Source organism: Rhinoraja longicauda, chromosome 11 (assembly GCF_053455715.1).
Source record: "Rhinoraja longicauda isolate Sanriku21f chromosome 11, sRhiLon1.1, whole genome shotgun sequence".
NCBI lineage: Eukaryota > Metazoa > Chordata > Chondrichthyes > Rajiformes > Arhynchobatidae > Rhinoraja > Rhinoraja longicauda.
In genome coordinates this window covers 13,644,942-13,789,120 of record NC_135963.1, presented here as the reverse complement: position 1 = coordinate 13,789,120, position 144,179 = coordinate 13,644,942, and the positions used below count along the sequence as shown (strand labels likewise).

At 43.2% G+C, this 144,179-nt stretch overlaps 1 protein-coding gene across 2 annotated transcripts; it reads left to right on the top strand.

Moving 5' to 3' along the window:
• The first annotated feature begins 32,253 nt into the window (after nt 1-32,253).
• On the top strand, nt 32,254-138,621 carry LOC144598307 (phospholipid phosphatase-related protein type 5-like). Of its 2 annotated transcripts, XM_078408287.1 has the most exons (6): nt 32,260-32,974; nt 86,088-86,220; nt 108,156-108,409; nt 114,241-114,417; nt 123,803-123,937; nt 135,251-138,619. In XM_078408287.1, the coding sequence occupies exons 1-6, from the start codon at nt 32,771-32,773 to the stop codon at nt 135,275-135,277; spliced, it is 930 nt and encodes a 309-aa protein (XP_078264413.1). In that variant the 5' UTR covers nt 32,260-32,770; the 3' UTR covers nt 135,278-138,619. The 2 variants fall into 2 exon arrangements, with proteins under 2 accessions (XP_078264414.1, XP_078264413.1); XM_078408288.1 differs by lacking the exon at nt 114,241-114,417 and having other exon boundaries at nt 32,254-32,974; nt 135,251-138,621.
• The last annotated feature ends 5,558 nt before the right edge of the window (nt 138,622-144,179 follow it).

Below are 144,179 nucleotides of genomic sequence, written 5' to 3'. Positions count from 1 at the left end.
TGAAGGAGATATTCCACTGAAACAGACTATCCAGCCCAAGCAATTTATGCTGGTGTTCATGCCACATGATCGGGATAGAGGAGCAAAGAGGTCCTTCTGCAGTTGTATAGGAGCAAAGAGGTCCTTCTGCAGTTGTACAGAGCCCTAGTGAGACCTCACCTGGAGTACTGTGTGCAGTTTTGGTCTCCAAATTTGAGGAAGGATATTCTTGCTATTGAGGGCGTGCAGCGTAGGTTTACTAGGTTAATTCCCAGAATGGCGGGACTGTCATATGTTGAAAGATTGGAGCGACTAGGCTTGTATACACTGGAATTTAGAAGGATGAGAGGGGATCTTATGGAAACGTATAAGATTATTAAGGGGTTGGACACGTTAGAGGCAGGAAACATATTCCCAATGTTGGGGGAGTCCAGAACAAGGGGCTACAGTTTAAGAATAAGGGGTAGGCCATTTAGAACTGAGATGAGGAAAAACTTTTTCAGTCAGAGAGTTGTGAATCTGCGGAATTCTCTGCCTCAGAAGGCAGTGGAGGCCAATTCTCTGAATGCATTCAAGAGAGAGCTAGATAGAGCTCTTAAGGATAGCGGAGTCAGAGGGTATGGGGAGAAGGCAGGAACGGGGTACTGATTGAGAATGATCAGCCATGATCACATTGAATGGCAGTGCTGGCTCGAAGGGCCGAATGGCCTCCTCCTGCACCTATTGTCTATTGACCAGAGGACATAGGCTTAAGGTGAAGGGGAAAAGATTGAATAGGAATCTGAGGGGTAGCTTTCTATACTGCTCATCTTTGCAGAGGCAATTTCCACATTCTAAACATTCTGCATTGGATGTCCTGATGATATGGTTTCTCACAGTCATACAGCATGGAAACAGGTCCTTCAGCCCAACCTGCCCATGCCGACCAAGATGCCCCATCTAAGCTAGTCCCACTTGTCCATGTTTGGCCCATGTCACTCTAATACTTTTCCATTCATGTCCAGCCCAAATGTCTTAAATGCTGTTATAGTACCTGCCTCAACTATCTCCTCTGGCAGCTTTTTCCATGTACCCACCGCTCTGAGTGAAAACCTAGAAAACCTATGTTCTCTGTTGCTTTATTCTACTACCCTGGATAAAGGACGATGCATTCTCCCTACCTATACCCCTCGTGATTTTATATACCTCCATGAAAACACCCCACAGCCTCCTGCATTCCAAGGAATATGATCCTAGCCTGCCTAACCTTACTCTCTATCTCAGACCCTTGAGTCCTGGCAATTTAAAATTTCTAGAGGCAGGTTTTGCCTGAAAAGACTTTAGCAGGAGGAATGGAAGAAATGTGTAGGAAAGAACTGCAGATGCTGGTTTAACTCGAAGGTAGACACAAAATGCTGGAGTTACTCAGTGGGACAGGCAGCATCTCTGGAGAGAAGGAATTGGTGATGTTTCGGGTCGAGTCCTTTCTTCAGACTGATCGGAAGTCTGAAGAAAGGTCTCGACCTGAAACGTCACCCATTCCTTCTCTCCAGATATGCTGCCTGTCCCACTGAGTTACTCCAGCATTTTGTGTCTACCAATGGAAGAAATGGATGGCTTTGAAAATAAAAGCAAAAATATTATGGTTAAGTGGTTTCAAAAAATATATAGAGAGATGAATGACAAAGATTATTACTAAAGAGGACAAAAAAATGCTACGTAGAAAAATGTGAATTTTCCAGATTTATATCAATTTATGTGCAGTATGTTGTGTCAACAGTGAGAATATGCCACAGGAAGGAATGTCCATTGACATGAAAATAACTTACTGCAAAAAATAACGTAAAACAGAAAATGCCTGAAATACTCAACATTAATGGAAAAAGACAAAAAGATTTAATGCTTTGGGTTAAAAAGGTTTGGCGAAAGTCAAATTAAATTTCGCCAACCAGGAATCTTTCCGTTGAAGAAGGTAATTTGGCGAGGTCACTGGAACGCTTAGGCACCCTATTATTATTATGCCATAAAGACTTTAGAAAGCTCAAAGTTGTAAACTTGGGAAAATTGTACGTATGTAACTGGTAGTTTTCCATCTATTCCGCCATCTGAACATCTGAATGCACTTCTTTTGAGAAATATCACGTTGATCCATATCTCTGCATTGAGAGGCCTTTTTTTTCCCATGTTATGAAATCCGAGAGCTTCACCAGAATCCAAGGATCAAGAAAATGTGAAGACCATAAGGCATAGGAGTAGAATTAGGCCATTCGGCCCATCGAATCGACTCCGTCATTCAATCATGCCTTTTTTCCCGTCTCAACCGTATTCTACTGCCTTCAACCCATAACCTTTGATGCCCTTACAAATGAAGACCATAATACCATAAGACATAGGAGTAGAATTAGGCCATTCAGCCCACTGTGTCTACTCTGCATTCAATTATGGCTAATCTATTTTTCCTTGTTAACCCCATTCTCCTGCCTTCTCCCCATAACTTTTGGTCCTTACTAATCAAGACCATAAGACATCGGAATAGAATTAGGCCATTCAGTTAATCAAGTCTACTCCGCCATTCAATTATGGCTGATCTATTTTTCCCTTTCAACCCTATTCTCCTACCATCTCCCTGCAACCTTTGATGCCCTTCCGAATCAAGAACCTATCAATCACCACTTTTAAAATAGCCAATGTCTTGGCCTTCACAACCATCTGTGGCAATGAATTCCACTGATTCACCACCTTCTGACTAAAGAGATTCATCCTCATCTCAATTCTAAAGGTGTGTCCCTTTCATCTATTGTGCTGAAGTGTAGCAAACTCTGAACTTGTGTCATTGAGAGACGGCCAGTTAAGTGGCCTGCCAGTCAATTGAAAGGCTTTATGGCATACTAATAGAATGCTTACATATTCTCTTTCTATAAAAGCTTCTAAAACGCAAAATCACCTTTTACTTTTACTGTTGCCTTGGTACATCATAAATAACATAAAAGAGTATTAGAGTATAATCCTGTGACTGCTTTCTTTCCAGTTTTTAGGTCCTAAAAACCATACAAAGCTAGTTTTTTCAACAGTAATGATCGTGTGCGTTTATATAGTGCTAAAACCATTGTATAATTCATTCAAGAGGATTCGCCGATCAAAATAAGGAGGTGTTTAAGATAGAAAGAGCTCATTTTTAAGACATAAAAGAAGGGAGATGGAGCATAACATGGAATATAAGTAGGAAAATTCAGAGGCAGCACCTGGGTAACTGATTAGCAACAGTGGATCAATAGAAATTGTGCAATTGTGCCCAGAATTAGGGGGAGCATGGAGATCTCATGTGTTTTTTATTTAAAGTTCTGCAAAGAAGGGAATGCAGCGACAGTGAGACTTGGAAACAGGGATAACAATTTTGAGAGGTTTTCCTTGTTGTCAATGTACGTAAGTGAGAACTAATGCATGCAAAGAGCTTCCAGCTGTGCCAATGTGCCAACCTAAAAATGTCTGAAATTCAATTAGTGTCAGGTGAGGCAGTCAACAGAACAGGCATCACAAAATGCTGGAGTAACTCAGCAGGTCAGGCAGCATCTAGGAGAGAAGGAATGTGTGGCATTTCGGGTCGAGACCCTTCTTCAGACTGAAGAAGGGTCTCGACCCGAAATGCCACACATTCCTTCTCTCCTAGATGCTGCCTGACCTGCTGAGTTACTCCAGCATTTTGTGATACCTTCGATTTGTACCAGCATCTGCAGTTATTTTCCTACAGTCAACTGAACGTATCCACTAGAACCAATGGGATTAGATTAGTGAATGCTGTATATAATATCACTCTATTATTGGCCGCCATATATAAAAAATAGGCCAATTTGTCACCATGATAAATTAGCTTGGGGGAAATGGGAGTGCATATTGAATTACAATCCAATTCAATGAAATGTGATTATTAGACAATTTGCAAACATAAAATCAAGTGAAACCAATTTTTTTTAAATGATGTTGGAGGGTTAACTGCAACTGCTTGGAATTAAGATATGGACACAAAATGCTGGTGTAACTCAGCGAGACAGGCAGCATCTCTGGAGTGAAGGAATGGGTGATGTTTCCTTTTCTCCAGAGATGTTGCCTTTCCTGCTGAGTTACCCCAGCAAATTGTGTCTATCTTTTGTGTAAACCAGCATCTACAGTTCCTTCCTACACATTAGGATATGGACCTCAGGTATCTGCGTAACTTGCATGATCTGTGCAGGCCATTGCTGGGGACCAGCAGTGTTGACAGACTCCCCACATCCTATGGTCTCACTCATCACCTGTTTGGATGTGACAGACGCTCATGTTACTCACTCCTCTCTCCCCTCCCCCCTCCCCCCTCCCATTCTTTCGGATGCCCAACTCACCCCAACCCAGAGCTTTCTCCATGGTAACAAACTCAATGGCTATGGTTACAAGCTTCATTCAATGACGACTTCCCAACTCACAGTGTGAATTATGTTTAACCACAAGCATAACAAACATACACCGATGAAAGCCAAAACTTATGACCACTGACTGGTGCAGTAAATAACATTGGTTATCTTGTTACAATGGCACCTATCAATGGGGTGGGATGTATTAGGTAGCAAGTCAACAGTCAGTTCTTGAAGATGATGTGTTGGATGCAGGAGAAATGGGCAGGGGTAAAAACCTGAGCGACTTTGACACGGGCCAAATTGTTATGGCCAGACGACTGGGTAAGAGCATCTCTGAAATGGCAGGACTTGTGGGGTGCTTCCAGTCAGCAGTGGTGAGTACCTACCGATAGTGGTCCGAGGAGGGACAAACCACAAACCGGCATGATGATAGGGTATTGAGCGCCCAAGGCTCATCGATGCATGAGGGCAACGAAGGCTAGCCCGTCTGTTCCAAACCGACGGAAGGTCTACTGTGGCATGTCACAGAAAATGTAATGGTGGTCATGGGAGGAATGTGTCACAATACAATGCATGGCACCCTGCTGCGTAAGGGGCTGTGTAGCCGTAGACTGGTCAGAGTGCTCATTACCAGCTTTCTGATGCACTATTCCGGGCCTTGTGGCCAGCAAGAGACTACCAGGTGGAGAGAGGAAATAAGTCAACAATATAATCAAAATGTCCTTGGAAAAAGTGACATATCCTTATGAATTCCAGGCCCATACTTACTCAAAATGGAGCGGGAATATTTGGCACCATGCCTCAGGGAGCGGACAGAACCCAGAATAAGTGACTGAAGAAGCATACCATCTTCCCAAATTGCCTCACCCTCTCTCTCCATCGAGCCACCCCTGTCCCACTTGTCCAAAAGTCCCACGTTGATCTCATCAACCACCAGAGGACTCAGTGGAAGCTGCAGTGGACGCATCCATTCCCAGTCCCAAGGGACTGCCAAACATTAATTATAATCATAATCATAATCATACTTTATTAGCCAAGTATGTTTTGCAACATACGAGGAATTTGATTCGCCATACAGTCGTACGAATAAAAAGCAACAAGACACACAAAATGCATTTTAACACGAGCATCCACCTCAGTGACTGCTCCACATTCCTCACTGTGATGGAAGGCGAAAAAAAAATGTTCAATCTCTTCCCTTCTTTGTCCTCCCAAGGTGACGACCTCGAACCGTCCATTGACGGAACGATTTTTGGCTCTCGTAGCCGTCGGTCGGGCCCTCTGCATCGTGGCGATCATGCTCCCAAATCAGGGGATTTCAGCTCCCCCACGCCAGGCGATCGGACCCCGGGTCAGGGCAAGTCAAACCTTCTGCGACTTGAGCTTTCCGACATCAGTCTCTACCCAAGATTGCAAGCTCCTCGATGTTGGAATCCGCAGGCCACGGTTGGAGTGTTGATCCCAGGCAAGGGATCGCAGGCTCCAATGGTAAGTCCACGGCCCCACGGTGGGGCTCAAAGTCAGTCTTGAGCAAGGCCGCCAGCTCCATGATGTTAAGCCGCAGAGCGCCCGGAGATACGATCCGGAAAACAATTACATCTTCGGAAAGGTAAGAGATTGAAAAAAAGTTTCCCCCGACCCCCTCCCCCACTCCCCACATAAAACAAACCAGAGAACATTAACACAAACTTTTTAAAACACACTAAAAATAGCAAAAATGACGAAAAGACAGGCGGACTGTCATCGCTGATGGCGCCACCCGGTGGATGGAGATTTACTCAAACATTAAAGTGTCAATGGGCATCAGAGGTTACGGGGAGGAGGCAGGAGACTGGGGTTGAGAGTGAAAAAGTGATCAGTCATGATCGAATAGCGGAGCAGACTCGATGGGCCGAATGGCTTAATTCTGCTCCTATGTCTTATGTCCTAGGTCTTATGGAGAGATAATTTGCATGAATTAAATTGGCAAATATTGTATCACAATAAACATTTATTTGGAAATACTGCTAATAAATACTGCTATAATAAAACTGTAGACAAATTAATCATTTGGAAGTATCGGTATCAATAACAGACATGTTTGTTATAGTCATGGCCATTTAACAGCTGGGTCCTGATACCAAAAATATGAAAGCAATAAACCTTTAAATTACCTCCCCTCAACTGTTGATGTCAAAGTAGATATAATGAAGTAAATAAACCTCATTTAATTAAACAATTCAGCATTAGGATATGGATTTCTGACATGCACTAATCTCAGGAGAGGAAGCCTGTCAAGCTGTCATGGTTTAAAGGATACTGTCTTTCACATAAAAGCAAAGAGATTTCATTAAATCATCTGTAAGTTTCTTAAATGGTGGTCCACTTTGAAATATTTATGGCATTAAATAAATACCATTGAGTAATAAATTATCAGTAGCATCAAAATCATGTTAAAAATCGACCTGAAGCGCATTTCTGCAGAAACTTCTGCAGAAGTTTTCTTATTCTGAAAACTCTGAATTAGAAAATTCTGAAGGATGACGAGACATTATATGAATTCTTTCATGTACTAGAACAGACTCAAAGCACTGTCGATATTCTTACAAGTTCCAGTAGATCTAATCTTCCACTCTGTTATCAGATATCTGAAAGGTGCTTCCAGAAGCTGGGGTACAGTCCGATTCATCTCTATGAGTCAGGCAGCATCTCTGGAGAAAATGGATAAGTGACATTTTGGGGTCGGGACCCTTCTTCAGACCAGATCCATTTTCTCCAGAGATGCTGTCTGAACCGTTGTGTTACTCCACCTTTTCTTGTCTTTCTTTCCATCATTTTCGATTCATTTTTATTACATTATTAATAAAACTTGTTCAAATGTAAACTACACACAGTCATCATCCAAATGAAAAACAATGGGACTATGTTAATTAGAAATATAGAAACATTGAAAATAGGTGCAGGAGTAGGCCAATCGGCCCTTTGAGCCAGCACCACCATTCAATATGATCATGGCTGATCATCCAAAATCAGTACCCCGTTCCTGCTTACTCCCCATATCCCTTGATTCCGTTAGCCCTAAGAGCTAAATCTAATTCTCTCTTGAAAACATCCAGTGAATTGGCCTCCACTGCCTTCTGTGGCAGATAATTTCACAGGTTCACAACTCTTTGGGTGAAAAAGCTTTTCCTCATCTAAGCCCTTACTCTTAAACTGTGACCCCTGGTTCTGGACTCCCCCAACATCGGGAACATTTTTACCGATTAACCTACATCAAACCAGGCATCAGACACCATCAGCTAAATTATTTTATATCATTTTGACAGAGATCAAGAAATCAAGGAAGGTTTGAGACTAGATTTCTTTTGTCATTAAACCACATCAGAAATGGTCATCTACGTATTTTTCTGTCATTCAATATTGGGGTATTTGTGCGCTCGGGGAATCAGCCCTCAGCAGTGCTAAGGGGTAGCTTTTTCACACAAAGGGTAGTGGAACTTTTTCACACAAAGGGTAGTATGGAACAAGGTGCCGGAGGACGTAGTCGATGCAGGAACTATCCCAACGTTTAAGAAAGAGTTAGACAGGTACATGAATAGGACAGGTTTGGAGGGATATGAACCAAACGCGGGGCAGGTGGTGCTAGTGTTGCTGGGACATGTTGGCCGGTGTGGGCAAGTTGGCCTGAAGGGCCTGTTTCCACACTGTATTACTCTATGACTTTATGACTCTATAACACTAATTTTGGGAGAAAGTAACAACGTAACAACGGGTCAAGGCAACATCGCTAGAGGAAATAGGATGGGTGACGTTTCGGGTCAGGAACCGTCACCCATCCTGTTTCTCTAGAGATGCTGCCTGACCCGCTGAGTTACTCCAGCACTTTGTGTCGATCTTTGGTATAAACCCACATCTGCAGTTCGTTGTTTCTACTAACTTTGGGTTCCCTGGGTTCTCTGATCTCAGAAGGTTTTGGACCATCCATGAAAAGTACTCTGTACAAACAAAGATGTTTGATTGTTCAGAGATGTCTTTTCAGTGATAGTGTGCTCAAATGGTAAATATGTAACTTAATGAAACCTTTTGTCACCCATTAAGGTTTGGAGGAAACAATGTCGTTGCAGCTATTGAAATTGTATTGAATCACCAGCTATCATCTCCGCTCTTGAGAGTACAAAAACTCAATGTACTCTGAGTTTGGAGAGGTTGTACTGAGAGTGTCTCCACAAGAATACCTGGCTGTCATGATGAATAAAGACCTTTTACATCCACCAGTTTCAGTCATTCAGGCTTAGTCACACTCACAACATGACAGTACACAGCAAAAGAACTCAAGAAAATAGGAAAAGAAATAAGCCACTTAGCATTTCAAACTTGCCACTCAGTATAGTCATGGGTGATCGGCCCCAGCCTTCAATTGCTCCTCTGTACAAGATCCCCAGAGTCTTCAATGCCTCGAACTTTCCAATGCTTAGCTTAGATTTGGATATGGTTATGGTGAAAAGCTTTGTTTTGCATGCTATTCAAACAGATCAGATATACTCTACATAAATACAATCAATGCAAACTCAAGGACCATAGACGGAGCCAAGGAGAAGATACACAGTGCAGAACATATTTCTCAGCAACAATACATCGATGAAGTCCAATGTCCACAATCAGGTAGAGGTGAGTTAGAATGTATATAGTGGAAGGGAATAATGGAAGGGCCGTTCAGAAGACTGATAAAAGAGGGGAAGAAGCTGTTCCTGAGTCTGCTGGTGCGTGCTTTCAAGGGAGAAGGGAGAATACCCAGGGTGGGACGGGTCTTTGGTTATGTTGGCTGGTTTTCTAAAGCAGCATGACATGCAGACGGAGACAATGTTGGGAAGTTTTGTCTGTCTGATGGACTGGGCTATATTTATCATATCATATCATATATATACAGCCGGAAACAGGCCTTTTCGGCCCTCCAAGTCCGTGCCGCCCAGCGATCCCCGTACATTAACACTATCCTACACCCACTAGGGACAATTTATTACATTTACCCAGCCAATTAACCTACATACCTGTACGTCTTTGGAGTGTGGGAGGAAACCGAAGATCTCGGAGAAAACCCACGCAGGTCACGGGGAGAACGTACAAACTCCTTACAGTACAGCACCCGTAGTCAGGATCGAACCTGAGTCTCCGGCGCTGCATTCGCTGTAAAGCAGCAACTCTACCGCTGCGCTACTGTGCTAATGTTAAATACTTCTAATGTGCTAGCTAACTCCACAACTCTTTAATGAGATCATGGTTGACCTCACATCAAAGTACCACTTTCCAACACTAACAATACATTCTCTGATACCTTTAATATCCAATAGCCCATCAATCTGTGTTTTGGGTTGTGCTTCTGGCATTTTGTAATTGCAAATGTAATTAAGCAAATGTTCCCAAGATTTCCCTGAAATCCAGTTAGTGCACGATTAAATAATGTGTTGCTATTCCATCATCAGCAAGTGACATGTGACAGCCAAAAGAGGTGAAAGAGGCAAATGACCAACTGGTGGGATAGCCGTTAAAAAAAACAACTAATACCTGCAATCAGAAAGATTAAACACACATGCCAAAACTGCACAGCAAATCACTGTGTACCTGAGGGAGAAATATTTCTCATTAGAGTTTTTCAAAACAAAAAGCTATCAAGCAGCAGAAGGGTGCATACGTGTATAATCGAAGTTATAGGTCAGTGACTATTGTTTACTAAGGAATGTAAAATGTATAACGTATGGGTTCTGTTAAAACTTAAATAAAATATTTTTTTTTAAAAATAATTTAAAAAAAGCAGCAGAAGGGTGCATTGCATTCAAAGTGAGTCTTCATAAATTAGGCATAATCACAAGGAATTCATTTACAGCCAATGTTTTCATAGCTATGCCAAATTGGGATATAATCCTGCCACATCCTGATACCTAATCAAAGAAGTCAGATGATTGAGTGTTCCAAATTTGCCGCAGGAGATCCCTTGTTCTTTTCTCTTTTTGTCTCAATGGCCATAAATCCTGTAATGGTGGAAACCGAAGTAGTTTCATCGGGATTCGGATCTCATATCTTCATTCCCCAGCAGAGCCTTTGCTGCAATAATATCACTCTTCGATGGGCATTTTGTAATACAACTGGTAGGGAAATGGCCATTGATTCTAGGTTGAAGCAATGAATCTCTCAACACTGAAGGTTAGTTTAAATTGATTTTGTTAAGCGAATAAGTCTTCAATACACACTTGCCTTTATTAATCTTATTGCATTGGAATTACTCCTCACTCTGTGAGGCATCAATACTCGCAGAGGGAATAAGCCAGAAAACATCACATCTATATATATTATCTGTCATGTTTTAGTAAATTATATCTCGCATCAACTGTATGTGAAAACTACTTAAAATCCCCATGTACTCTTCAATTATAGAATTGGTGCACGTTCAGCAAAGGTTTTATTAATTGCTAAGACATAGCCTAAAGTCAGAGTTGGAACACAAACAAACAGCAGCCTGATGTGAAGTATAATTTCTGAAAGGGGCATAGCACTGAACACGGTTCAATATAATGCCTATCGAGCTGGCTAGATTAATGTTTATGACGATCATTATTAAATGCAATTAAAGGATAGGCAATGTAACTTTTTAGTAGCTGCAAAATGAAATGATAATGATAATGTGATGTTCAGAGATAAACATTGACAAATCAAGTGGGAAGAGTTCTTCAGTAAAATAATGCTATTTGGTATAGAACACAGAACATAGAAGAGTGCAACACAGGAACAGGACCTACAGCCCACAGTGTCTGTGCCAAACGTAATGCCAAGATGAACTCATCTCACCCGCCTGCACATGATCCATGTCCTTCCATTCTCTGCATATCTATGTGCTGATCTAATAGCCTCTTAAACACCATCATATGTCAATTTGAAGCATTGTTTAAAACTTTTATCCAAACTTGCAACCCCCAGCTCTGCAGTCCTCCCTCCAACAGCTCAGATTAGGTCTGAAGAAGGGTCTCGACCCGAAACGTCACCTATTCCTTTTCCGCAGAGATGCTTGCTGAGCCGTTGAGTTATTCCAGCATTTTGTGTCCATCTCCGGTGTAAACCGGCACCTACAGTTCCTTCCTTCACATTTTGTCTGCTCCACTGCAAAATCTCCTCAAGGAAGGTTTCAAAGGTCTTTTATTGTCACGTGTACCAATTAAGGTTCAGTGATATGCGAATTACCATACAGCCATACTAAAAAAAAGCAACAAGACACACAACTACATAAAAGTTAACATAACCATCCACCACAGCGGGTTCCCCACATTCCTCACTGTGATGGAAGGAAATAAAGTCCAATCTTCTTCCCTAATTTTACTCCCGCGGTCGGGACAGTCGATCAAAGCTCCCGCATCGGGGTGATCGAAGTTCCCGCGTCGGGGCGATCGAAGCTCCTGCGGCTTGGAGTTCCCGAAGTCGGTCTCTGACCAGAGACCGCGAGCTCCATGATGGTGAGTGTGCAGGCACCCGCAGTAGAGCTCAGAGGTCGATCCCTGGCAAAGGGATCGCGGGCTCCGGTTTCCTCCCACATCCCAAAGACATGCGGGTTCATAGGTCAATTGACACTCTGTAAATTGTCCTTAGTGCGCAGTGAGCAGATGAGGAACTGGGGAGAACATAGAACAAGTGTGAGCGGGAGACTGATGGTTGTTGTGGACTCGGTGGGCCGAAGGGCCTTTTTCCATGCTGCATTTCTAAACTAAAAATGACAGAAATAGGCCACACGCACACATTTCCTCTTGGCTAAAATGACAGGCTCCTGTTCCCAGGCAGACTCTTCTAAAATAAACTCCAGGAAGAGATTTGATTCAAATCATCGAGTCTGCCACCCACATCAGCCTCTCTCCTGATTTTAATTTGTTCTGCTGATTAACTTGTGAAAATTGATCTGTGAAAGTCATTGACTTACTTGTTGCGGCCACTTAAGATTCAGACCCCCGCTTGTGAAGAGGGACTGACCTCACAGCGTCTAGCAAAATGCTCCCAGCTCACTACTGTCTAGTCCTGTAACGTGGGACGAGCAAGAAATTGCCAAACACGGGTAATCTTCAGGAATCTTGTTCTCTTCTGGGAAAAGGCAAAATATTCTATGTAGCATCTCCAAAACAGAGATATTCTCTGTATTGACTAGATAATTTGGAGAAAAAAAACACTCCACTGTCAAAGCTAAAAATAGCACAGGCCAGCTGGTTGGAAACACATTGTTGCTAGCTGACATTTTCCAGCCCTGATTTTCTTTTACCATCATATGGTAACCATGCAGGGTTTAGTGATACCGATATTGCAGCCGTCCCTAACAAAGAGTGTTGTAATCCGCCTTCCGACTGTAACAGTATCGATCACTTTAGCTGGATTTTCCTGAGGAGAATGTATTCATGTATCCCGTGCAAATTACATGTGCAAACTACGATGTGTTAGGATGAGAGAAAGACTGCTGTAGTATTTTGAAGACAGCCTGAGGAACAACAAAATCCTACATTAAGCAACTGGTGGAGTTTTTTTTAACTGGGCAGTTAGCTGCAAAGAGTAGAACATAATCTGCAAGTCACTTGTGGATATATTTTTCTATCAATAAATAATGATATTAAGCCAATCTAAGAAAAAAATGATAATAGTCCTCCAAATCTTTTTTTTTTAAAAACATGCGGTAAAAAGGCCCATTTGAAAGAGATTTCCATTTCATCACGTTCACCAATCCACAAATATTCTAATTTTTGCTGCAAGTCTTTATCCAGTCTCACATGAGAATTCCCATTGAATCTACATTCACCAGCCATTCTTGTATCATGTAACAAATCACAGCAGGTTTTAGAAAAAAAATATTTTCTTCCCCCTGCTCTGTAGGTGATTTACCTGGAACCTATGCTTACCTGGGGTTAGCAATGTTCCTACCGGTGGAAACAGATTCATTTTATTTCCTCAGTCAAAATCTTTCCTTATTTTAAACACCTCCCCTTAACCTTCACTGTTACAAGCATAAGTGTCAAACTTCCTGTCAAGGCACAGCAAGCATCACATTTCTTTCTGACTCATTTTCAGCAAAGTCAGAGCAAAGTAGTAGGGATTCCAGCTAGGTTTATTGCACTTCAAATTGCACTTTTATGTCGCCGATGACTTCATAATAAGTTATAGGAGCAGAACTAGGCCATTTGGCCCACCTGGTATACACTGCCATTCAATCATGGCTGGTCTATCTTTCCCTCTCAACCCCATTCTGCTGCCTTCTCCCCATAACCCCTGACACCCTTACTAAACAAGATTCTGTCAATCTCCACCTTAAAAATATCTATTGACTTGGCCTCCACATCTGCCCGTGGCAATGAATTACACAGATTCACCACCCTCTGGCTTAAGAAATTCCTCCTCATCCCCTTTCCTAGGTATGTCCTTTTATTCTGAGGCTGGTGCCTCTGATCCTAGACACTCCCACTTGTGGAAGCATCCTCTCCACATCCACTCTATCCAGTTGCAGGGATTTAGGAAGACTATCACAGGCACAGTTGAATCTTGGCAGTCATGGACTCTTTTCATTGAGTCGTACAGCGACACAATTATATGGTATGGAAACAGGCACCTTGGCCTTTCAAATTCACGCTGGCCATCAAGCACCCACTCACACCAATCTTACACTAATCCCACTTTATTTGCTCCACATTTCCATCAACTTGTTTCTGGTTCTACCTCTCACCGACGGGCTTGGGGCAATACACAACAGCCAAATAAAAAGCTACCAGCCCGCACATCTTTGGTGTGTGGGAGTGCCAAGGGAAAACCCAAGCAAACACAGCAAATACCACACTGACAGCACCAGGCATCAGGATTGAACTGGATTGAGCTGGAGTTGTGAGGCGGCAGTTGTGCCAGCTGCGCTAATATGCCCCATAATTCGGCGTAATGCCCCATAGGGCGGCACGGTGGCGCAGCGGTAGAGTTGCTGCCTTACAGCGAATGCAGTGCCGGAGACTCAGGTTCGATCCTGACTACGGGCGCCGTCTGTACGGAGTTTGTACGCTCTCCCCGTGACCTGTGTGGGTTTTCTCCGAGATCTTCGGTTTCCTCCCATACTCCAAAGACGTACAGGTAGGTAGGTTAATTGACTGGGTAAATGTAAAAATTGTCCCTAGTGGGTGTAGGATAGTGTTTGTGTGCGGGGATCGCTGGGCGGCGCGGACTCGGTGGGCCGAAGGGCCTGTTTCCGCGCTGTATCTCTAAATGAAAATGAAATGAGAGACAAGGTTAACTCAATTTATCAGGAATATTTGTGCCCATCAAAATGGGGGAGATTATTGTTTAGGGAAAGTGAGGTTTTTTTTTCTCCAAAGCAGAAGAAGCACGGTTAGTCACAGAGCAAAGATAGGCACAAAGTGCTAGAGTAACTCAGCGGGTTAGGCGGCATCTCAGAAGTTGTCGCAACCCAAAACAACACCCATCCCTTTTCTCCCGAGATGCTGCCTGACCTGCTGAGTTACTCCGGCACTTTGTGTCTTTCTTTGGTCTAAACCAGCATTCGGCAGTTTCTAAATCACAGAGCAAAACTCCATTTGCTTTTCCTCTCAAATCCACCTACTAATGGTTCCCATTTTTCATTCAGAGACAAGCATACCATCGCCATTCTATTAATACAAAAAGCAGTTATGGTGTGGAAACTTCTATCTATAAGGCTACTGTGCTTTCTGATGGCATCCAGCCACAAGAGGGAGTGGGTAAGGATGCAAGCATCGCATAAAGAATCTCCGCATCTCTCCATCGCCTTTGTGGGTGAGGAAACATACATACATAAAACACAGCAAAAAAATAAAATGAAACCCACATACCTAACATTCCATATTTACAGATACCATCTATCAGAATTTCCTCATTGTAAACAACATAGTTCACTTTGAGCTGGATCATCAACTGCAGGCAACGATAACTCTTTTCACAGTGAATCAGGATTTTGGGTTAATTGGCTTTGGTAAAAATTGTAAATTGTCCCTAGTGTGTAGGATAGTGTTAGTGTGCGGGAATGGCTGGTCGGCACGGGCTCGGTGGGCCGAAGGGCCAGTTTCCGTGCTGTATCTCTAAACTAAACTAAACTAAACCCAGATGCAAATGCACACTTTCGGGATAGGACGGAAGGAACAGGCATCTGGAGATGAATTGACTGGAGATGAACACGACTAATTCTTTGTGGCAGATTTGACAGCCTATTCCTACAACAGGTCTATAACAATCCAAGAGGCTGGTGACTGACCAGCCAGAATAATCAGCTCATAGTTATCCTAGTTTTTAGCATTACCCGCACATATCACTATCTCACCACTCAGCCTGGAATATAAGAAGGGAAGCTTTAAAACAGAGACCGATGGAGCATTTCCCTAATCAGGCTTCAGGATGGAGGAGAGAGAGCAAAGTTAACCCGGAGAAGTCAAATGCTGTAACCTCTTCCAGTATCACTTGCATTTATTTGATTATTCATCGTAATATTTTGTTCTGTTAATGTCAGATCTATTCCCAACCCATTAACTCATCTCCTATAATCATAATCTGACGTAATTCTTCTCTTTACTCACTGAACACAAGGGCTCCAGGTTCGCTAGTATCTCATTTTAAAATTTGCCTCCAATCCCCTATCAGGTGTCTAACCTTCTGATCTTTCGCCTTTACTTTAGACTTTAGAGTTACAGCGTGGAAACAGGCCCTTTGGCCCATCGAGTCTGCGCCGACCAGCGACCATCCCGTAAACTAGCACTATCCTGCACACTAGGGACAATTTACAATTTTTACCGAAACCAATTAACCTACAAACCTGTACCACTTTGGAGTGTGGGAGGAAATCGGAGCACCCAGAGAAAACTCATGGAGTCTCAGGGAGAACTCCACACAGACAGCACCCGTAGTCAGGTTCGAACCCGGGTCTCCGGCGCTGTAAGGCAGCAATCCCACCGCTGTGCCACCACTCTACAAGCTCCTCCTGAAATACTGAAACCTCCAGTAATGGCCTTTTGTGAGTCCCTGATTTTCACTATTTCACCACTGCTGTAAATCATCTCAGTTCTAATCTCTGAAACCAGTTTAAAATTCTTTTTGTTCACCCTTTCCTCCCTTAAAGATAATATTAAATCCTGCCTCCACACCTGTCTTGATATCTCCTTTTCGGGACCCGTGTCAAATTGCGCTTGATAATCTTCCCAGAAATGCATCAATGGCACTACATACATGCAAATTGTTGTTGTTTAGTTGATGCGTTATCCCATTGTGATGATGCAGGTAGCCGGTTCTGGTGATATATTTCTATACGCACATCAGCCATTGCGGTTGAATTGAGTAAGATTGATTTGGAAGAGGTCTGTAAAATGTGTGAAAGGTGAGTGCAACTGTTGTCATCTCTGCCATTGAGAAAATGCTTCTACCGAAGATAGAAACAAAATGATGGAGTAATTCAACGGATCAGGCAGCATCTCTGGAGAAAAGGAATAGGTGACGTTTCGGGTCGAGACTGAAAGCCTGGGGAGAGGAAAACTGGGGTTATGAAAAGGTACAAGGAACAAATGAATGAATGAAATGCAAAGAACCAATTAAAGCCAGCCAGATGATCAAGGAAAGGTGGAGTCCACAATGGTCCATTGTTGGCTGTGGAGAAGGTGATAACGAGTGGATAAAAACAGTGCAACTAAGCAGGACAACAGTGAAACTAGTACACCGATTAGGGTGGGGGAAGGACAGAGAGAGAGAGGGAATGGAAAGATTACTTTGAGTAAGAGAAATCAGTTGTTTACTGCTTCATCATTCAATATGTTGAAGGAATTAGTGAAGATAGTAAAAGGAAGTTTGAAAACATTTTACTTTTTGTAATTCATGTGGAATCAATATAAAATCTGCAAAAGTATAGGCATCAAGAAGGTCGAATTAGGATTGTGCTCCCGTGAGCATGAGAGATTGTAGAGGTTTGTCATGGTTATTTAAAATCATGAAGGATGGAGATGAAAGCTGTCCATTTTATCTATACAGCTGTAATATTAACTCAGTGTTTTTTCTCTCCACGGGCACTGGACAGATCTGCAGGGCATTTCCTGCTGAGCTGACTTGGTTTTACCCATTCTTTTGTTTGTTTTCTCTTTCTTTATCCTATCGATCAGACGGCTTCTTTATAATCTTCTCACCACAGTAAACCCTGGCTTCAGACTATCGATCCTTCCCCGCCCTCTCTGAAACTTAACGTGACATCGTCTTCTCTCTTTTCCAGTTCTGATAATGTCTCTTTGACCTGAAACGTTACCTTTATCTTTCTACAAAGGCTCTCTGAAATGCTGATTGCTTCCTGCATTTCATTTTTTTTTAAATTCAGATTTCCAGCATCTGTAGGTTTTTTTTAAATTGTCTTGGTTGGATGGAAAGAAACTGTTCCTGTAAGTAAAACAGTCAATATAGAGTCATAGAGGCATAGAGTCATACAACGTGGAAACAGGCCCATCGACCCAACTTGCCCACATCGACTAACATGTCCCAGTAGTATAAGAAAATAACTGCAGATGCTGGTACAAATTGATTTATTCACAAAATGCTGGAGTAACTCAGCAGGTCAGGCAGCATCTCGGGAGAGGAGGAATGGGTGACGTTTTGGGTCGAGACCCTTCTTCAGACTGATGTCGGGGGTGGGACAAAGGAAGGATATAGGTGGAGACAGGAAGATAGAGGGAGATCTGGGAAGGAGGAGGGGAAGGGAGGGACAGAGGAGCTATCTGAAGTTGGAGAACTCCAGCATTTTGTGAATAGACTAACATGTCCCATCTACATTAGTTCTACCTTCTGCATTTGACCCATATCCCTCTATTCTACCCATGTACCTGTTGCAATAGTACCTGCCTCAGCTATCTCCTCCAGCAGCTCATTCCATATACCAAACCACCCTTTATGTAAAAAAAGGTTATCCCTCAGGTTCCAATTAAATCTCTCCTCCCTCACCTTAAACCTCTGCCCTCTGGTTCTCGTTTCCCCAACACTGGGAAATAGACTGTGCGTTTACCCAATTTATTCCTCTTAGGATTTTGTACACTTCTATAAGATCATCCCTCATCCTCCTGCGCTCCAAGGAATAGAATCCTAACCTGCTCATCCTCTCCCTATAGCTCAAGCCCTTGAGCCCTGGCAACATCCTCGTAAATCTTCTCTGCACCCTTTCCATTCAAATTCAACGTACAAAAGGGAGCTGGGAAAGATTCTGAAAGGAATGAAATTTCAGGACTGTGAGAGAGAGTGGGAGAGTGGGTATTCCCCATACATAGAGTCAGTATGGACTTGACAAACCAAATGGACACTTTTCTTACTGTAATTGTGCTGGGAATTCAGTGATCATGCAGAAATGTCAGGATATGGACATCAATTTTGAGTGAGAAAAATATCCTAAAACTTGCCGTCATGCTTGTCCCATTGTGAATGCTGCCCAAGCTGTCCATGGTTCCAAAGGTAGATACAAAGTCCTGGAGTAACTCACTGGGTCGGGCAGCATCTCTGGAGAAAAACGATGGATGACGTTTGGGGTCACGAGCCTTCTTCGATCTGAAAGCGGTGGGGGTGTAGGGAGAATTTGGATCCAAAACAAATCAGGGCCGGCAATAGATGACCAAGGATTTGTGGAGCCTATAATGCTCCACTGTAGGCCTCCACCAATGCTTCCATATCCATGCTTCCAACATGACTTCTAGTCTTTCGATATTTAATTCAGAGACTGTTGCATTCCCTCTTAAATAATTAAAATTAGACTTTCCTTTATTTAACGGACAGATACACTGAATGGTTAATATCGCCACCAAAATTGCAGCTGAATCAAAATAGACCTGATCAAGAATATTTATTCACAAAGTGCTGGAGTAACTCAGCAGGTCAGGAAGGGAGGGACAGAGGAGCTATCTGAAGTTGGAGAAGTCGACGTTCATACCACCGGGCTGCAAACTGCCCAGGCGAAATATGAGGTGCTGCTCCTCCAATTTCCGGCGGGCCTCACTATGGCACTGGAGGAGGCCCATGACAGAAAGGTCAGACTGGGAATGGGAGGGGGAGTTAAAGTGCTCGGCCACCGGGAGATCAGTTTTGTTAATGCGGACCGAGCGCAGGTGTTCAGCGAAGCGATCGCCGAGGCAGTTTGCAGCCCAGTGGTATGAACGTCGACTTCTCCAACTTCAGATAGCTCCTCTGTCCCTCCCTCCCCTCCTCCTTCCCAGATCTCCCTCTATCTTCCTGTTTCCACCTATATCCTTCCTTTGTCCCGCCCCCCTGACATCAGTCTGAAGAAGGGTCTCGACCCGAAACGTCACCCATTCCTTCTCTCCCGAGATGCTGCCTGACCTGCTGAGTTACTCCAGCACTTTGTGAATAAATCGATTTGTACCAGCATCTGCAGTTATTTTCTTATACTGATCAAGAATATGTTCTCTCTGCTTTCAACTGAACATTTTCCATCCGTTTGCAGTTTGTTTTCCAGTATCTCTTGGTAACACCATGGCAACAACACTGACATCCCTGTTTCATGTTGCACTTTTACATCACACTGTTTCATATCATGTTGAATATGCAATGGGGAATCTCGGATCGACAACATGGTTCTTCAGAGCCAGCTTTAACGGGGATGTAGAGACAGAAGCGGGTTTTGGTCCATAGGGCATCTGAATCATTAGACCTGAGCGATTTTCATTTCTGCACCTCATTTGTGTACTCTGTCTCCCAAGTCTGCTGTTCTGACATCATTGCCACTGTATGAGAATTGCGGGATCTGATGTGGTTATAAAAAGGACTTGGACGTGGTGTAGAAGGCATCAAAGTGGCAGTCATAGAGTGGGCGGTACGTAGAAGAGGTGACAATTCCAGGACAACTGAAGTTCAAGGAGCCACCAAAAATGAAAAAAAACGTACAAACAAATATAGAATAATTGAGAGATGTTGTGCGTAAACAGGCCCCTCGGCCCAACTTGCCCACACTGACTGACATGCCCCATCTACACCAGTCTCACCTGCCTGCATTTGGCCCATATCCCTCTAAGCCTATCCTATCCATATACCTGCCTAAATGTTTATTAAACATTGTGATAGTACCCTGCCTCAAACTCCCCCTCTGACATTTAGTTCCATATACTTACCACTATGTAAAGAAGTTGCCCCTCAGGTTTTTTTTTATCTCTCTGCCCCCCCTCACCTTAAGGAGTCATAGAGAATTACAGCATGGAAACAGGCCCTTCAGCCCACTTCGACCATCATCTACCCATTTGTACTAGCCCTACATTTTTTTGCTATTCCCCTTGCGTGCTGATTAACTTTTCCCAGATTATCATCTACCCACTGGGGCCGGTGGACAGGGATATGGGAGCATCAACCACACACCAGGAGGAAGCCCACAAAGTCACAGGGAGAATGTGCAAACTCCGTACAAACATAACACAAAGTCAGGATTGGGGCCCAGCTGCACAATAATATTTAGAACTTCTAGGAAATCCATCAGATTGACCGTCTGATGACAATGTACTCACTGATGATAAAGGGGTCCTACTTTTTGCAGTTCTTCCTCAGACCCACAGTTAAAATGGAATCCGTACACCGAAGGCATCGTTGGAGATGGTTTGGGCAAATTTGTTTTTTACTACATAGAACACGGTGGCACAGCGGTAGAATTGTTGCCTTGCAGCGCCAGAGACTCGGATTCCACCCTGACCACGGAGGTGCTTGTCCGTACGGACGTTGTATGTTCTCCCCGTGACCCTGCATGGGTTTTCTCCAGGATCTCTGGTTTCCTCCTACACTCCAAAGACGCACAGGTCTGTAGGCTAATTGGCTTGGTATAATTGCAAATTGTCCCTAGTGTGTGTAGGATAGTGTAAGTGTGCGGGGATCCCCAGTCAGCACAGACACGGTGCATCCCACGCTGTACCTCTAAATTAAACTAAAACTAAGCTAAACAGTGCAGCACAGCAATGGGCCCTTCGGCCCACAATGTTTGTGCCGAAAATGATGCCTATTTAAACTAATCTCACCTGCCTGTATATGATCCATATCCCTCTGTTCCTTGCACTTCCATGTGACTATATAAAAGCCTCTTAAACACCACTATCAAATCTGCCTCCACCACCGGCAAAGCATTCCAGGCCGCCACCACTCTCTGTATAAAATAGTTGCCCCACACATCTCCATTAATCGTTCCCCCTCGCCCCTTACACCAATCTCATGCCCTCGAGTGTCGGACATTTCCACCCTGGAAAAAAAGGTCTTGACTGGCCACCCTATCTAACTATCTGTGCCTCTCATAATTTAATAGACTTCTTTCAAGCCTCCCCTCAATATCTGATGTCTTGGAGAAAACAATCCAAGTCTATTCAACCTCTCCCTGAGGCTGAAACCCTCTAATCCACGGGACATTCTGGTAAAGATCCTCTGCATCCATGCTTAGATGCATGCTTAGAATATTCTTCTCCCTCGATGTCTTTGGTGCCCAGGTTGTGGTTTGCAGAGGTTGGATGGGCGATGGTGGAGGAATCATAAAGAGAGGACCCGCATTTGGACACCACCTTGTCAAACCCGCAGGATGTCCCAGCAAAGTTCAAATTCAATGGGGTATTTTTGAACACCATTCAAACAGAAACAGTGGCCGATGTGAAGAATTTGAAATGCCGTTCCTGTTGTTCATGAAGGCAAATGTGGGCATCAAAAGGCATTATTTTCAACCCACTCATAATATGACGTACCACCCGTCTGTCTGCTGCAGTCTCACAGAGGCTGGCAGGATAAATCAAAATACATAGGAGAGCATTTATAGCACTCTGGTTGCAATATTTCATTCTCCAGTTAGTACAAGGTGCAAAAAACAGTATACCAAGAAATGGACTGCATTTATAGCACTGCATCTGATCTTCTGGGATGCATGGAACCAAATGCACTGCAGATGTGAAACATGTGCAGATGCTGGTTTACACTGAATATACACAAAAAGCTGGAGTTACTCAGCTTGTCAGGTAGTTTCTCTGGAGAAAAGGAATAGGTGATGTTTTGGGTCAAGAGGGGTCTGCAGAAGGGTCTCAACCCGAAACATCACCTATTCCTTTCTTCCAGAGATGCTGCTAGACCCACTGAGTTACTCCAGCATTTTGTGTCCATTTGGACATCTATGCCATCTCCTGCAAAGATTTCTTTGTGAAATATGGCCATTCATTTTATTCATTCACAGGATACAGGAAAAGCCAACATTTCATATCCTTTCCTTTCCTTTCCTTTCATATCCTTTCCGAAATATGCATATACGTTCTGGTATCCTGACTATGACTTTTGCTAAGGTTTGACCACAGTTATGGCAGTGCCTTGAAAGATCACTACCCCATTCTACCTTTCTGTTTCCAACTTCTTTCCTACATATCATCTGTAAACACAAATGTGCTAAACATAAACACAAAGGCATGGTAGCACAGCAGTAGAGTGGCTGCTTTACAGTGCCAGAGACCCGGGTTTGATCCTGACTATGGGTGCTGTCTTTATGGAGTTTGTACGTTCTCCCTGCGTCCTGCGTGAGTTTTCTACGGGTGCTCTAGTTTCCTCCCACACTCCAGAGACATGCAGGTTAGTAGGCTAATTGGCTTAGTAAAATTGTAAATTGTCCCTTGTGTGTGTGTGTAGGATAGTGAGAGTGTACAGGGATCGCTGGCCGGCCTGTATCTCTAAAACTAAAACTAAAACTAGAAAACGACTAGTCTCTCAAACTCATGAATCAAAATTTCTCAGAATGTCTGTTATTAAGAAAACAGCACTGTGGCACAGCAGCTGTTGCCTTACAGCGCCATAGACTCGAGTTCGATCCTGACTACGGATGCTGCCAGTACGGAGTTTGTACGTTCTCCCCGTGACCTGAGTGGGTTTTCTCTGAGAACTTCGGTTTCCTCCCACACTCCAAAGACGTACAGGTTTGTAGGTTAATTGGCTTGGTATAAATGTGTAAAAAAAATTGTCCCTCGTGTTAATGTGTGGGGATCGCTGGTCGGTGTGGACTCGGTGGGCCGAAGGGCCTGTTTCCGTGATGTATCTCTAAACTAAACTAAACTAAACTGTAGCACGAGGCCTTTTGTCTGGTTGCTTACACCTTCAGCCTATATCTACAACCTGCCATTGTTTAATTGTCATCGCCATTGCATCGCCCTTATGCAACAAGCCGTTTATTTAATTCTTAACACAGTCTGCCTCTGACATCACATTGCGTAACATCACATGGTACTAGAGAGGGTGCAAAGGAGATTTATGAGGATGTTTCCGGGATTGGAACATTTCTGCGATAAAGAAAAAAATGGATAGACTGGGGTTGGTTTCATTGGAACAGAGGAGAATACTTAAATCGAGACGCAGAGAACTGCAGATGCTAGAATCTTAAGCAAAACTCAAAGTGCTGGAGGAACTCAACAGATCAGCCATCATCTGTGAGGAGAATAAATAGGCAACATTTTGGATTGTGACCCTTCTTTAGACTGAATCCTGATCCACTTCAACTATCCAGTCTCTTCACAGATGCTGCTTGACCTGCTGAAATACTTAATGGAAGTGTATTAGATTATGGGCAGGGCAGATAGAATAAGTGGGGAGAACGTCTTTGTCAGCAGAGGTGCAAAGATCCCACCCATTGTAGATGGGTGCATCTAGTTGTGTAGATTATATTTGATCCAGATGTTAAATAAATATGGTTCAGCAGTTTTTAAACACTGTGTGAACAGCTAGGAAGAAGTTGGAACATACTGACGATACTTTCGTTCTGCCAATTAAAATTGTCCTGGACCTTTCTAGCCAGGAGAATAGGTGGTAGCTAGATGTATACACTCACTGCAAAGAGACCACCTGGCAGTGTGTGTAGAGCCAGAGTTAAACAACTGCCCCCAGAGGAGTAATACTAAAAGAAAATGTACTACAAAAAGCATCAGGAGATTTGGGGAGAGAAGGGTATTGAGATAATGGCACGGTGGCACAGCGGTAGAGTTGCTGCCTTACAGCGAATGCAGCGCCGGAGACTCAGGTTCGATCCTGACTACGGGCGGCGTCTGTATGGAGTTTGTACGTTCTCCCCGTGACCTGCGTGGGTTTTCTCCGAGATCTTCGATTTCCTCCCATACTCCAAAGACGTACAGGTATGTAGGTTAATTGGCTGTGCAAATGTAAAAATTGTCCCTAGTGGGTGTAGGATAGTATTGGTGTGCGGGGATCGCTGGGCGGCGTGGACCCGGTGGGCCGAAGGGCCTGTTTCTGCGCTGTATCTCTAAATCAAAATCAAATAATAGATCAACCGTGATTCCTTTAAATAGTGGAACAGGCTCAAAGGACTGAATGAACTACTCTGCGTTGTGTTCTTTCAATGCTTCTATGTTTGCATGTTCCTCTGGAAAAGCAGTCAAAGAAGATGTGTAGATCCTTCAACAAGTTGCGTGGTTCCATGTGCATGGTTAACAGACAACCTGCAAATTCTTCTCCAAACAGCAGTTCATGTAGACTTGGAAATAATAGATTGGTCCTAATATATTAAAACTTGCTCTGTATTACTGAGGGAACATCTTTATGCAATTGCTGCCATCATTCAAAGAGCCATTTCTCCACCACATTCTCAAGTGCACCAAATCTGGCCTTGTTAGTGACATCCACATCCCAAGCACCTATTAAACTCACAAATTGACTCTTTAGCAGAACCAGTCAGGCTCCTTCTGCATGAAGAGACCCAACAGCATGGCGGGATTGTCATATGAGGAAAGATTGAAAAGACTAGGCTCGTATTCACTGGAGTTTAGAAGGATGAGAGGGGATCTTATAGAGACATATAAAATTATAAAAGGTCTGGACAAGCTAGATGCAGGAAAAATGTTCCCAATGTTGGGGGAGTCCAGAACCAGGGGCCACAGTCTGAGAATAAAGGGGAGGCCATTTAAAACTGAGGTGAGAAGCATAATTTTCACCCAGAGAGATGTGAATTTGTGGAATTCTCTGTCACAGAGGGCAGTGGAGGCCAAATCACTGGATGAATTTAAGAGAGAGTTAGATAGAACTCTGGGGGCTAGTGGAATCAAGGAATATGGGGAGAAGGCAGGCACGGGTTACTGATTGTGGATGATCAGCCATGATCACGATGAATGGCGGTGCTGGCTCGAAGGGCCGAATGGCCACCTCCTGCACCTATTTTCTATGTTTCTATGTTTCTAACATCCATCAAAAGAAGTCCAGAGAAAATCCTGGACAGATTATATGCTATTACCTGGAAACATTGGTATAAATCTTCAGCAGTGTGGCAGCATGGCTGGTTCAGTGTATGGAGCATATTAACATTAAAGATGTTGTAAACCATGAAAAGTTCATCACAAATAATGAATAGCTGTGGGTTTTACTTGAATGATCAGTATGGAGGCAAGAGTTTCAATCTTTACGTAAAATGGAAGGAGTTTTGGGGGTAATTTTCAAAAGGCCAGAATAACTATGAAGTCATCCTACCCTCTCAGTTTCTTTTCTCACATCTCACTGCTATGTAGTTTGATTTGCACCATACATTGAGTTCTCGGGTCATTATATTTTAGTTAATAGCATCTTCTTTTAGAAAATGGTTTAAAATTATATTTACCCCTGGAAGCTGTCGGTTCGACATACTACTTTTCCCAGCTAATGTTTCGCAGGTTAATCGTGGGCGAAGATACATTATGCTTGAGGATTTGTTTGTCCAGACTCCCACTGTTGTGCAGTTTTTCCACTTCATGGCAATGCTTGGTAATTTATTGAAATAAAAGTAGCAAAGCTGGGGAATATATTCTCCAACATAATTTACAGACTTTAAACTGAGAGGATGGTGTACATCACCACTGGACCAGCGATCTATCAATATCTGGAGATCTGCAGACAGTAATGGACAGCAATGCCTCGGTGTCGCGGCTCTGATTTGTTCTGTGTTCTGTGCTTTTTCACACCTCTAGTTTCCCCAGTCGGAAGAAGGGTCTCGACCTGAAACGTCACCTATTCCTTTTCTCCAGAGATGCTGTCTGACCTGCTGAGCTACTCTAGCACTTTGTGTCTATCTTCAATGGAGAAAGAAATTGACCAAAAGAGATGACAGTCACCTTCTACTTCCCTGCACTCCTGGTATGAACTAAGAAGAAATGGGGACCCATATTGCCTCTTAGGAATTCCATACATGCCTATAGTTTTGCTGCAACTTTTTTTTTTCTGATGGCAAGAGGGGCTAACCAAACAGACAAAGCATAAGTAAACACTCCATTTTTTTTAAAGGTTGTCAGCTTGAAATGTTGCAATGTAGTTTCAGAACATCTTGGATGCACATCCTAATCAGGAGGTCTGTGACTAGTGGTGTTTCATAGGGAACATTCCTGGGACCTCTGTTGCTTGTGAAATGTAAAAAATTTGGAAGAAGATACAGGTGGACTGATCAGTAAGATTGCAGATGACCCAAATGTTAATGGAGTTGTGGATATTGAGGAAGGTCGTCAAAATATACAGCAGGAAATAGACGTTGTAAATATGGGCAGATAAATAGCAGGTGTTGCCTAATCTGGTCAGGTGTGAGGTTTGGGAGGTCAAATGTAAGAGGAAAATGCACAATAAATGGTAGGGCTCTAAGGAGCATTGATGTGCAAAATGGGGGCTTCAGTCTCAGTCTATCCCACAACAGAAAGAGGAGGAGGTGTAAAGTTTGATAGCCACAGGGAAGAAGGATCTCCTGTGGCGTTCTGTCTTGCATCTTGGTGGAACCAGTCTGTTGCTGAAGGTACTCTTCAGGTTGACCAGTGTGTCCTGGAGGGGGTGAGCTGTATTGTCCAGGATGCTCAGCAGTTTGAGGAGCATCCTCCCCTCCAAGACCACCTCCCATGAATCCAACTCCGCCCCCAGGACGGAGCCAGCATTCCTGATGAGCTTGTTGATCCTATTGGCGTCCGCAGCCTTCGCCCTACTGCCCCAGTACATGACAGCGAAGAAGATGGCACTGGCTACCACCGATTGGTAGAACAAGGTGTCAAGGTCAGCATAAATATCTTGGGCCAAAGGGTTGTTCTCGTGCTGTACAGTTCTACGTTCTATGTAATCAATGTGTAATGAGTTGGCGGAAATGGGGGTGGAAGAAACGATTGCTATTTGTGTCCTGGAGCACGTGTGGAATTTATTTTATATTTTGGAGTTAATTTCTCCACGACATTTTTATTGGGTATAGTGCGAAGCAAATTAACAAAATGAACATGTGGAATATGTGGACAAGGAATTTTAAATGTATATTTCTAGCACTCAACCAAGCGCAGCGAAAATTTAAAATGAAAATCCTCGCACTTGAATTAAATGGTTTGGGCTTGCCAGAGTAATCTTGGGCCTAGATGATCTACTTTGGCAGAATGTGTACTCTCTTTCAGTAGCCCTGATTTACTCATCGCACCAACAAATTCATACATGCGACACCATAACTGAATGCGGGATACAATCACACATGCACGTGTAATGAAAGGTGTGACTACTTTTCTCTATTGAAATGATACAGCGATGGTAAATGATTCAAGAATTATTGTACTGTACATTCTTGTATTCATAATCAAAGTGTAACGGACTGCAGGTAGACCCAAATGCAGCACACGGAACCAAGGAAGTAGTTTTAGAATGAGCTTTATTTCTACCTGTTCGTGATCGGGGACAGAAGACTGAGGCATTCACCAGGGCTACGACGAGGCATGATGGTTGGGAGCAGACAGTGTCAGCAACGGGAAATCAGTCCAAGAGAGAATGCTGGAGAGTCTTGCATGAGGACTAAGAACAAGAGTGTGTGTGTGTGCAGGAAGGGTTTATATGCTGGCTTGATTGGTGATCTGGAGCAGGTGAGTGAACAGTTGAGGGGAGTTGGCTTAACGTGGTGGGCGTGGCTGGCAGGTGAGTGAACAGGACATACTGTGACACAAAGTCTTTTTTTTTGTTGTTGAAAATGCTGCGGCCACCTTCTTACATGCAAGAATACACATAATGTGGTGATCAAATTGAACAATAAACAGGCCACTTTCTGTCACTATCACCATAACCTCATTGCATTTCACATTGGAGCCATTTGGAATCTAGCAGACAACGGTACAAACATTATTCCCCTTAAACTATGAAGTTAAGGATTGGAAAATACGGAGTAAGGATGGGGAAGGATAAATGTCATTAATTTTCACTAATTTCTGCATCACAAGACCATCTTCCTTTATCAGTAATGTGACGGACAGTGCCAATGCGAGCGTTATCAGGCAATAACCCGCTCACTGATTATCAACACTGGATTCGCCAGGAGGTGCTAATTATCATTATATTCTTGGCCCAAACACTATGACTGAGCAGATGGATGTGCTGAATCGAAAAGTTCTGGTGAGAGCCACTGTATTTGATATCCGGTCTTTACCCAAGATGGGCATCAAGAAGCTTTATAAAATTGAAGGCAATGTAAATTAATGGGGAAAAACTCCAGCAGATGAATTCTAGCAAAGAAATGGATATGTAAATCATCCATGATTTTTGTTAGTTTAATTTAGACTTGTCTATTATTGCCATACGTGCCAAGGTACAGTGAAAAGCTTTTGTGTGCTATCCACTCAAAGAAAAGACTATACATGATTGCAATCAAGCCATCCACAGTGGACGGATAAAGGTTACAACGTTTAGTGCAAGATAAAAGTTCAATAAAGTGCGATTGAAGATCGTTTAAAGGTCTCCAATGCGGTAGATGGGAGATCAGGACTGCATGCTAGCTGGGGAGAGGAAGTTTCCGTTGCCTGATAACAGGTGTGAAGAAACTGTCCCTGAATTTGGAGGTGTGCATTTTCAAACTTCTGTGCTTCTTGCCTAATGGGAGAGGGGAAAAGAGGAGTGACCGGGGTGAGACTGATCTTTGACTATTTATGAACATGAAGTAATTGCAGAGACAATATTTAGGAGGGTATGGGCCAAATGCAGGCAAATGAGACTAGCATGGACAGGCAACTTAGTCAGTGTGAACAGGTTTTGTTGAATGGCCTATTTTCATTCTGTATAACTCTATCAATTTCTAAGATGTAATCTCAAAAATGGCATGCCTCATCACTCTCCCAGTCTGAACCTCAGCGGAAAAACATGGTCCCAGTGAGTTTATTTGATGGATCACTGAACACCTTGGCCTTAAATGTCCTAGGATTGAACTCTTGTCTGCTCTGAGTTACATAATTTCAGCCCAACCAATAAATCTCACATGATAACACATGACAAACTTGTGCATGGAAATATAAAACAGAAAGGAAGATCTTGCATCTTATTCCTTGGCAGGTATTTTAGATTTTTAAAGTTTAGAGATACAGCTTGGAAACAGGCCCTTTGGTCAACCGAGTTCACGTCGACAATCGAGCACCCGTTCACTCTAGTTCTATGTTATCCCGCTTTCTTGTCCACTCCCGACACATTATGGCCAATTTTACAGAGGCCGACTAACTTACAAACCCGCACATCTTTGTGATGTGGAAGGAAACCGGAGCACCCGGAGGAAACGCAAATGGTCATAGGGGGTACGTGCAAACTCCGCACAGACAGCATTCGAAGTCGGGTTGGAACCCGGGTCCCTGGCACGGTGGGGCAGCAGGTGCATCGATTGTGCCACTAAATTTGACATTTTTTGGAGGGACACATTCAACACATATTATACACTCTCTCACTCTTACCAAGTTTAATGCTTGTTGGGGAGGAAACCCCTTGCTGGCCCTTCACCTCTGTTGCATTTAAACTCAGTAACAATGTTACACATGTTCCAACTCTGCAGTGTGGAGATGAATGCACAGATAATTACTTACAGTGATGTTAGTTGAGGGATAAATATTCAACAGGATTTGACTGCGTTTTCCAAAGTATGCCATGTGATACTTCAAACAAGGCAGGAAAATGGGGTTAGGAGGGGGAGATGGATCATCCATGATTGAATGGGGGAGGGGACTGGATGGGCCGAATGACCTAATTCTACCCCAATTACTTATGACCTTATGAAACCACTTGAGATAACACATGCGTTCTTCAAAAGTCACAAACTGTCAGGTGCAGTTTCTTCCCAGCAGTTATCAGGCAACTGAATCATCCTACCACAACCAGAGAGCAGTGCTGAACTACTATCTACCTCTTTGGTGACCCTTGGACTATCCTTGATCGGACTTTGCTGGCTTTACCTTGCACTGTACTTTATTCCCTTATCATGTATATATACATTGTAAATAGCTTGGTTGTAATCATGTTTTGTCTTTCTGCTGACTGGATAGCATGTTACAAAAGCTTTTCACTGTACCTCGGTACATGTGGCAATAAACTAAACTGAAAAGTTCCCAATTTGGGTAGAATAACTTCAGCTCAAAAAATCTTAACGACTGAGGAATGGTCCCGACCCGAAACCCCACCTAGCCTGACCCGCTGAGTTACTCCAGCACTTTTGATCTTTCTTTGGTGAACCAGCATCTGCAGTTCCTTGTTATTACAAGGCTCCAGCTCCGCTCTTCGCCTGACTATCAGCTTGGATCATGTTCCCAAGTCTCATGACTGGAAATTGGACAAGAGGTTCAGAGCCATGTTTAACACAAGTTGCAGCCACACACCATGATGGTACTTAGCTGGGATTACAATAGAAATAGATGCAGGAGGAGACCATTCGGCCCTTCGAGCCAGCACCGCCATTCAATGTGATCTTGGCTGATCATTCTCAATCAGTACCCCGTTCCTGCTTTCTCCCCATACCCCCTGACTCCGCTATCCTTAAGAGCTCTATCTAGCTCTCTCTTGAATGTATTCAGAGAATTGGCCTCCACTGCCCTCTGAGACAGAGAATTCCACAGATTCACAACTCTCTGACTGAAAAAGTTTTTCCTCATCTCTGTTCTAAATGGCCTACCCCTTATTCTTAAACTGTGGCCCCTTGTTCTGGACTCCCCCAACATTGGGAACATGTTTCCTGCCTCTAACGTGTCCAACCCCTTAATAATCTTATACGTTTCGATAAGATCCCCTCTCATCCTTCTAAATTGTATATACAAGCCTAAATTGTGTATACAAGCCTAGCCGCTCCAGTCTTTCAACATATGACAGTCCCGCCATTCCGGGAATTAACCTAGTAAACCTATGCTGCACGCATTACAAATGGCGCATGTGACTGCACAGAGTACACGGTGTTGGGTCAGAAAATTGACAACAAGTTTGCATTTATCTCCTTGCATTGGGCTTTCCTCTGCATTAATACGGAGTTTAATAGGTTTGGTTTGTGTTGCAATGCAAAGGTTTTTTTTTTTTTTACAAGCATATCTCCTCTCGCGGTAGATACTGGATGAGGTCATTATATTTGTGATTATATTTAACCGTAATTATATGTGACGGGGTGGCGTTTCACCAATTGATTACAAGGCTCCACACTTTGTCAATAGTCTGTAATGAGAAGTGACGTATTGATTGGTGTGTTTGAGGGCTGGGGGGGAAATATATATTGCAAGTGGGAATAAAATGAGGCTTATTGGAGACATTCCAGGTTTTTTTTAAATGCAATCGATGGAGCCCTGGCGAAGACCAGCGACATTGTTTAGCGGGATGAACGGGTTTGGGGTGGGGAGTGTGACTTTTTGCCATTCAGAGGCGGATGGTAGTGAATTGGAGTTGACTTGCAATGGTCAGAACTGTTGCAGCAGCTGAGGAAATGATGGCTCTCTGCGAATGAGGAGAAGTCAGTGTGTGTGTGTGTGTGTGTGTGTGCGTGTGGTCCCTGCACCTACACATCCCCTCCCTGGGGCGGACTGAGGGACTGAAAGGGGAGGTGGGGTGGGTGTTTGATGTCAGGGAAACCTCACTTAGCTGATCAATTTCATCCATTCAAACAGCTCGGTCTAAAAAATATGCCCGGGCGCATGAACTTTTTTTAGGACATGCTGATTCGAGGCTGCTTGTTCACCTTAGATGTTGCGTTCACCCAGATGTTGAAAACATCAGTCCAGTGCACTGAAGCCCCCCACGGTGTGTGCTGGCAGAGAGAGAGAGAGGGGGGAGAGAAAGCGGAGGAGGGACATTCGCTGGTCTCCCAGCCAAAGGCTGGCAGGAGCGGAGCGCGTTTTACACTCGTTTATTTTAATCATTTTGGTTCGGCGGCGGGGGGCAGTGTTTAAACCGGCGGATCGACAATGTGCGGGCAAGTCGGTCCTTTTAGATGGATGAGCCGCTTTAACGAGGCGCTGGATGCGGAGAACCCTGCGAGTGTGTTGGAGCCATAGTCGCCGTGCCGTCCGAAGTGTGGAATATACGGAAATTACACAACATCTAGAGAAAAAAGAAAGGGGTTGTATTTAAAAAAAATTTTTTTTTTAAATTTAAATTTGTTGTCATCTCCAAGACCCATCAGTCAGACTCTATCCTGCAGGATCATGCTGTACTTCCAGATGGTGATTATGGCTGGGACCGTCATGTTGGCTTATTACTTCGAATACACTGATACTTTCAACGTGCACGTCCAGGGATTTTTCTGCCATGACGGCACTTACACTAAGCCCTACCCAGGACCCGACGAGACCAGTGCCATCCCGCCAGTTCTCCTCTATTCTCTGGTCGCCGGGGTCCCCCCCGTGATGGTAAGTTTGCGAACGCGAATTGGAATTGAGAGAGCGAGGTCACAACCGAACATAGGTCTGTCCGTCTGCCCGACAGTGTTCCTGCTTCCACTGCCCCTCAGATCATCTATCTATCCGCTCGTTGTGTGCCGCTCCCGTCATGTGCAGCAATCGTGCAATATCTGCTCACGTCTATTACATGCAGATTAACAAAAATACCCCAGTAATTTGCCCAATCCCTTGGAAACTATCCTAACATTTGTGTGTGTGTGTGTGTGTGTTTGTGTGTGGGAATATGTGTGTGTGCATGTATTTGTGTATTTATATATCTGTGTGTATTTGAAAATGTGTGTGTATTTGGATGTGTATATATGTGTGTATATGTATGTGTGTGTATACGTGTGTGTATGTATGTGTGTATTTGCATTTGTGTGTGTATGTGTGTATTTGAATGTGTGTGTGAACGTATGTGTGTGTTTGAATGTGTGTGTGTGTGTGTATGTATGTGTATTTGTATGTATATGTGTGTGTGTATGTGTATTTGTACATGTGTGTATTTGTACATGTGTGTGTATTTGTGTGTGTGCATTTGTACATTTGTATGTGTATTTGTACATATGTGTGTGTATTTGTACATGTGCATTTGTACATGTGTGTGTATTTGTGTGTGTGCATTTGTACACTTGTATGTGTATTTGTACACGTGTGTGTGTATTTGTACACGTGTGTGTGTATTTGTACACGTGTGTGTGTATTTGTACATGCGTGTGTGTATTTGTACATGCGTGTGTGGTATTTGTACATGTGTGTGTATTTGTGTGTGCATTTGTACATTTGTATGTGTATTTGTACATGTGTGTGTGTGTGTATTTGTACATGTGTGCGTGTATTTGTACATGTGTGCGTGTATTTGTACATGTGTGTCGTATTTGTATAGGTGTGTGTGTATTTGTACACGTGTGTGTATTTTGGATAGGTGTGTGTGTATTTGTATAGGTGTGTGTGTATTTGTATATATGTGTGTGTGTGCATGTCTGTGTGTACACGCGGGTTTCTAAAACACTTAACAGTGATGGAAATGCGGCCCCGAAGGTTGACAACTCGCGATGCCTTCAAGAAGACTGATCTCCGTTTGTGGAGATTGATTGCGTCCAGTGAAGCGGGTCTTCCCCGGGACTTGTGAATGGATGGGGACTGACACGGGAATTAAAAGGCTGGGTGCTGACATGAATTGTACAAACATACGTCGCAAACATGGGCCATCCAATAACGCGGACATTTGGAGAGAGAAATGGCAATGGTGGTGATCTGAACGCGTGGACCCGGCGCTGTTAGTTGCACGTGTATTGGAGCTGGTCGGGGTGGGTCGTTTTTGGGATACATCTCGACCTGTCACTTTCAAAGAGCGGGCGGCCGAGGGACTAATTATAGCAGGTCCAGGCTGGGATTGCGAGGTTCCTAGGCGTTCATATTCCCCTCGCTGGTCGATTGCCCGCAGGGACCGGCTAACGAAGCCCTTTCGCTGCCGCTAACGCAAGCCGCAAACCTCGGGGGACGAAGTGATGTGGGATAATGTTTGGGTTGCTGTCGGTGGCGAGAGAGAGTGAGTGTGTGTGTGTGTGTGTGTGTGTGTGTGTGGTGTGGGGTGTGGGGTGGCGGGGGATGGGTGAGCGTGGAAAGTGTTTCCCCATTACATCTTGTAAGATGAGTATTTATCATAAATATGCACAACATGCCACAATTATCCACCCAGCCGACAGTAAATCAACTTCCCAGTTAGCTATTTGGATGAGCAATTTCAACGGGTGGAAGATAAAGGGGGGGAAGAGGAGGAAGGAATGGCAACGCGATAAGCAGTCGATAGGTCTCATATCCAATTTTATACACTGACCGAGCTGCTTTGAGAACATGTGGCATAATATATTCATGCAGCACCTACTTTTACGAGTGAGAGGGGGCGATTTGTGATCATTATCTGAATTGTTAGAATATATCTTGTGTGCAAATCATAACACATCCTTCTTACAACCACTTTTATTTAGAGGTCATATTTTAGTCATATATAGAGAGAGAGAAAGATATAGCAGAACCATTCACGTCACATGTTATAGCTAAATTGCAGGATTATATTTGGTGGAAATATAATAAGAAACGTAAGATTGAAGGGCCAACTTTATTGTGATAATGTTAGGAAAAATGGAGTGAAATTTAGCTGATTGTTTTTTCAAAAGGAGGAAGCCAATCCTATATGGTTATTTGCTGTGTAAGAAAGAACTGCAGACTGATTTAAACCGAAGATAGACACAAAAAGTACTCCAGCTTTTTGTGTCTATCTTCTATCCTTATTTGGTGGCTGGTTTTGGCCACGAAGATTTCAATGGAGTTAACTTTTTAGGGAGCGCAAGAAAATCAATCGACGTGGTGATTTGGGAATCTGGGATTTTTTTTTTTTTAATGCCTGGAAGCCACAAGGAATGGAATAAAAAGAATCGATTTTCTAGATTCAAAATTGAGCCTGCAAGGTACTTATAGGGAAGAAATTAGGTAGACCCAAAATGCTGGAGGAACTCAGTGAGACAGGCAGCATCTCTGGAGAGAAGGAATGGGTGATGTTTTGGGTCTAGACCCTTCTTCAGACAAGGAAGAAATTACAATGAATTCTGTGTGTTCAGGCACAAAGTAGGTAGAAAACTGACACATTTAACAATGTACATGACCATTCTATCAGCGAATATGTTTTGGTAAATTTGACAAGCATCGTTTTTTAAATGTACCCATCAAGGATTGTGGTTTGAAACAACCAGCCGTCTATTGCATTTGGAAATGAGGGGTCTAATCATGGAAGGAAGCGATTAAAGGCCCTTGGGCAGATTCCACCATTCTAACAGATAATGGATCTGTTCCCCAACTCACTTTATGGCTTTAATTCACATTGCTTGCCATTTTTTAATTAACAGCGATTGCTCATTGTCTTGAAAATTTCTGTTGAATTTGCCCCAAGAGCCCCTTTTGGGAGAGAGCTCCAGATCTCTCCAGCCATTTGTGAGTGTGATCATGGACTATTTTTAAGATAAAGGCATCTTCTCTGGAATGTAGTCACAAGAGGATATCTGTTTCTCTGTATGTGTTTAATTAATCCCTTTTATCATTTTACATGTTTCCATTGGGATCACCCCTCAAACTCCCAAAGGCAAACTCATGCAATTTTCTCTCACAGTTTAATAGTTTAATCTCTCGTTACAATTATGATAAAGCTACATCATACCTATTCACAGCGCAATATGTATTTTTCTTCCAGCTTCTATGTCCAAAACAAAACAGATGGAGCTCGATGAAACACATTACGTATGAAATAGAGTCATAGCATCATAGAGTCATACAGCATAGAAACAGGTCCTTTGGTCCAATTTGCCCACTCCGATCTGCACACACCATCTACACTCTTGTTCCACCTGCCTGTGTTTGGCGCATATCTCTCTAAGCCAATCCTATCCATGTACCATAAGTATAAGAAAATAACTGCAGATGCTGGTACAAATCGATTTATTCACAAAATGCTGGAGTAACTCAGCAGGTCAGGCAGCATCTCAGGAGAGAAGGAATGGATGACGTTTCAGGTTGAGACCCTTCGTCAGATGCTGCCTGACCTGCTGAGTTACTCCAGCATTTTGTGACTAAACCTATCCATGTACCTATCTAGATGCTTCTTAAACTTTGCAATTGTACCTGCCTCAACTCCCTCCTCTGGCAGCTTGTTTCATACACCCACCACCCTTTGCATAAACCAGTTACCCCTCAGGTTTCTATAAAATCATTCCCCCCTCAACTTAAGCCTATGTCCTCTGGTTCTCGCTTCCCCTACTGTGGGCAAAGGATTCTGTGCATTTTCCTGATTTATTCCTCTCATAATTATGTGCACCTCAATAGACAATAGACAATAGACAATAGGTGCAGGAGTAGGCCATTCGGCCCTTCGAGCCAGCACCACCATTCAATGTGATCATGGCTGATCATTCTCAATCAGTACCCCGTTCCTGCCTTCTCCCCATACCCCCTGACTCCGCTATCCTTAAGAGCTCTATCTAGCTCTCTCTTGAATGCATTCAGAGAATTGGCCTCCACTGCCTTCTGAGGCAGAGAATTTCACAGATTTACAACTCTCTGACTGAAAAAGTTTTTCCTCATCTCCGTTCTAAATGGCCTACCCCTTATTCTTAAACTGTGGTCCCTTGTTCTGGACTCCCCCAACATTGGGAAGATGTTTCCTGCCTCTAACATGTCCAACCCCTTAATAATCTTATACGTTTCGATAAGATCTCCTCTCATCCTTCTAAATTCCAGTGTATACAAGCCTAGTCGCTCCAATCTTTCAACATATGACAGTCCTGCCATTCCGGGAATTAACCTAGTAAACCTACGCTGCACGCCCTCAATAGCAAGAATATCCTTCCTCAAATTTGGAGACCAAAACTGCACACAGTACTCCAGGTGCGGTCTCACTAAGATCCTACCTCCTCCGTAAGATCACCGCTCATTCCTCCTGTGCTCCAAGGAATAGAATCCCAGCCTGCCCAACCTCTCCCGGTAGCTCAGGCCCCAGTCCTGGCAACATCCTCGTAAATCTTCTCTGCACCATTTCCAGCTTGACAACATCTTTTACGTTGCAATATCATGGTGACCAAAACTAAATACAATATTCTAAATGTGGCCTCACCAATGTCTTGTATAACTGCAGTATAACCTCCCAACTTCTATACTCAATACTCTGACTCAGAAATTTAGCATTTTCCCTGCAAGCCCCTTTGAAATAATGGCTATTGTTCCTTTAACCTGTTTGCGCCGTACTTGTACATTTGTTCTAAGATTTGGAGATTTATATGAATGGACATTTAAACCCATCCCTTTTCTGTGTCATGGTCTATAGTCATTGAGAAGAAAGTCTTAAATCACCTTTCTCAGTTTCCACTATACATTCCCACATGTTTAATTAAAGTCAACTTTTCAAGATTCTCCGTCTCTTTGATTTTTCTTTGTTCCTTTGCAATTAAAGATCCACACTAGACCAACTTTAGTTTATTTTAGAGATACAGCGTGGTGGCGCAGTGGTAGAGTTCATACCTTACCGCGCTAGAGACCAGGGTTTGGTCCTGACTATGGGTGCTGTTTGTATGGAGTTTGTACATTCTCTCCAAGACCTTCATGGGTTTTCTCCAGCAGCTCCGGTTTTCTCCCACACTCCAAAGATGTACACATTTGTAGGTTAATTGGCTTGCTGAAATTGTAAATTGTTCCTAGTGTGTGTAGGATAGTGTTAGTGTGCAGGGATCACTGGTCGGCCCGGACTCGGTGGATTGAAGGGCCTGTTTCCAGGCTGTATCTCTAAACTAAAAACAAAACTAAGCATCCCTTACACATTAATTCACGATGCTTGTTACTCAAGTTGTTAAGTTGCAGTAGAGCTCTATTCTATGCAGAACGCTTATCTCAATGGGTGTAGTTGCAACAACTCTTAAGCACCTTCATACCATCATGGGCAAAGTAGTCCAGTTAATGAGTACTTTCTCCATCATTGTGTGAGCATATTCACCAGATAAACTGCAGGGACCCAGGCAGGATGTCCATTTCCATATTCTCACGGGCGACTCGTGATGGATATTTTTTGACAGCTAGGGTTTTCTACAATTAGAAGATGGTCAAATTCATCAAACGTGGTATGACAATAGACAATAGACAATAGACAATATGTGCAGGAGGAGACCATTCGGCCCTTTGAGCCAGCACCGCCATTCAATGTGATCATGGCTGATCATTCTCAATCAGTACCCCATTCCTGCCTTCTCCCCATACCCCCTGACTCCGCTATCCTTAAGAGCTCTATCTAGCTCTCTCTTGAATGCATTCAGAGAATTGGCCTCCACTGCCTTCTGAGGCAGAGAATTCCACAGATTCACAACTCTCTGACTGAAAAGGTTTTTCCACATCTCCGTTCTAAATGGCCTAACCCTTATTCTTAAACTGTGCCCCCTTGTTCTGGACTCCCCCAACATTGGGAACATGTTTCCTGCCTCTAATGTGTCCAACCCCTTAATAATCTTATACGTTTCGATAAGATTTTGTTTGGCAATTTTTGTTGACAATCAAAAGACTAAGTAATAGGTGACAATATTAGCAAATTAAAATAGTCTTTATGAGGATCCAATGAGCATTTTGTTACTTGAGTAATATTCTATTCTGCACCGATCAGCCAAAACATTATGACCTAATATGCTGTTGGTCCTCCGTGTGCAGCCCCATATGCAGCAGGGTGCGATGCACTGTGTATTGTGACACATTCCTCCTGTGACCACCATTAAAACTTTCTGTGACTTGTGCCACAGTAGACCTTCTGTTGGTTCGGACCAGATGGGATAGCCTTCATTGCCCTTGTGCATCGATGAGCCTTGGGCACCCAACACCCTGTCGCCGGTTTGTGGTTTGTCCCTCTTCGGGCCACTGTCGGTAGGTACTCACCACTGCTGACCGGGAGCACCCCACAAGCCTTGCCATTTCCGAGATGCTCTGACCCAGTGGTCTGGCCATAAAAATTTGGCCCTTGTCAAAGTCGCTCAGGTCTTTACTCCTGCCATTTCTCCTGGATCTAACACATCAACTTCAAGAACTGACTGTTCACTTGTTGCCTAATATATCCCACCCCTTGACAGGTGGCATTGTAACAAGATGACCAATGTTATTCACTTCACCCGTCAGTGGTCATAATGTTTTGGCTGATCGGTGTATATTTGCCGATCCCACTCAGACATGCGTCACCTGAAATGAGCTCGGATGCATTATATTGGTTCTGACATATGAATAGTATGGGAGATGCTTCATATATTTTCCACATTCATGAAGCATTATTAGTCCTTTCAATACTCCCATTAAATTCTCCCAGTTGGGTAAATAAAGTAATATTTTTATCATTTGGATAAGAGTTTAGAATGTACATCAAATTGATTATTGTTTAAAATATGCTCATTGTGAATATTTAGTTTATGTCGAGTTTCTAATAGCTGCTGTAGTACAAGATTCTAGTTTACGTAATGTTGGAAAGCTTTTACAAATGATAATATTTTGAAAGAAGTACAGTGAAATTGCCAGAATCCCATATGTCACCACTGACATAATCCATTTTCCACATGAATGTAGTTTGTTGATTAGCAAAGATCTTCCACCATAATCCTGAAATGATTTAGATCTCAGTATTTTGGTTGAGATAATATTTTAATGTTTAGCATCTAAAGGCTTCAGACAATTCCATTTAAAAATACTTATTAAATTTTTTTATTTTTTTTGGATTATGTCATAGAACATAGAAAGGTACACTCTAAGAACAGACCCTCAGGCCCACAAAGTCTGTGCTGAACATGATGAGATGATGATCTCATCTATCTATGCATAATCCATGTCCCTCAATGCCCTGCATATTCAAATGCCTATCCAAAATCCACCTAAATGCCATTATTGCATTTGCCTCAATCCACCAAACCTGGCTGCATGTGTTCCTGCACATCTCCATTAAACTTTGCCCCTCTCATTTTAAAGCTATGCCCTCTAGTATTTGTTTTTTCCCTCCTTGGAAAAAAAGTTCTGCCTGTGCATCCTAACTATGCCTCTCACAATTTAATATACTTCAATCAAGTTTAGTTTAGTTTTGTAGACACAAAATGCTGGAGTAACTCAGCGGGACAGGCAGCATCACTTGAGAGAAGGAATGGGTGACGTTTCAGGTCGAGATCCTTCTTCAGACTAAAGTTTAGTTTGAATTAGTTTAGAGATAAAGTGTGGAAACGGGCCCTTCGGCCCATCGAGTCAACGCCGACCAAAGATCCCCGCACACTAACACTATCCTACAGACACACTGGGGACAATTTACAATTTTTACCAAAGCCAATTAACCTACAAACCTGTACATCTTTGGACTGTGGGTGGAAACCTGAGCTTCCCGGAGAAAACCCATGCGGTCACGGGGAGAATCTACAAACTCCATACAGACAGCATCCATAGTCAGGATTGAATCCGGGTCTCCTGTGCTGAAAGGCAGCAACATTAGCTCCGCGTCACCTCCGGTGTTCATGTTGCAGGAATAATGTTTTTTGTCTAACTGTTTAAGAAAGAGCTATCATTTAATGGTAAGCATTTTTTTCATTTTCCTGGGTAACCAAAGATTCTGAGTACTTTCTACATTGACAACATTTGCTTTGAATTAGCTAAAAAGGGGCAAGAGAAGATCAATTTTCTGGTAAAATGCCAGAACAGGGTCCCTCTGTTAGTTTTCTGTTGCAATCAATTTCTTGTTACTAGCCAACCAGTTTTGTTTTGTTTGTCAAATGTTCTGTTCCCTTTTCAACAGTAGCAAGTTCCAAAATGCTGCTTAATTCATTAATTGCATGTAGATAATAAAACATGAAGGTTTTACAAATGCAAAATGGAAAGAATATTTATCTAAAACCTCCTTAAAGAAAAGTTGCTGCAATTAACAATATCATATCCAGTCAGTTAAAATAGACAGCGTTTCCCCTTCAGGAAAATAACAAGTTCTGTTGTTGCCAGAAGTTGCAATTCTTCAAATTTAACTCCTTAAGTACCCAGATCTGTTACTTGCCAGACCCACGATGTATTTGAATGCAAATAAGCAAATAATTACTTGGTCAAAATTGGATTTATGATTAATGCTATTGCACTTTAGTAATCAAAAGGTTATACGTAAGTAATAGGAGCAGAATTACGTCATTTAGCCCATCAAGTCCACTCCGCCATTCATTCATGGCTGATCCATCTCACCCTCCTAACCCCATTCTCCTGCCGTCTCCCCATAACCTCTGACACCCTTACTAATCAAGAATCTATCTAATTCTGCCTTAAAATTATCCATTGACTTGGCCTCTACAGCCTTCTGTGACAAAGAATTCCACAGATTCACTACCCTCTAACTAAAGAAATTCCTATGTGTAGGAAGGAATAGCAGATGCTGGTTGAAACCTAAGATAGGCACAGAATGCTGGAGTAACTCAACAGGGCAGGCAGCACCTCTGGATAGAAGGAATGGGTGACTTCTCGACCCGAAACGTCACCCATTCCTTCTATTCAGAGATGCTGCCTGTCCCGCTGAGTTACTCCAGCATTCCGTGTCTATCTAAAGAAATTCCTTCCCTTCTCTTTCCTAAAGAAACGTCCTTTAAATCTAAGGCTATGACCTCTAGTCCTAAACTCTCCCACTAGCGGAAACATCCTCTCCACATCTACTCTATCCAAGCCTTATGATGATGTGATCTATTCATTCAATCCTGATTCTCATTTCTTCCTTAAATATTTATTTGAGTATTTCATAATTGTCTGTCTTAGACTCAACCTCGAGACCTGCAGCAATGTAACATATCCCAACAAACAGTCTGAAGAAGGGTCTCGACCCGAAACGTCACCCATTCCTTCTCTCCCGAGATGCTGCCTGACCTGCTGAGTTACTCCAGCATTTTGTGAATAAATCGATTTGTACCAGCATCTGCAGTTATTTTCTTATGCTTTGTTTTATTGTCAGTTTGGAAAATAACTCGTTCCTGACAAATATTGCATGCAAGCATAACACAAGGTGAAGATGATGTGTCTATTAGAAATGGCTCAGTAATTAGTTATTAGTATTAATCTATCCATAAAATTATATTATATCAACACAATGCTGAGCCAACCTGCAAACTACCTTGAGTGAAGCACGTGCTGTTTAGATTTTTTTAGATTTAGAGATACAGCGCAGAAACAGGCCCTTCGGCCCACCGGGTCTGCGCCGCCCAGCGATCCCCCCACACTATCCTATACCCACTACGGACAATTTTTACATTTACCAAGCCAATTGGTACCAATTTCCAATGTGGGAGGAAACCGAAGATCTCGGAGAAAACCCACGCAGGTCACGGGGAGAACGTACAAACTCCGTACAGACGGCGCCCGTAGTCAGGATTGAACCTGAGTCTCCCGGCGCTGCATTCGCTGTAAGGCAGCAACTCTACCGCTGCGCCACCGTGCCCGTTATTAGCTGTAATAAAAATATATATTTTTTCCAGCCTTATTCATCTAATTGTCACAGTCTTACAATTGAGGGAAGATTCACTGAGGATCACATTTGGTTCCTGAACTCATGTTTCTTATAATGTGCTCTTAATAGAAGTAAATGACCCAATGTACTTACGGAAGAATAATCAGACAATATTTAGCAGGCTCCCATGCATCCTTCATCCTTGCCCAGGGATTTCATGTGGATAAATGGCATGATTATCTGTCTGCCTGTCTGCCTCCAAAAAGTTCACAACAGTGTGCATTTTTGGTTAAATTCTTCTAATGAAAATGAGTATATCCATATAATAAACCAAATGGCTTTCTGAACAGCGAGGGAACAGGAATTTACGAGTGTCAAAACTGGGAAGAGGCTCTCAGTGCTTTATACAAAAGGTAAACCACTAAATATATAAATAATTAAACTCGTTAATTAGGCATAAAGAGATTTTATTTAAGCAAAAGATGGGACAGCTGAGACTCAGTTGACACTATTTCTTAGCGTGGAGAAAGTTCCACATGTTGAATGACTCTGGGGTTGCTGGGAGACACAGTGGTGTAGCTGGTAGAGCTGTTGCCTCACAGCACCAGAGACTCTGGTTCGATCCTAACCTCGGGTGCTGTCTGTGTGGAATTTGCATGCTCTCCCGGTGACTGCGTGGGTTTCCTCCAGGTGTTCCGGTTTCCTCCCACATTCCAAAGGCGTGCGGGTTAGCAAGTTAATTGCCCTCTGTAAATTGCCCCCAGTGTGTAGAGGGTGGATGAGAAAGTGGGACAAATGGGAAGAGCATGGGAAGTGTGGGACTGGCCATGTATTGATCACAAGCGTGGGAAGTGCAATGCAGTGACATAATGCCAGAGGCAGCAGAAGAAATTGGACTCAAACATAATTCAGAGTTTAATATTCCAGGCTATATTGTACAAAGAAAGAAGTCGTGACGTGCAAATATTGATCCAAGTAACTGCTAACACGCGGAAGACTGCAGGAATCTATCCCTAGTAAAGTGCGATTGCCTGAATTACTCCAAAATGGACAAAGGTTCTGGATAATGCGAAAGCTACAGTGGGGGAAGAATTCTTGAAATTTGTCCAAAGGTCATAAATTCACATGTTCACAAATTATAGGAGTAGAATTAAGCCATTCAGCCCATTGCGTCTACGCCGTCATTCAATCACGCCTGATCCCTGCCTCCTAATCCCATTTTCCTGCCTTCTCCCCATAGCCCTTCACACCAGTTCTAATCAAGAATTTGTCTCTCACTGCCTTAAAAATATCCACCGAATTGGCTTCCACTGTAGCAATGAGTTCTACAGATTAACTATTCTCCGACTAAATAAGTTCCTCCTCACCTCCTTTCTAAAAGAGGGCCCTTTAATTTTGAGGCTTTGACTTTTGGTCCTAGACTCTCCCACCAGTGGAAACATCCTTTCCACATCCTCTCTATCTATGCCTTTCATTATTCTGTAAGTTTCAATGAGGTCCCCCCTCAACCTTCATAATCGGTGGACGTGGATCATCCAAAACTGTGAGCAGTTTTGAGCCCCGTTACCTGAGGAAGGATGTGCTGGCGTTGGAGAGGATCCAGAGGAGGTTTACGAGCATGATCCCAGGGGATGATTTGGTTAATGTATGAGGAGTGTCTGAAGGCTGTACTTGTTGGAGTTTAGAAGGGTGAGGGGGGATCTCAATAAAAAAACCTACTGAAACCCACTGGATAGAGTGGATGCAGAGAGGATGTTTCCAGGAGTGAGAAAGTTTATGACCAGAGGGCAGAGCCTCAGAATACAAGGACATACCTTTTGAACGGAGATGAGGAGGAGTTTCTTTAGCCAGAGGATGGTGAATTTGTGGAATTCATTGCCACAGACGGCTCTGGAGGCAAGTCACTGTGTATTTTTAAAGTGGAGATTGATAGGTTCCTGATTAGTAAGGGTGTTAAAGGTTATGGGGAGAAAGCGGGAGAATGGAGTTGAGAAGGAGAAATACATCAGCCATGATCAAATGGGTCAAATGACCTAATTCTGCACCTATGTCTTTTGTTCTTATGAACCAGGATAATGAAAATAGAAATGTGCAGGATTTGGTCGTGGGGAATGAAATGGGGCAGGTTGAGAATGTTTCTTTTGAAAGAGTATTTATTGTTAGAGTCACATAATATCAAGGTTCGATTCCTTGCAGAAGGGATGAGGACCAATCGTGTATTTTTAAAAATCTGGCCAGGTGTATTGGATTTCTTGAATCTTATTTCGACACATCTATTGTAGGTGAAATTCAATAATTCTGCAATAGATTGATTTTGAAAGCACTGAGGCCCAGGAGTCACATGGAAGAATAAAACGGAGACTTATGCTAACACTTTTTGGGTGTCACAACTTTGATACAGACGTGCTAGATGGTGCGAATAATCACTGTAAATTATATTGATTATCTGTGCAGATTATGCACATTAACATTTCACAATCTGACGATTTGCTTTCCTTATTCATCTAAAGATGATCCTTCTATATAATTCTTGTTTCTGATTTTTTTTTAACTTTGTCTACCATTTGAGGTCAGAATGGTTCTGATGCAATATCATTGCTTTGAACATTAATTTCTATATAATAGAAGCTGCAGAGAAAACCAAGCATTTTTAAAAATGTAGATTTCCAATATAGAGTGATAGAGTGATACTGTGTGGAAACAGGCCCTTTGACCAACTTGTCCACACCAGCCAACATGTCCTAGCTACACTAGTCAAATCTGCCCACTTTTGGTCCATATCCCTCCAAACCTGTCCTATCCATGTGCCTGTCTAACTGTTTCTTAAATGTTGGGACAGTCCCAGCCTCAACTACCTCCTCTGGCAGCTTGTTCCATACACCCACCACCCTTTGTGTGAAAAGATACCCCTCAGATTCTAATTCATTCTTTTCCCCTTCATCTTAAACCTATGTCCTCTGGTCCTTGATTCACCTACTCTGGCCAAGAGACACTGTGCATCATATTTGCATGTCTTTATTTTATTTATTTTTATCAGTGCTTACTATTTTGTCCGATATTTCCTGAAACCTCAGATCTTGTAGATTTCATCATCCATTTCATTCAAGAATGTATTAGATCAACTCATTCTGGCCCACAGCCAATGACTCAACCTGTCAGCCATTCAAGCTTCCACATCTCTCAGGACTTATGTGAAATAGATGTTTGAGGTAGGTTGCAGGTCAGATACTCATGTATCTCACTGTCACTCTGTTTTGTTTAGTTTAGTTTAGAGATACAGCGTGGAAGCGTGAGGGCGTGCAGCGTAGGTTTATTAGGTTAATTCCCGGAATGGCGGGACTGTCATATGTTGAAAGACTGGAGCGACTAGGCTTGTATACACTGGAATTTAGAAGGATGAGAGGGGATCTTATCGAAACGTATAAGATTATTAAGGGGTTGGACACTTTAGAGGCAGGAAACATGTTCCCAATGTTGGGGGAGTCCAGAACCAGGGGCCACAGTTTAAGAATAAGGGGTAGGCCATTTAGAACAGAGATGAGGAAAAACTTTTTCAGTCAGAGAGTTGTGAATCTGGAATTCTGTCTCAGAGGGCAGTGGAGGCCAATTCTCTGAATACATTCAAGAGAGAGCTAGATAGAGCTCTTAAGGATAGCGGAGTCGGGGGGTATGGGGAGAAAGCAGGAACGGGGTACTGATTGAGAATGATCAGCCATGATCACATTGAATGGCGGTGCTGGCTCGAAGGGCCGAATGGCCTACTCCTGCACCTATTGTCTATTGTCTGTTGTCTATTGAAGCAGGCCCTTCAACCCTCTGAGTCCACGCCAACCAGCGATCACCCGTACACTAATTCCATCCTACTCCCTGGAGACAATTTGCAGAAGCCAATTAACCTACAAACCCACACATCCTTGGAGAAAACTGCAGCATCCCTGAAAACCCACACGCTCACAGGGAGAACATAGTAACTCCATACAGACAGCACCCATAGTCAGGATCGCACCCAGGTCCCTGGCAATGTGAGGCAGCAACTCTACTGCTGCGCCACTGTGCCGCCTTTTGAGATGTCATTGAGTTCAGTAGCACAGCAAGTGCCATGCTAAGGGGAGGATCAGGGTTCATTTTGATTCCTGCCTGACCCAATCTTCACCTCAGGTGGGTAAATACCAACCCCATTTATTTAAGTAAGGTCATCAATTAGAATTAAGTGAGGCAAGTGAGTGTTTGAGTTGCTTTGTTGTCTTATGCTTCATTTGAATGTTGTTTTTATTAGTTGCTTTTTATTTTAATAAAACGTATGGGACTGGTCTTCCTCGTGTAATCGAGCAGGACAGCATAATCTTGCACCGAATCCCAGCACCTGGGCTTAAAAACCTGTCCATGGAACCCTATTTAAAATGGTACCAGTAATTTAAATTGATGTTAGCGTATTTCGGTGCCTGAGTGAATGTTAGGAACTGCTCAAAAGAAAAAAATATATATGTTTAATGCATTCTGATTATTACTGAATATGTGTGAACGTCAAAGATGTTCTCAAACATTTCAAGGTCTTGAGCACAGTGATAGATTTGATAGGGAGGAAGCTAAGGAGGCTCTCAAAGCAGCTCTGGACACTTCCAAACGCAAAGTGCTGGAGGTCAGGTGGCATCGAGGGAGGGAATAGACAGGCGACGTTTCGGGTTGGGACCCGTCTTCAGACTGATTGAAGGGTTCCCTCTGCATATATCTGAAGCCCTCCATCCTGCACTAGCTCCTTATACACGTATTTAACTGCACTATCGTTTTATTCCTCACCGCACTAGCATGTGACATGGATCATAATCCTGAGATCACAATCCTGGAAGTCCTGTTTTTCTATTACCCAACCCCCTAATTTCTTCTTGCAAAATTTTGTTTCTCTTCCGAACACTGTCTTGGTTTCAATATGGACTGCAACCTTTGGTTGCTCACCCTCCCCTCTCAGGATGTCCTCTGCTCACACCGACTTTAATATCGCGGAGCTGCGATCCTTTGCCGAGGATCGACTGTGAAGAGCTCCAACCGCGGTGCCTGTGGACTTTAACACCGTGAAGCCCGCGGTCTCTGGTAAGAAGAGGCCGACTCGGGAGCTCCATGCTGCGGAGAGTGTTTAAACCGTCCCGACGTGGGGAGTTTCGATCATCCCAACGCGAGGACCTCGGACATCGGACCGTCGGCAGCAGCGACTGCAGATGGTTCAACAGCCCCGACCGCGGGTGAACAGAGGAAGATGTTTGAACTTTATTACCCTCCATCACAGTGAGGAATGTGGAATCCGCTGTGGTGGATGTTTATGTTAAATATTTACTTTATGTGGCTGTGTGTCTTGTTGCTTTTCACTAGTATGGCTGTTTGATAACTCAAATTTCACTGTACCTTAATTGGTACATGTGACAATAAATTGACCTTGAAATCTTGACCCGCTGAGTTACTCCAACACTTTTTGTCTATCTTTGGTATAAACCAGCATCTGCAGCTCTTTGTTTCTACATTCTGCCCTCTGATCAGATGGTTGCATAAATACCTTCCCAGTAATTGAAGGCAGGGTGGTTATGGATGCAAGATTGCTTTGAGGGAATGTTTGGAAAGGAGGTCAGAGCCATTTGTTTCAAGAAAGGTAAGATTTGAGCTCCACATACAACTTGTGTTGATACAGAGAGTTACCATTTGGCCCAAAGTACGCATGTTGTTTTGTCAGGAGAGCAATCCCATTTATCACATTCCTCGTTTAGATTTTTTAGATTTTAGATTTAGAGATACAGCGCAGAAACAGGCCCTTCGGCCCACCGGGTCCGCGCCGCCCAACGATCCCCGCACATTAACACTATCCTACACCCACTAGGGACAATTTTTTCATTTGCCCAGCCAATTAACCTACAAACCTGTACGTCTTTGGAGTGTGGGAGGAAACCGAAGATCTCGGAGAAAACCCACGCAGGTCACGGGGAGAATGTACAAACTCCGTACAGTACAGCACTCGTAGTCAGGATCGAACCTGAGTCTCCGACGCTGTATTCGCTGTAAGGCAGCAACTCTACCGCTGCGCCACCGTTTCATTTCCCTGCATTAAGGATTAAATTAAGGCAAACAATTAACCTCCCGGCATAACTAAGGGATGTTGAAGAAAAACCACCTCTCACTCCCTATATCATTCGAGTTGATCAGTGGCGCAGCGGTAGAGCTGCTGCCTCACAGTGCCAGAGACCTGGGTTTGATCCTGGCTACAGGTGCTGCCTGTGTAAATTTTGTACGTTCTCCCTGTGACCCCCTGGTTTTCCCTGGGTGCTCTGTTTTCCTCATACATTCCAAAGACGTGCAGGTTGTTAGGTTAATAGGCTCCTGTAAATTGTTACTAGTATATAGGATGCAAACGTGGGATAACATCGAACCAGTGTACGGGCAGTCAATAGTCAGCATGGCTGAAGGGCCTTTTTCCACGCTGAATCTCATATCATATCATATCATATATATACAGCCGGAAACAGGCCTTTTCGGCCCACCAAGTCCGTGCCGCCCAGTGATCCCCGTACATTAACACTATCCTACACCCACTAGGGACAATTTTTACATTTACCCAGCCAATTAACCTACATACCTGTACGTCTTTGGAGTGTGGGAGGAAACCGAAGATCTCGGAGAAAACCCACGCAGGTCACGGGGAGAACGTACAAACTCCTTACAGTGCAGCACCCGTAGTCAGGATCGAACCTGAGTCTCCGGCGCTGCATTCGCTGTAAAGCAGCAACTCTACCGCTGCGCTACCGTCTCAAAACTAAACTATGGGGTGACTGTAGTGTTTGCACAATCAACGATACCCAAACTTGGATTTGAACCTGGGATTTGTTTTTAAGGAGACTGGAATAATGGAAATAAAGTGTAAGCTGGTATATCAGCGAGACCAAGTGCAGGTTCAGCGATCGTTTCGCTGAACACCTCTGCTCAGTCCGTCTAAACCTACCTGATCTCCCGGTTGCAAAACCCTTTAACTCCCCCTCCCATTCCCACACTGACCTTTCTGTCCTGGGCCTCCTCCATAGTCAGAGTGAAGCCCAGTGCAAATTGGAGGAACAGCACCTCATATTTCGCTTGGGCAGCTTACATCCCAGCGGTTATGAATATTGACTTCTCTAACTTCAAGTAACCCTTGCTTTCCCTCTCTCTCCGTCCCTCCCACTTACCGGTTCTTCGACCAGTCTGAATGTCCCCAATTACATTTTATCTCTGTTTGCTTTGTTGTCACTTTCTCCTAGCTAACAATGATCAATTCTACATTTTCCTTGAGCTACATCCCCTTTGATGTCTTGTTCTCACACCTTACACTTCCTTATCTCTGTGTCTCCCTCTCCCTTGACTTTCAGTCTGAAGGAGGGTCTCGACCCGAAACGTCACCCATTCCTTCTATCCAGAGACGGTGCCTGTCCCGCTAAGTTACTCCACCATTTTGAGTCTATCGTAGGTTGGTATATTGTTCATGTTGTGGCGTGTCGGAAGAGGCCCGAAATAAAGGCGAGAAGCCGGGTATTTCGGGACGTTCTGTTTTATTATTCCTCGGTTATCAGACGGGTCGAGTCTGCCGGAATGGCTTCGCGCCCAAAACCTTGTCCTTATATACATGGTACCGGACCGCCCCCCCCCCCTGGACTGGTCCATTCCCGTGCCGAGGGGTCGGTAGTAGTATGGCCCGACCCTTGGGAGCCGCCACAATGTTGAGAATTACTTGTAAGTGTCAATTCAGATTTGTTGGGTAAAGCAACTGTTGTGAGTTCTATATCGCTTTTTGTAATGTCGAGTTCCATTCCTCTAGTTTTACCCAAAGGTAAACGAACTCAATGTGCCATACTTTACTATTTTCAATTATTGCACACAAATGAAATGCTTTAGACCATAAACTATGATTTCTAATAGCAAACACACTTCCAAATTGACTGGAAACAATATCCGACGCTTCAGGAAATGTATATACAAAAGTAATCAGCGATACTGCTCAAAGCAAGCAAAATAATCTGTGCATTTATATTTATTATCCTGTTTAAATAGGAAAACAAAATACGCATATTATGTATGAATTTGTAAAATTCCCCCTAGATATTTTACAATGTAAGGAGATAGCAATGTAAAATCCATAGCTCTGCATGATTTGCGAAGCTTGCAATTTCTGTGTACCCTCAATGGACACAATGAAATATAGACCTTTGATATAATATGATCTGACATTTGGTGATTGTCCGAAAGGTTATGAATATAAAAATAAAAGGTTTAAGAGGAGCAACCAAAGGAATGCCACAGCCTCGACACCTGAACTCCAGGCATGGCCATGGAAATTGGCAATGTTAAAACTCAGCACACTATGGTACCAGGAGAGTTGTCGAGGTCAGGATCGAACAGCCTTACAAAACTGGAGGAACAGCACCTCGTATTTCGCCTGGGCAGCTTGCAGCCCAGTGGTATGAACATCGACTTCTCGCACTTTAGATAGTTCCTCTGTCCCTCTCTTCCCCTCCCCCTTCCCAGATCTCCCTCTATCTCCCTGTCTCCACCTATATCCTTCCTTTGTCCCCCCCCCCCCCCTGACATCAGTCTGAAGAAGGGTCTTGATCCGAAACGTCACCCATTCCTTCTCTCCTGAGATGCTGCCTGACCTGCTGAGTTACTCTAGTATTTTGTGAATAAATACAAAACTTCAACGTCAATTATGAATCAGATAGAGTCATAAAGTTATGCACCGTGGAAACAAGTCCTTGGCCAAATTTGCCCACATCGACCAACATATCCCATCTACAGTACACTAGCCCCACCTGCCCGCGTTTGGCCAATATCCCCCTATCCAGGTAACTGCCTAAATGTTTCTTCATCATTATGATAGTACCTGCCTCAACTAACTCCTCTGGCAGCTGGTTCCACACATCCACCACCCTTCATGTGAAAAGGTTACCCCTCGGGTTCCTATTAAATCTTTCCTCACTCATGTTAGAGATAAATAAGTCCTCTGCATCTCAATTCCCCTACTCTGGGGGGGGGGGGGGGGAGGGTGTGTGTGTTTGTGTGTGCCTGTGTGTGAGTGTGTGTGCATGCGCGTGTGTGTGCCTGTGTGTGTGTGTGTGTGCGTGTGTGTGTGTGTGTACCTGTGTGTGTGCGCGTGTGCGTGTGCACGTGTGTGTGTGTGCGTGCGTGTGTGTGCCTGTATGTGCGCGTGAGCGTGTGCACGTGTGTGTGTGCATGCGTGTGTGTGTGCGTGTGTGCGCGTGCGTGTGTATCATCCACTTCAAAGCTAAGCACTTAACTGAGGAAATGTTTCCGACTCCCGAGCACAGGTCTTCTGCTATGGATAATTCCCATTCCCTGGATACTGCGCTATGCCGATGCACTTCCATCCGGGACCAGCTGGGCAGCCAGTTCCATGGTGTTCCCTGCTTTCACACTAGGAGGCAAGAACTGCATCCCCCTTAAATTGAGTCGCAAAGAGAGACAGCACAGAAACAGGCTCTTCAGCCCAGCAAGTTCTTCACTAACAAGGGCGTCAAAGGTTTTGGGGAGAAGGCAGGAGAATGGGGTTGAGAGGGGAAATTAGATCAGCCATGTTTCAATGGAGGAGCAATCTGAATGGCCTCATTCTGCTCCGAAGTCTTACGGTCTAAATCCGTGCTGACCATCAACCATCCATTTACTCTTATCCTTCATTGCTTCTATTTTATTCAATTCTCCACGCATTCTCATCAACTTGCCCCAGATCCTATCACTCACCATAAGCAAGAGACAATTTACAGCGGCCAATTGACCTACTAATCTGCACTTCTTTGGGATGTGAGTGGAAGCCAGAGGACCCAAAGGAAACCCACACAGTCACAGGGTGTATGTGCAAACTCCACACAGACAGCACCCAAGGTCAGGATTGAACTTGCATCTATGTCACGATGAGGCAGCGGCACTGCCATCCGCACCTACTGAACTCCAGAGCTGAAGCGATGGTAACTGCTGTTCATCTTGACACAGCATGTGATCAAAAGGGGCATCAAGGAGCCCTGGCTAAACTGGTGATCATAGGATCATGTGATAGGAGTAGAATTAGGCCATTCGGCCCATCAAGTCTACTCCACCATTCAATCATGGCTGATCCATCTCTCCCTCTGAACCCCATTCTCCTGCCTTCTCCCCATAACCCCTGACACCCGTACTAATCAAGAATCTATCTATCTCTGCCTTAAATATATCCACTGACTTGGCCTCCACAGCCTTCCACAGATTTGCCACCTTCTGACTAACCCTCCTCATCTCCTTCCTGAAAGAACATCTTTTTATTCTGAGGCTATGACCTCTAGTCCTAGACTCTCCCATTGGTGGGAACATCCTCTCCACACCCACTCTATCCAAGCCTTTCACTATTCACGTGAGAATCGTGGATGGAAACTCTTCCACCGGTTGAAATCATTTCTAGCACAAAGGAAGATGGTTGTGGTGGTTGGAATTCAATCATCTCAGCTGTAGGACATCTCAGCAGGGCTTCCTGAGAGTTGTGTCCGAGGCCCAAACATCTTCAGCTGCTTCGTCAATGGGCCTTCTGGTCAAATGTGAGATCAGGAATAGGGAAGTTTTGTGCAGTAATGTTTAGCACCATTCCAGACTCCTCCTCAAATAATGAAGCAGTCCACATCCAAATGCAGCAACCTCAGAACAGTTGTACAGACCAGACAATGTACTGCACCAATCATGCCACACAAGTGCCTGGCAATGAAAATGTCCAAAAGAAAATCCAGCTATCACTCACTCTCCCCCACCCTGCCCACCCTCCCCCCCAGCACTTAATGATGGTGAAACGCATTACCATCAGTGACACCCCATTGTCAATATCACGAAGGTTACCATTGACCTGAATCTGAACTGGAGCATGTGTAGGAAGCAACTGCCGATGCGGGTTTTAACCGAAGATAGACACAAAAAGCTGGAGTAACTTTCCCAGAAGGGTCTCGACCCGATAACATCACCCATTCCTTCTCTCCAGAGATGCTACCTGTCCCACTGTATTACTCCAGCCTTTTGTGTCTATCTTCTGAACTGCGAGCAGCCTTATATACAATGTGTACATGAGTAGGTCAGAGAATCGGTTAATGGATGAAAAGCAAAGCAAGGAACTAAATGTGCTTCTCTCAATTTGTCAGGCTATGACTAGCAGAGACAGCAACAATTTGGTTGATGGGATCTAATTGTCATAATTCCAAGTTTGCTGATGACACAAAACCCGCATGGGTTTGTGAGTGGGGGAGAGAGGAGGTGAATAGGCTAAGTGAGTGGGTGAGAATGTGGCAGATGAGATGTAATTCAGAAAACAACTGGCAGGTCATCCACTTTGGTGCCCAAAACAGAAAAGCAGAGTATTTTTTAACACTGAGAGATTGGGAAATGATGTTGCTGTTGATAGGGCCCATGTAGCCTTTGGATAGAAGTTACTGAAAGATACAGCAAACAATTAGCAAGGCAAAGTGGTATGTTAGTCTTTATCAGAAAAGGTGTACAGGAGTAAAGATGTCCTTCTGCAATCATATATGGCCCTGGTGAGACCCACACCTGGGATATTGTGAATAGTTTGCATTACCTTTCCCAAAATGTTTAAGGCAAAGATTGACAGATTCTTGATCAGTAGGGGGAGGGGGGGGGTGCAATGGTTATGGGGAGTAGGCATGATGAATGTTGAGTGGGAAAGATAGATCACTATGATTGAATGGCGGAGTAGACTCGATGAGCCGAATGGCCTACTTCTGTTCCTATAGCTTATGAAATAAATATATGCTTGCTGTACAGTGAGTGCAACAAAGACTTCGAACCATGGTTCTTAAAATGGCATGTTTGGTGTATCAGAGAAGATTCGGTAAATTGCTATTGAGGGCGTGCAGCGTAGGTTCAGTAGGTTAATTCCCGGAATGGCGGGACTGTCGTATGTTGAAAGGCTGGAGCAATTAGGCTTGTAAACACTGGAATTTAGAAGGATGAGGGGGGATCTTATTAAAACATATAAGATAATTAGGGGATTGGACACATTAGAGGCAGGAAACATGTTCCCAATGTTGGGGGAGTCCAGAACAAGGGGCCACAGTTTAAGAATAAGGGGTAGGCCATTTAGAACGGAGATGAGGAAGATCTTTTTCAGTCAGAGAGTGGTGAAGGTGTGGAATTCTCTGCCTCAGAAGGCAGTGGAGGCCAGTTCGTTGGATGCTTTCAAGAGAGAGCTGGATAGAGCTCTTAAGGATAGCGGAGTGAGGGGGTATGGGGAGAAGGCAGGAACGGGGTACTGATTGAGAGTGATCAGCCATGATGGCATTGAATGGCGGTGCTGGCTCGAAGGGCTGAATGGCCTACTCCTGCACCTATTGTCTATTGTCTATTGTCTATTGTCTAAACTAGTCTTGTATCCTCCTGAGTTTAGAAGAGTGAAAGATGATCGAATTAAAACTTACAAAATCCTTATATTATTCAACAGACTGGATGTGGGGAGGATTTATCCCAGGAAGAGAATGAAAGGATAGAGACCATGTGCAGTTCAAATTGTCATCACGGTCAATAGACAATAGACAATAGACAATAGGTGCAGGAGTAGGCCATTCAGCCCTTCGAGCCAGCACCGCCATTCAATGCGATCATGGCTGATCACTCTCAATCAGTACCCCGTTCCTGCCTTCTCCCCATACCCCCTCACTCCGCTATCCTTAAGAGCTCTATCCAGCTCTCTCTTGAAAGCATCCAACGAACTGGCCTCCACTGCCTTCTGAGGCAGAGAATTCCACACCTTCACCACTCTCTGACTGAAAAAGTTCTTCCTCATCTCCGTTCTAAATGGCCTACCCCTTATTCTTAAACTGTGGCCCGTTGTTCTGGACTCCCCCAACATTGGGAACATGTATCCTGCCTCTAATGTGTCCAATCCCCTAATTATCTTATATGTTTCAGTAAGATCCCCTCTCATCCTTCTAAATTCCAGTGTATACAAGCCTAATTGCTCCAGCCTTTCAACATATGACAGTCCCGCCATTCCGGGAATTAACCTAGTAAACTTACGCTGCACGCCCTCAATAGCAAGAATATCCTTCCTCAAATTTGGAGACCAAATGACAATGACATTGGCGCATTGAATGGCCTGTTTCCGTGCTGAACTGTTCTGTGTAACAACATTTTGTTATTGTTGGTAATATTTTCCTGGTTTTGGTTCATTTTGCAGTTTTAAAGTCTCCATTGACTTCACTGGTGTCTATTAGAGTGACAGTGAGGGAAGAAAATGTTATCACTGGGAAAAAACAACAGATTTGCAAATGGCCCTCATCTAAATAAAAATATCCGCAAATTCTAATTGAACAGCAGTCTGATAGTAAATCTGAATACTCATAATGGGCAATAGCGCGCCTAATAAAATCATTCAGTTGTTTAAAACAAGTCTATAAATATAACATGGCAATAAACTCTATGTATAACAATGATTCCAAGTTAGGTGGGATGTTTATGAATGCAAAGTAATAAATCTGATCTACAGCTGTCCAAGGTCACTTAATGTTTTGTAAGTTGCATTTTTGGAATTGATTGTAGGGGAAATGGTTGGTAACTTTTGCCCAATATAGACGTTGTATCTGATAACTGTATCTGTGGCCCTTGTGGCTAAAGGGATCAGGGGGTATGGAGAGAAGGCAGGTATGGGATACTGAGTTGGATGATCAGCCATGATCATATTGAATGGCGGTGCAGGCTCGAAGGGCCGAATGGCCTACTCCTGCACCTATTTTCTATGTTTCTATGTTTCTATAAGAGAGAGCAGCTGTAAATATGGTGGATTACAATAGATTAAAGCAAATATACAATGTGTCTTGCACTTTGTGGTCAGTTGTGAAGAACTTCATTAAGCCAGTTGAAAGGTTTGAATGACATCCATGGTATGGACTTCCTCATTGCCAATGTCAGGAGTTCGTGCATCAGATTTTTTTTTGAAAAGCACCTTTTGCCCCTCTCCCATCAGGCAAAAGGTATAGAAGTGTGAAAGACGCAGGTTCGATCCTGACTACGGGTGCTGTCTGTATGAAGTTTGTACATTCTCCCCGTAACCCGCGTGGGTTTTCTCCGGGAACTCCGATTCCCTCCCACACCGCAAAGACATACAGGTTTGGAGGTTATTGGCTTGGTAAAATTGTAAATTGTCCCCAGTGTATGTAGGATACTGTAAGTAAACGGGGATTGCTGGTCAGTGTGCCGAAGGGCCAGTTTTTGAACTATCTCTAAACTAAACTAATCTAAATTAAACGAAACTAAATGCCTGACAGTAGATTTCATACTGCCCTATCTCCATCAATCACTTTTGTCACCTCCTCAAAGGAAACCTCCAATCAAGTTTGTAAGACGTGACAAGATTATGCTGAATAATTGTGTTTATCTCTGACAGTAACTGTGCAGAATTAACAATGTAATAAAAATAAATGCTGACTGTTTTGCCATCATTTTAATTGGCCCGAAAAGATTCCCCACAGAATATTATGAGGATAAAAAACATTGCATTGGCAAGGTCATGAACTAAGCAAAAGTAGATAAGATTCAGGACAGACAATGGTAACTGAGGGAAGAATTGCATTGAGAAATGGAATAGGTTTTGGAGAGTGCAGAAGGCAAGTCCATAGTTTGGAATTGTACTGTAACACACACACACACACACACACACACACACACACACACACACACACACACACACACACACACACACACACACACACACACACACACACACATATTATATACTCCAAAACATACAATAGTAGTATAATAATAATAATAATCGTCTATTGTAGTTCAGAGCTTATTTGAACTCATTTATAAATGAGTTTACCATTCCATCAAGATCCATTTAAAAATTGAATATAAGGCCTGATAAAGTACTACCTTTGTAAACAACACAACCCTTCAATTCCAGTATTCAGAAAAGCATCGATTAAATTGAAGGGAATTAAAAAATAAAAATAAATCTTGATGGAATGGTAAACTAATTTATAAATGAAAACCATGAACCAACCGAAGAGATGATGAGCGAAGGAAGATTGTGGGGTTGGGTGTGCCCAGGGATCTTGATTGGGAGTCTTCTCGAACACAAAATGATGTAGTGAGTTAATTTGTCCTTGGGTTTTCAGCAAACAAAACAGAATGAAGCAACTTTGAATTTATGCCAGTTATTTAAATCCCCATTAGGATCCTGTAGATGCCTTTATTACGATATTAGATTACTTTTCTTGTTCCTCGCAGTCTCCAAATTGCTTCCTTGAAGTCCAGCTTTCTTGCGTTCATATCTCCAGGCACCTGTTAATCACTATTATTACTCCTTCAGTTATATGTTCCGCATGGCACTGTCAAATAATATTGGATTTTCTGAATTATAATCAGAGGATGATTTGTAATCTAATGTACCGGTATCCTGGAGTACTGATGTTCGTGCTTTGTTAATGATTAGTACCAGGCATATAAACGCAGACTAACACACAGAAACAAATTGTACATGAATCGCACATAACATTTCTAAAAGAAAAGCCTGTGAAAAAAATAAAGACGTTACTCCAAAAAACAATTTGGGGAAAAAAAAAGGCCTGTACTAGTGCAAGAGGTGGACCATAGTGTGTAGGAAGAGACGGCAGAAGCTGGTTTAAACTGAAGATGGACACAAAATGTTGGAGTAACTCAGTGGGCAAGGCAGCATCTCTGGAGAAAAGGAGTGTGTGACGTTTTGGGTCGAGACCCTTCTTCAGACTGAGAGTCAGGGGAGGGGGAACCCAGAGGTATGAAAAGATACAGAACAAATCAGAGCTGGCACCGATTGCCAAGGAGCCCATAACGGTCATTTTTTGGCTGTGGAAGTGTGATAAGGAAGGGATATGAACAGTGAAACTAGCAGGACGGCGAGGGTGGGGGAGGAACGGAGAGGGAGGGAATGCAAAGGTCACTTGAAATTAGAGAAATCAATATTCGTACCACTAGGTGGTGTGACCACCACTGGGTGTTCTGCTGTCTGAACCGCTGAGTTACTCCAGCTTGTTGTGCCTATCTTCAGTTTAAACCAGCATCTGCAGTTCCTTTGTACGCAGGTTCACGGGGATACCACTTGCAGGTTACACTGGAAGACGTGCCCAGCACTGGTCTATGAGTATACTTCACAAGTTCACAAGTTACAGGAGTAAAATTAGGCCATTCGGCCCATCGAGTCCAACGCCATTCAATCATGGCTGATCTCTGACTCCTAATCCCATTTTCCTTCCTTCTCCCCATAATCCGTGACACCCATTCTAATCAAGAATTTATCTATCTCTGCCTTAAAAAATATCCACTGACTTGGCCTCCACAGCCCTCTGTGGCAATGTTCCACAGATTCACCACCCTCTTAGACTTCATTCGCATTTCATCAGCATGATAGAACTCTGTCCCATACAGCATCATGATAATACCTTCACCACACGGCTCACTGTGAGACGAGGAGGTTCACCATAACCTTTACAAGGACAATTAGGAATACACGATAAATGTTGCTCCTGTTAGCAATGTGTATTACAGGAAACAAATCAATAAAAGAACTCTAGGGTCCTGCAACTAAGCGAAGCCTAGCGCAACAATACAATACAATACAATATATCTTTATTGTCATTGTACCCAGGGGTACAACGAGATTGGGAATGCGCCTCCCATACGATGCAATAATTTAAGTAATTAACAGCAACCCAACGAAACGAAACAATTGTAACAGTTTTTAGACAGGGTAAAGTGCAAGTTGATCTATGCATTGTGGCCATCCGGCTCAGCAGGACCGGTTCATAGCAGCTATGGCCCTGGGGATGAAGCTGTTCCTGAGTCTGGAGGTGCGGGCGTAGAAGGCCTTGTATCGTCTGCCCGATGGAAGGAGTTCGAACAAACTGTTGCAGGGGTGTGAAGAGTCTTTGTGGATGCTGGTGGCTTTTCTGAGGCATCGTGTGTTGTAGATGCCCTCCAAGTCTGGTAGCTGTGTTCCGATGGCCCTCTGAGCTCTATGGACTACCCGCTGTAGAGCTTTCCTTTCTGCCTCCGTGCAGCTGAGGTACCACACAGGGATGCCATGCGTTAGGATGCTCTCTATGGTGCAGCGGTAGAAGGTCGTCAGCAGCTGTTGGGGTAGACCAGACATTTTCAGTGTTCTTAAGTAGAACAGTCTTTGTTATGCCTTCTTGACCAGCGCAGCAGTGTTATTGGACCATGTTAGGTCCTCCGAAATGTGAGTGCCCAGAAACTTGAAGCTGGACACTCTCTCCACACTGTCCCCGTTGATAGAGATCGGGGCATATTCCCCGTTATGTGACCTACGGAAGTTGATGATCAGCTCCTTGGTCTTGGTGGTATTTAGGGACAGGTTGTTATCCGAGCACCAGTCCGCCAGATTCTGCACCTCCGCTCTATAGTTTGTTTCATCCCCGTTGGTGATAAGCCCGATCACCGTTGTGTCGTCTGCAAACTTGACAATGGTGTTGGTGTCGAATGCAGGAACACAGTCGTGTGTGAAGAGGGAGTAGAGCATGGGGCTCAGAACACAGCCCGGTAGAATATTTATCGTGTTGCTATTGTTTTTGTATGCCAAACTAAAATAGTAGCATTAAATCAACAGTCCATCATACAGCATTTGTCTTTGTAAGTGTATAGTTATACAGCAACTGGGAATATTTTGTTAACTAGGATCCAAATGGTTTCAGTGAATTTGATTTTTTTTCTGGATGACAGTGGCAGTTAAGATTTATGTTAGTGAAGCTGAGTAGTATATTTTGCTGTTTCCGAAGTTTGTATTGAAAATACAGAGAGCCATTCAGCCTAACAAATGCATGGCAACATCTTTCCCACATTGAACTCTTCCGATCCTGTCTATCCATTGTGAATTAATCCTTTATTCCCCTTCTTCCTCATCTTAACCAATTCACTTTTAATGAACAGACTATTTGCTTCAATTACTTTGGGAAATTCTGCACTCAAGAAACTCCCCAGGTGAAAGACGTTTCTTCCAACTTTCCTCATTGATTTCTAGCTGACTATCATCAAAGGAAGCACTCAAAGTTTTAATATCCTCTCTATGTCCAATTAGCAAAATCTTTTGTAATTTTATTAGCTTATTCGGTCATCTCACATCCTTTTTCTTTCAAGAGAAAAGAGACCAAGGGTTGTCATCCTTTCCTGATGCCAAAGCTCACAGCCCTAGTCAATTTATTGTATTTTTTTACAATCTCCAGTAGCTCAACATCCTTTTCATAACATCGTGAGTCCCACACACTGACCAGACCTTTCACCACTGACAAATCACACAGGGCAGACTTCCCAACATTGATTCCATTTACACTTCACGCTGTCTCGAAAAAGCAGTCAGCATAATCAAAGAATTGTCTCCCCCCATGGTCGTTCCCTCTTCTCCCTGCTCCCTGCAGGGTAAAGAAGCTTGAAAGCGCGCACCACCAGTCTCAAGAACAGCTTCTTCCCCTCTGTTTTCAGGATTTTGATCAGTCGATTCACCTCTACTCATTGAGGGCATTGGACTTTGTCTATATAACTCATGCGCTACAATCCTGAGAATTATATTCTGTATTTTGTATCTTCCCCTTTTCTTTAGCTATTGTATTTGAGTTTGACTTGATTGCATTTATGTATAGTATATCTGGAAGTGGCACAGTGGTGCAGCGGTAGAGTTGCTGCCTTGCAGAGCCAAATACCCTGGCTTAATCCTGACTACAGGTGCTGTTTGTACGGAGTTTGTACGCTCTCCCTGTGACTGTATGTGTCACCTCCGAGTGTTCCGGTTTCATCCCATGTTCCAAAGATGTGCAGGTTCGTAGATTAATTGGCTTCTGGAAATTGCCCCGAGTGAGTAAGATGTGAAATTGGGATAACATAGATCTAGTGCACGGGTGATCGTTGATCAGCGTGGACTCGGTGGGCCGAGGGGCCTGCTTCAACACTGTATCTCTAAACTAAATCTAAATCTATTTGGACACGTTGCAAAATAAAGCTTTCCCTGCACCTCAGTAAAGGTGACAATAATAATAAACCTAAACCTTTAACAGGTAAGTATTCTAGGTGTAGTCTAACCACGAGTCTAGCTGAGTTTTCTCTTTGCAAATGATTCCAATTATTTGATTTGCTTTGACTGTGGCCTTGCTGGTTCTGCGACAATTTTAGCGATTCCTGCGTTTTGTGTTTCCAGATTACTTCTCTCCCGCCCCATCCCATTTAGATCCTACTTTCTGATATGTGGTCTACTCAGTTGTTCACACTTACTGACGCTGATTTCCTGGTAATTTCCCAAGCATTTTTCCCCCAGTTAATTTGCATTTTTTTTAATGTGTTGCCGTCCTTCTGATTAATTATTCCACCGTGCCGATTCACGGGTTTAGAAATGGTTTATTTGATTCCTAAATCTATGTTGTTGAACACCAATCCTTATGAGTTGCGCTTCCCACATTTGAGTTGGAGACTGTTGGATTTTTACATATTATTAAGGGATATGGGTTTTTGTGCACGGAGATGACGCTGGATAATAGAGCAGGCATCGGGAGCCCAGTGTGTTGTCCCTGCTTGTGTTTGTTATGCGCTTAAGTTCTGGATAGCATCCCTAATTCTCTGCTTTCTGTCACGCAGCCGGCCAGCTTTACTTACATCAGTAAGAGATGGGTTTTGGCACAGTGACCGCAGAGAGAGAGTCTCTGTGGGATTTATCACAAGCCAGTTGTGCACAAACATTTGACAGGTACACAGCCTAATAGCAAAACGGTTGTACAGTCAACCAACAGGTATAATGCTGCGTTTTTTAAAATGCAATTAAATGATCCAAACTGATCACTGCTGCACCGCCACTGTCGACATGAATAGTCTTGTTTTTGATGAGACATAAACTCTTTGATCCTTGGATTTTCCTTTGTGTATTTCATGCTTCATTAGCTGTGCTCATGAAAGGCTTGTATTTAAACTGCATTTTCAACACAAAGTCGCAGTTCCTTTTCCAGCTGTGATTTCTGCTTTTGATCATGCCAAACGAGAATTAGATTTTGGAAGCATGCGCTGGGAACAGGAAAAAAGGCGGTGCAGCGGTAGAGTTGCTGCTTTGCAGCGCCAGAAACCCGGGTACAATCCTGACAACGGGTGCTGAGTGTACGGAGTTTGTACGTTCTCCCTGTGACCGTGTGGGTTTTCTCCGGGTGCTCCGGTTCCCTCCCACATTCCAAAGGCGTGCAGGTTTGTAGGTTAATTGGCTTTGGTAATATTTGTAAATTGTCCCTTGTCTGTAGGATAGTGCTAGTGTACGGAGATCACTGGTCGGTGTGGAGTTGGCGGGCCGACTTTGCTCTGTATCTCTAAACTAAAATAAAACTAAGATACCATTTCTCTGGTCTTGTATTGTAGCCAAGGTATTTTTTTGTGACAGCACCAAGCTTTCTATATAACATTCAGGATGTTGACTTAAAACCAAAAATGTTCAAAATATCATCATGTTAGGCAACACGTGTTTGGGGGGTTGGAAGGAAAAATCTTTTTTTTTCTCAATTATTTAACTCAGTCATAAATCATTGACTTTTTTATAGAATATAAAACACAGCAAAGGAACAAGCCTTTCTGCCCACAATATCTGTGCCTAACATGATACCAAAGCTAAACTAATCTTATCTGCCTGCACATGATCCATGTTCCTCCATTCCTTGCATATCCCTGCAACGACCTATAAGCCTCTTAAATGCCATTATTGTATCTCCCTCCACCATCATCCCTGGCAGTGCGTTCCATGCCCTTTATATTTAAAAAAATCGTTGCTTCACACATCTCCTTTAAACGTTGCCTTTTCATCTTAAATTTATGCCCTGTGGCTAAATCAGCCGGCATAATACTCTTAATAAAGAAAGTAGCTTCTCGGCATCTTCCGCAATAAGCCTTCTCAGAATTTCCTGTGTCCTAATGAAGTCGGCCATTTTTCAAAACCTTTTATAAATGGACAACCCGAATGCCCCAGGAATCAATCCAGTGAATCAGCCTGCTACTGACACCAAGACAAATATAAAAGTGAATTAACCTTGTTATCTTTGGTAATGTGAAGAAATCAGTCTTTTCACTAGCCCATTATGGTTTTGAACTTGGCCCTCGGCTTCTGGCAAACAGCACATAAAGTAAATTATAGTGATCATTAATCGGCCATAATTCTTAGTGCCAGGTCATCTAGCATTAGCTAGCATGTTTTGGGAATTCAGAAAAAACAGTGAACATCCCATATTGGTGAAAGTGCAAGTTGAAAACATCACAGTGAAGGAAGTAGAACCCTTAAGACTTAAAGTGAGAAGGACAAGAGATTTGGATCCACCAGATCTTTAACTAATCAGATTGAAGTCGCGTGAGATTAATAATACAATGTGCAACCTCCAGTCTAAGTTAAAATATCAAAGTCAACGATCAATTAAGCAGTGGGTTGGGGAGATCAGGAGATGAATGAAGATCACAGAATATTCAGGAAGATTGGTTAATTCAGTCATGACAACTTTGGAGGGAAGTGAAAGATAAAGCAGGGGCAACAAAGTAAAGACAGTGCATGAACATCAGGATAGTAATTCAGAGTGATTAGTCAATTGTGGAAGGGGGAGAGATGAGATGAGATGTGTCTTAGGGAGGTTCTGATGGCAAGGGAGATTGTCCTATGTACCTTCTATATCTCTCATTTCCCTTTCCACTGACTCAGTCTGAAGAAGGGTTTCGACCTGAAACATCGCCTAATCCTTTTCTCCAGAGATGCTGCCTGACCCGTTGAGTCACTCCAGCTTAGGTCTTTTGAGGATCAGGACATTGGGGCTAAGTTGGGTTAAGGATAGAAATTCCATAGAAATATGCAGCCTCCTTAAAAGGTCTGAACAACACCCTCCACTCCTGAGAGTGGATCCGTAAAACACCACACTTCCCGTCTCGATTGAAAATCAAAGCAATGAGTTTGAAACGGATGGACCTCCTGTTTCATATTCCCAGTATATTTAAATTTCTAACCGTCCCTAATATTCCTGTTTGGTTTTTTTTAACACTTTGTCATGAAAAGGTCCATGAGGAAATGAGGCAGTGGTATTAATGCAATAAGTAAATGCATTCATGTGCAGAGAGTGACTTGCCTAAGCCATTTCAAAATACTGGAAGTAAATTCTCCTGATGCTTTACAAGAGTATAAAAATACATATAAAGATAAAAATTCGACTTCCACATCAATTATCCGCTTGATGTGTTAACATAGATCTTGACCATGGGTTCTGAAATTCTATTCTGTGGTCAATGGAGAGCGCATTTCTGAAGCAGAGTTCATTCAACAGTATAAAATATGAATTTAGTGCACATAACTGAGAATGAATTTGTACCCAAGTTACACTATAGAATTATAACCTTGAAATATTTAATAGGCTGAAATTCCTTCCCCCATTATTTTCAGCAAGATGTTAACGCGAGTGTAATAAGTGAGTTGTCATGGCCAAATCCTTCATTCAATGCACAAAGTGGCTCCAGCCCCCGATAGCACATATTCACTGATTTTGATATTCATCCCATCTCAACCACGGGTTTAACAGCCTTTTATTCCTGCTTGGCTTCCACCTTTGCAATGGTTCTAGCCCCAGGCATTGGCATCATATGACTAGATGAAGCCTAATGTGTGTACAAATGTAGGACAAGATGGCTTGTTTTGCTCAAGTGTGACTGAGAAATATTTAACTGGAATTTTCTGTCAAAGTTAATAACCTTAATTGTAATTGTAATTGTAATTGATTTTATTAGACAAGTATGAAAACAAAACAAGTATGTAAATCATACGAGGAATTTGATTTGCCATCCAGTCATACCAAAAAAGGCAACGAAACGCACAACCTCATGAAAATTTAACATAAACATCCATCACTGCGGCACCTCCACATTCCTCACTGGGATGGAAGGCAATAAAGTCTTATCTTCTTTCCTCCTTTTTCTCCCGCGGTCGGGGGAGTCGAACCATCTGCAATCAGGGCGATTGAAGCACCCACAGCCGGCGATCGTTGGGGCGATCGAAGCTCCCGTGATCGGGGCGGTCGAAGCACCCTGCGGCTTGGAGCTGCCGAGGCTGGTCCCTAATCAAGGGACCGCGAGCTCCATGATGTTAAGTCCGCAGGCTCCCGCGGTTGGAGCTCCCAAGGTCGATCCCCAGCAAGAGGCCGCCAGCTCCACGATGTTAACCGCAGTGCAGATGGAGATAAGATAAGGAAAAAGTCGCATCTCCGTCGAGGAAAGAGATAAAAAAGTTTCCCCCAGATAAAAATGGTTTCCCCCAGTTCACATAATTTAGTTATATAGTTATATAAAAGTTTATATATTTAAACTTTGCTCTCACAACACGGCGAGGAAGTGGTTTAAAAAAAAGTTGAAATTATTCTTGAAACTATTGAAATTTAATGATTTTTCTTTCATTATTGACATTTTGACTGATTTCTAACAAAAAAAACACCTAGGATAGTCATAAAATGCTGGAATAACTCAGCAGGTTAGACAGCATCTCTGGAGAAAATGGCAGGTGACGTTTCGGGTCAGAACCTTCTTCACTGATTGTAGTAGGGGGAGTGAGAGAAAAAACACTTTTTGTCCCTCACACTCTCTTTTTTTCCCCCACTCTCCCTGCTACAATCAGTCAGAAGAAGGGTCCTGACCCGAAACATTACCTATCCATTTTCTCCAGAGATGCTATATACTAGAAAGGAACTGCAGATGGACTCAATATGCTGCAGTAACTCAGTGAGACAGGCAGCATCTCTGGAGAGAAGGAATGGGCGACGTTTCGGGTTGAACGGGTTTGTATTAAAGATAGACATAAAATGCTGGTGTAAATCAATAGGTAAGTCAATAGGTTAAGCAACATCTCTGGAGAAAATGGATAGGTGGCCCGAAATGTCACCTATTCATTTTCTCCAGAGATGCTGCCTGACCCGCTGAGTTACTCCATCAAATTGTGTATCTTTCCACAGAGATGCTGCGTGACCCACTGGGTTACTCCAGCATTTTGCCTATAGATCAGCATCTGCTGTTCCTTCTTATTATATTAAAAGCACCTTGGAGTTTGATGTATCTGTATTTGAAAGCTTACTGTTCAGTCTCTCCAAAGTGTTACATGTCCACCTATCACCTACTACGCTTTGTGCTACATGTCCTCTCTCCCAGCTTTCATCCTGAACCATGATTTTCAGCTTTCCACCTGAAGATGAATAGGTAACGCTTTGTGTCGGCCTTCTTCAGAGGGTTCCGACCCAAAATTTAACGGACTCATTTTCTCCAGAGATGCTGCCTGACCCGCGAAGTTACTCCAGCATTTTGTGCCTATCTTTCATATAGACCAGCATCTGCCATACCTTTCTATCAGAAATGTAACAACACAGAGGGATCTTGTGCTCCATCATTAGCTCCCTGAAAGTATTAACATGAGTAGACAAAGTGCTAAAGATGGTGTGTGGTATGCCTGCCTTCTTCAATTGGAGCATATATGGAGTATCATGTGCAGTTCCCATTGCCTCATCACAGTAAGGATGTGGAGGCTTTGGATAGGGTGCAGAAACGGTTTAACAGGATACTGCTTGGATTAGATGGTTTTAGTTATAGACAAACTTAGATTGATTTCTCTCGGTCATCAGAGGCTGAGGGGAGATCTATGAGAGGCATTGATAGAGTGGACAGTCCAAACCTTGCTCCCAGGATGGAAATGTCAAATACTAGAGGATATAGCAAAACGTTTAAAGGAGAAATGCAGGGCAATTTTCTATACATGGAGAATGGTAAATGCCTGGAACGCTCTGCCCCGGGAGGTGTTGGAAATAGATGCAAGAATAATCTTTAAGATGTTTTTAAAGAGGTACATGAACAGGCAGGGAGTGGAGGGTCATGAATCATGTGCTGGCATTAGGGTTCAGTTTAATTTGACATCGGGTTCAACACAAACGTTGTGGATTTAAGAGCCTGTTCTAACTATCTGTTCTAACCTTGCATGGCAATAGGCCAATTCATCTTGGTTCAACACCATATAATTAACTTGCCTGTCTTACTCATTTTAACCTAGTGGAATTAGAGATTCTGCAGCCACTCTGATGGCACATTGAAAATGTAGTTTAGTTTAGTTTAGAGATACAGAGGGGAAAACAGGCCCTTGAGTCCATTGAGTTGGCGCCGACCAGCGATCCCCGCGCACTAACGCTGTTCTACACACACTTGGGACAATTTACAATTATACCAAGCCAATTAACCGACAAGTAGTATAAGAAAATAACTGCAGATGCTGGTACAAATCGATTTATTCACAAAATGCTGGAGTAACTCAGCAGGTCAGGCAGCATCTCGGGAGAGAAGGAATGGGTGACGTTTCGGGTCGAGACCCTTCTTCAGACTGATGTCGGGGGTGGGACAAAGGAAGGATATAGGTGGAGACAGGAAGATAGAGGGAGATCTGGGAAGGAGGAGGGGAAGGGAGGGACAGAGGAGCTATCTGAAGTTGGAGAAGTCAACGTTCATACCACCGGGCCGCCATTAACCGACAACCTGTATGTATGTGGCAGGAAGCCGGAGATCCCAGAGAAAACTCATGCAGGTCACGGGGAGAACGTACAAAGTCCGTACAGACAAGCACCCATAGTCAGGATCGAACCTGTGTCCCTTGCAGTGTAAAACCGCAACTCTACCGCTGCGCCACCGTGCCGCCCAGTAAGCAGCAACCGACGAATGTTTCTTGTGAGGACATACACAGGACACTGTTCAAAAGAAACTCTATAACTCAAATCAGTAGTTTCAGTACTCCACATAGTAGCACATATAATTGTACTTGAACTATCTCTCTTTGAAGGCCCCCTATTGTTGTGATATTGTTTGCCTGCTAATTATAGTTTTCAATCCACCTAGGCCGGATCTCTTGCGAGGATGTTGAATTTGCCTTCCTCCAATTAAGTATTTTCACACTTGATTGCGTGTATACTGTGCCGTATCTATTTTAAGTCTGCTGTTATTATGATCGCACTTTCCCCAAATCCCCTCCCATTAGAATCCATTTCACTTTCCCCACCTTGTTCCAGAGTGCCACACCTTCTTTGATAGCCCTGGGTGAAGCATTTCGGCAGGAAATTTCTCCACCACATGAATTTGCTATTAGTGTTCATATTAAGATTGTTTCCCTTTGCAAGAGCTGCATATCATTTCATGGGGCTGCCTGCATTGTGCAAATCTCAAAAAAGAATGCAGCTGGCAGCTATTGAACATGCTGCATCTTAAGTGGCTGTTCAGGGATGTGATCCGAAGATCAATGCAATGTTTTGGCATCAAGCGGGAGGAAAGCAGGCTTTATATCCTGTAACCTCAACTCTTAACTACCAGTTCATATTCAAGATAAGTACTCAGTCTTGATAGCCGGAGGGGCAGCACATAAAATGAAAAGAACGAGAGGATGAGGAATTGGTAAAGCACACTGCCCACCTTCGGAAACGGAAAAGCATTTTAGCGGCCTCGATTTAGTGAGAGCTTTTCCTGTCATTTGGCCCATTATGATGCTCATATCCTGAGGGGACAAAGTGAAGTGTATTGAAAGGACTTGCCTGGTGCATGAAGCTGAGAGGATGCTGTTTGGATGGAGGTGTGTAACCCACTGGAGATATGCAGTAGTCCATCAAATAGAATTGTTCACTTGTGCATGGCTCGAGTCATAGAGTCACAGAGCGATACAGTGTGGAAACAGGCCCTTCGGCCCAACTCGCCCACACCGGCCAACAATGTCCCAGCTACACTAGTCCCACTTGCCTGCGCTTGGTCCATATCCCTCCAAACCTGTCCTATCCATGTACCTGTCTAACTGTTTCTTAAATGATGGGATAGTCCCAGCCTCAACTACCTCCTCTGGCAGCTTGTTCCATACACCCTCCACCCTTTGTGTGAAAAAGTTACCCCTCGGATTCCTATTAAATCTTTTCCCTTCACCTGGAACCTATGTCCTCTGGTCCTCGATTCCCCTACTCTGGGCAAGAGACTGTGCATGTACCCGATCTATTCCTCTCATGATCTTATACACCTCTATAAGATCACCCCTTATGCTCCTGCGCTCCATAGAATAGAGACCCAGCCTACTCAACCTTTCCCTATAGCTCACACCCTCTAGTCCTGGAAACATCCTTGTAAATATTCTTAGAACTAATCACTCCAACAGTGTGCAGTGATTTCATCCAGTTGCTTAGGGTATTATAGAAAGTAGCATCTCAATCTGGGAAACAACTTTTGTTTAGTAGCCTAATTTTTTTTTTTTAATTCTCTCGAGCTGGTAATTTCTCAGTAGAGACCCGATGGGCTGAAAGGCCTGTTTGCATGCTGTCTGCCTCTGAATAAGTATACCAATGGCAGAGTTGCTTAGAAGACTCAACGTGCTGAAGTAACTCTGCGGGTCAGGCAGCATTTCTAGAGAAAAAGGATAGGTGATGTTTTGAATCAAGGCCCTTCTAGGATGTGCAATTTACCAGGGAGTACAAATACCTGGGAGTGTACCTGGACAGTAAACTGGACTGGTCCAGGAACGCTGAGGCCCTGTACAAGAAGGGACAGAGCCGCCTGTACTTTTTGAGAGGGCTCTGCTCCTTCAATGTCTGCAGTGAGATGCTGCAGATGTTCTACCAATCGGTGGTAGCCAGTGCCATCTTTGTTGCTGCCGTGTGGTGGGGCAGCAGGGCGAAGGCCGCAAACTCCAATAGGATCAACAAACTCATCAAGAAGGCCGGCTCCATCCTGAGGGCGGAGTTGGATTCATGGGAGGTGGTCTTGGAGGGGAGGATGCTCCTCAAACTGCGGAGCATCCTGGACAATACAGCTCACCCCCTCCATGACACACTGGTCAACCTGAGGAGCACCTTCAGCAACAGACTGGTTCCACCAAGATGCAGGACAGAACGCCACAGGAGATCCTTCTTCCCTGTGGCTATCAAACTTTACAACTACTCCCCCTGCTGTCGTGGGGTCGACTGAGACTGACTCCCTCTCCCCCATCTCCTCAATCTTTGCACATCCCCATAGCCTTTCCACTTGTCACTTTAATTTCATGTTTCATACTTCATGTATTTTGTGTTTTTTATGACCGTTAGCAAATTAATTTCCCTCCTAAAGTTCTATCGTATTGGATCGTATCGTTCTTCAGATTGAATGCTGCTGCCCCACAACACAAGTGGTTGGGGTTCAATCCTCGTTTTATCATATCATCATCATATCATATCATATATATACAGCGCGGAAACAGGCCTTTTCGGCCCACCAAGTCCGCGCCGCCCAGCGATCCCCGCACATTAACACTATCCTACACCCACTAGAGACAATTTTTTACATTTACCCAGTCAATTAACCTACATACCTGTACGTCTTTGGAGTGTGGGAGGAAACCGAAGATCTCGGAGAAAACCCACGCAGGTCACAGGGAGAATGTACAAACTCCTTACAGTGCAGCACCCGTAGTTAGGATCGAACCTGAGTCTCCGGCGCTGCATTCGCTGTAAAGCAGCAACTCTACCACTGCGCTGTTTTGCTGTCTGTGTGGAGTTTTCACACTCTCTCGCCAACCAGATGGGTTTTCCCCAGGTACTCCAGTCTCCTCCCAAACTCTGAAGACCTTCCGGTTAATCGCTTAACATAAATTATCCCTGATGTGGATTAGTAGTAGTGGAATTCATGCGGGGAATGTGAGTGATGTATTGAATGGCGTCCGGTGTTGTAAGAAATAGGAATTGTTAAGAACTGTTATCAGAATGGTGTCCAGGTTTGGTCACCATGTTATAGAAAAGATGTTGTCAAGCTTGAAGGGGTACAGATAATTTTTTTTCCAGGATTTTGACAGGAGTTGAAGGACTGAGCTATAGGGAGAGGTTGAGCAGGCTAGGGCTTTAGGAGCACAGGAGGATAATGGGTGATCTTGTCGAGATGTGCAAAATCATGAGAGGAATAGATCGGGCATAGTCTTTTGCACAGTCTTCTAGTCTTAGGGGAATTGAGAAACGGAGGTTTAAGGTGACGGGGGAAAGATTTAAAGGGAAACTGAGGGGTAATTTTTTTTACACAAGGGTGGTGGGTGTATGGAACAAGATGCTGGCAGAGGTATGTTGAGGCAGGGACTATTGCGACAGTTAAGAAACATTTAGACAGGTACATGGACAGGACAGTTTTCGAGGGAAATGGGCCAAGCATGGGCAGGTTGGATAGTGTGGATGGGGCATGTTGATTGGCCTGGGCAAGTTGGGCCGATGGGCCTGTTTCCACACTGTATGACTCTATGACTCTAAAACATGAATTAAGTGGTGGATGGGACTGTACCATCCCATGGGTTGGATATGTGCTCTGACATAAACCATATTGACTGTCAGGCTGTGGAGATTTGTCAATGCTGCTGCTGTGACATTGACAGTCTGAAGAAGGGTCTCGACCTGAAGTGTCACCCATTCCTTCTCTCCAGAGAGGCTGCCTGACCCGCTGAGTTACTCCAGCATTTTGTGTCTGCCTTGGGAGCATGGATATGGAAATCTCCTCCTGTTCCAGTCTTTGCCATGGGTTGAATAATTATCACCAGTGTGTGAGAGGATGAGATTTTTGTACAAATTGCATGTAGGTGAAATACTGACAGTCTTCCAGTTTTTTGCTGATAACTTTACCAAGCATTTAAATCAACTCATTCTAAATTAGCAGAAATGACTGCTGCATGTTCTGGTGGGATTAGGAACGCTGAAGCAACAAAGAATCGGCTGGAGGAACTCAGCGGGTGGAGCAGCATCTGTTTGGGGAAGGGAAATATCGACATGTCAGGTTAATACCCTGCATCGGGACTGCGTGAAGATGGACAATAATCAATACCAAGTGGAGAGTATAAAATCATGAGAGGAATAGAGTGGGTAGATGCACAGAGTCTCTTGGCCAGAATAGGTGAATTGAGGACCAGAGGACATCGGTTCAAGGTGAAGGGGAAAAGATTTAATAGGAATCTGAGGGGTAACGTTTTCCCACAAAGGGTGGGTGTATGTATGGAACAAGCTGCCAGAGCAGGTAGTTGAGGCTGGGACAATCCCAACATTTAAGGAGCAGTTAGACAGGTTCATAGATAGAACAGGTTTGGGGGGATATGGAAATCCAGGTGGGACTAGTGCAGCTGGGACATCGTTGGCCGGTGAGGGCAAGTTGGGCCGAAGGGCCTGTTTCCACACTGCATCACTCTATGACTCTATGACTATGAGAGGACGAGTGTTGAAAGAGGGGCCATTTGGTGGATGAAGGAGGGGTGATGGATAGACTCTTGTGAAAATGGAGGATGACAGGGAAGAATTGATGCCATGGATTCTAGAGCCAGCAAATTAAGGATTGGCAGTTTCATAGAACACAATCACCAACCACCACAAGGATAGACCTAACCTGGCATTGTCTCCCCTCATTGACTGTACTTTCAGTTTCTTTCTGGCTACTTTATTGAATCATCTGCCTGTAGACAACTGAATCAATATCCACCTCTCCAATTAGTCTCACTCCAATTCTGCAAATGATGTGCTCTGTGGTAACACAGCTCCCTGATTCACTCTCATCAGCCAGTGCTATGCATCATATCAGGCCACCATCTCGCAAACCATTACTGATTTCATCATCTTGACGAATAGATAGAATCTTGATTAGTACGGGTGTCAGGAGTTATGGGGAGAAGGCAGGAGAATGTGGTTAGGGGGGGGGGGGAGCTAGATCAGCCATGATTGAATGGCAGAGTAGACTTGATGGGCCAAATGGCCTAATTTTGCTCCTATCACTTCTGACCTTATGACCTCTGGCGATCTCTCCTCCCCAGCCTCCAACCATATAGTTAGAACTTTGTGTCCTTTTTTTTGGTAAAACTGGCATCTGCAGTTCCTTGTGTTTACTATGCATCATTAACTGAAGTACCATCCTGGTTAGCTGGAGGAATTGCTTTATACCATTAACATTTTTGAAATACAGAAAATATAAATCTGAACTGCCATCCTATCATTGCGCTGTACTGTCGTTTAATGATGCATGATAGGTGTTGAAAGGACTGTAAACGTGTATGGTAGCTTTTAAAGTGCAAAAAGAACATTGCAATCTTTGCACTTGAATGTGTCCAAGATATTCCCTTTCAGCACCACAGATAGAAAGTTTGCACCTGTTAATGACTTCCTTGTGTGAAAAAATTCTTCCAGACAGATATTAACACAACGTTCTATTTCTCCTGAGTTATGCATTTTCATATAATTTTTACAAGGTAACATCTCTGCCACATTTTCCAAAAGTCAACTTTTCATCTCGCCTCATTGCTGAGACCCACCACTGTTGTCTTCCCTTGAAGTTTTTCTTTTAACATTACATCTTAAGACGTGCTCTGGGCTATAATGTTGTTTGAGCAGATCTAATTCAACTTTTCAGCTATCTCTGTAACATTCACAAAGTTTGGATACAGCCTATTTTATCTTCCATTATGCGGTCCTGTGCACACATATCTATTCTATTTAGTGCGAGATGCTGCCTGCCTCATTGAGTTATTCCAGCACTTTGTGTCTCTCTTTGGTATAAACCAGCATCTGTTTCTATATTCTATTTTATTTGTCCTTTTAACTCATCGATGGATCATATTTATTTTCTTTCACAGGTTCCTAATTGTTTCCAGAGACCTGTTGCCCTCCTGCACCTTGTACTCTCTTGTCTACAAACTGACGCATCAATGTTGTGTGTCAGCACTGATTTCCAAAGGACTTCACTCAGTTCATGTAGCACATGGATGATTCACTAACTACATTCTCAATCCAAACGTCATCCTCCTAACACATCGCCCTTTGCATCGTGTCCTCAGTTTCTTACTCATTTCCCCAGATTTCAGCTTGAATTCATATGGTTAGAGATTGGATTATGTCCTCTTTTTTTCTGGTGCAGCAATGTGATGCTGTGAACTAGACTAGTCGTCCATTTTGTAGGAAGACCCTTGGGATTGGGGCTCTGAGGTGACTGAGGCCAAATGAAGGAATGGCAGGCTCTTCCAAAGATGGGGAAAGGAGTTGCCCGATGGGGTTGGCGGGTAGGTGGTTTGTTTTGTTTACTTTGGTTTAGAGATTCAGCGTGGAACCAGGCCCTTTGGCCCACTGAGTCTGAGCCGACCAGCGATCCTCGCACACTAACTCTATCCTACACACTAGGGACAATTGACAATTTTTACGCGAAGCCAATTAACCTACAAACCTCTACATTTTTGGAGTGTGGGAGGGAACCAGAGCACCCGGGGAAAACCCACACGGTCATGGGGAGAAGGTACAGATAAGCACCCATAGTCGGGATCGAACCCAGATCTCTGGCGCTGCAAGGCAGCAACTCTACCGCTGCACCACCGTGCCGTATTGGTATGTTAAATATGCATTTCTTACTCCAATCAAACTAGGCTCACATTGATTAGACCATCCTTCAAGTATCTTTTCTCAACACAACCCTGTTGGAATTAGGTTTCTCTCCTTGCTGATTGGCACTTGCTGAAGGAATCAGCAAGCACTCTGATACTGAAGTTGCTAACTTGTCTCCATCTGGGATTCATACCAAGGATTTTACAAGGCCAATGTAGAAGTTCTTCTTGTTCTCATCCACCATTTGCAGGCTGCTAATATGGCACCTTGGTGTTCTCTCTGATGCTTTTTCAGTCAGAGAGTTGTAAATCTGTGGAATTCTCTGCCTCAGAAGGCAGTGGAGGCCAATTCTCTGAATGCATTCAAGAGAGAGCTAGATAGAGCTCTTAAGGACAGCGGAGTCAGGGGGTTTGGGGAGAAGGCAGGAACGGGGTACTGATTGAGAATGATCACGTTGAATGGCAATGCTGGCTTGAAGGGCCGAATGGCCTCCTCCTGCACCTATTGTCTATTGTCTATTGCAGCATTCTGCAATTGTGAGGGAGACAAAGAGCTGCATAGGCGTTCGAAAAACTCCTGAGGCAAGGAGGTTGAGAGTCGATGTAATCTTGACCTCCGAGGAGAGATCCATTCATGGATGGAAGCAGGGTCCTAGGCCATCCTGCAGCAATGCACACATTCCTGTGATGAGAGTGGCGCATTGGTAGAGTTGCTGCCTTACAGCGCCAGAGACCCAGGTTCGATCCTGTCTGTACAGAGTTTGTACAGTACATTCTCCCTGTGACCGCGTGGGTTTTCTCCGGGTTCTCCAGTTTCCTTCCATATTCCAAAGACTCACAGGTCGTGTACGGGGATGGATCGTTGGCTGCTGTGGACTCGGTGGGCCGAAGGGCCAGTTTCTACGCTGTATCTCTAACGTTAAAGTGTAAAGTCTAAAGAGAGCATGGGAGAACTTGAGCCTCTGGATATATTGCTCATCAGAGAAGACCACATCGGGGGTTTGGTCCATGGGAGTCCGTGGGAATCGGTCTTCACTGATGGGCACGTGTTAGGCACTTGCCCCAAGGTCCCAGACCTGCAATGAGTGGCCAGACATTAAAGTAACGATGCTTCCCAGGAATAGAGTGTTGCCCATGAAACTAATTTATTAGCATCTCATTGCTAAATGCTCACCTGCTGAGCACCTGCTGTTTGTTTAACCACAGGCAGTATTTGAGCAGACTGCAGTCATATCTGGAGGTGCCAAGTCAGGTCTTCCAATGTCCACAGAGTGAACCTTTTATGTAACAAAGAAGCGATAGAGTAGTGCGCTGTGGTGCTGGCGGTACTCTATTTAACCCTGGTCGCAGTTTCTACACAAAAGCACCATTTTACGTCAGTGAAGGTGAAAATGTAGGACAATCCTACCACAACCAGAGAGACGTCTTGAGCAACAATCTACCTCATTGGAGACCCTCAGATTATCTTTGATCGGACTTTACTGGCTTTATCTTGCACTAAACGTTATTCAGGTTATTCCCTTTATCATGCATCTGTACAATGTGAATGGCTCGATTGGAGTCATGTTTGTTGTCTTTCCGCTGACTGGTTAGCACGCAACAAAAGTTTTTGACTGTAATTCGGTACACGTGACAATAAACAAAACTAAACTCAAAGTGCAAGAAAATAACTGCAGATGCTGGTACAAATCGAAGGTATTTATTCACAAAATGCTGGAGTAACTCAGCAGGTCAGGCAGCATCTCAGGAGAGAAGGAATGGGTGACGTTTCGGGTCGAGACCCTTCTTCAGACTGAAGAAGGGTCTCGACCCGAAACGTCACCCATTCCTTCTCTCCTGAGTCACTGCCTGACCTGCTGAGTTACTCCAGCATTTTGTGAAACTAAACTCAAATGTACGCTGCCTGAATGGTGGTGACCCTCTGTGTGTGCCTGAAACAAGGAAAGCCATGGAGACACTAGCATGAATCATACAAAGAAATGTCCAGGCCACATATCCTCAGTGGAGCCATTTCACCCAATTAACTGGTATGTGCATGAAGAGGGAATTCTGTTTCGAAGCACTACTGTTTGGACCTTTTGGTGTGGATTGCAAAATCTAGGGAAGGCAATTAAAGTGAAGGATGTAAATCAATTTCAAAGCGAGCTGGAGGGGCATTTCCTGAGAAAATCAACTGAAGGGCTTGGGTAGTGAATTACACTGTCTGCTCTTTGAACACTTACCATCTATATACGAAAACTCTCATTTGTTTGTTTGTTTGTTCCTGAACTGCAGCCAGAACAGTACACGATAGCGCGACAATTCTAGGCCCACCTTACTCACCGTCGTCCCTTTGGTGCTAATAGAAGAAGTTTCATTCAAATCGGTGTTATATTTTAAAAGTTATTCACATTTTAAAGTTTAAATCTATCTCCGAGGGAGGGAGGGAGGGAGGGTGGTGGAGGGAGGGAGGGGGAGGAGGGAGTATAAGGGGGGTTGAGGGGGGGGAGGGAGGGAGGGAGGGAAATGGGGGTTGAGGGGGATGGTGTGGGGAAGGGTGGAGGGGGGGAGGGAGGGGAGGGGGGAGGGGAGGGAGGGGGGGAGGGGAGGGGGGAGGGGAGGGAGGGGGAAGGGAGGGAGGGAGAGAAATGGGGGTTGAGGGGGATGGAGTGGGGGGAAGGGGGGATGGAGTGGGGGGAAGGGGGGGAGAAGGGGGGGAGAAGGGAGGGGGAGGGGAGGGGGGAGGGAGGAGGGGAGGGGAGGGGGAGGGAGGGGCAGAGGGGGGTGTGGGGGGGAGAGGGGGTAGGGAGGGGGTAGAGAGGGAGGGGAGGGGAAGAGGGGAGGGGGAGGAGAGGGGAGGGGGAGGGGGGGGGGAGAGGGGAAGCGGAGTGGGGGAGGAGAGGGTGCTGTACCAATGCAGGAGAGGTTTGGGCCCAACGGGTCCACTTGGTCTATTGTGGTCTTAAAATTCCAAATATATCACATCATTGTTGTTTACTGGAGATACAGCCTTATTGAAATACTTAATGAGGTTCTTGCCTCTATCTAAGCAGAGTGCTTGTTTCTAGGAGAATTACTACACGTAATACTGAAAACTGCTTAAAAGAGAGTTGATTGCAATATTTTACTTGTTACTGGAGCCAGACCAATTGATCCTGATTAGATTTGCTATGGATTTCATGAAGATTTACATTGTAATCTTAATTACAATCCGGTACCTATAACCCAACATTTAGTTAGTCTAATAAATCACGTCAGCTTCATCCATTGCCACTCTTGGTATCCTGAATTGAATACTTGGATTTGTTGCTTGGATTTCATTTTTGGAGCACTTTAAATCAATCTGAAACCATCATTGCAGATGGATAATGTCCTCTGGGTTAAGCAGCCACAGATGCTCATGTAAATGGGTGTCTTTGTGCATTCACTGGCTAGTTGCTCATCTGATATGTTCATCTGGCAATAAAGAGGCATTTGGATAGGCGTATTGACATGCAGGGAATGAAGGGATGTGGATTATGCTCAGCAGATAAAAGATGGTCATGGCATCATGTTCGGCACAGACACGATAGGCCAAAGGCCCTGTTCTTATCCTGTACTGTCCTGTGTTCTATGATAACATAATGCCTCTCTAAATCTATAAGATACAGTTCAAAATCACACAGGTGCATCGGTAATGTTGCTGCCTTACAGCGGCAGAGAGCCGGGTTTGATGCTGACTACAGGTGCTTGTCTGCATGGAGTTTGTATGCTCTCCCCATGACCTGCATGGGTTATCCCCGGAGATCTCCGGTTTCCTCCCACACTCCAAAGACGCACAGGTTTGTAGGTTAATTGGGTTTGGTATCATTGTAACTTGTCCCTAGTGTGTGTAGGATATTGTTAGTGTGCAGGGATCGCAGGTCGCCGTGGACTCGGTAGGCGGAAAGGCCTGTTTCCGCATTGTATCTCCAAACTAAACTAAACTACACTAAAGTAAGGGAATACAAACCATCTGTGTGGATGGGTACATATAATGGTTTGCTGAAGAAACACTTGCAGAGCCAAACGGTCTACTTAATCAGCACATCAACCACTTACCTAAATACCCAGTGCTAAGCACAATCATATGATGACTTCTGACGCAGGGAGAGGCAGAAGCTCCCAGAGTGCCGTGGCCATACCTCGACAGCAGGCCTGGCTTGCCGCTACGGATCCGGGAAACCACCTGGAGTCATCCAAGGCTCGTCTCTGATCGAGCCCGAAGACCAGGAACCAGTGAGGAGGACCGCAACGGCGAACAAAGGGCCATTTTCAAGATGGCGGCAGAGGGAGGAGATGATTGGTGCCTCCATGGCAACTGTTAAGGCCAAGATAAGACTGCACTCTTAAGAACTTAGAATCTTTGTTGACATCAGAAACGTGATGATTCCCTGTGTGCAGTCCCCGTGAAGTCTACTTATCTATGATTGTGCTTATCTATAGTATGTTTTTGCTGGATTGTATGCAAATCAAAGATTTTTACTGTGCCCAGGTACATAGGTACATGTGACAATAAAGCATCATCATTATTATCTTCATGACTGTGACATAAACTATGTGTGAGTTGTACAAGTGCAATCTGCTGAGGTATATTTTTGACAATGCATTCCAGGGCATCAGCACCCACCACCAAGATACATATGGTCATGAGGTGTAGAGAAACATCTTCAGCAGCTTTGAGTATTTCATCTCACACACCACTCTAGCCTAGGAATATATCACCATTGTTTCACCACCATGGATCTCTACCATAGTTTAGTTTAGTTTGGTTTCTCACAAACTTTTATTGTTGAAAATTAACGATAGCAGGACAAACATTACAGGGTACAAAAGAATGCACTTCCTTGAAAACAAGAGATGGATCTCTTTCATTCTGATTTCCACTGTTCTACGTTTTGTTTATTTTCAGCTTAGTTTTGAGATACAGTGCGGAAACAGGCCCTTCGGCCCACCGGGTCCGCGCCGACCAGCGATCACCCTGTACACTAGCACTATCCTACACACTAGGGACAATTCACAAACTTTACTGAAGCCAATGAACCTACAAACCTACAAATGTCTTTGGAGTGCAGGAGGAAACCGGAGCACCTGGGGAAAACCCACACAGTCACAGGGAGAATGTCCAAACTCCGTACAGGCAGCCCCCCTAGTCAGGATCGAACCCGGGTCTCTGGCGCTGTAAGGCAGCCACTCTACCGCTGCGCCACCGGTAAAGCCTAAAGGTGGAATCATTCTTACTATGTAAACCAAGGACAAATTAAAAAGTGCTATTTACCAACCAGAGGTGTACAATAATAATATCCTGAGAAAATAAAGTCAGTTTTAAAAGGAATCCTCGTTTCAAACTACAATAGCTCATCTTTCAAATTATCATCATGTTGAAATACCATGGTTCTGCATACAATAAGTGGCCAGTCTTTGCAGACAGGAGTCAGTCCGTGAGTATGTGTGAAGTGGCGTTTGGGGAGGAGTGGGTGGGGAAGCGTCCAGTCTTTGCAGAACAGAGTCAGGCTGTGAGTGGTGATGGGGGGGGGGGGGGGTGGGGGGTCCCAGGGTTACCTTTCTGTTTCTCGAACCTGCAGTAGAACTCGTTCAGGTCGTTGGTCAACTGACAATTGTCCAAGGACGATTGTCCATTTCCTCTTGTAGCTGGTGATTTCTTGCAAGCCCTTCCAAACTGAAGAAGCGTCATTAGCTGAGAACTTGCTCCTCAGCTTCTCAGAATACTTGGCAGCTCTGATTCCTCTTCTCAGCTTGTACTTGGCCTGCCTGTGGAGGTCTGTATCCCAACTCCTGTAGGCCTCATCTTTTGACTGGCAGAGCTGTCTGAGTTCTGCTGTGAACCAAGGCTTGTCATTGTTGAACCTGATCCGGGTCCTAGTGGGAATGCAACTGTCCTCACAAAAGCTGACATAGGATGTCACAGTGTCTGTGTGCTCATCGAGGCTTGTGGTTGCTTCCCTGAACACATTCCAATCAGTGCAGTCAAAGCAGGACTGTAGTTTTTCAATGCCCTCGCTTGTCCATCTTTTCGTTGTTCTGACCACAGGCTTAGCAGGTTTTAGTTTCTGCCTGTAGGTGAGAATAAGGTGAACTAAACAATGATCGGAGAGACCCAGAGCCGCCCGGGGAACAGAGTGATATGCGTTCTTGATTGAAGTGTAGCAGTGATCAAGTGTCCTCTCCCCTCTGGTGGGGCAGGTAACGTGAACGTACTTTGGGAGCTCACGACTGAGGTTAGCCTTGTTAAAGTCCCCCAAAACAATGACCATGGAGTCCGGGAAGTCACTCTCTACCCTCAATACCTGGTCAGCGAGTTGCGTTTGTGCCTCATGTACGCAGGCTTGGAGGGGATGTAAACTCCAGCGAGAATAAAAGAGGTAAATTCCCTCGGAGAATAAAAGGGTTTGTAGTCTTTTAAGAAAGATTCTAGATTGGGGGAATAGAAGTTAGACAGTACCGCGATGTTGCTACACCAATCCTGGTGAGTGTAGAAGCTGATTCCACCTCCTCTTGATTTCTCTGCTGCGTCGGCTATGCAATAGACAATAGACAATAGGTGCAGGAGGAGGCCATTTGGCCCTTCTAGCCATTCAATGTGGTCATGGCTGATCATTCTCAATCAGTACCCCGTTCCTGCCTTCTCCCCATACCCCCTGACTCCGCTATCCTTAAGAGCTCTATCTAGCTCTCTCTAGAATGCATTCAGAGAATTGGCCTCCACTGCCTTCTGAGGCAGAGAATTCCACAGATTCACAACTCTCTGACTGAAAAAGTTTTTCCTCATCTCAGTTCTAAATGGCCTACCCCTTATTCTTAAACTGTGGCCCCTTGTTCTGGACTCCCCCAACATTGGGAACATGTTTCCTGCCTCTAACGTGTCCAACCCCTTAATAATCCTATACGTTTCGATAAGATCCCCTCTCATCCTTCTAAATTCCAGTATATACAAGCCTAGTCACTCCAGTCTTTCAACATATGACAGTCCCGCCATTCCGGGAATTAACCTCGTAAACCTACGCTGCACGCCCTCAAAAGCAAATATATCCTTCCTCAAATTTGGAGACCAAAACTGCACACAGTACTCCAGCGTGGTCCACTCTGTGTAGTTGACAGCCAGCCAGTTGCAGCACATTGTCCGGGGTCGACTCACACAGCCAGGTCTTGGTGAAGCACAGGGCAGCGGCTCGAGAGAAGTCCTTGTTTGTTTGGCACAGGAGTTGCAGTTCGTCCACTTTGCTGTTGAGAGAACGTAGATTTGCGAGGAATGTACTCTGGAGCGGTGTGCGTAATCCTCGTCGCCGGAGTCAGGTGAGTGTTTGAAAAAGGATGTACTGGCCCTGGAGAGGGTCTAGAGGAGGTTTACCAGAATGATTCCAGGAATGAGTGGGTTAACTTATGATGACTGTTTGACCAGACTGGGCCTGTACTCGCTGGAGTTTCCATAGAAACATAGAAACATAGAAAATAGGTGCAGGAGTAGGCCATTCGGCCCTTCGAGCCTGCACCGCCATTCAATATGATCATGGCTGATCATTCAGCTCAGTAGCCTGTACCTCCATACCCCCTGATCCCTTTAGCAAAAAGGGCCACATCTAACTCCCTCTTAAATATAGCCAATGAACTGGCCTCAACTACCTTCTGTGGCAGAGAATTCCACAGACTCACCACTCTCTGTGTGAATGAGAAGAATGAGAGGGGACCTCATTGAAATGTACCGAATAGTGAAAGGCTTGGATAGAGTGGATGTGGAGAGGATGTTTCCACTAATGGGAGAGTCTAGGACCAGAGGTCATAGCCTCAGAATTAAAAGATGTTCCTTTAGGAAGCAGATGAGAAGGAAATTCTTTAATCAGACTGTGGTAAATCTGTGGAATTCTTTGCCCAGAAGGCTGTGGAGACCAAGTCAATGGATATTTTTAAGGCATAGATAGATAGATTCTTGATTAGTACAGGTGTCAGGGGTTATGGGGAGAAGGCGGCACGGTGGCGCAGCAATAGAGTTGCTGCCTTACAGCGAATGCAGCGCCAGAGACTCAGGTTCGATCCTGACTACGGGCGCCGTCTGTACGGAGTTTGTACGTTCTCTCCGTGACCTGCGTGGGTTTTCTCGGAGATCTTCGGTTTCCTCCCACACTCCAAAGACGTACAGGTGTGTAGGTTAATTGGCTGGGCAAATGTAAAAATTGTCCCTAGTGCGTGTAGGATAGTGTTAGTGTGCGGGGATCACTGGGTGGCGTGGACCCGGTGGGCCGAAGGGCCTGTTTCTGCGCTGTATCTCTAAATCTAATAAAAATCTAAAGACAGTAGAATGGAGTTCAGAGGGAGAGATAGATCAGCCATAATTGAATGACGGAGTAGACTTGATGGACCGAAGGGCCTAATTCTGCTCCTATTACATATGACCTTCTGGCCTCTGATTTGGATACCTGCAATATATTAGTGTTTTTTAACTTTAAGGGTACTTTGGTTCGAGCTTTTACAAACACAGAAATAGGAAAAAAACATACTTTGTCGGACTAAATAGACATCAGGGAATCTGCGTGAACAATTGAGGCAAAAGATAGAAGCTTCTACAGATATTTTACAATATGTTTCAAAACACAAAGTGTTGTGGGAAGTCAGTGGGTCAGGCCGCATCTGTGGAGGGAATGTGCAGACGACTTTTTGGGTTGGGACCCTTCTTCAGTCTGATAAAATATGCTGCCGTGCACTTATGTTATGTGCATATTAGCACTTAAACCTGACACCCTCGTCCAGTACTGAAGGAATATTGTACTTTCTAAGAACCTTTCGAGATATGCAACTGGCTCCATCTCTGTAGATATGAAAGACCCTATGACACGACTCGGAAGAAGGAAAGGGGGAGTTTTCTCCAGTAAAACAAAGCTGGATGGGCTCAGCTGTGGGGCAGTGCTTAAGGGACATTTCTGATTGAGACCCTGCATCTTTGTCTCCTCAGATGCTGCTCGACCCTCAGAGTTGCACCAGCGGTTTATTTATGTTTCAGACTACAGTATCTGTTCTCTCTTGTGCCTCCAAATTATCTCCAGAATCTTGGGTTATATTTATCACACAATCAATATAATTAAAATAGATTATCTGGGCACGATCGTATCATTGTCTTGGACATTTATTGTGCTCATTTGGCCGCCTTCTCTTCTTCATGGCAAGAGTGCCTGCACTTAAAAAGTACTTCATTGGCTATGAAGTGTTTTTTAGAGTCATAGAGTGATACAGTGTGGAAACAGGCCCTTCGGCCCAACATGCCCACACCGGCCAATGTGTCCCAGCTACGAAAGTCCCACCTGCCTGCGTTTGGTCCATATCCCTCCAAATCTGTCCTATCCATGTACCTGTCTAACTGTTTTTTAAACATTGGTTGAATCCCAGCCTCAACTACCTCTTTTGGGCAGCTTTTTCCATACACCCACCACCCTTGGTGTGCAAACGTTACCCCTCAGATTCTTATTTAATCTTTTACTCTTCACCTTAACCTATGTCCTCTGGTCCTTGATTCCCTTACTCTGGGCAAGAGACTCTGTGCATCTACCCGATCTATTTCCCCCATGATTTTATACACCTCTATAAGACCACCCCTCACCCCCCTGCGCTCCAAGGATTAGATTCCCAGCCTACTCAATTTCTCCCTATAGCCCAGACCCTCTAGTCCTGGCAACATCCTCGTTTTGGTGTATGTTAGTGTTGCAAAAGGAATGATATAAAAATCCTATTCACTTTCCAGCTTGACAATTACTTGCACATTCTTGCAGATGCCATTGGGGTGAATATATTTTTGGTTGACTAAAAGAGATACATTTTTAGAGCATTTGTCAGAATTGGTTTATATTTGTAAGACTGTGTTTAATGAAGAAAATGGAAATGTATCTCGCACAATTGTAAACGGGATGTCGCACTCACTTGAATTTCATAAATTCATAAGTTCGAGGAGCAGAATTAGGCCATTTGGCCCATCAAGTCTACTCCGCCATTCAATCATGGCTGACCTATTGTTCCCTCTCAACCCCATTCTCCTGCCTTCTCCCTATAACCCCTGACACCCTTGAATGTTTGGGAATGTGTGATTCTGAACAATGGACTCCTTATATAAAACTTCAAATTTCAATATATTTTTTTAAATCTCATCAGCTACAGAAAACCTTTGATGGCAAATGATAGTGGTGCAAAAATTAAATAGATATAATTATGCATTGATGATGCAATTATGAGTTAGATTTAGCTCTTAGGACTAAAGAAATTAAGGGATATGGGGAAAAAGCAGGAACGGGGTACTGATTTTAGATGATAAGCCATGATCATATTGAATGGTGGTGCTGGCTCGAAGGGCCGAATGGCCTACTCCTGCACCTATTTTTCTATGTTTCTGTGATTCTATGTTTCTATTGTGATAATCCACCAGCAATCAGTTTCCTATGTAATTGTCCTGTGATTCGATTCAATTGGCAATGAATGTTACAAGTCTTAACGAAAACTCGGGAGGATTTAGGTCAATTATTTAGATGCTAACTAAAACCAAATCAAACCTGTAATTGATGACAGTGGTTTGTGTGTTAGAATGTCCATGTTTTATTTTGCTAATTTTAAATTGCGATAATCTGTTTATTATTTACAAGATAATCGTGGGAGAAGTGGCTGTGTTTTTCCTTCAATCAGCTTCTAAGGAGTTTGGAGATCGTGAGAAGGCAATAATAACCGGAGACTGTTGTTACATCAACCCCCTGGTGCGCAGAACAGTTAGGTTCCTTGGTAAGAGTAATGTTTGAAGTTCTGTGGAAAAAGGCCTCCATTTTACGTAAAAAGAAAGGCCTCCTTTCTAAGTAAATGAGGAATAGAGTATAACTTTTTTTGTATTTTGATTGATATATTTTGTTTCCAGTTGTGTAAAAAAAAATCTTTAACAAAATAATTACAATTTCCACAAGTTAATAATGCCAAACAGTGAAAAGTAAAATGGAAGTTACTGTAATTTTCAAGCTGTGAATTATCGAAAGATGTGTTAAGTGTTTTGTATTCTGCTGCAATCAAAAAGAAGGGTTAATTCCATCTTTCTCAATGATGGCTACAGCTTTCTGGCTTTCTGTAACAGCTCGATAGTAAGACAGAAGATTGACACAAAATGCTGGAGTAACTCAGCAGGACAGGCAGCATCTCTCGATAGAAGGATTGTGTGACATTTCAGGTCGAGAACCTTCTTCAAAAACAGAGAGTCAGGGGGGAGGGAGACACAAAGATATGGAAGGGCAAGCTGTGAAAACAAGACATCAAAGGGGATGAATTTCAAGGAAAATGTAGAATATATCATTGTTAGCTATGGGAAGGTGACAATGAAGCATAAAAACATAAAATGTAATCAGGACAGTCAGACTGGTCGGAGAACTAAGATGGGGGAGGGATAGAGAGAGAGGGAAAACAAGGGTTACTTGAAGTTGAAGAAGTCAATATTCATACCGCTGGGGTGTAAGCTGCCCAAGCGAAATATGAGGTGCTATTCTTCCAATTTGCATTGGGCCTCACTCTGACAGTGGAGGAGGCCCAGGACAGAAAGGTCAGTGTGGGAATGGGAGGGGGAGTTAAAGTGTTTCGCAACTGGGAGTTCATATAGGTTTAGGCAGACTGAGTGGAGGTAAGGCTCCCGTTGGCTTTTGCAGAATCTAAACTATGACATTGCGGTCGTATTTACTGTATTGCATATTTTTTTTACAATGTTCATATTTATATTTTGGGCTGAAACACAAAGATGTGGGGTTGGCTGAAGAAAGATTTATTGAAGTAGGAGTTTTTACTATTTCTCACTGAAGCAGAATAGCAGGTGAGAATCTTTGTGACAACGATGACTATTGCCAGCTGATAACAAAAGGTGCTTTACAAATATGTGAAAGGCGGTCTCACAAATTGGACATGAGTCAATTATACAGTGAAAGGCAATTTACTGTAGCATATTGCTGTCATTGCTTTACATTGGGTACGCAAATGGTTCATTGATTGAGTGATTGAAAGATACATCATGAAAACAGGCCCTTCAGCCTACCAAGTCCACACCGACCATTGATCACCCATTCACACTAGTTCTATGTTATCCCACTTTTGCATCCACCCCCTACACAACACGGGAAATTTACAGAGGCTAATTAACCTACAGACCCCAACATCTTTGGGATGTGGGTGGCACAGTGGTGCAGCTGGAAGAGCTGCTGCCTCACAGAACCAATGACTCAGGTTCGACCTTAACTTCGGGTGCTGTCCGTGTGGACTTTACACCTTTTTCCTGTGAAAAACGCATGGGTTTTGTCCGTGTGCTCAGGGTTCACCCCATGCCCACATATGTTAGAGTTTGTTGGTTAATTGGTCGCTGTAAGCTGTCCCTAGTGTGTGGGGATAACATAGAGCCAGTGTGAACGTGTGATCGATGGTTGGCATGGACATGGTGTACCACAAGGCCTCTTTCCATGCTACATATCGACAGTAAAGCAAAGACACCAGAGAATTGAGGACCACTCCATCACAGGGAAAATGTGCAAACTCCACACAGACAGCACCCGAGGACAGGATCGAACTTGGGTTCCCGGTGCGTTGAGGCAGCCGTGCCACCATGCCACTTAGTCTCTATCAATCCCAGTTTATTACAGTAAGGTAAATAACCGCAGCATTCATTCTGAGGTGTAGATGAATGCCAAATTGCTTTGAACAGTTTGTCTGAAATTCCCTGGCCACCTCTTAAAGTGAGCTGTAAAAATCATATGTTTAAACAGGACTAAGTCCTTTGATAAAATAGCAAAAAACATTTCAACTTGAAGCATTAAGCACCTCACCTCACATCCGGAATCTTGGAATCTTGGAATCATCCTTGATCAAACCCTCTCCTTCGACAAACACATCAAACACATCACAAAGACAGCCTTCTTCCACCTCAAAAACATTGCCCGTCTCCGTCCATCCCTCTCCTCCACAGCTGCAGAAACCCTCATCCACGCCTTCAACACCTCCCGTCTGGACTACTGCAACAGCCTCCTCTATGGCGCACCCTCAAAAATCATCAATAAACTTCAATACATTCAAAACTCCGCTGCCCGTCTACTCACACACACCTCGATCCGTGACCATATCACCCCCGTCCTTATAAACTCCACTGGCTCCCCATCCCCCAGAGAATCCAGTACAAAATCCTCCTCATAACCTACAAAGCCTTCCATAACCTGGCCCCATCCTACCTGACCGACCTCCTCCACAGGCACACTCCCACCTGCACCCTCCGCTCTGCCGCTGCCAATCTCCTATCCTCCCACATCCGGACTAAACTCAGATCCTGGGGGGACAGGGCTTTCTCCATCGCTGCTCCCACCCTATGGAACTCACTACCCCAAACCGTTAGAGACTCCCCCACACTCACCACATTCAAAACATCGCTGAAGTCTCACCTGTTCAGTACTGCCTTCAACCACTGAAGGTCACCTCACCTTCTGTCTCCTTTCTCTGTTCATTTATTTATTTACTTATTTATCTATTTATTCATTTCTCTATGTTCTCAAAATCTCTGTAAAGCGTCTTTGAGTATATGAAAAGCGCTATATAAATAAAATGTATTATTATTATTATTATTAAATGCTAATATCCCAAGGAATAATTTCAAAGCTTTTGCGTTTTTTAATTGATGTTAAAAGGTGACTGTCTTGTTCTATATTGTGGATTTGGTCCGTGGAGAATATATTTGCAATTATTTTTTTCCCGTTAAAACAACAAAACAGTTCCCTTATGCATTTGTCTTTATCTATGTCCCATAACAACCTAAAATTACTTGGATTATAATATGATAGAATTATAACAGATAACTGAACTGTAAATGCATCTACAGTCTTTCTGTGTCTCCATAACAGAAGATTAAACTTTAGATGATATTTTGGGTATCAGGAAAGAAATCATTATTTTGATTCAATAATTCAAAATATAACCTTAAATTAAGTTGTAGTGGAAGGCCAGATCTAAAGGTCTAGGTAACCTTTACACTGAGTGTGTACTTCACATTTTGAAACCAAAGCCTGCAGGGAGGGATTCTTATTAACAATAAACAGCTGAATACATTTAAAGTAAAATGATTTCCAGTTCCATTAACATCCACTAAAATGTTACTTGAAAACATTATGCTTTGGCTCTTATGTTAGAATCAGAGAGAATCAGATAGTCATACTTCATGGAAACAGCCCCTTTGGCCCGGATCGCCCGTGCCGACCCAGATACCCTTTCTGGTCCCAGCTACCCGCATTTGGCCCATATCCCTCTGTATGTGTCTGTCCAAGGGGTGCATTTCTTTTTTTGTTATTGCCAAAATAAATTTATTTCTGACTTTCCTCACTTTATCCTATGTTGGAATGTAAAAAAATAACCATGGCATGGTGCAATGTTAAATGAATGTGAAATACCCAAAATGACGGCTCACGTAACAAATTAAAGAATTTATTTATTTTTCTGCCAAGCGGACCTGGCATCTGCTAAGATCAATAATGTTTAATGATGTCATTTTTCTGGCTGTTTTTCAATGGATGTTGAATACGCTACATTGGATTTTTCCAGGCTGTCTCCTTGGTTACTGAATGGGAACTGATGGTCCTTAATAATGGCCGTTCATTATAATGTCCATTCATCTAAATGGAATGAAAATAGCTTTCAGTGTCATAGAATGGCGCTCCCCGAATTGAAACTAGTCTGTGATCTGTTATCGTGATGCTCAAATCTGAATGCACTGTGTTCAAATGTGAAGAAAGAGAATCCTGGTGTAAGTTAAATAAAGCAACATTTATCCTCATTCGGTCATAAGACATAGGAGCAGAATTAGGACATTCTGCCTATCAAGTCTGGTTTGCCGTTCAATTATGGTTGATCTATTATTCCTTCTTAACCCCATTCTCCTGCCTTCTCCCCGTAACCTTTGACGCCCGTACAAATCAATGACCTTTCAATCTCCGATTAAAAAATATCCAATAACTTGGCCTCCACTGTCATCTGTGGCAATGAATTCAATAGACAATAGACAATAGACAATAGGTGCAGGAGGAGGCCATTCGGCCCTTCGGCCCTTCGACAGAACAACACAAACATACAGTTAACAATTAAGAATAAAGCATAAACACATCAAAACAATAAGGATACACCATTACGGTCTAAACATGTGGGTGTAAATAAACCAGAGCAAAAAAGAGACTACAGACTTTGGTTATTGAGTAGAACTATCACTCGTGGGAAAAAAGCTGTTTTTATGTCTGGCTGTGGCTGCTTTAACAGTCCGGAGTCGCCTTCCAGAGGGAAGTGCTTCAAAGAGTTTGTGGCCAGGGTGAGAGGGGTCAGAGATGATCTTGCCCGCTCGCTTCCTGGCCCTTGCAGTGTACAGTTCGTAAATAAGGGGAAGGTTGCAGCCAACAACCTTCTCAGCTGTGCGAATGATCCGTTGCAGCCTCCGGATGTCGTGCTTGGTGGCTGAACTAAACCAGACCATGATGGAGAAGGTGAGGACGGACTCAATGATAGCAGTATAGAATTGGACCATCATTGCCTGTGGCAGTTGCTGAGATAGATATAAAATGCTGGAGCAAACTCAGCGGGACAGGCAGCATCTCTGGAGAGAAAGAATGGGTGACGTTTTGGGTCAAGACTCTTCTTCAGCCTTCAGACTGAATAAGCGTCTCGACTCGAAACATCACCCATTCCTTCTCCAGTGATGCTGCCTGTCCTGCCGATTTACTAAAGCATTTTGTGTCTATCTTCGGTTTAAACCAGCATCTGCAGTTCCTTCTTACACATAGTTGCTGTTTATTCCTCAAGAGGCTGATGTTTGTTGTGAAATGGGGGCAACCGTCTTTGTTCAAGGGTGTTGCAAGGATGATCCATGTCCATCTGCTCCTGAGCCCAGCACAAGCTTGCGTTCAGACAAAGTTGCTCACACAAGCTACCAAGAGATGGTGGAGAGATGGTACATTCTTTCTACACATTCTTGGCTAACAATGATATCATCGTAGACACAATGTAGAAGTTGCAGATGCGAGTTTACAAAAAAGAAACAACATGCTGGAGTAACTCAACGGGTCAGGCAGCATCTTTGGAGAACATGGAAGGGCGACAATTTGGGTCTGATGAAGGGTCCCAACCTGAAACGTCACCTATCCAAGTTCTCCAGCAATGCTGCTTGATCTGCTGGGTTACTCCAGCACTTTGTACTTTTTTATGATATAAATGTCACAGGCATAGGCTTTAGCAAAGTGTTCCCAACACAATAACGATGCTAAGTTTAATTGAAATCAGGTTGGTACAAGTTCATGAGACATAGAAGCAGAAGTAGGCCATTCGGTCCATTGAGTTTATGGGAAGAGGGTAGGATTTAAGTTGATTGGTGGCATTTACCTAGTCTTTTCACCCCCCCAATATGGTGGACTTAATTCTCCATTGGAAAAATATTTGCTGCCTGCAAGGAGATTCACTTTGTAGCTCTAACTTGGACAACGATAGGGAACCCGATCTGACATTTTAATCACAGGGATGAACATAGAAACATAGAAACATAGAAAATAGGTGCAGGAGTAGGCCATTCGGCCCTTCGAGCCAGCACCGCCATTCAATATGATCATGGCTGATCATCCAGCTCAGTAGCCTGTACCTGCCTTCTCTCCATACCCCCTGAGCCCTTTAGCAAAAAGGGCCACATCTAACTCCCTCTTAAATATAGCCAATGAACTGGCCTCAACTACCTTCTGTGGCAGAGAATTCCACAGACTCACCACTCTCTGTGTGAAGAAATGTTTTCTCATCTCGGTCCTAAAAGACTTCCCCCTTATCCTTAAGCTGTGACCCCTGGTTCTGGACTCCCCCAACATCGGGAACAATCTTCCCGCATCTAGCCTCTCCAACCCCTTAAGAATTTTATATGTTTCTATAAGATCCCCCTCAGTCTTCTAAATTCCAGCGAGTACAAGCCCAGTCTATCCAGTCTTTCCTCATATGAAAGTCCCGCCATCCCAGGGATCAATCTGGTGAACCGTCTCTGTACTCCCTCTAAGGCAAGAACGTCTTTCCTCAGGTTAGGAGACCAAAACTGCACACAATACTCCAGGTGCGGTCTCACCAAGGCCCTGTACAACTGCAGCAGAAACTCCCTGCTCCTAAACTCAAATCCTCTTGCTATGAATGCCAACATACCATTCGCTTTCTTCACTGCCTGCTGCACCTGCATGCTTGCTTTCAATGATTGGTGCACCATGACACCCAGGTCACGTTGCATCTCCCCTTCTCCCAATCGGTCACCATTCAGGTAATACTATGCTTTCCTGTTCTTGCCGCCAAAGTGGATAACCTCACATTTATCCACATTATATTGCATCTGCCATGCATTTGCCTACTCGCCTAATCTATCCAAGTCACTCTGCAGCCTCCTAGCATCCTCCTCGCAGCTAACACTGCCACCCAGCTTCGTGTCATCCGCAAACTTAGAGATGTTGCATTCAATTCCCTCGTCCAAATCATTAATATACACTGTAAATAACTGGGGTCCCAGCACTGAGCCTTGCGGTACCCCACTAGTCACTGCCTGCCATTCCGAAAAGGACCCGTTTATTCCTACTCTTTGCTTCCTGTCCGCCAACCAATTTTCTATCCACCTCAACACTGAACCCTCAATACCGTGTGCTTTAAGTTTGTACACCAATCTCCTATGTGGGACCTTGTCGAAGGCCTTCTGAAAGTCCAGATATAACACATCGACTGGTTCTCCCTTATCCACTCTACTAGTTACATCCTCAAAAAATTCTATAAGATTCGTCAGACATGATTTGCCTTTGGTAAATCCATGCTGACTTTGTCCGATGATTTCACCACTTTCCAAATGTGATGCTATCACATCTTTAATAACTGACTCGCATTTTCCCCACTACCGATGTTAGGCTAACTGGTCTATAATTCCCTGTTTTCTCTCTCCCTCCCTTTTTAAAAAGTGGGGTTACATTAGCTACCCTCCAGTCCTCAGGAACTACTCCAGAATCTAAAGAGTTTTGAAAAATTATCACTAATGCATCCACTATTTCTGAGGCTACTTCCTTAAGCACTCTGGGATGCAGCCTATCTGGCCCTGGGGGTTTATCTGCCTTTAATCCATTTAATTTACCTAACACCACTTCCCGACTAACCTGGATTTCCCTCAGTTCCTCCATCTCATTTGACCCCCGGTCCCCCGCTATTTCCGGCAGACGGTTTATGTCTTCCTTAGTGAAGACAGAACCAAAGTATTTGTTCAATTGGTCTGCCATCTCCTTATTCCCTATGATCAATTCACCTGTTTCCGACTGCAAGGGACCTACATTTGTCTTAACTAATCTTTTTCTCTTGACATATCTATAAAAGCTTTTGCAGTCAGTTTTTATGTTCCTTGCCAGTTTTCCCTCATAATCTATTTTCCCTTTCCTAATTAAGCCCTTTGTCCTCCTCTGCTGGACTCTGAATTTCTCCCAGTCCTCTGGTATGCTACTTTTTCTGGCTAATCTGTATGCTTCATCTTTTGTTTTAATACTATCCTTGATTTCCCTTGTTAGCCACGGATGCACTACCTTTCCTGGTTTGTTCTTTTGCCAAACTGGGATGAACACTTGTTGTAGTTCATCCATGCGACCTTTAAATGCCTTCCATTGCATGTCCACCGTCAACCCTTTCAGCATCAATTGCCAGTCTATCTTGGACAATTCACGCCTCATACCCTCAAAGTTACTTTTCTTTAAGTTCAGAACACTTGTTTCTGTATTGACTTTGTCACTCTCCATCCTAATGAAGAACTCTACCATATTATGATCACTCTTGCCCAAGGGGCCTCGCACAACAAGACTGCTAACTAACCCTTCCTCATTACTCAATACCCAGTCTAGAATGGCCTGTTCTCTCGTTGGTTCCTCGACATGTTGGTTTAGAAAACCATCTCTCAAACATTCCAAGAAATCCTCTTCCTCAGCACCCCTGCCAGTTTGGTTCACCCAATCTATATGTAGATTGAAGTCACCCATTATAACTGCTGCACCTTTAGTGCACGCATTTCTAATTTCCTGCTTGATGCCATCCCCAACCTCACTACTGCTGTTAGGTGGCCTGTACACAACTCCCACTAGCGTTTTCTGCCCCTTAGTGTTTTGTAGCTCTACCCATATCGATTCCACTTCCTCCAAGCTAATGTCCTTCCTTTCCACTGCTTTAATCTCCTCTCTAACCAGTAATGCTACCCCACCTCCTTTTCCTTTCTGTCTATCCCGCCTGAATATAGAATATCCCTGGATGTTGAGCTCCCAGCCTTGGTCACCCTGGAGCCATGTCTCCGTAATCCCAACTATATCATAATCATTAATAACTATCTCCACATTTAATTCATCCACCTTATTACGTATACTCCTTGCATTGAGACACAAAGCCTTCAGGCTTGTTTTTACAACTCTCTTACCCCTTATACAATTATGTTAAAAAGTGGCCCTTTTTGATTTTTGCCCTGGATTTGTCTGCCTGCCACTTTTACTTTTCACCTTGCTACCTGTTGCTTCTACCCTCATTTTACACCCCTCTGTCTCTCTGCTCCTGCTCCCATCCCCCTGCCACATTAGTTTAAATCCTCCCCAATAGCACTAGCAAACACTCCCCCTAGGACATTGGTTCCATTCCAGCTCAGGTGCAGACCGTCCTGTTTGTACTGGTCCCACCTCTACAACATTCTCCCACATGAGAGAAGCGACTTCTCAACTGGGGTAATCCCTGACGGAAGCAGCAGTTTAAGTCATATTCATTCAGGCCAGCACAGAAACCTTAGGCTCGCCTGCCCTACATTTTTACACTTTTTTACCATCAGCATCCTCGAGCACTCAACCTAAGCGGCACAGTGGCGCAGCGGCAGAGTTGCTGCCTTACAGCGCCAGAGACCCGAGTTCAATCCTGACTACGGGTGCTGGTTGGACTAAGTTTGTACGTTCTCCCTGCGACCACGTGAGTTTTCTCTGGGTGCTCCGGTTTCCTCCCACCTTCCCTGGACATGCAGGTTTGTAGGTTAATTAGCTTCTGTAAATTGCCCCAAGTGTATCGGATGCGAAAGGAGCACAACATGGAACTAGCGTGCGGGAGGTCGTTGGTCAGAGCGGACTCGGTGGGCCGAATGGCCTGTCCTCACTCTGTATCTCTCAACTAAACTATGCTGGGTCCAATGTGGGAACATTAGTCTGGGGAGACAGCCCATGTCACGATAAAGCCGTGCTGTTAAAATTAGCCTGGCATCCTGGCAAAATTAGTCTGGGATCACCATTCCCAGCGAGGTCAGAGGTTGAATGTGCCACATTCCTGGCTGAGCTTCTAAACCAATCGTGTTCTTTTCGAAAGTTTTTAAAAAGCTGCATTTTGCCAATTTATTTATTGTTCAAGGGACACTGCCAAAATCAATCAATAAATATTCACTTACATTTATCTAATTAATTCTGGCAAGCCGCAGGTTTCCTTGGATTGATTCTTAAACACTCCAGTCCCATTCTTCAGCGCATCCAATTAGTTAATATTGGCAGTTCAATCACTCTCTCAACGGCTGATTCCGTCTTGTGACTTCTAATGACCACCCTGCATTATTGACTAAACATTGGCTTTTGGTCCATAAACAGAGAGACCAATAAGTCTCCCAAACTGTACATCTTTGATCGACAGGGCCTGCCACAGTTTGGTTGCGTTATCTAATTTACTCACGTACAACTGACAAAAGGGTCAAATTAAATTGCTCACAGATGCACATCCATTTTTATTCAAATCGAAAAGCATCAGCTCAGAATATGATTTAAATATTAAAAGATTAGAAATCTAGAAAATGTTCAAAATTCTTCATGGTTAAACGGCGTAGCATTTATAATTTTATAATGGCTGTGAACCCATCAGACTCGATTGCAGAATGCTTTCAAAATGCAGACACGTCTTCTCGTGATTTAAAGTGAATGCAGCCAAGTAGAAATTGAAGTAAAATGTAATTGTCAATATCTCTCCCGGTTCTTTTATGGTTCCATGTTCCCAATTGTCAGCGAATCAGTTCAGTTCAGTTTCGTTTATTGTTACGTGTACCGAGATACAGTGAAAAGCTTTTAACCAGTCAGCATAAAGACAATACATGATTACAAACGATCCATTTACAGTGTACGGGTACATGATTAGGGAATAACATTTAGTGCAAGGTAAAGCCAGCAAAGTCCGACCAAGGATAGTCCGAGGGTCCCCAATGAGGTAGATAGTAGTTCAGCACTGCTCTCTGGTTGTGGTAGGATGATTCAGTTGCCCGATGACAGCTGGGAAGAAACTGTCCCTGAATCTGGTGGTGTGCATTTTCGCACTTCTATATACCTTTTGCCTGACGGGAGAGGGGAAAAGAGGGAGTGGCCAGAGTGCAGCTCATCCTTGATTCTGCTGTTGGCCTTGCCATGGCAGCATATCTGTTCTTTCTTGTTCTGTCTCTTCATTTACTCAACAGGTGAGCTGCTTGCACTTGGAACCTTGTCTGTCGTTATCAAAGTTTCACCGTGTGGCACCAGAAAGAGATTCTTTTCGCAGTTGGATATCAATGCTAACAAGGAACGCATATTAGTTAATGTTATTAGTTTAATTTAGTTTATTTTCACGTGCACTGAGGTACAGTGAAAAGCTTCCTTGTTGCGTGCTATCCAGTCTATACATGATTACAATCAATCTATTCACTGTGTACAGATATAGGATACAGGGAATAACGTTTAGTGCAAGATAAGTACAGTAAAGTCTGATTAAAGATAGTCTGATGGTCTCCAAAGAGGTAGATGGTAGCTCAGGATTGCTCTCGAGTTGTTGATAGGATGGTTCAATTGCCCGATAACAGCTGGGAAGAAACTGTCCCTGAATCTGGAGGTGTGTGTTTTCACACTTCTGTACCTCTTGCCTGATGGGAGAGGGGAGAAGAGGAAGTGACCAGGGTGAGACTTGTCCTTGATTATGCTGGTGGCCTTGCCAATGCAACGTGGAGTCAATGGAAGGGAGGAATGAAATGGTGTGGGTGATGCTCTGGGCTACATCCACAAACGTCTGCAATTTCTTGCAGTCATTCTTGCTCCAGTCAGGTGTATGTTCTCATGATCCATCTCATCTCACTTTTTCTCAGTCTAGGATATAATCGCCCATTATCTTCCCCAAGCCTGCTCTTCCCAATTGATTTATGTGGAGCATTATACTCGGGGCCGATGTAATCCTCACCTGGTAACTACAGGAAGCAGGAGACCTCGCTGGCTTTCACTTTCCCTGGTCTAGGTACATATATGCCCAATGCCATACATGCCCAGTACCCCAGCTATGCTGAGCTAAACCAGTATACAGCACCTTCCTGTTCTAGAAGCTTAGGAAATAGGTGCAGGAGTAGGCCTTCAAGCCAGCACTGCCATTCAATGTGATCATGGCTGATCATCCAAAATCAGTACCCCGTTCCTGCTTTCTCCCCATATCCCTTGATTCCGTTAGCCCAAAGAGTTAAATCTAACTCTCTCTTGAATACATCTGTCCCAAACTAGATGAAGTATCAAGGCAGCTTCAACAATACAATTAAGAAGTGTTATTAGACCTCAATGCAGTAAAAGAGGGCAGTGAAAATTGCCTCTGGATTTGTACAGTCTTCACTCTCTGTGGATGAGAGCAGTGACCACACAATAACGCTGAAACTTGGTCCGCGTATATTAACGAAAAGTATCGCAAATCCATTCATTAGGACATACATGGAACATAGAACAGTATGGAAAAGGAACAGGCCCTTCAACACAAAGTATCTGTGCCAACCGTGATGCCAATTTTAACTAATCCCATCTGCCTGCATGTGGTCCATATAAAGCAATGCAGCACAGAAACAGGCCCTTCAGCCCAACTTGTCCATGCCGATCTAATCTAGTCGCTTTGCCCATGTTTAGTTTAGTTTAGTTTGGTTTAGTATAATTTAGAGATACAGAGCGAAAGATTCGGGTCCGCTCCAACCAGCGATCCCCACACATTAACACTATCCTGCACACACTAGGGACAATTTACATTTCTACCAAGCCAATTAATTAACCGACAAATCTGTACATCTTTGGAGTGTGGGAGGCAAGCGAAGATCTCAGAGAAATCCACGCGGTCACGGGGAGAACGTACAAACTCCGTACAGACAGCACCCATATTCGGGATCGAACCCGGGTCTCTGGCACTGTAAGTCCTGTAAGGCAGCAACTCTACCGCTGTGCCACTGTGCTGCCTGCAGATATGTTAAGCCCATATCGCTCTAATTTACTGGCTCTTGTACTGAGTCAATGAAGGCATATCCTGTATTGTGACTAGCAATGAAACCCTAGATCATTCTGAATTTTCACTTATTTCAGTTATTTTACTACCCTATTAATTTATTTTGCCACTCTCAGGGAGCTACATACTTGCACCACGTGATCCCACTGTACATTAATGCTGGTAAAGGTCCTGCATTCACTGTATACTTTCCTCTTGCATTAACCTCCCAGAGTGTAACACCTCGTATTTATCCAGATTGAACTCCAAATTAGGTTCTAAAATCGTGAGTGAATCCAAGGTGCCTTTTTAAAAGCATTTACAAAACAAAACAAATGTAACCTTTTTAAGTATTAAAATGAATTCACATTTTTCTCTCCTTCATTTGTTACTTCCGATGTTGATAAAATGCAACAAATAAGTGAAAATTCAGAATAAACTAGGGTTTCATTGCTATTCACAATCTGATTGAAAATATTCATAAAGATTCTTTTCATTTAAAGCTAATTTTCATCTCGGAAATGAACTTATGTTATTTTTTTAGTATCTAAGCTAATTTAAAGCATCTTTGCTGTGGTTGATAGTTGATTTGAATACATAATTGCGCATAAATAAACATGTCCCATCATTAAAAAAATGTGAACCATGACCTTTTATTTGTGTAAAACTGTTCCCTTGGCATCTGCTTTTATTTTTGGAGTTCATTTATTAGACACAGTTTGCATGTTCCCATGGAAATATAAATTCAATTAATTTCCATTGCTGGTTGCTTTGGAGTGAGCTGTGGTTCGGTAATGCAGTATTTTCATTGAGACGTTGGTACAATGAGGTTTCTTATGCATTGAGTGTGTAACTAATTGTAAAAGTAAAATTTTGGTAAAGATTAAAGAGACAATCTGCAAAGCTCGATCTTTATTCCATACTTCAAAATGCTATCTTTTTTGTTTCAGAATGACATGATATTAAAAACAATTATATTTTTGACCTCAAATAATAATATGGCATTAATCACAAGGTCATAAGTGATAGGAGTGGAAATAGGCCATTCGGCCCATCAAGTCTACTCCGCCATTCAATCATGGCTGATCTATCTCTCCCTCCTAACCCCATTCTCCTGCCTTCTTCCCATAACCCCTGACACCTGTATTAATCAAGAATCTATCTATCTTTGCTTTAAAAATATCAATTGACTTGGCCTCCACAGCCCTTGGTGGGAAAAAATTCCACAGATTCTCCTTTATAATAATAGATTCAGATTATATAATTTTTAATCCTATATAATCCTATACCCTATTTAATAATACTGGGCGCACAGTAAAGCTACAGCCTCACAGCGCTAGAGACCCAGGTCCAATCCTAATCTCGAGTGCTGTCTGTGTGGCATTTGCACATTGTCCCTGTGATTGCGTGGGATTTCTCCGGGTGCTCCCATTTACGGTTTCCTCCCTCATCCCAAATACGTACGGGTATGTTGGTTGATTGGCCTCTGTGACTTGCCTCCAGCGTAGGGAGTGGATGCCAGGGTGTGATAACATAGAACTAGTGTGATCCATGGTCAGCATGGAAACATAGAAAAATAGAAAATCAATCGATCAGTATCTGGTGGAAATGCAAGTAGACAGACATAAATGAGACCAGTGGGAAACGGGGAAAGATAAATGAGAATGCTGGAAATGAGCGAAGCAAGGCTGGTATGGCAGAAGATCTGAAATAGTTGAATTTGTGTCTGGAGGTCGCAATATTTCTCCTCACCAGAGGAATAAGATCCCATAACACTTTCCAGGAAGGATGGCGACCTTCCGTCAATGTATCGGCCGATATTTATACCTCGTGTATGAAAATAACTGCAGATGCTGGTACAAATCGAAGATATTTATTTCACAAAATGCTGGAGTAACTCAGCAGGTCAGGCAGCATCTCAGGAGCGAAGGAATGGGTGACGTTTCGGGTCGAGACCCTTCAGTCTGAAGAAGGGTCACACCCCGAAACGTCACCCATTCCTTCTCTCCTGAGATGCTGCCTGACCTGCTGAGTTACTCTAGCATTTTTTGAAATTAATACCGACTGATATTTATACCTCGGCCCACTCCTAAAACTGATAAGCTGTCAACTTAATTCTTTGCAAAATAGTTGTAATTTGGGGTAAGGGGTGGGTGCATAATCTGCTGTGTTTCCTACAGTAATGGGAGCACAAGCCTCTTGTGCTCGGCTGAGCTGGGGAAAAGGTTTAAAGAGCAAGACTGCAACTCAGTAGTGGCAGGGATTTAAAGAGGAATTTAATAAATCTTAATGAGAGTATATTCTAGCGAGGAAGAAAGTTACCAAGTAGAACGCTTATCGAGTCTAAGGAAGTTAAGGACTGAGTCTGAAGAAGGGTCTCGACCTGAAACGTCACCTATCCATGTTCTACAGAGATGCTGCTTGACCCGCTGAGTTACTTCAGCACTTTGTGTCCTTTTGCGATTTAACAAGCATCTGCAGTTCTTTGTTTCACCATATTGTACTCCATCTGCCAAATGTTTGCACATTCACTTAACCTATCCATATCTTAAAGAGAGGCTGAACCAAATCAGGAAATTGGGGGAAGTGAATGAAAGGAACTACTTTGGGGGTGGGGGTGGGGGTTGGGGGAGGAAATAATGTCACACAGGTGATTTACAGTCACCAATGTTCCAGTATCATGGAATGAATAAAGGCATTGTCCTACACTATTCATTGCATCCTTAATGGATGAAACACACCATAAACACCGTATCTGTAACCAAGAGCAGGTAGTACTTCTATAGTGCATATTTCCATAACACAAATTAGAAATAACCTGTCCGATGAATAGGGAACACTATATGCATTACGCGGACTTAACTGGTTATAATATGATTTTGATCAGGAAGTTGAGAGCCACTTAAAAGTTACGTTGGAAATTGGCACACAGAAAAAAATCTGTCTTGGAAAAGAAATGTTTCCATGTAACCTCCCTGCAGTAATCATTGTTTCTTCAGAACACTGCAACTTTCATGGCAGAAAGGCATGGAAATTGACAAGTGATCGCTTCTATTGACACTTGTGCGATGATAATCTATGAAGCTATTTAGTTTACAGCCTTTCATATTTTTAGCTTGCAATAACAAAAATAAACTTGTAGTTAGTAAAAAGTTCTTTATTTTTTGAAAATCTCAGCCTTCGGGGTGGGGGTGGGAGGGAAATAATTTTGTTATAGTGAGTCTGATACTTTGTAGCCTCTAACCCTCTTTTCCCCATTGACACGGCAAGGCACGGGCGGCACGGTAGCTCAGCGGTAGAGTTTCTGCTTTACAGCGAATGCAGCGCCGGAGACTCAGGTTCGATCCTGACTACGGGTGCTGCACTGTAAGGAGTTTGTACGTTCTCCCCGTGACCTGCGTGGGTTTTCTCCGAGATCTTCGGTTTCCTCCCACACTCCAAAGACGTACAGGTATGTAGGTTAATTGGCTGGGTAAATGTAAAAATTGTCCCTAGTGGGTGTAGGATAGTGTTAATGTACGGGGATCGCTGGGCGGCACGGACTTGGTGGGCCGAAAAGGCCTGTTTCCGGCTGTATATATATGATATGATATGATATGACACAATTGATTTTACAACGTGATTTTCTATAACATGAGATTTTGTAGCAGCTCAACTGTAGTGTCACATCAAAACTACCTGTGCTGGTATAGCATAGATCCCCATATTCTGACTCACAGGTGATGTCTTTCAACGAGATGTGCAGTGGTCTCAGGTAGACACAGAATTGCTTGACACTACATATAGACAATAGACAATAGGTGCAGGAGTAGGCCATTCGGCCTTCGAGCCAGCACCGCCATTTAATGTGATCATGGCTGATCATTCTCAATCAGTACCCCGTTCCTGCCTTCTCCCCATACCCCCTGACTCCGCTATCCTTAAGAGCTCTATCTAGCTCTCTCTTGAATGTATTCAGAGAATTGGCCTCCACTGCCCTCTGAGGCAGAGAATTCCACAGATTCACAACTCTCTGACTGAAAAGGTTTCTCCTCATCTCTGTTCTAAATGGCCTACCCCTTAAACTGTGGCCCCTGGTTCTGGACTCCCCCAACATTGGGAACATGTTTCCTGCCTCTAATGTGTCAAAGTGGAGCATGGGTCATATTTCAAAGTGGAGCATGGGTATTCACCCTCGTTTTTTTGGCCAACATTTAGCTCTCAATTAACAACACTAGTTCACACCATCTGTTTGTTTGGATGAGACCAAGCTCAGAAATTCACAAAATCTTTTAACAGTAAACATACAGTGGAATAATGCGTTTTTGTAATATATCCCCCATTCTTTTCCAATCGTGCCAACCTCAACAAGTTGCAATTCCTCTGTTTCTCACAAACTTTAGTTGTTGAAAATTAACGATGGCAGGCCAAGCATTACTGGGTACAAAACAATGCATTTCTTTGAAAACAAGAGATGGATCTTCTTTCATTCTGATTTCCACCGTTCTACGTTTTTTATTTTAGTTTTAGTTTAGTTTAGAGATTCAGCGCGGAAACAGGCCCTGCGGCCCACCAAGTCCGCGCCGACCAGCGATCCCCGTACACTAGCGCTATCCTACACACTAGGGACAATTTACAATCTTCACCGAAGCCAATTAACCTACAAACCTGTAAGTCTTTGGAATGTGGGAGGAAACCGGAGCATCCGGGGCAAAAAAAAATGCGGCCACGGGGAGAACGTACAAACTCTGTACGGACAGCACCCGCAGTCAAAATTGAACCTGGGTCTCTGACACTGTAAGCAGCAACTCTACTGCTGCGCCCTAATCTAATTTCAAAATTTAAAATTGGTAATCAATTTACAATGTGATCATGAAAACAGATTAAGAGGCACATATCTTTATGTCCTGCTTTTCAACAAATAATTAAACAGACTGTCAGCTAATTCTCTAGCACGTCAAAAGTTAAGGCAATATTCTGCATGCGAAGAATGAGCCAGTGATTGTTCCCATTGACCCAATGACTGAACAATTGTTTACATTCTCATTTGTGGAGATAGAGAATCAAGATTTATAAACGACAGGTTTTGAAAGTCTGGAATAAAAACAGAAAAATGCTGGAAACGCTCAGCAGATTAGGCAGCTTCTGTGGGAAGAGAAGTAGGCAGGATTAAGACCGAGGCAGCTATGTGGAAAGGAATGTTTAGGAATGGGAGGTGGGAGAGTCTAGGACGAGAGGGCTTAGCCTCAGAATTAAAGGGCGTTCCTTTAGGAAGGAGATGAGGAGGAGTTTCCTTTAGTCAGAGTGGAATTCATTGCAACAGGAGGCTGCGGAGGCCAAGTCAATGGATATTTTTAAGGCAGAGATAGATCACTGCGGGTGTCGGGGCTTATGGGGAGAAGGCAGAAGAATGGGGATAGGAGGGAGAGATAGATCAGCTAGGATTGAATGGCAGAGTAGACTTGATGGGCTGAATGGCCCAATTCTGTTCCTATCACTTATGAACTTATGAGTGCAAACAGAACATGGCTGGAATGAGGGCTGAATGTATGGATGGAGTGTGGCCGGGATCTGCAGCCTGTCTGGGAATGTGCAAAGGTGTGCACGGAGAGAATGGACGTAAAGGCTGAAGGGAGAACATATGCGGGAAGATGAGAAAGGCCCAAGGAGAGGGAAGGGAGGAATAGGAAACTGAAGTTGGGCGGCACGGTGACATAGCGGTAGAGCTACTGCCTTACAATGCCAGAGACTTGGGTTTGATCCTGTTTACGGGTGCTGTCTGTACGGAGTTTGTACATTCTTCCCATGACCAGCGTGTCTTTTCTTCATGTTCTTCAGTTTCTCCCACTCGCCAAAGAGGCACAGGTTTGTAGGTTAATTGTTTTGGTATAAATGTAATATAGTCCCTAGTGTGTGTAGGATAGTGTTAGTGTGGGGGGGTCGCTGGTCGGTGCGGACTAGGTGGGCTGAAGGGCCTGTTTCCGCGCTGTATCTCTAAATTTAAACTAAACTAATTTAAGTTACAAGATTCAGGAATAGAAACGTCTGTGTGTGAGAGTGGGGATCAAGGGGAGAGGGATGAGAAGCAAGGAGAGCGTGGATAGACATGGACATTTAATCTATGACTGAGTGTGTGTGTGTGTGTGCATGTATGAAAGAGAGTACAAGTGCTTACATGTAGTTGGCTGGTGGCACAATATTCCTGGTTTATTTAATAAAGGCAAGCTCATTTTATTGTACCAGCAGACTTTGTTTTAGTTACACAAGCTGTTCTGCAAAATCGCATCATTAATAAGCAGTTATCAACGTGTTAATTTAAAAGTTAATGTCGCTCTTGAATGGACAATTTTTGTTTGTTGCCAAAATGGTCCCTGCTTGAAGAACAGTGAATGACATAGGATTGTGAGAAACATAAGAATTGCAAGTTATAGGGGTAGAGAAGATTGGAAAGGAATGGGGAATAAAAGGCATCTTGATGTAAGATAAGCCCTGAAAATATTAATGAAATGGGAACCAACATTATATCTGCAGTTTTATGTTTCTTAAGATAGACTTTAATAATCTCTTCGCACAATTTTCGGGTTGCACTTCATATGCTAATTCAAATTGATGTCAAGTACATGAGATTCCAACTTGGTTTCAGCATCATTTAAAATTAAACGGTGTTATGTAGTTCAGTAAAACATAAATTCTTATCCAGAGATCTGTGTCAAAGTTTCCAATGCCTATTCACACGAGAAGAACAGATAATTTTTTTGATGGTCCAGATATTAATAAAAGATAACTACCTCACAAATGTTTAGCATCCTGTATAGATTTGTTAAATACCAAAATGTTCCATATACCCACCCGCCCTCTGTACGATAAATTTCCCCCTCGGGTTCCTGCTAAAGCTGCCCCTCTCACTTTAAACCTATGTCCTCTAATTCCTGATTTCCCTAGCTCTGAGAAAAAGAATCTGTGTATTCACCTGCCTATTTTGCTCATGATTCATATATATTCCCTAAGATCACCCCTCAGCCTCTTGCGCTCCAAGGAATAAAGACCTAGCCCACTCAACCTCTCTCCTTGGATCACCCTTGAGCCCCACAAATCCTCATAAACCTTCTCTGCACTTTATCCAACTTAATGCATCTTTCCTATATCAAGGTGACCAACACTGAACACAATAGCCCAAGTGCGACCTCACCAATATCTTGTACAACTGGAATGTTAATGTCCCAACTTCTGTGGCATAGTGGCACAGTGGTAGAGCTGCTGTATCACAGTAGCAGAGACCTGGGTTCGATCCTGACTATGGCTGCTCTCTGTGCGGTGTTTGTATGTTCCCCCTGTGACCATGTGGGTTTCCTCTGGGTGCACCTGTTTCCTCCCACATTCCATAAACGTGAGGGTTTGTAGGTGCAGCGTAGGTTTACTAGGTTAATTCCCGGAATGGCGGGACTGTCGTATGTTGAAAGACTGGAGCGACTAGGCTTGTATACACTGGAATTTAGAAGGATGAGAGGGGATCTTATCGAAACGTATAAGATTATTAAGGGGTTGGACACGTTAGAGGCAGGAATCATGTTCCCAATGTTTGGGGAGTCCAGAACCAGGGGCCACAGCTTAAGAATAAGGGGTGGCCATTTAGAATGGAGATGAGGAAAAACTTTTTCAGTCAGAGAGTTATAAATCTGTGGAATTCTCTGCCTCAGAAGGCAGTGGAGGCCAATTCTCTGAATACTTTCAAGAGAGAGCTAGATAGAGCTCTTAAGGATAGCGGAGTCAGGGGTATGGGGAGAAGGCAGGAACGGGGTACTGATTGAGAATGATTAGCCATGATCACATTGAATGGTGGTGCTGGCTCGAAGGGCTGAATGGCCCACTCCTGCACCTATTGTCTATTGTCTATTCTTAATTGGCTTCTGTAAATTTCCCCCTACTATGTAGGAATAACGATGTATGGGTGATCATTGGTCGGCATGGACTTTGGGGACCGAAGGCCCTGCTTCCACACTGTATCTCTAAACTATACTCAATTCCCTGACAGATGAAAACCAGCGTGCCAAAAGTTTTCTTCACAAACCTACCTTACCTGCAAAACCACTTTCAGGCTGTTTGGTAGGGGCATCAAAGTGAAAAAACTGGTTGCGGAAACTGAAATAGAATCAGAAGATAGGAGAAATACGTGGCAGCTTAGATAGCACATTCAGAGAGAGAAAGAGATCTATCAAATGAGATCTTCAGTCTTAAGAAGGGTCTTGACCCAAAATGTCACCCATTCCTTCTCTCCAGAGATGCTGCCTGTCCCGCTGAGTTACTCCAGCATTTTGTGTCTACCTTCTAATCAAATGAGTCTTTGATCGGATTTTCTTAACTGATTTTTTTTTTTTAGCTTATTCTTTCTTATAAGGAAGCCATTCTGTAAATATGTTCAAGCACACTTTTGAGCCATTGTCATTCCTGCAGCAATGTTGAGCTCCATGCTTTGTACACCAGATGCAATAAATGGGGGAATTAGTTCTACATCCCCAGCATTCTTGTCCTTTAATAAACCCAAAAGCAGTTCTACTGAGACCTGAGTAGAAAAGCCCTCCTAACAGTCAATTAAATTATATCTCCGTAGGGGGCATTTTCTGTCCTCAATTAGAAATTGACAGGGGACGCTGTCAGACTTCATTTCAATGTTGTACCTGTAATTATTATCCTTCGCTATTAGTCATATGTTTCCTTAAACAGAAATGCTCCTGAGCAAGTGTGAAGCTCTTCATCCAGTCAAAGATCTTTTTTGTCACTACATAAATAAGTACATTTCAGTCTGAGAAATCTTATTTGCACAAAAAGACATGTTGACATTAACTGTGAGGGAGACGCAAGGGACTGCAGATGCTGAGTAACTCAGCGGGTGCGGCTGCATTTCTGGAGGACATGGATAGGTGACATTTCTGGTTGGGACCCTACGTCAAATTGAAGAAGTGTCCTGACCAAAAACGTCACCATTCTTTTGTTCTTTGTACCTCCTCACACCTCCAGTTTCCCTCTCCCCTGACTCTCAGTCTGAAGAAAGGTCTCGCCCCGTCACGTCACCCGTTCCTTTTCTCCAGAGATGCTGCCTGACCCGCTGAGTTACTCCAGCATTTTGTGTCTATCTTGGGTGTAACCAGAATCTGTAGTTCCTTCCTACACACCACCTGACCTGATGAGTGACCCTAGCAAGTTGCTTTTACATTGACTAAGAGTTACGCAGAAACAAATACAGAGCGATAGATTGATGAAAACTCACTTCAAATATCCAGAATAACTGCTAAAAAGCAAGTGTGATTAAGTTGAACTTGAGGTGAAAATTGGATTGCATATTAATTTTTATTTGAGTTCTCTAGTATGTAATTTTATACCAAAGTGTTCTCTAATTGCTTCTTTTTCCACAGGGGTGTATGCATTTGGACTTTTTGTTACTGATATTTTCGTAAACGCTGGGCAAGTGGTGACGGGAAATCTAGCGCCCCACTTTCTCACAGTCTGTAAACCCAACTACACAGCGCTGGGCTGCCATCATGAATCAGCGCAGTTCATCAGCAGCGAAGAAGCCTGTACGGGCAACGTAGACGACATCACAAAAGCCAGGAAGACATTCCCGTCCAAAGAGGCAGCTTTAAGTGTGTATGCAGCAGTATACCTGGCTGTAAGTACATCTTTCATGCGTTATTATATGCTTCTCACAGCTGCTGTCTCTTAAATAAGTAATTGCAGTTATATTTGTCGCTTCCAATGGTCACAAACCGACCGACACAAGATGGTGGCATATAGTTCTGGAGAGTAGTTACCTCATCTCTGTGGTAATGCATGATAGAGTCCTATAGTGCAGAAACGTGCCCGCAATGAGCATCAAGTCCCTGTCTACAGACTGAAGATAGGCAGAAAAAGCTGGAGTAACTCAGCGGGTCAGGCAGCATCTCTGGAGAGAAGGAATGGATGACGTTTCGGGTCGAGACCCTTCTTCAGGTTTTACTGATGTTGAGAGAGCAAGGTTATTGTTCAGGCATGTGGAGGTCTCGACCCGAAACGACACCCATTCCTTCTCTCCAGAGATGCTGCATGTCCCGCTGAGTTACTCCAGCATTTTGTGTCTATCGTTGGTTTAAACCAGCATCTGCAGTTCCTTCCTACACACCTGTCTATAGACTTCTCATTCTGAAGAAGGGGCTCGACCCGACACGTCACCTATTCTTTTTCTCCAGAGATGCTGCCTGATCCGTGGAGTTACCCCAGCCTTTTGTGGCTTTCTCCTGTCTACCAGGAATTGGTCTGTAGACTTCAATGCATTAGTGATGGAGGTGCTCTTGTAGATGCTACTTAAATGTTGTGAGAGTGCCCGTTTCCACCGCCAGACAATCTGCTCTACATCCAACCTTCAGGATGAAAACATTATTCCTTATTTCTCCACTAAACATTTACTCCCTTACCTTCAACATTTAAGGCCACAAAGACATCTGATACAATAGACAATAGGCAATAGGTTCAGGAGTAGGCCATTCGGCCCTTTGAGCCAGCACCACCATTCAATGTGATCATGGCTGATCATTCTCAATCAGTACCCCGTTCCTGCCTTCTTCCCATACCCCCTGACTCCGCTATCCTTAAGTGCTTTCTCTTGAAAGCCTTCAGAATTGGCCTCCACTGCCTTCTGAGGCAGAGAATTCCAGATTTACAACTCTCTGACTGAAAAAGTTCTTCCTCATCTCCGTTCTAAATGGCCTACCCTTTATTCTTAAACTGTGGCCCCTGGTTCTGGACTCCCCCAACATTGGGAACATGTTTCCTGCCTCTAACGTGTCCAACCCCTTAATAATCTTATATGTTTCAATAAGATCCCCTCTCATCCTTCTAAATTCCAGTGTATACAAGCCTAGTCGCCCTACTTTTCCCCTTTTTGATCATAACTCATTCTAGAATTTCACTACCGCCCCTCCCTTTACAGAAATAGAAAGGTCCCGACCCAAAACGTCATGGTGGCGCAGCGGTAGAGTTGCTGCCTTACAGCGAATGCAGCGCCGGAGACTCAGGTTCGATCCTGTCTATGGGCGCCGTCTGTACGGAGTTTGTACGTTCTCCCCATGACCTGCGTGGGTTTTCTCCGAGATCTTCGGTTTCCTCCCACGCTCCAAAGACGTACAGGTTTGTAGGTTAATTGGCTGGGAAAATGTAAAAATTGTCCCTAGTGGATGTAGGATAGTGTTAGTGTGCGGGGATCGCTCGGCGGTGCGGACCCGGTGGGCCGAAGGGCCTGTTTCTGCACTGTATCTCTAAGTCTAAAAAAAAATCTGACCCTCTGGAACACACCAGCACAGTTCCTTGTGTCTGTTACAATGTTATTTTCTTAGAACATTGAACAGCACAGCATAGGAATGGGCCCTATGGCTTACAATATTTTGGCCGAACATGATGCCAAGTTTAACTGATATCATCTGCCTGTATATGATCCATATCCCTCTATTCCCTTGTGCCTATCTAAAAGCCTCTTAAACTAGACTGTCACATTTGCCTTTACCACCACCTGGCAATGCGTTCCAGGCCCCCACGACTCTCTGTGTAAAGAACTTGTCCCTGCACACCTCCATTGAAATCTCCATTATCACGATGCAAATCAACTCCTACCTCAGAAATGTCCTGTTCAATTTGCCTATTACCACAACAGGTCCACTGCAGATGTTATCTCACTCGCTCTCCATTCTTCTCTGGACCATCTGGATAACAAGAACACATAATTCAGGCTGCTGTTCATTGACTGCAGCTCAACATTCAGTGCAATCATCTCTTCCAACCCCATCACCATGCTCCAAGACCACTGCGCCTGTGTCTCCCATTGCCACAGGATCCTATATTTCCTCATCTCCTCATCTCCTCAGTAGACCTCAGTCGCATCTCCTTCTCACTGACCATCAACACGAACATCTCAATGCAGCGTGCTTAGTCCCTTGGCCTTCACACCTACGACTGTGTACCTCAGCACAGCTCCAATGTTGTATATACATTCTCCGTCAACATGTTGTTGACTGAATCATGGGTGGTGATGAGTCAGCATACAGAGAGAGAGAACACCTTTCACTCAACGTCAGTAAAACCAAGGAATTAATCATTGACTTCAGAATAGGGAAGTCGGGAGACCGTGTACTTGTCTTCATTGCTGGGTCAGTGGTGGAGCTTCAAATTCCTGGGCGTTAACATCTCAGATGACCTGTTTTGGGCCCAGCACGCAGTTGTAGTCATGAATAGAGTGCACCAGTGCCTCCACATTCTGAGAAGTTTAAAGGGATTTGGCATGTCACCGAACACTCGAATATTGTTCTTCCGATGCACTGTAGAAAGTATCCTGACTGGTTGCATCATGGCCTGATAAGGCAGTTCCAATGTTCAGGAATGCAAGGGGTTTAAGAGTTGTGGAGTCCGACACTGCCTTCCCCACCATGGAAAGCTTCTACATGAGGCACTACCTCAAGAAGACAGCATCAATCGTCGAGGATCCCCACCATCCGGGCCATGCCCTCTTCTTGTTGGTTCCATCAGGCAGAAGGTACAGAGGCCTGACATTACACACCTCTAGAATCAGCAACGGCTGCTTTCCTGCAACCATCAGGTTCTTGAATTGATCTGCATCATCATAGCCCCACCACAGCAAAGGGACTTCACCTTACTTTCTATTAATAATTCCTCAGTCCTTTCCTCTAAAGAGCAAATGCTCACCCTAGCTATTCTCCTCCTTTCTGCATCCATTTAAAAAATTATTTTACTAGCCAGCTTGCTCAGTCTCACAAACTGTTTTCTACCCCTTTTAGTAGTTTTTTTAGTCATCCCATCCAGGATTCTAAAGTTTTTGTCAATCTTCTGGCCCACACTAATTTTTCGAAACAGTCTATTAATTTTAGACAATAGACAATAGGTGCAGGAGGAGGCCATTCGGCCCTTCGAGCCAGCACCGCCATTCAATGTGATCACGGCTGATCATTCTCAATCAGTACCCCGTTCCTGCCTTCTCCCCATACCCCCTGACTCCGCTATCCTTAAGAGCTCTATCTAGCTCTCTCTTGAATGCATTCAGAGAATTGGCCTCCACTGCCTTCTGAGGCAGAGAATTCCACAGATTCACAACTCTCTGACTGAAAAAGATTTTCCTCATCTCAGTTCTAAATGGCCTACCCCTTATTCTTAAACTGTGGCCCCTTGTTCTGGACTCCCCCAACATTGGGAACATGTTTCCTGCCTCTAACGTGTCCAACCCCTTAATAATCTTATACGTTTCGATAAGATCTCCTCTCATCGTTCTAAATTCCAGTGTATACAAGCCTAGTAGCTCCAGTCTTTCAACATATGACAGTCCCGCCATTCCGGGAATTAACCTAGTAAACCTATTTTCTTTCAATTTGATGCCATCCTTAACTTCCTTGATCAATCATGGATGGATCTTCTGAGAGTCTTGGCTTCACAATGGATACCTTTACTCCTTCTCGACCGAGAATAATAAAATTGCTCCTTAAATACTTGCCACAATGTATTTACCATTGCAGCTTTTCATCTGTTTTCCCAATCCATTTTAGGGAATTTTTGCATTCATATATTTGCAATTGTATTTATTGAAGACCAGTTCGTGACCCACGATTTTCGCTTTCTCACTTAACATAAAATTCTACTATGTTCTGATCACATTTTGCCAAAGGATACCTTACAATGGGACAATTAATTAGTCCCAGCATAGATTAATTAATTACCTCATTATAAAACATCCTCGAGGGAAAAGTGGATATGAGACTCAGGATCATCCATGGTCTTATTTAATGTGCAGGGAGGAACTACAAGTGCTGGTTTAAATTGAAGAAAGACACAAAAAGCTGGAGTAACTCAGCGAGTCAGACAGCATCTCTGGAGAGAAGGAATGGGTGACGTTTCGGGTCGAGACCCTTCTTATTTAATGGCTTATTTCTGTTTCTATTTACTATATTCTTCGGAAGATTATATCAGACAACCCTCAGCAATGCAAACAAGTGTCTACCCTTCTACTTGTAAAAATATAAATGTATTTTTATTGCAGTACCGTAAATAATATTGTTTTCGTGCAACATATGGCATAAGTAGTCTTTTATTATCTCCCACTAACACTGCCCCTGTTATCAGTTGATCTCTGTGTCGAGTACCATGAAGGGCACTCTATCTACATAGTTATCTATTAGTTATCTATTACAACACAAAATGATGGGAATGAACAAGACAATCAGTCATACAATCCACATATTGACAACCAGGATAAAGGAAGTTTGCTGTTTGCTGGAAGATATTAAATGTTGTAGTTTCCATTCTATATTTAATGCAACACATCATAAAAATTGTCATATAAGTGTAATCAGCATCTACAGTGTAAACACATTTAACAAATATTACTGCAAATTGAAATAAAAGTACAAACACTGTAAACCATCTGCAGGCCAATCAGCAATGCCAGAGAGAGAAATTGAGTTAATGGCCTGGAAATGCTGCAGTTCCGTGCTGCCTTGTTAGCTTTTAATGTAACCTAATGTTACACAGAGCATTGCAGTTTTGGATAGGCACAGCTTCTCGAAGCAAGTTCGCAACAATTGATCTGCAAAAGTTAGGTACTAAATTATACCCACGTATACCAATGGCAAACACGGACAATGGATTTCTTGAAGCAGCAAGTGACCCCGTGTTTCAGGTCAACAATAGTTCTGCTGACCTTACCTTTGTTCAGTGACTCAACCTCACCAATGACACTTCTTGCTCCACCGATCTGCTAAGCGCAGGTTTTTCCCACTCTGTTCCAAATAGAGCCAGAGTCATAAGTCATACAGCAGGGAAATGGGCCCTTCGGCCCAAGTCATCCATGCCGACCAAGGTGCCCCATCTAAGTTTGGATTAGTTTAGAGATACAGCGGAGAAACAGGCCCTTCGGACAACCGGGTCCGTGCCGACCAGTGATCACCCCATACACTAACACTATCCTACACACTAGGGATAGTTTACAATTTACAGAAGCTAATTAATCTACAAACCTGTACATCTTTGGAGTGTGGGAGAAAACTCGTGTGGTCATGGGGAGAACATACAAACTCCATACAGACAGTATCCGTGGTCAAGATCGAACCCTAGTCTCTGGTGCTTTAAGGCACTAACTCTACCACTGTGCTACCTTTAAATTTACAAACAAAGAATTATAGTTAGTCCCAAAAAGCTAGTCTAAATGTTGAAATCAGGCCTAAAAAAAAGTTAATGTTGTAAAGACCAGCTGTTCCTCTATTAAATCGTAATTCCAATTTCCACCACAGTCTTATTTTGCAACCCACAAACAGTTCAACTGGTCCTTTCACATCCCCTGACAAGGAAGAAGGATAATTAACTTGTAAAGGAAATTAATCCCATGGGCATTGAATATTTAACCCAGTTCTTTAATCGCCATGATGCACAACAAAGTTTAACATTGCAGCTTAATTTTCTTTGTGGCTTCAGATGTACATCACGTGTACTGTGAAGACGACTGGAACAAGACTTGCAAAACCTCTCCTCTGTTTGGGTCTCATGTGTTTGGCATTTCTGACTGGAATAAACAGAGTGGCGGAATACCGAAATCACTGGTCGGATGTTGTGGCAGGCTTCATTATAGGAGCAGCAGTAGGAGTGTTTTTGGTAAGTGACACTGTGGCAATGAAATAATGTGCCGGGCCATTACATAGGATAAGACACTGCTCCTCAAGAGGGAGTTTTGATATACTCCACATATATTATTCAAGGCTTCATCTATTTTGTGATGTGTCCTGCACTTTCTAACATACTCACATCTGGAGTATTGTGTACAGTTTTGGTCTCCTAATTTGAGGAAGGACATCCTTGTAATTGAGGCAGTGCAGCGTACGTTCACGAGATTGATCCCTGGGATGGCGGGACAGTCATATGAGGAAAGATTGAAAAGACTAGGCTTGAATTCACTGGAGTTTAGAAGGATGAGAGGGGATCTTATAGAGACATATAAAATTATAAAAAGACTGGACAAGCTAGATGCAGGAAAAATGTTCCCAATGTTGGGGAGTCCAGAACCAGGGGCCACAGTCTCAGAATAAAGTGGAGGCCATTTAAAACTGAGGTGAGAAGCAACTTTTTCACCCAGAGAGTTGTGAATTTGTGGAATTCTCTGCCACAGAGGGCAGTGGAGGCCAAATTACTGGATGAATTTAAGAGAGAGTTAGATAGAACTCTGGGGGCTAGTGGAATCAAGAGATTTGGGGAGAAGTTGGGCACAGGTTACTGATTGTGGATGATCAGCCATGATCACAATGAATGGCGGTACTGGATCGAAGGGCGGAATGGCCTCCTCCTGCACCTATTTTCTATGTTTCTATGTTTCTATTTACTTCAGAGAATTAGTAAAGCACAAGTCAAATCCAGTTCAACAGTATAAATGGCAAACAAAATAATGTCAAAATCATAGACCAATGATTCGTAATACATTAAAAAGAATCTGCAGGTACTACGGTTGTTGAAAAATCTGAATTGCATAACTCAATGTTCATATTTAACGCAAGATCAAATTTCAGGGTAAAAGTCATCGAAACTTGGGTGTAGAGCCTATGATATTTGTACTGAAGGAGATGGACATACATCATGATATTCTGCATATGCCTGGGGGCCCCTCTTGAGATTTTTAACGTTGCAAGTGCAACCCTTGACAACCGTGAGGTACTTATGAGGTTCTACAAACTTATGTACAAGCCGGCTTTCAAAGCAATCATGAGGCCACCTTTTGCATGGCGTAAAGGTTCAGCCCTGTAACCATTGAACATTTGGGCAGGTCTCCCTATAAGGTATGCATGTACTTGCTTGGTGCTCCCATTTGCCAGAGCTATTGCCCGCAGACAACACCAAACCACAGATGTTAATCCTCAACCGAACCCGACCCAAATGTTGACATAAAGAACTGCAGATGCTGGAATCTTGAGTCAAAGTACAAAGTGCTGGAGTAACTCAGAGGTCAGGCAGCATCTGTGGATGAAATGGATGGGCAACGTTTCTGGTCCGAAGAAGGGTCCTGACCCAAATCATCCCCTATCGGTTCCTGCACAGATGCTGCCTGATCTGATGAGTTACTCCAGAGTTTGAGTCAGGGCAAATACTTCTCTGTTCTGCAATGTTTCTGTTTGTGGACTTTCATTAGCTTTTGCACACAATTACCTTGGTCATACCACTGCGACAGGCATATAGTGCATTGATTATCTGAACAACAAAATATGAGGTATCTAAAAATATGCCTTTTAATGTAAATAGAATTTATTTTTAATTCACATCTTAAGATTTGGACTAGGCCTGGATTTATTACCAATACCTAAATACCCCAGGTATAATAAGAGGGTACGGGAAAAGGCAAGAATATGAGGTTTCTAAAAACGCATTTTAGTGTAAATAGAACATTTTTTAATTCATATTTTGAGATTTGCTCAAGGCTAGCATTTAATACCAATATATAAATACCCTGCACAAAGTAGCCAGTTAGACCACTTCTCGCCTGATATTTCAGTCATTGCTGCTTTGTTTAATTTAAGATTATTAACTGAATTTAAATACTGATGGGATTTGAACTTGCAGTAGATCTCTACATTGCCAGTCAGAACCTCGGGGTGATGAGTAATTTAATTATTGTGCCATCACTGTGTCCTGTGACAATTTAAATGATCAAATCATCACTGTTCCATGTACTGTGGCTTCATGTTTTGAGGCATTAAGTATGGAGGAAAATTTAAGCAGCAGAATAGAAAAGCTAGAGAATAATGAATATAGCTTTAGGTTTGTTATTTTCACATCGATTAAATATGATTGACAATGCACAGGTCTGAAGAAGGGTCTCGACCCAAAACGTCACCCATTCCTTCTCTCCTGAGATGCTGCCTGACCTGCTGAGTTATTCCAGCATTTTGTGAATAAATGACAATGCACAGGTGATGTTTAGAAATCAACTGTTACTGTGAAATACAGAGCAATTTTGCATCACTTAGTTATGTTATGATCTTTTTAATTTAGTTTAGTTTAGTTTAGAGATACAGTGCGTAAACAGTCCCTTTGGCCCACCGAGTCCGCACCGACCAACGATCCCCGCACTCTAACGTTATTCTAAACCAGGGCCGATTTTACAGCATTATGGGACCCCAGGCAAAGCAGTGTACTGGGGCCCCTACCGTTACTCTCCCCCACCCCCCTTTCCCTATCAGCCCCCCCCTGTCATGCCGGCGAAAAGCACTTACCGAAAAGCACTTAGCGATGGACTTAGGGTGCTACATTGTTGCGAAAAGCACTTACAGATCGCTGTGAGAAGCACTTAGGGATGGAAAATGTTGCGAAAAAAGCACTTATTGAACCTACATTTTTAAAGCAGTATTTATTTATTGCAAGTACACAGATCAGCATGGGGCCCCTATGCTCGTGGGGCCCCGGGCAAGTGCCCATCAGGCCCATGCGTTAAGACGGCCCTGTTCTAAACACACTAGGGCCAATTTTACATTTACACCAAGCCAATTAACCTACAACCCTGTACGTCATTTGAGTGTGGGAGGAAACCGAAATCTCGGGGAAAACCCACGGAGGTCACGGGGAGAGCATATAAACTCCGTTCAGACAGCGCCCAAGTTCGGGATCGAACCCAGGACTCTGATACTGTAAGCACTGTAAGGCAGCAACTCTACCGCTGAGCCACCGTGCTGCTCTATTTAAAGAATCTTTAACGAATCTATGGGAAATCCCATTTTTCTTACTTGAACTATGTTTTTACATTTATTTAATATTTAGTTTGTGATTGTGTTTACATATATCATGTCTTTAGTAGATATTTTGCAAATTAGTTTAACATTAGCTAAATCCATAGTGCAGCAAATTACAGTTTAACCGATACAATTTCATATTGTAATTGTTTTTCGTTTATGCCGCTGATTTGCAAGGCAGAGTAAACAGAGTTGTAAATTGTTGGTTAATGCAATGTCAACCTATTTAAATGATAAGGAGTAAATATTATTTACACATTTTTGACGCCCCTTTACTTTAAATAGCAACAAGGAATCTGCTGGAGGAACTGGGGAGAGGGAGGGCAACAAAAATGTGTGACGGGGGTTGGAGGGAGGGTAAGGGAAAAGGGATGACAGTGGGAGCTGAGGAAAATTGGAAGGAAGAGGGGGGGGTGGGAGGAGAACACACCCCTCTATCCTTCTGATCCTCCTCTGGGTCTCTCATTTTTGCTACGTTTCCCACACCCGCAACCTTCCATCGCCTGGTTCCAACCACATTTTATATCCACGGGCTCCCCTCCTTTTCCCCTCCCTCCCCCTCTCCATCCCCATCCCCATCTGATGTTGGTTCCATTTGCCCTTCACCTCTCCTCTCATACTTCCCATTATCACCTTCCTTACTTACTTGATGCTGGCAATGGCAGCCTTAGATTTCCGGCTTATCCTCCCAACACCTCTTGCCACCCTCATTCATCCTGTTCCCTCGCCTGGCTCCATCTGCCACTTTGTTTCTCCTTAGTCCTCTTCCAGCTTTCATTAAACTGCAGATTGACACACATTCAACTGCCTCTATCTCCCAACTCCAACCACCAACTTTTTGGTTCACAACAAAATACCTGTTCAGATTAGATTGAATATATGAATAAAACCAATATGGAAACCAAAAGTATAGAGAGCCCACTTTCACTAATTACCGTCAATGCAAGCAAGAGCCTCAAAGGGTAGTAAGAGGACTTAAAATGTTATTCATGCTGGAATTCTCTGCCACATAAGGCAGTGGAGGCCAATTCACTAGATGTATTCAAGAGAGAGTTGGATATAGCTCTTTTCCCACTTCCTATTAGTGCCTGCATTCAATGAGCTGCTTGGGAATGCATGCTTTGAAACATGCAGTCAAACCATGAGTTCATGAGTTCATGCCTTCTAGAAGCAGAATTAGGCCATTCAGCCCATCAAGTCTACTCCACCAATCAATCATGGTTGATCTGTCTTTCCCTCTCAACCCCTTCTGCCTTCTCCCCTTATCCTCTGACACCCTTGCTAATAAAAAATCTGCAGCGTCAAGAATCAAGGGGCAGCGTCTCTACCGGTCGTGCCACGATGCCACCCTTATCAGTCTTCTAATATTTGTTGTGATATATCTGACAACAGGAAAAGCATTAGCTGTTCATCTATCATCTGGTTCTACTCCTGTACTTTAAGTACAAATAATTCACACAAGTCTCCATCTGTTCCATCCACACTTTCTTTGGGATTCGAGGATCTGTTCCATCTGGACCAGTTACCTTGTTAATTATTTATGCACTGCGAGTGATGATTCCATCTCTGTCAATTTTCCCAGTGATTGAAGATGTATTTCTTAGCCATCAAGTATAAAAATGTGATTTTTTAAAATCTCACATATTACTTCCGTTATGCTCCACCGTTATTCAAGGGCTTCACTATTTATTTTGGTGCCTTGCCTGTGAAGTATTGGTAAGGATTTTTTTTTTTTTTTGGGCCACATTTTAATAAAACAACATTATTTTTGCATATTTTTCAGTCACCTTCCCTTGTGTAATCCCACATGCGCAACACATATCGACTCGTTGGAGTTTAGAAGGATGAGAGGGGACTTACAGAATAGTGAAAGGCCTGGATAGGGTGGATGTGGAGAGGATGTTTCCACTAGTGGGAGTGTCTAGGGCCAGAGGTCACAGCCTCAGAATAAAAGGATGTTCCTTTAAGGAGGAGATGAGGAGGAATTTCTTTAGTCAGAGGGTGGTGAATCTGTGGAATCCATTGCCACAGAAGGCTGTGGAGGCCAAGACAATGGATATTTTTAAGGCAGAGATACTTATGAACTTATGAACATGATAAGTTGGTCAGTGTGGGCAAGTTGGGCCAAAGGGCCTCTTTGTGTCTGCCCAAAAATAATTTGCACAAAACTGATAACGAGCAACTCTGCACACAACAGCAGCAATGCCATCATCTACAGTGGTTGTGCATCGTAATTAAGAGGTAACCTGTGAACCGATGAATGTCTGCAGAAGAGTGATTAAAGCCAAGTGCAGCAAAGTTGTGGGGAAATGCATGGAATTCAGATCTATGCCATCACAACTTTATTAATAAGGGTGTCAGGGGTTATGGTGAGAAGGCAGGAGAACGGGGTTGAGAGGGAAAGATAGATCAGCCATGATTGAATGGCGGGGTGGACTCGATGGACCGAATGGCCTATTCCTGCTCCTACAACTTCTGAACTCATGAACCTTTTTGTAAATTTGTCGGCGGCAAAAACGTGGCAACGTTTTCTGTACTGCCTGGGGGAGGTCTGCTGTATGATTCTATCGAATTGTATGCAAAGACAAAGAATTTAACTGTGCCTGGGTACATGTGACAATAAAGTACCATTGTACAATTGGACTCCCAGTCAGTGATGGGCAGCTCCATCCGCAGTAGGGCTCACACTGTTCCCTTGGCACTGGTCGCAACCCAGTCCAAGGGCAAAGTCCCAACCGCTGAGCACTCTCCAGACTGAGTTATATCCTTTCCTTATCGGCCACATTTCACGGTGAACAATTCATCGCAACATGCATCAATTCATGGCAAGATACATCAAAAGACATCAGCCAGTGAAATGCAATTGCACAAGCTGCAACAAGATATTCACCCAAGGTTACCAGTTTAGTTTAGTTTAGAGATACAGCGTGGAAACAGGCTCCATCGGCCCACCGTGTCCACACGGACCAGCAATCATCTTTACACTAGTTCTATCCTACAGACTAGTGACAATTTACAGAAGCCAATTGTCCTACAAACCTGCACGTCATTGGAATGTGGGAGGAAACCGGAGCACCCGGAGAAAACCCATCGATGTGGAGAAGATGTTTCCACTAGTGGAAACTAGGGCGGCACGGTGGCGCAGCGGTAGAGTTGCTGCTTTACAGCGAATGCAGCACCGGAGACTCAGGTTCGATCCTGACTACGGGTACTGCACTGTAAGGAGTTTGTACGTTCTCCCCGTGACCTGCGTGGGTTTTCTCCGAGATCTTCGGTTTCCTCCCACACTCCAAAGACGTACAGGTATGTAGGTCAATTGGCTGGGTAAATGTAAAAATTGTCCCTAGTGGGTGTAGGATAGGGTTAATGTGCGGGGATCGCTGGGCGGCACGGACTTGGAGGGCCGAAGAGGCCTGTTTCCGGCTGTATATATATGATATGATGATATGATATGATATGATATGATAGTGGGAGAGTCCAGGACTAAAGGTCATATCCTCAGAATTAAAGGACGTTCCTCTAGCAAGGAGATGAGAAGGAATTTATTCAGTCAGAGAGTGGTGAATCTGTGGAATTCTTTGCCACAGAAGGCTGTGGAAGACATCAATGGATATTTTAGTATGTCAGGGGTTATGGGGAGCTGGCAGGAGAATGGGGTTAGGAGGGAGAGATAGCAAGCCATGATTGAATGGCAGAGTAGACTTGATGGGCCGAATGGCCTAATTATTGCTCCTGTCACTTATGACCTTATGACAGTCACAGGTGAATATACAAACTCAGTACAGACAGCACCTGTAGTCAGGATCAAACCCGGGTCACTGGTGCTGTAACCTGCTGTACCGCTGCACTATGCTGCCTAAATGCTGCTAGATCTGCTGAATGCTCCCATTCCTCCCTTCTGGGTAGGATTTGTAAGAATGTTAGCTCCATAGCCGTTCACTGGTTGCGCTCCATGCTATCCCTTTAACCCTTTCCATCCATGGAATCAATACTCGACATGTTACATCCTCACCCTTTCCTTACACCTTATTTTCTTGACTTTTGAATGTCCTTACCAATTAGTGAGCATTACAGAATTACGCAGCATAACAGGAGATCAGTCGGAGGCTGGTAGAACTGCTGCATCACAGCACCAGAGACCCGGGTTTGATTTTGACCTTCTGTGCTATCTGTGTGGAGTTTGCACGTTCTTTCTGTGACAGTGTGGGTTTCATCCAGGTGCTCAGATTTCCTACCACATCCCAAAGACATGCGTTTAATTGGTGACTATAAATTGCCCCTATTGTGCAGGGAGTGGGTGCAAGAGTGGGTTAACATGGAGCTAGTGTGAACAGGTTGGCGTTGATGTGCTCATTTCCATGTTCTATACCTCTATAACTGAATGAGCAGACCAGCACAGTAGCAGTAAGAATCAAAATCTATCATATTCTTCATTTTCCATTTTATTCAGCAAATGCTGCAATAGAAAAAATCTTCAATCTTCCTTTTGCTTAAATTAAAATTGAATGCAAGCAAGAATTAGGATAATGCTCATGGAAAGACACAAAATGCTGTTGTAACTCAGCGGGTCAGGCAGCATCTCCGGACAGGCGACTTTTTGGCTCCAGAGATGCTGCCTGACCGGTTGAGTTAACTCCAGCATTTTATGTGTTTCTTCGGTAAACCAGCATCTGCAGTTCCTTGCGATTATAATATTCATGGTGTATATTTCCAGATGTGCAAAACATTTTAAAGCATTATTTCAAAGGAATCATTTAATTCAGCGGTTAAATACTTAAATGTACCGATTCAAACATCTGGTGTGCTAAAACAACCTCACTGAGGGCAGATATTCAACCCATTGGGTCCCTGCTGGCAGTAGCCCTTGGGTAAGTACAGGCTGGTGGAAGGAAGAGGCAACTGCCCTCTGGAAAGTCTCTGCAGGTAAGGACTGGAATGAGGTAGGGTGGTAACAGAATCACGGTAACCCTGAGAAATGCTGATAGCTGGGTTGAGCACTCCTGACATATGATGAACGAATGGATCGACTGGGCTTATATTCATTAGAATTTAGAAGGATGAGATGGGATCTTATACAGACATATAAAATTCTTAAGGGATTGGACAGGCTAGATGCAGGAAAAATGTTCCCGATGTTGGGGGAGTCCAGAACCAGGGGTCACAGTGTAAGAATAAGAGGTAAGCCATTTCGAACTGAGATGAGGAAAAACTTTTTCAGCCAGAGAGTTGTGAAGCTATGCAATTCTCTGCCACAGAAGGCAGTGGAGGCCAATTCACTGGATGTTTTCAAGAGAGTTAGATTTAGCTCTTCGGGCTAACGGAATCAAGGGACATGGGGGAAAAAGCCAGAACGGGGTACTGATTTTGGATGATCAGCCATGATCATATTGAATGGCGGTGCTGACTCGAAGGGCCTAATGGCTGACTCCTGCACCTATTTTCTATGTTTCCCTTGGCTCCACTGGAATGTCAATGTAAGTTGATGAGGTTTGGTCCTTGGATTGCAACTGAAACTGGAGCCTTGCAGACCATTCAGTGCTGACCACTTTTACCGGGTTGTCAACAAACAAGTTCATGGTGGACTGTTACCACCCTCAAACACCCTTAGCCTACCCGTGAAGTCATCCAGAGATTACAAAATCCACACCGAAGTCCAACATGAAACCTAACATAGTTCAAGCATTTTTCGAGTACCGGGGAGAAGGTCTGCAAAATAGACCTTTTATACAGCTCCAAACCCCAACATCCCACCTAGAAACCAGCTACTACAATGAAGCCAATTCCTACTACAACTCTCTTAACTCTATCTTTCCTGGTCCGTTGCTATGCTCTCAATTATAAGCACTCTTGTAGATGCCTCAATGTTAGCCTCCATTTTCTGTCATCTTCCCTTCATTGTGTTATGTCGCTGTTCTCTCATTGTTCTGTGGAGTTAACATTCCCACAGCTAACCAAGACCCCAAGAGTGCAAAGTCATTATCACACATATGCACCTCTCCGAAGGTTCAAATTGATCTCAGCAACCAAAAAAAGAGTAATACGTGTCATATTTGATGTTTAAGTTAATGGCGGAAAGTTTTAATTCACTTAATTTTCAGAGTTTTCATTGAACCTGTACCTCAGCTTACTTGAGCATATGACAATACACTTGACGTAATGTGTCCCTACTGTATATATATATATATATATATGTTGGTGGTTTAATCCAATTTATTCAAGTGCTGCAATCTGTATTACCGTCTTTCTTCTGATATTTTACATGTGAAAAGGTTGCGTGTGTGGTGCATAACTTTAAAGGAAGACACACTGCAAATGAAAACCTGCAGAACAGCAGTATGACCGACATGTCTTTGATCACCCTACAACGTATGGAAAGTCCACTAGCAAAACTAAGTCTGGCGCAGGTAAGCTCATAGAATGTGCTTTCTTCAAATAAAGTAAAGCATGCATTTTGCAACTGTCCTCTGCAATTAGTAGGTTTGCTGTCCAGGTAAGAGTTGTTTTAAGTGTTCTGCTCTTCCCATATATGTGGCCGTCTTTACCAGAGTGATGTATGCACACAGGACGTAGACGCAGTAGTATGTCATAAGTCTCTTGAAGCTTGAAGCCATAACATCATGGCTGATTGATCATTCGCCTTGGTCCCAGATTTCCATCTGTTACCTATTATCTTTGATTCTTCTTAAGTCCATAAACATACACAGCAGCCTTGAATATACCTCATGACTCAGCATCTACTGAGGTAGCAAATTCCAAATAGTCTCACAGAGAAGACATTTTTCTCATCTCATTCCCAGTGGGTAATTCTTCATCCAATTGTCCTTAGTTGATGAGTTCATAACTCGTAGGAGCAGAAGTAGATCATTCAGCCCATTGAGTCAACTCTGCCATTCAATCATGGCTGAACTATTGTTTCCTCTCAACCCCAGTTTCCTGCCTTCTGCCCATAACCCTTGACACCCTTGCTAATCAAGAACCTGTCAATCTCCGCCTTAAAAATATCCACTGACTTGGCCTCCACGGCTGTCCGCGGCAATGAATTCCACAGATTCACCACCCTCTGACTGAAGAAATTCCTCCTCATCTCCTTTCTAAAGCTGTGTCCTTTTATTCTGAGGCTATGCCCTCTGTCCTAGATTAGTTCTGGATTCCCTCACTTGTGGGAACATATGGGAACATACATTGGACATGGCACCTGTGTTGTTACTGAAGAAGCTGAGAACGTGTTATACGTTTATCCTTTGTGTTTATACTGTGGATGGCTTGACTGTAATTGTGTATGGTCTTTTCTTTGACTGGATCGCCCGGTTCAAAAAGCTTTTCACTGCATCTGGGTACGCATGACAATAATAAACTACATTAAAACTCAAACTTAAAGGCCTCAGCAATGTCAGCTGAAGCTCCTGACAAATTTTCAATTAGTTTGAGATAGATTGGAAACATTACTTTGGCAGAAGATTCCAGCAAGACAAAGGTTTACTCTGTTGGTAAAGATTAATAACTGCTGTGGAGACAGGATGAGGGCATCCTCCATTAGTGCAGTGTAAATAAGATCGACACATTTAGGACACATTTGGGACTTACAGTTGGGACTAGTGTAGATGGAGCATCTTGGGCAGCATGGAAAATTTGGGCCGAAGGGCCTGTTTCCGTGCTGTGTGATTCTGTGACCCTATGGATTTAGGTCGTAAGTTATGAAAATGGATCTTCATTTATTCTTTAAAGAGCTAAATGGCTTTTCGAGATATCAGAAAGAAGCAGAGGCTTACTTTTAAAACAGCTTTGCTTTGAGTCAGTGCAAACCTATTGTTCCTGGAGTTTTACCCCTTCTTTAGCATCCCCCCCCCCCCCCTCCCACCTCTTCTCCACCTACAATTTACTATCACTGTCAGCAAGGGGTGTATAAAATTAGACCTCATTTACCTGAATGAGCTGATTCTGTACAACACGCTGGAAATATTCAAGCTGGTCCTGATGATGAATTTTGCGTGGTTCTGTTCTGATGTAGGCATTCCACCCGATCCATGTACAAACCCACAACTGTTCCTTAACTTTCCCGGAGCAAAGTGGAAGGGCGATTCCAGGTAAAAGGAGAGGCCTCATCGAGATAGGTTTTGAAAAAGATCCTGTGACAGAAATGCCCTTCCCACTCCACTTTTATTATTCTACCAATACTCTTCTCACCTTCTGTATCTCTGCCCCGTACTGACCTGCTCCAATTAAACACCCAAGGTGCAGTTGTGAAGATTGACTGTAACAACTAGCACACAAGGTTGATTTATGTCTATAAATGGGGTCGAAAGTGAAAAGGTGACCTGAAGATTCAGATCAGAGCCAGCACCGATGACCAAGGAAAGGTGGAGTCCACAATGGCCCATTGTTGGCTGTGGAAGAAGTGTTAACAAATATATATATATCAATAGGCTGTAGAAGGGTCTCGACACAAAACGTCACCCATTCCTTCTCTCCAGAGATGCTGCCTGTCCCGCTGAGTTACTCCAGCATTTTGTGATTTTGTGTCTCTTATATATATATATTCCTTTGCTCTCTCTCTCTCTCTATATATATATATATATGTATGTGTGTGAGTGTGTATATATTTATATGTATATTTATGGATGAATTTATATGGTATGTATATAGTAGTTCTGATTCCAAATGAATCTAACATAAACATCTACATTTACACATTCATGGGTGGATGTCTTATAAAACCATCGATAACCTCAGATTAAAGTCAATGCCCAATTGCACAGAAACCACAATTATGTTTTCTCCTTAAAACATTGCAATCATTGGAGAGCTGACAGTTCTGAAGTAGAAACTCCTGTTTGTAAAACAGCCCTTTGAATGCTTGAGTAATAATGAACAATGACAGCAACCAGACACCTTCAGGGCAGATGTTATGGTCGAATGATTTTATTTTAGTTTTAATGCAAGGGAGGTAAAGTGGCTTCCAATGTAAGTAAGGCAAACCTGGACATTTTTCAAGACTTTAAACATATGTTGCTGAGGTGTTGCATGCACCCAATGGGAGGTCCTCAGGCTCTGACATTTTCTCAGATACAAGGCAGGAGTATAAACTGGAGCACCCCGGTAATCCATGCAGTTACAGGGAGAACACACAAACTCCACACAGCAGCATCGGATCAAAAGGACAAAAAGTGCTGGAGTAACACAGCAGGTCAGGCAGCATCTGTAGAGAACATGGATAGGCAACATTTTGGTTCAAGAATCATCTTCAGACCTGGGTCACTGTAAGCAAGCCTGTGTGTGTTGAAATGACCCAACTGTTCAGGGAAGATAGACACAAAAAGCTGGAGTAACTCAGCGGGACAGGCAGCATCTCTGAAGAGAAGGAATGGGTGACATTTCGGGTCGAGACCTGAAACGCCACCCATTCCTTCTCTCCTGAGATGCTGCCTGACCCACTGAGTTACTCCAGCATTTTGTGTCTACCTTCGATTTAAACTAGCATCTGCAGTTCCTTCCTACACACCTGTCTATAGACTTCTCAGTCTGAAGAAGGTTCTCGACCTGAAACGTCACCTATTCCTTTTCTCCAGAGATGCTGCCTTCGATTTAAACCAGCATCTGCAGTTTTTTTCCCCTGCATCGATTATGGGTGCTGTCTGTACGGAGTTTGTACATTCTCCTAGTGGGTTTTCTCCAATATCTACGGTTTCCCCCCACACTCCAAAGACATGCAGGTTCGTAAGTTAATTGGCTTGGTATAATTGTAAATTGTCCCTAGGATAAATTGTCCCTTGGATAGGGACAATTTGTGGTAGGATAGTGTTAATGTTATTGTGTAGGATGGTGTCGCTGGTGGGTGCGGACTCGGTGGACCGAAGAGCCTGTTTCCACGCTGTATCTCTAAACGAAACTAAACTAAACTTAAATGAAAGAATTGCAATTCATATCTTCGCCATGAGACAAAACAGCGAAAGATTACAGAGGACAAATAAACAGCAATTTGTAAGCGTGAAACCTCAATGGGGGTGATGCACAGAGTCAGTGATAATAATCATTAAGAAAAGGATTAACCTCTGAAACAGGTGCAGTGGCAGCAGTCAATTCATGTGGTATCCAACAGTGCACAGTGGTTACACTTTACCTCCAGTACCCCGACAGACTGCAGTAGCTGAACCTACTGGGGAGTGTATTTGAATCAGACAGCTGATGGTTGAATGTTAGCATGTTCCTGGTTTTACTTGAGAGACTGCGTCACAGGTAGCGAGTGTGTGTTGTCTCTCCCATAGAGCGGTGCCATTTGGAGAACAGGGTTTCTGATGGTCATGAAATGGCTGTGTTAACTGCCTCTGGTGCCGATAGCGAGCGAGAGGAACTGTCATTTTACATTTTCCCATTCATGCGAAGAATTCCAACTGCCACACCAGGGAGAGATGGAAGAGGGAAAGTGACCCTCTCTGACAGCTTATCAAAACAGAAAAATAGAGAATCGTTTTAGGATCACTGGCTTTTGTGCTTTAATTTGGAATTGTGGAAATATCAACTTGCACCATGGCACAGAAGGGAGGCTTATGTAAGAGGATAAAAGCTGACAGGGTTCAGAAAAGAGTGCCCTGACAGAAATTACTGAAAAATTAAACGTACAAAAACGACCGTAAATGCTTGTGGACGATCATATCCACATCACTAGATTTTTCTGAAGACAAAACCACTCTTGACATGAAAATGCCACGAGGTATTCTAGCTGTGAAACTTCCAGTGTTTTAAGAGCACGTAATCCTGGGTCTTTGGTCCATTTGGCTTTAAACAACTTAATGTCCCCATTAAAATACCATGCCGTAAAATGCTTTTCAGAAAACTAAGGTGCACTCCCTCTTAATATTCCCCAATAGCAATTGGCACACTCTTTTATGTTTTTCATTGTTCATTATTTGTGATTAATGACAGATTATTCTCCGACTGGTTGTGCATGTTTTTTTTATAGATGTACAATCAGTATCTGGAACTGTGCTAATGTACTGAATAAATAATGCCAGACAATCCATAAACATTGTAGAGGAGTTGGCAGATGATGGATTTGCAGGGGTTCCGTGTAAGCAATTCAAACCAATTTTGATTATGGGGTTAGGAGGGAGAGGTAGATCACCCATGATTGAATGGCGGAGTAGACTTGATGGGCTGAATGGCCTAATTCTGCTCCTTACACTTGTGATCTTATGAGCTTATGATTACTAAATTAAGCTGATTACTCTGATATACATTTGAAAGATCTCTAAAAACATTACCACCTCAAAAATGTCTCACTATTTCATACTTGACCCACTAAAATGATCTTAAATCGTGGGACAAATGTTATTTCATAAGAATTAGCCTGGATAATACAATCATAGGATTTTGGAACCAACTATATTATGCCATGCTGACCTCTCTAACTTTAAAACCGTACTGTTGGTGATTTTAGGGAATGATTAATGCATTTTTAACATTGGTAGTCATGCCAAGGATTACTTCGAAACCAGAATAAATGACAGTGCATTATGGGGAACTATGATTAAATTTGATAATCCTTTATGATATTATGGGGAAAATTGGAGATAATAAATGGAATGTTTTAAAAATAATTTTCTTAGTCATTTTTCATAGATTTTGGTAAGTACTTTGCCACTTGGAATTTCTTCTTCAACAATGACCTTCAATAATGGTTTCCATGACAATTCCGTGGCTGTTATCAGAATCCTGTGCACCTAATACAAGACAGGATGTACAAGTGATAATGATACACGTGTACTTTAAAAACAATAACTCTAGATTAATTCCCTCATTGCATGCCTGCATGGCTGTGTGACCCGGCCATGATATATGGTGTAGGAAATAACTGCAGATGCCGGTTTACACCGAAGACAGACACAAAATGCAGGAGTAGCACAGCGGGAGTGGCAGCATCTCTGGACAGAAGGGGGAATGGGTGACGTTTCGGGTTGAGATCCTTCTTCAGTCTGAAGAAGGGCCTCGACACGAAACGTCGCCCATTCCCCCTCTCCAGAGATGTTGCCTGTCCCCCTGAGTTACTCCAGCATTTTGTGTCTGTAAATGGATTTGGATACCAGCTGGAGTTATAGTTCAGCGTCTCACGACCTTCTGCATCTTTGTCTTCCAGTCTTATTTTGTATCGAGAACTCTGTGTGAGTTGAGGTGGTATTTACAGTGTATAAGGCCAATTTAGTTTTCATCTGTTCAACCTCTTTATCTTAAAACAATGATGAAATGCTTTCGGATTTATGCACTTGTTTACTTCTATTTTCATGGTTTACTCGAAGGCTAGTTAAGAGTTAAAGGTTACAGTTCTTAAAAAAGTTAAATGATTTTGTAAAGTGAATTATGGATTTTTTTAGGTTGATTAAATTGGTATGGTTTGCTTGAACTCTTTATTGAAGTTTATAGTCTGTATTTCTGACAAATTAGTTTTTTTTTTAATGGTAAGGTTATCCAGTGCATGAGTTTTAAACTGTTGATGACTGTCTATGCTTTAATTGACATAGCTTAACCAATGTGACGATCAACTGCTTGGTCCAATCCTCCCACTACCGTTCAGTTTAGTTTAGTTTATTGTCACCGAGGTACAGTGAAAAGCTTTTGTTGCGTGCTAACCAGTCAGCGGAAAGACAATACATGATTACAATCGAGCCATTCACAGTGTACAGAAACATATATATTAATGATTTGGAAGAGGGAATTAGAAGCAACACTAGCAAGTTTGCAGATGACACAAAGCTGGATGGCAGTGTAAACTGTGAAGAGGGTGTTAGGAGGTTGCAGGGTGACCTGGACAGGTTGAGCATGGCAGATGCAGTATAATATAGATAAATGTGAGGTTATCCACTTTGGCGGCAAAAACAAGGAGGCGGATTATTATCTCAATGGTGTTAGGTTAGGTAAGGGGGAGGTGCAGCGAGACATGGGTGTCCTTGTACACCAGTCACTGAAAGTTGGCGTGCAGGTACAGCAGGCAGTGAAGAAAGCAAATGGCATGTTGGCCTTCATAACGAGAGGATTTCAGTATAGGAGTAAAGAGGTTCTTCTGCAGTTGTATAGGGCCCTGGTAAGACCACATCTGGAGTATTGTGTACAGTTTTGGTCTCCTAATTTGAGGAAGGACATCCTTGCAATTGAGGCAGTGCAGCGTAGGTTCACGAGATTGATCCCTGGGATGGCGGGACTGTCACATGAGGAAAGATTGAAAAGACTAGGCTTGTATTCACTGGAGTTTAGAAGGATGAGAGGGGATCTTATAGAAACATATAAAATTATAAAAGGATTGGACAAGCTAGATGCAGGAAAAATGGTCCCAATGTTGTGCGAGTCCAGAACCAGGGGCCACAGTCTTAGAATAAAGGGGAGGCCATTTAAAACTGAGGTGAGAAGGAACTTTTTCACCCAGAGAGTTGTGAATTTGTGGTATTCTCTGCCACAGAGGGCAGTGGAAGCCAAATCATTCTTTGGATTTAAGAGAGAGTTAGATAGAGCTCTAGGGGCTAGTGGAATCAAGGGATATGGGGAGAAGGCAGGCACGGGTTATTGATTGTGGACGGTCAACCATGATCACAATGAATGGCGGTGCTGGCTTGAAGGGCCGAATGGGCTCCTTCTGCACCTATTTTCTATGTCTATGTCTACATGATAAGGGAATGACGTTTAGTGCAAGGTAAAGGCAGAAAAGTCCGATGAAAGATAGTCCGAGGGTCTCCAATGAGGTAGGTAGTATTTCAGGACTACTCTCTAGTTGTTGCTAGGATGGTTCAGTTGCCTGATAATAGGTGGGAAAAAACTGTCCCTGAATCTGGGGGTGTGCGTTTTCACACCTCTATACCTTTTGCCCGATGGGAGAGGGGAGAAAAGGGAGTTGCCGGACCTTCATTCCCTTTGCAGATGATACTAAGTTGGGGGGTAGTGTGAATTGTGAGGAAGATGCAATAAGGCTGCAGGGTGACTTGGACAGGTTGTGTGAGTGGGCGGATACATGGCAGATGCAGTTTAATGTAGATAAGTGTGAGGTTATTCACTTTGGAAGTAAGAATAGAAAGGCAGATTATTATCTGAATGGTGTCAAGTTAGGAGGAGGGGGAGTTCAACGAGATCTGGGTGTCCTAGTGCATCAGTCAATGAAAGGAAGCATGCAGGTACAGCAGGCAGTGAAGAAAGCCAATGGAATGTTGGCCTTCGTAACAAGAGGAGTTGAGTATAGGAGCAAAGAGGTCCTTCTACAGTTGTACCGGGCCCTGGTGAGACCGCACCTGGAGTACTGTGTGCAGTTTTGGTCTCCAAATTTGAGGAAGGATATTCTTGCTATGGAGGGCGTGCAGCGTAGGTTCACTAGGTTAATTCCCGGAATGGCGGGACTGTCGTATGTTGAAAGGCTGGAGCGATTGGGCTTGTATACACTGGAATTTAGAAGGATGAGGGGGGATCTTATTGAAACATATAAGATAATTAGGGGATTGGACACATTAGAGGCAGATAACATGTTCCCAATGTTAGGGGAGTCCAGAACAAGGGGCCACAGTTTGAGAATAAGGGGTAGGCCATTTAGAACGGAGATGAGGAAGAACTTTTTCAGTCAGAGGGTGGTGAAGGTGTGGAATTCTCTGCCTCAGAAGGCAGTGGAGGCCAGTTCGTTGGATGCTTTCAAGAGAGAGCTGGATAGAGCTCTTGAGGATAGCGGAGTGAGGGGGTATGGGGAGAAGGCAGGAACGGGGTACTGATTGAGTGATCAGCCATGATCGCATTGAATGGCGGTGCTGGCTCGAAGGGCTGAATGGCCTACTCCTGCACCTATTGTCTATTGTCTATTGTCTATTGTCTATTTGGATGTGATGGGACCTCTGCACTTCTTCACAAGATAGAGTGCTGGCTATCTGAGAATCAAGGAGCCCATTCCCTTACTTGTTACACAACAGCTGGAATTACCCCTAATCCTAATCTTCCCAAAGTATTGGCTTCAAGTTGTTGTGTCACTGAACATCTTCCTTTAAACATACAGTTGTGACTTCAATTAATATGCAGTGGATTCATCAAGGGACAGGTCCACCTGAAGCTCCACTCTCGTGGAAAGGATGTTTCCAAAGGTGGGAGAGTCTAGGACCAGAGGTCATGGCCTCAGAATTAAAGGACACTCTTTTAGAAAGGAGGTGAGGAGGAACTTCTTTAGTCAGAGGGTAGTTCATCTGTGGAACTCATTGCCACAGAGGGCTGTGGATGCCAAGTCGGTGTATATTTGTAAGGCAGAGCTAGACAAATTTTTGATTAGAACGGGTGTCAACGGTTATGGGGAGAAGGCGAGAAAATAAGATTAGGAGGCAGAGATCAGCCATGATTGAATGGCTTAGACTTGATGGACGGAATGGCCTAATTCTACTCCTATAACTTGTTAACTTGTAATATGTGCCCTGATGTGTTTTAACAGCATAACTGAGACTAGCTGAACATTGCAATCCTGTCAGTGTTATGCATGCAGCACGATTGAATACTGGTCACATTTTCCAGCACCTTTATTTATTTAGAATGCACAGTGCTGATGCTGTTTAAAACATTAAAATGGCAGGTTCTGATGTTGCAGGGCATGTAATGAGTTGACATTTCCGAGACGTACATTGCACATGTAGATTCTATAAGATTTTCATTTTGTGCAGAAAGCTGAATGATAAAATAAATGAGGGAAACTGGAGCCTGAGGGAATAACATGAGAGAACAGGGCAATCTGTTAACCAAACAGAGGATTGTGAAATTTAAGCACAAGGACCAAGAAGGAAGAGCAAATTAGAGTGGAAAAATTCACATTTAAGTCAGATATATGCAAAGACATTGTTAGTGAATCTGTGAATGGAGATTAATTAAGATTAAGCATAATTACGCATAAAAGAAATAGGAAAACAATTTATAATCTCAACAATTTACATCTGAAGGAATGAAAACAGGTATTTTTAGTTTTTTTAGTTTAGAGATACAGCGCGGAGACAGGCCCTTCGGTTCACCGAATCTGCACCGACCAGCAATCCCCCACATTAACACTATCCTACACATACAAGGGACAATTTACATTCATGAAGAGCTAATTAACCTACAAGCCTGTACGTCATGGGAGAAAACCAAAGTTCTCGGCAAAAACTTGTTTTCAAGAGTTAGATTTAGCTCTTAGGGCGAAGAGAATCAAGGGATTTGGGGAAAAGCCAGAACGGGGCACTGATTTTGGATGATCAACCATGATCATATTGAATGGAGGTGCTGGCTCGAAGGATCGAATGGCCTACTCCTGCACCTATTTTCTATGTTTCTATGTAACCCACGCGGTCACGGGGAGAACGTACAAACTCCGTACAGACGGCGTACAGACACATACTCCATATAGCCAGGATCGAACTCAGGTCTCTGACGCTGTAAGCGCTATAAGGCAGTAGCTCCACCGTGCCGCCCTTTGTAATAGTTCATTTTCAATATCGAGTCGTAATGGCAATTAATGTACTCTTATCACGTTAATGGGTTCGGTGTTCTTCAAGTAATGAGACAAATTTCTGTGGTGCCATTAATTGGTATCTGTCAGTCATTACATTGGCTTCAGGCCATTTAGTCCTTGCCAATTATGAGGCTAACAGCAAATTATCACTTCTGCAAACCCAATTATGGAGTCGCACAACTCAGTCAACAGGATATTGACTTAACTGTACAGCTGTTCATTGTTTGATTTCTTCTGTACCATTCGCATACAAATAACATGGGGAAACTGAAGATAGACACCAAAAGCTGGAGTAACTCAGTTGGTCAGACAGCATCTCTGGAGAAAAGGAATAGGTGACTTTGAGACCCTTCTTCAGACTGAGAGTCAGGGGGAAGGAAAACGAGAGATATAGACGGTGGCATGTAACATGGGAAACTGTTACCTTTACTGTTATAATGAAAGAAACTGGTTCTATTTAATAGATCCCAGATCTCCCTCTATCTTCCTGTCTCCACCTATATCCTTCCTTTGTCCCGCCCCCCTGACATCAGTCTGAAGAAGGGTCTCGACCCGAAATGTCACCCATTCCTTCTCTCCCGAGATGCTGCCTGACCTGCTGAGTTACTCCAGCATTTTGTGAATAAATACCTTCTATTTAATAGGCATCTGACTGGCAGAAGTATAATCGTAATCATAATCCTACTTTATTAGCCAAGTATGTTTTGCAACATATGAGGAATTTCATTTGCCATTTCATACCAATAAAAAGTATCAGAACACACAAAGTACATTTTAACATGAACATTTAAAAAACATTTGGGGAGGTACGAAAGCTTCAGAGGAACACGGGTCAAACACAAGCAAGTGGGACTTGTGTCGATGTGGCATCTTCGTCAGCATGGGCAAGTTGGCCGAAGGGCCTGTTTTCATGCTGTTTGACTCTAAGGCTTGTTTCTGGCAGCACATTGGTAGCTTATTTTTCATTGTACCTGTACCTTACTGTACCTGTGCAAATGGCAACAAACTTGACTTATTCCTGACTTCTATGCAATGTGGGAGTCATGAATGTTGGCATATCTGACTTTCCACTCTGCCACTGGTCTTTGTCATTTGAAAAATAAAACATTATTAGTGTAAGAATATTGAATGCTAAGTGAGTTCAATAGTTGTTTAGCGACTGAGTAAGTAACAATCAAACATGTCTCCCCGTGTCCAGTAATAACAGATCTTGGTTTTATTTCATTTCTATTTTCAGAATCACGTCTTTGCGGAAGTCACATGATCGTCAACCTGAAGTTTGTCCTATTCTTTGGGCACTTTCATTATTTACTGTTCAATGATCACATTTGGGATGAAATGCAAGATGCAGTCTCACTTAATAAGACACATACACTGAACTGTTTATTCCTTCACGAGATTCAAGTGATATTGGTGGTACACGGAGCATTTAAGCACATGCACCATTTTGAGGGGCAGAAAGTATATATATATATGGCATTTTCTGTATTTGTTTATCCCCTGCACAGACTAATGTCCTGACTGTTTTTGGTTATTGCTAAATCATGCAACACATAACGTATTCTAAACTTTAAGGTGCAATTAATGCTTTTTTTTAAAAAAAAATCTTTGCAGGAAACTTTTTGAAAGAACTGCCTATTTTGTATTCATTGTGCTAAAAAAAACACCAGAATATTTGTCAAGCAATACTGCATGAAAAGCATTGTGATTTAGAAACTTCTCATTACTTTTGTCCTGATGTCCAGCAGTAAGTTTTCTTGGTGTTACTACAGTAAAATGTACAAAAGTAACCCAAAGCTGGACAACATAACAAGGCTTTAATTCTGCAACTGTGATTGAGTTTATGTAAATACAGGATTTAGTGTGCAAGATACTGCCTTATTTGACTTTCCATTTTGATAGAAAATGTCAGCCTCTCCCTGCCCCCAACATTAAAACCTAAATAACTGTAATTATAAATCAGATTTTATAGTAAGATTTTATAAATAATGTAATGTACAAACGTTATGTTATCTGTAACAATTACAAAAGTAACTTTTGTGGTTTAAATTAAATTTTGATTTTAAGACATTTTGTTGAAAAATGTTCAACTCCATCGACTGATTAAATGCATTGCTGGCACTAATGTAGCCATTCAATATATGTTGAATTAATTACAGCTTGAGATGCCCCCAATAACTGTACAGTAGATACAGTATTGAACCCGTGGTATGCCCCTGATTCCAGGTTTCACCCTGGCTTTCACTGAGGTCTTTTACCCAGTGTGGGGGAATCAAAAACCAGAGGGCATAGGTTTTAGGCGTGAGGAGCAAGATTTAATAGGAATCTGAGGGGCAACTTTCTCACTCGTTGAGTGTTGGTTATATGGAATGAGCAGCCAGAGGTGGTAGTTGAGGCAGGTACAATAACAACATTGAAAAGACACATTGCACAATGGATAGGAAAGGATAGGAAAGGCTCAGAAGGATATGAGCCAAATGCATGGATAGGAAAGACTCACAAGGATATGGGCCAAATGAAGGCAAACGGGACTAGCTTAGATGGGGTGGCTTGGTTGGCACGGACGAGTTGGGCCGAAGGGCCCGATTCCATGCTGTATGAATCTAAGTGGGAACGGAGGATGACACAAGAAGGTCGACGAAAAGATGCAATCCAGCAAGAGGTCCTAACTCCTGCCTGCTAGCCTGTGGCCCATTCCATATAATACGGTCTTTGGTAAGCCAGCATTCGCAGTTCCTTGTTACTGCCAGATAATATGGTCATTGGGAAACAGGGAGGTTTGGGTTCACTTCTAATGGCTTCACCCCAATCAACTTGTCCATCGTTGCCATTGATTGCTAACTACCTGAGCAAAGTATAGGCATTCCACTCATACCCAAAGAACCATAACCCAGCATGGAAGGGAGAAGTCAGAATATGGCCCATCTTAGTCCGCCTGGGCCCATACAATCTCCCGGTTGCTAAACCCTTTAACTTCCTCTCTCATTCCCATACTGACTTTTCTGTCCTGGGCTTCCTCCACTGAGGCCAAATGCAAACTGGAGGAACAGCACCTCATATTCCGCCTGGGAAGTTTACAACCCAGAGGTATGAATATTGATTTCTCTAACTTCAAGTAACCCTTGCTTTCCTTCTCTCTCTGTCCTTCTCCCACCCTAGTTCTCCTACTAGTTCTCACTGTTCTCCTGATTAATTTTACTGCTTGTATGCCTCATTGTCATTTTCACATCTTTTCAGCGAACAATGAACCATTGTACATTTCCTTGTTCGTCATCTGCTTTGATCTGTCCTTTTCACACCTTACCAGCTCTGTGTAATCGTCCATATCTCTAGTTTCCCTCTCCCCCTAACACTGCAGAAGGGTCTCGACCTGAAACGTCACCCATTCCTTCTCTCCAGCGATGCTGCCTGTTCCCGCTGAGTTACTGCAGCATTTTGCATCCATCTTCGGTGTAAACCAGCATCTGCAGTTCCTTCCTACATAATCTGTTCTTTACATCACAGTTTCAGATCAAGTACACATATTTATATATACTTCATAAAATTTTAATTTTCAACAAGATAATAAAGAATGCAGAAAAAAAAGCAATTACAATAAAATGCAATTAATCAGGACTGGAAGAGATTCATACCATATTTGTGTATTTTAGTTATGTTAGAGCTCATTTTAAGGTGGCTTCATCTTCTGTTATTCCCCCATTACAATAGTCACATCTCCCTCTGCAACTTGTTTACTTGCGAATGATTCACAAGATGGTGATTTTCTGAACGTTAAAATGGGGTAAAGAAATCAGTAAGGACACCAACATGACAATTATAGCAGCCCCACACATAAAGCATCCTTTCCATCCCTAAATAGCAAGCAGGCCAGAAGTTACTTTGCAGAATACTAATGCACAAGGAAAATGTGGATTGGTTAAATTAACATTCCTTGGATGTGCCAGCATTATGAAATATTATGTGTCTCTTGGTTTTAATATTACTGGTACATGATGCCTATAAAAAAAATTTAAATGACATGTAAACACATTACTGAAGTCATACCACTTTTCTTTAACGGACATCTGTTGGCAGCTTAATGCATTTTCTTTGTTTTCTGTAAAAACAGCAAAAAGGCTTCATTGAAATCTCTTGTTCTTCATTCCTTTTGTTGTGTGGTTTTCCTTTGAATGGCTACAAATGTAATAGAATTTAATAATAAAAGAAGTCAGCTATGCTGATAATTTAGTTATTCTTTTAATATGTACATATGGACTAATGTTTAAGCATGTTAAAAAAAATACCTGTTTTTCGGGGTTGTATCTCGATTTTGATCCATTCGCTCACTCACGGTTTGCAATAATTGAGCTACAGTAATATGGCCTGCAGGTAGTGTCATATCTGCTATGTTCTGCACTAAGTGTATATCTGATGTGAGTGCAGCGCAATGATACATTTTAAAAGAATCATTTTCCTGCAAGATAAAAATGCAATATTTTGATATTTTAAATGAAATATAAATCATTATTACCGAGTAATTGGACTACATTTTGCATTCATAATCTTTAGCAATGATTTGGAAAGCTCCATCGAATTATTGCACCTCAGAAGGAGGCCATTGATCCCATTAAATCCATACTGACTCTTTATAGAGCAATCTGCTCAGTCTCATTTCTTGGTCTTTCCCCATAGCCCTGCAAATCATGTTCCTTCAAGCACCTTCCCTTTTGAAAAGCCAGACTGATGTTTCCGAAATAATACTGTGGATGTCAAAGAACATAGTACAGTTTGAAGGCAGCACAGTGGTGCAGCAGTAGTGTCACACTGCTTTACAGCGCCAGAGACCCGAGATCGATCCTGACTATGGGTGCTGTCTTTACGGAGTTTGTACATTCTCTCTGTGACCGCATGGGTTTTCTCCGGGTGCTCCAGTTTCCTTCAACACTCCAAAGATGTACAGGTTTTTAGGTTAACGAGAAGGGTCTCAACCCGAAACGTCGCCTATTCCTTTTCTACAGAGATGCCGTCTGACCCGCTGAGTTACTCCAGCTTTTTGTGTCTATCCTCGGTTTAAACCAGCATCTACAGTTCCTTCCTAAAGGTTTTTAGGTTAATTGGCATTGGTAAAACAAATGATAAATTGTCCCTAGTGTGTAGGATAGTGCTGGCGTACAGGGCGATTGCTGATCGGTGAGGACTCGGTGGGTCATTGGGCCTGTTTACGCACTGTATCTCTAGAGTAAAGTGCAGGAACAGGCATTTCATCCCACAATGTCTGTGCCAAACATGATGCCAAGTTAGACTAACTTGGGAAAAAGGTTTTGACTGTCCACCCTATCTAAGCCTCTCACAATTTTATATAGTTTTATCAGCTCACCCCTTAGCCGCTGACACTCCAGTGAAAACAATCCAAGTTTGTCCAACCTCTCCTTATATCTAATACCCCCTAATCCAGCCAGCAATCATGTTCACATTAATTTAAATCAAAATTTATTTTAACAAACATTCAATGGGAAGATACAATTTTTTTAATCTTCCTGTGCTTTTACATTCAACTAATACAGTTCCATGTTCTACAATATACCCACGCATACTTTTTGTTATAAATTCCTATTTATTTCTTGAGACTATTTTCTTTGGCTTTTCACATTTTTTAAAGTTTAGAACCAAAAACCAAAATCACAAACGGTAGCGAGAAGCAACAAACAGTGATCACAATTTCACGTCAGAGGCAAAACAAAATCAATAAAGAACATGATGGAAAATTGCCTTTAAACCTTTGATACCAATGAATAATTTTAATTCATTTGAACTGAAATGAAATTAAATTTAAATGAACATTACTTGCAAGCATTTTGCTTGATTTTGTAACTTTGTTGTCCCCTTATTTCGACGGAGCGTTTGTTTGGAAGGATAAGGGCGGAACGCTGGAAGAAGCATCGCTGCAGCCTGTTAACAGAAGATAAGGAAGTGTTGCTGTTACAGTAACATGACATATGATTGTTAAAATCAGGGCACGCAACAATTAGAAGGAAGCCAGCTGTCTGAATGTACACTGTGCAGTAAAACAAACCTCTCACATATTCCTTTGTTCTCTTGTCTATGTTGACAAAGAGATGTGCCTGCCAACTCATTTGATAAACGGAAAGTTATATGGGCATTTACTATTAAATACACACACCAAGGATTTTACAAATTAAGATTATGATCACGAACTTAATCCAACTGGTTATTACAATACATATTCTTATGAGGTGCAAATCAATCTTTGCTTGCATGTGCTAAATGTGAACAGTCGCTATCGCTACATACTGTACTCCAATTGGGAAATCCTCATTTTTGGAATCAGAGCACAATGTACCGTCATGAAAATATCATGAGCTTAGGTTTTTTGGTTTTTTTTAATCAAAAATATTTATTCAAATATTAAAATAATATATACAATACAATAAAACCAAAACAGAACCCACCACCAGAATATTATACAAACAAATCTACCAATTGGAACTATTATACAATTATATTACAAAATCCCCATCCAGGATACATCCAATCCCCCGCGGTGCCCAGCGGTCCCGGAAATCCTCCAGGGTGCCCGTGGACAGCACGTAGTCCCTCTCCAGCACCACCCGGGCGCGGATGTAACCCCGGAAAAGGGGTAGGCAGCTGGCTCGGGCAGAGCCCTCTTCCGCCTGGCGCCGTGAGTCGCGGATGGCCAGCTTGGCCAGGCCCAGATCATGAGCTTAGTGTGTGTAACTAGGGAATAATGCACAACCCTTTATAGCTTTAATTAGTCCATTATTTGACCTTTGTGCCCTTCTGTAAATGTTAATCACATCCGATTGTTATTAAGCAGAACCTGAGAAATATTATTGTTCGAGTTAAACATCAATAGCTATGTGGTCACTATATAAGTTATAATAGAGTACAAGTTGATTATTAATAGTTGTTTTAAGTATATAATATCTATTGATATAGTTATATAATCTATCCTCTCAGAGAAATCTGTCTTGGAAGCAAAAGTGATAGAATTTGTTGAAATCAAAATGGAAGCTGGAGTCGTCAGTGTTGGTGTCAGGTAGTGGGATGTCAATGTTTGTATGCACAGGTGGAACCATGACCACAAACATGCTTCGCATTTTGAATCATTAAATATCTTCTGCTTTGCATTGGAGATAAATCAAATAGCCCATCCTACTGCAAAGCGTCACAAATGTTCCAGCAGAGAAAGAGGCATTTCAGCCCATTATGCTTGTGCTGGCTTTATGAAAAGTCTGAGAAAAATATATAGGCTAACCTAACAGGAACAATTTTTTTTCTAAAAAATTAAGTTATGCAATTGGTAAGTGTCCCAAAAAATGATCACATGATTTTACTATAAATTAATAATAAATGTTTACCACAGAATTTGTGTGTCCAAATCTCTGTTGATCCGTCAGTGAAATACATTCCGGTGTTTCCAAAGATGTACTTTTGTCTTCCAACAGGCTGATTCTCGCCAGTTGATAATTCTGACGTCTCCCTTGCAACCTGGCTTTGCATAAACTTTGAAGAATGTCATCGGTGCGATTATTTTTGCTATTGCCAGGATATATATTTACACCTTCTCTCACAACATCAAGTGGGTCCTGCACAGGAGACTTTGCGAAATGTCTTGCTGATAAGCCTGCAAAGTTAGCTAGCTCCTGAACACTTTTGCTGTTGACTTGACTGTCCAAAGGTCTTGCTATATGAGGGCCATCTTCACAGGTCTGACATTTTGTATTACATTCTGTAGACTCTTGCGCTGTTGATATTCTCGAATCAAGACCTCTTTTGCGTACAGTTCCTTCAATTTGAAATAGCTTTTCCTTCAAATTAATCTTCTCTTCCCTGAGAGTTTCTAAGCAGTTGCTTCCAATCTTTGAACAGGTGGGTAGTTTTCCTTCCAAGTTAAATGCGGACGGTTGGTTAATTGTTGACGTTTCACAAGCTATTAAAGGTTGTCTAGAGCATGGATCTCGGCACTCGGACATTACTGAATTCGATTCTGTTGCTTGCATTGGATCATTCACTAGATTGTCCGCTAGTTGACGGTTTGTCGTGGGCAAGACATGGTTTCCACATTGAATGTTGGAAGCGATTGCTTTTTCAATATTACTGTTGTGCAGTCCATTTGCATGTTTGGTCACTAGTGGTGCAAGGCGGCACTTCCCAGATGATGATTCAGTTGTACTCCCAGAACCCTGAGCACATCTATTCAGATCCTTGGCTACAATACCTTGCGAAGAACATTTACTGTCGAAATGATCTTCATTCATACAGGTTTTTGTTTCCTCATTTTTGCCACGCGTAGTATTTAATAAGTGTGAAGAAATAATAATTGTGCTCACATCAAGGTCTCTGCATTTGAACTCTACCTCTGGTTCCAGTTGCCAATGACCTGAAAAGCAAAGAATTCTTAAGTGATAGAGTATTGTTTTCTTACCTTTAGTCAGTAATCTCATAACAGCATAGTATTTTATGCCATTTTACCAAGAAGAAACTGATGCCGAACAGGAATATAAGAACGATGTGCAGAAATAGACCAGTTGGCCTCTTGAGCCAACTCCACCATCAGTACAATCATGGCTGATCCAAACTTGGCCTTGACTGCTTCCCTCCAATCTCTCCCCTCTCCTCCATTTCTCCACGTACCCATCTTTAAGTTCAAAAACAAACAATATTGGGAGAGAGAGAGAGAGAGAGAGAGAGAGAGAGAGAGAGAGAGAGAGAGAGAGAGAGAGAGAGAGAGAGAGAGAGAGAGGGAGAGAGAGAGAGGGGGGGAGAGAGAGAGAGGGAGAGAGGGAGAGAGGGAGGGAGGGAGGGAGGGAGGGAGAGAGAGAGAGAGAGAGAGAGAGAGAGAGAGAGAGAGAGAGAGAGAGAGATGAGCCAAAGTATTTATTAATAATAATAATAATAATAAGCATTTATTTTATATAGCGCCTTTCCAGAAGCTCAAAGCGCTTTACAAAAACAATCATAACATAAAAACAAACAGACAGACTGTCCTAACGGAGAAGCGGCGAATAAACAGCGCCAGCGTCCTCTCACGTCAGGGTCCGGCAGTATACAATAAAAAGCACAGGACACACAGATACAATTTTTACACAAACAGCCATCACAGTGATTGCTCTAGGCACACCCTCACTATGATGGAAGGCAAAGAAAAGTCTTATCTCCTCCTCATTCCTCTCCCGTGGTGCCACGAGGTGATCGAGGCTCCCAACTTTTTGAAGCCCCCACCGGGCGATGGAAACAGAAATAAATTATTACCATTTATTAGGGTACGTGGGCCCATTTCAGTGTGGGTGAAAGATGAGCAAGACGTTGTCAGGCAAGATAGGAGCAGAGGATGTTTAGCATGAGTTAGACACAAAGTGCTGGAGTAACTCAGCGGGTCAGGCAGCATCTCTGGAGAAAAAGAATAGGTGACATTACTGAATTCGACTCTGTTTCTTGCGTTGGATCCTTCAATTGATTGTCCGCTAGTTGACGGTTTGTCATGGACAAGACATGGTTTCCACATTGAATGTTGGAAGCGATCCTTTCGCTTCCAACATTCATCTATCCTTTTTCGCCAGATATGCTGCCTGACCCGCTGAGTTACTCCAGCACTTTGTGTCTGTCTTTTCTTGCAGTTCTTTGCATTGCTGATGTTTATCATGAGTTGGACCAAAGCTCAGGAGGAAGGTACTAGGAAACCATTGGAGAAAGGTAGTCTGGAATTATCAGGAGGGGCGGGATGGGGATGGGGGTGGGATAGTGATGGGGGTGGTGTGGGGATGGGGTTGGGATAGTGATGGGGTGACATCTGATTCAAGGAAACCTCCATCTTTACAGTGACCTATCTCAATAACTGCGGTACTCCAGTAGCGCTGACATCAAACATAATGCGATGCTTTGAAAGACTGGTAATGCTCCACACTTGCATCAGTCTTCCTGACAATATAGACCCCCCTGCAATTCACGTACAGGAAAATTAGGTCTAAGGAGGATAATATCTCTCTTGCGCTCCATTCAGCCCTGGAGCACTTTGGCAATAAGAACAACAATGTTGGGATGCTATTCATTGACTGCAGCTTAGCCTTCAATGCCATTACCTCAAATAAGGCCATCCCTGAACTGCTGGACCTTGGCTTTGATGCCTCCATCTGTAACTGGCTTCT

What these genes read in the sequence shown, in the direction of transcription:
- LOC144598307 (XM_078408287.1), top strand. Translation starts at nt 32,771, where the DNA reads ATGCTGTACTTCCAGATGGTGATTATGGCTGGGACCGTCATGTTGGCT. An exon ending in CCGGGGTCCCCCCCGTGATG is followed by an intron (nt 32,975 to 86,087) that starts GTAAGTTTGCGA and finishes ATTATTTACAAG; the next exon opens with ATAATCGTGGGAGAAGTGGC. An exon ending in CAGCAGTAGGAGTGTTTTTG is followed by an intron (nt 114,418 to 123,802) that starts GTAAGTGACACT and finishes ACATGTGAAAAG; the next exon opens with GTTGCGTGTGTGGTGCATAA.